Source organism: Bos grunniens, chromosome 4 (assembly GCF_055505025.1).
Source record: "Bos grunniens cultivar Pamir isolate PY7600 chromosome 4, Bosgru_T2T1.0, whole genome shotgun sequence".
Classification (NCBI taxonomy): Eukaryota; Metazoa; Chordata; class Mammalia; order Artiodactyla; family Bovidae; genus Bos; species Bos grunniens.
In genome coordinates, this window is record NC_141168.1 from 38,959,128 (window position 1) to 39,103,306 (window position 144,179).

The 144,179-nt window shown below is 39.9% G+C and overlaps 2 protein-coding genes, 1 long non-coding RNA gene and 1 pseudogene across 7 annotated transcripts in view; 3 read left to right on the forward strand and 1 right to left on the reverse strand.

Moving 5' to 3' along the window:
* LOC147373960 (uncharacterized) overlaps positions 1-1,520 on the reverse strand; it is a 2,937-nt gene extending 1,417 nt beyond the window's left edge. The window contains exon 1 of the long non-coding RNA XR_015162290.1: positions 1,375-1,520. This is a non-coding gene — a long non-coding RNA (uncharacterized LOC147373960). The remainder of the gene's footprint in view (positions 1-1,374) is intronic.
* The window catches only part of YAE1 (YAE1 maturation factor of ABCE1), a 22,802-nt gene extending 4,944 nt beyond the window's left edge, over positions 1-17,858 (forward strand). Inside the window, exon 3 of the mRNA XM_086395983.1 lies at positions 2,815-17,858. Within this exon, the coding sequence (XP_086252109.1) occupies positions 2,815-2,911 (97 nt within the window). The 3' untranslated portion in view covers positions 2,912-17,858. The remainder of the gene's footprint in view (positions 1-2,814) is intronic.
* Positions 17,859-41,915: 24,057 nt separating this feature from the next.
* RALA (RAS like proto-oncogene A) lies at positions 41,916-100,592 on the forward strand. 5 transcript variants are annotated; one of them, XM_086395988.1, is made up of 7 exons: positions 41,916-42,131; positions 56,724-56,825; positions 62,406-62,604; positions 88,585-88,737; positions 90,912-91,120; positions 94,791-94,965; positions 98,616-100,592. In XM_086395988.1, exons 4-7 carry the CDS (start codon positions 88,624-88,626, stop codon positions 98,736-98,738), a joined length of 621 nt encoding a protein of 206 aa, XP_086252114.1. In that variant the 5' UTR covers positions 41,916-42,131; positions 56,724-56,825; positions 62,406-62,604; positions 88,585-88,623; the 3' UTR covers positions 98,739-100,592. The 5 variants fall into 5 exon arrangements, with proteins under 5 accessions (XP_086252114.1, XP_086252110.1, XP_086252111.1 ...); XM_086395989.1 differs by lacking the exon at positions 41,916-42,131 and adding an exon at positions 44,399-44,452; XM_086395984.1 differs by lacking the exon at positions 62,406-62,604.
* Positions 100,593-108,995: 8,403 nt separating this feature from the next.
* Positions 108,996-110,043, forward strand: LOC147373962 (proteasome subunit alpha type-7 pseudogene; annotated as a pseudogene).
* The last annotated feature ends 34,136 nt before the right edge of the window (positions 110,044-144,179 follow it).

Consider the following 144,179-nt stretch of genomic DNA (forward strand, 5'->3'; position numbering starts at 1 on the left):
GTATGTACATGTTAATTCAAAACTCCCAATTTATCCCCACCTCCTTTCTCTTTTTAGTAACTAAGTTTGTTTTCTATGTCTGTGAGTCTGTATCTATTTGTATAATTTTTTTAGATTCCGCATATAAGTGATATCATGATATTTGTTAAAGTTTGTTTCAGTTTTGTGATGATTAGAAGTAAGGACACAATTCCAAGAAAATACAGAAAATCCATTCCATGCTCAAGTACTTACCTGGCTTTTCCAAGTTGTAACCAGTTAGTAGTATTGCTTGACAGTGCGCCACATTACTCCTAAACTGCAGTTTTCCTTTTATTTATTTAGTAATAAAACATTGAAGCCACTGACTTCTTTATTGTAGCAATATTCTTAGTCTAGCATAGACAAAATTAGATTCAAATTTTTGCTCTAGGACCTAAGCATGTAAGATCAGGAAAAAGTTTTTCATCACTTTTTTGCCTGAAACACAAATTTATATAACAAATCCGACTTCGGAGACACCCAAATGATTGCCCCTCATTGATAGCCTTAACTTATATCTATCATCTACTCTAAAAGACAGTCTTATCTGATAAAAGAGGTATTTCAGGAGATCAAGAAAATGTACTACTGCAATTTTGAACTTCCTTAAAGTTCACCAAACATTATGAAATTGAGGCAACAAATTTGAAATTAGAAAACCACAAAGTGTTTAGAATTTACTAAAACATACTGAAGATAAGTGACATTTGATAGCTGGTTTTTAAAAAGTATTTGATTACATCTCTCTAGATGTAAATAATATTATTTCAGAGATTTAGTAATTTGCCTTGTTATACAGATACTACTACCATATGTATGAATGCAGCAAAAATCTCAAATCCACCTGGAATATTATAAGCAGCCTCTTAGATATGAAATATACCCATCTTTAATAATATATCTCAAGAAAGTCACCCTGATTAAAAATTTCATGAGTGCAGCAAATCTAGAGATCTTATCTGGGTTCACCCTGACATTCCCTGAGGATAACAACCTTTGGCGCCATTGAAAATAGGGTGTTTTGTGTAGATGTTCACAGAAAAGGGAGCCAAGAGAATTAGGTGAGTTAAATGAGGCTGTTTGATTGAAAACATCTCTTTAAGTTTACATTGCCTTTTGAAAAACAGAAGTTCCTTGCCGGGGTCCAGCCCCGGCTGATCCAGGGTATTCGAAGGAGAGACGGCGTAGGCGAAGATCAGGAAACAACTGCTTAATTAAACGTTAATTAAGGATATAAAGAGTAATAGAATAAGGATAGCTCAGTAGGAAAATTCAGTGGAGAAAAGAGGCTGAGTGGCTTGGTTTACGCGGGAGACCAATAAAACTTCAAGACAAAAAGTTGGCACCACTTACGTAGGCCGCAGGCGTCCTTCCGTTCTCCCGAAGGAGAGGAGACACTGAGGCCTCCCTGGTCGGATCTTAGAAGCCCAGGCATAATTAGTAAGCATGGTGGGTTCCGCGCTCCAGATGGAGACTCAGCCAGAGTGGGAGAGAGAGCGACATGGGGAGACGAGTATTTCGAGAAACTGATCCCAATTCTTTGTTTTCCATGGTCTACTTTTATACACTGAGATGTTATGCAAAAGTCACGTGGGGTCAGCAGTCCTGACTTTTATCAAAGTCAGGTGCTTCATACAAATATATACAGAGGTCTTAGGGGTGTTACATCATCTTCTGGCCCGGGGGGCCTGCTGATAATTTATGACCCTCTCCTTGTGACAACGGTCAGTCAACCAGGACACTTATTTCTCCAGGGGTGATTATTCTTAAAACAGACACCACCCAAATAAAGTTACATTCCTATAGGGTGAGGGTGTAGTGGGTTTTAGTTAAGGAAAGAATTTACTTAGCCTAAGGTCTGACGTGATTAATATCAAAGGTTAATACTTATTTCTTCTATATATTCATTAATGTGTGTAAGGGCAGGGAATGTGGAGACTTAGCAACAAACATTGGCTCAACAAATGAAAAACCCTTCACCAATACAATTTCTAACCAGCCCATTATACTTATACTAATAGTTTTCTAACTTTTCTAAGGAACCTGTTTTTAGAAGGTTTAAAGCATCTCGTGCCTCTCACGGTTGGGAGGCTGTGAGCAATCACATGTGGCCGGACAAGCCTGTCAGGCAGGCTAGAGAACCTTCAGAGGAGTTTGTAGGTTAAAACACTCTTATCACGCCCAGGAATTATTAACTGGAGCTCTAGGTTAACTCCTTCTCCGAAAGAGGTCGTGGGGGACAGCCCCCCGTAAAGTCAGAGGTGTAGGTAAGAGCACAAAGTAGTAAAGTAGGCAGGCTCTGGTTATGGGGGTAGATGCTCGAGGATTTCCAGGGGAACTCCTGAGGCTCGATCCCGCCTTTGTGTATGTCGAGCCTCCTTCCTCATGACCTTTGCCATGGGTGGAGTACCTCACTCTGGCCCCCAACAGTTCCTGAAATGCAGAGAAAAAGTAATGGAATGCTCATTTTATACCTGTGTTTCCTGAGCCTCTGTACTAAAACCAGCAAGAAACCTTGCCTTGTGTCTTTTACCCTGCCTTGTATATTGTAGGCTTACCAATTCTCGCCATGAAAAGACCCTAGATAAACATAAATATAAAGCAAGATTGCCCCAGAGCAGATATAGCCAAGAGTTTCAAGACCCAGGATCCAGACATTAGGCTTGGGTGATGTGGTTTCCTTAAAAACAGAATTTTCACCTTAAATAAGTAATTTCTAGATACTGACATACCTGGAGTTTTTTATTTGTTGTTGGGTTTTTTAAAGCCCATAATACTATTCTTCTCTGACAGAGCTGTTGAAGCCACCAAAATCTTTGTGATACACAGACAAGTGGACAGTGGGCAGCTGAATTCACCTACCTCATCCTTACCTCATTTATATCCTTAGCACTGCTCATTAACTGCTTTTGTGGTACACCAAAATAAAAGCCTTGAACCAAGTCCAAGCTGTGATTTTCACCTATCTTCAAACTAATTAAAGCTTTGTGTTCCAGTCTAAGAGAAAGAGAAATAAATATATAGAGAGATTCTTTTTTCAAATTCTTTTCTATTATGGTTTATTTCAGGATATTGAGTATAGCTCCCTGTGCTATATAGTAGGGCCTTGTTATTTATCATTCTGTATATAATAGTTTGCCTCTGCTAATCCCAAACTTCATATCCATCCCTCCCCGACATCCCCTCCCTCGGCAACCACAGGTCCATTCTCTTGTCTGTGAGTCTGTTTCTGTTTTGTAGATAAGTTCCTTTTGTCATATTTAAGATTCCATACGTAAGTAATGTCATATGATGCTTCTCTTTCTCCTTCTGACTTCACTTAGTCTGATAACCTCTATTTCCATCTATGTTGCTGCAAGTGGCATCATTTCATTTTTTAAATGGCTGAGTAGTATTCCATTGTATATTTGTACCACATCTTCTTCATCCATTCATCTGTCCAGGGACATTTAGTTGTTTCCATGTTTTGTCTATTGTGAACAGTGCTGCTATGAACATAGGGGTGCATGTATCTTTTTTAATTATAGTTCTGTGTACATATATGCCCAGGAGTAGGGCATTTACTGGATTGCTGGATCATACGATAGCTCCATTTTTAGGAACCTCCATACTGTTCTCCATAGTGGCTGCACTAATTTACATTCCCACCAACAGTGTGGGAGGACTCCCTTTTCTCCACACTCTCTCCCGCATTTGTTATCTGTAGACTTTTTAATGATGGTCCTTCTGACCGCTATGAGTTTTCACTTGTATTTTAGAGAGAGATTCTTAATTTCCGACCAGTAGATGAAGTGAATATCATATGTCATGTTAATAAACTACCATTCAGATTTCTTGCTGTACAGAAATTCTCAAGTCTCTGTCATTAATATATCAGTACTTCACCTCCATAATTACTTTTCTTTCTTTTGCCCTCATTTACTGCCTTTTCTCAACGAACCTGGAAGAAGAGTCTGCTGTCACTGTCTCAAATTATTTTTTCCCCACCCGCTCCTCATCTTGTTGCCGAGGTCTCTGGTGGCTGCTAGGTCATACAGCTGCCCTGACTGACTGGTTTCTAGTCTTCTCCCCTGTCTCCTCCATCACTGGCATCTACCTCTACATCCCCCTACCTGCCTTCTGCAGCAGCACTTTTCCTCTTTGTCCTGCTCATTACTACTTGCTTCTACTGGGTAAATTATAAACTTGAATTTCATTTCCAGACCCAAGCAGCACTGTCTTTCTCATCCTGCATCCTGCTCCACTATGCACACAGACACTCTGCACTTCTTTATATACTGCAGTTCTACGTGGACAATTCCCAACTTCTAAATTTACTCACTCTTGACTCCTCTACCTGGAAGAGTAGAAGACCATCATTCCTTCCCAACATTCCTTCCACATCATTCTCTCCCAACAAATTCCTATTTATCTGTCAGTCCTAACTCAAATTTTACCTATCTTAGGCAGAGGTGGTTGCCCTTTCCAGTGTTCCCTCTGTATCAATTGGAGTACCTCTGACTTCAAATTTACAGGGAAGTACCGTATTCATCATTATATCCCCAGCACTTAACCATCACACCCTGTTTATAGATGTATATGTGCTGCTTGATGAGAGGAAAAAATAACTATATCTGCTAGCCACAATGAAAATGTAATCAGGAATTTAGAATTCCAAAATACATCACATATTTTATTTTTAGACGAGAAAACAAACCTTTATGTTTGCCTTTTAAATTTTTTTTTCATTTTACATGTTAATAAGAATCCACATATACAAATTCTGTCTTTATCTTGTACTAAGCTAAATAGTGGCACTAAGACAATGTTATTTACCAATTGCTAAATGAATACTACTGTCGGGGGCCAGAGTGAGGTACTCCGCCCATGGCAAAGGTCATGAGGAAGGAGGCTCGACATACACAAAGGCGGGATCGAGCCTCAGGAGTCCCCCTGGAAATCCTCGAGCGTCTACCCCCATAACCAGAGCCTGCCTACTTTACTACTTTGTGCTCTTACCTACACCTCTGACTTTACGGGGGGCTGTCCCCCACCACCTCTTTCGGAGAAGGAGTTAACCTAGAGCTCCAGTCAATAAAAACTCTTGGGTGTGACAAGAGTGTTTTAACCTACGAACTCCTCTGAAGGTTCTCTAGCCTGCCTGACAGGCTCGTCGGGCCACATGTGATTGCTCACAGCCTCCCAACCGTGAGAGGCACGAGATGCTTTAAACCCTCTAAAAACAGGTTCTTTAGAGAAGTTAGAAAACTATAAGTATAGTGGGCTAATTAGAAATTGTGTTGGTGAAGGGTTTTTCATTTGTTGAGCCAATGTTTGTTGCTAAGTCTCCATATTCCCCTGCCCTTACACACATTAATGAATATATAGAAGGAATAAGTATTAACCTTTGATATTAATCACGTTAGACCTTGGGCTAAGTAAATTCTTTCCTTAACTAAAACCCACTACACCCTCACCCTGTAGGAATGTAACTTTATTTGGGTGGCGTCTGTTTTGAGAATAATCAGCCCTGGAGAAATAAATGTCCTGATTGACTGACCGCTGTCACAAGGAGAGGGTCGTAAATTGTCAGCAGGCCCCCCGGGCCAGAAGATGATGTAACACCCCTAAGACCTCTGTATACATTTGTATGAAGCACCTGACTTTGATAAAAGTCAGGACTGCTGACCCCGCGTGACTTTTGCATAACATCTCAGTGTATAAAAGTAGACCATGGAAAATAAAGACTTGGGATCAGTTTCTCGAAATACTGGTCTCCCCATGTCGCTCTCTCTCTCACTCTGGTTGAGTCTCCATCTGGAGCGCGGAACCCACCATGCTTACTAATTATGCCTGGGCTTCTAATTTCCGACCGGGGAGGCCTCAGTGTCTCCTCTCCTTCGGGAGAACGGAAGGACGCCTGCGGCCTTCGTAAGTGGTGCAAACTTCTTGTCTTGAAGTTTTATTGGTCTCCCGCGTAAACCAAGCTACTCAGCCTCTTTTCTCCACTGAATTTTCCTACTGAGCTATCCTCATCCTATTACTCTGTATATCTTTGATAAAATATTTAAATAAATAGGTCGCTGACGCCGTCCCCGCTTCGAATACCCTGGATCAGCCGGGGCAGGACCCCGGCATACTACAGTATAATTTTTAGTGATAAAAATTTTATTTGAACAGTTTTAGTTATTAAGGACAGAAAGATACTACAAAAGAAAAAACTAGAAGGATATATAAATAGTTTCTGGCAGACTGCCTGGTACATGGTGTCTAACGACAATAGGAAGGAATTGGAGGAAATAGAGGAGTGGAAAGTTAAGAGCTAACGTGGTATACAGGATATACAGGCAGTGTCCTGAAAATTTCGCCTGTATTGTTTAATCCTCATAATGTCCCTAAGCATCAAGACTATTCATTATCCTCATCCTAAAGATGAAGAAACCAGAGCCCAAGAAGACTGGCTTATCCAATCACAGATATTAAACGGGCCAGTTGAGATTGAAAGCAAAGCAGTTGTACCTGCAGAGTTGGTGCTCTGGGTAAATGTGTATGAAATAATAACACGGCAGTAGTGACTGTTTTTAGTGAAGGGACTATGAACTGTATTTCCCCCTTGCTGTTAATTTCTATGTTTCTGCATTTTTCCAGTCTTACCTAGTCAGCAAGTATTATTTCTATAACATGTATAGTAATCAGCATTTACAAGAAGAGAAAAATTTGTTTGCTATACATCTAAAACAAGAAATTAAATGCCATTTGCTACTGGGAGAATATCTAGAAAGTGTTAATGAAAGGTGTGTTCTGCATATACAGAAACTAAAGTCTCCATGGACTCAGACTTTCTAGAGTCCTCGTGGAGAGGATAATTTGTGTCACTTGTTGCCATAATGTTTCTTTCGCTTTCATAAATTTCCTACTTAACTTTCAAATACAGAGTGTGAGTTCATCACTGGCAAGAATATGTATTGCTACAGATCTGCCAAAAAGAGCCTAGAGTCCTTACCATACACCGAACTCCGTTTTCTTGCCCTATATTCTGCTCTTTCATGAAGATTAAAGTATAATAAGAACTACGCACAACGAATTCAGATCTGCAGAAGTTGAATCCTGTTTGTTTTGTAGACAGTTCACAATTGAGAGGCCGACCCTGAACTTCTGGATCTGGTTTATTTCCAAGAGTTGTTGAATTAGTTCAAGGCCACTGGGTGGTGCTGGTGCATCCTGATACCTATTGTGCTCTCAAGACAGGAAGCCAGTGATTATTCCTGAAGCTATCTGTGCCAAACAAATTGAGTCTTTTGTAAGACTGGAAGGATAGGGAGAGGTTTCTGGAGTATGTTAAAAAAAAAACTCAGAAAGGTAAGGTGTACTCCCCCTGCTTTTTTAAAAAAAGGGAGACCCTGGTTCTGGATACTCCACTCCAGTATTCTTTCCTGGAGAATCCAATGGACAGAGAGGAGCCTGGTGGGCTACAGTCCATGGGGTTACAAAGAGTCAGACACGACTAAACAACTCACACTTCAGGCTGAGAATTTTTCTCAATCAAAATAACCAATCATAAGAAAACCTGGTGGCAGGAAAAAAGCACCATTTATTCTCCAAATCCCTGAGACCTAAAAATAAATGCCTAGAACTCAAAGCATATAACCTTCAATCAGAAGTGATATAAGATTACAATTTTACATGCATGAAGCATTTCTACTTTGTCAGGACTGTGCCTAAACTGTTTCAAACATTAATCTCTCTCACATACACAGATACAAACAACTCAGGATTTAGGGATAGTAAGACAGAGACAGCAGCTTACTTTTTTAGCCTATCAAATAGGTCACAACCCTCCTTTTTTAAGTCAACAAATACACAACTAGGTACATTTTCCTCACATTAAACACAACTCATTCCAGCTAATATTTAAGTCTATTTCCTTATGGATTGCAGAGTCACCATAATATCATACTGCTTTGTTATTTATAAAATAAGTGTAAGGTTTTACAAAGAATTTTTAACATAAAGCTAAAGTGATTTTTCAAGTCCCTTGTAATAATAATATGAATGATTTGACAGTAATCATACTGACAGCCCTTGCCAATAAAGTAAAGCTGGACTGGAATGAGGATATAACATAAATAACCTGAGAATAAAATCTTTCTTTTTCTTATTTGGAAACTATACTATAAAACACCTTCCTTCAAATATCAGATCCTACAACATCCAGAAATTCTAATTTATGATGATAAACTACAGTGAAACATCAAATCATACTTTGAGAACCTTCAATGATGAAGTCTTTACTTTGTATAAACTAACCACAATTTTTAATCTATCTGCTATATTAAAAATCAGGGCCTTCCCAGATGGCACAGTGGTAAAGAATCCACCTGCCAATGCAGGAGACACAGAAGACATGGGTTCAGTCCCTGGCTGGGGAAGATCCCCTGGAGGAGGAATGGCAACCTACTCCTGTATTCTTGCTGGGGAAAACTCATGGACAGAGGAGCCTGGCGGGCCTCAGCCCATGGGTTCACAAAGAGCCGGATGTGACTGAGTGACTGAGCACACACATCCTAGAAATCATTGCCATAGAGTTGATTATGATCCAAAACTCATTTAATGCATTTAGACATTTAAATCCAAGGTGGGAGCCAGTTAAACTACTTTCATTTGAAGTCACTTTGTTTTGCTATTCAAGATGCCAAATAACATATTATTAGTCTGTACTTTAACCTTATAGGCCTGTATGAGGTTCATTGGATGTCTAGAATATGGCATAGTATTGTGACCCCAGCTCAGAGACTGTTTTGCTTTCTGTCTGTGTGCTAGAACAAAGGACTGCCTTCATGAAGGTAGCAGCAGAGCTGGGGTCAGGGGTGTGAGCCAGGTTCACTCAGCTGCTCACAGGCCCCACCTCTTTAGTAAACATGAGGCTCCTGACCTCATCACAGGATACTGCTGTCACCAAGGAAGTAACCAAGGGACAACTTGAGAAAGTCAGGCCACTAACCAACTGAGTGACTCGTGATAGATCCTGTTCAATTAGTGGGAAGAATGAGCAGAGAGACAGACATGGGTGCTGAAGATCAGTATAGCTTCTGGTTTGATATAGCAGAGTATGAATCAAATCAGAAACACCCGTATCTAGGAATTTGATCTAAGAAAGTAATTAAACACGTAGAAGAAACTTCAGCAAAAAGATATTTATTGCCTATGCAAAGTAGATAATGATTAAAAACAACCTAAATGACCAACAGTAAAAGAATTGCTAAGGATATTTTGATATATCCACTCAGAAATGTGAATGCACTCATTACAGATGATCACTATGAGATCTATAGAAACAGGGAAAATAATTATGGTATTTCAAAAGTAAAAGTCACTGTAAAATGTTTCTTATGTATGTGTACAAATTATGTAAAAAATGTTTTTGCAGATAAAAACTAGAATATGAGTCTCAAATATACTAAGATACTAATACGGTAGGATTAGAGGGTTTTTTTTTTCCTTTTTCAGAACTTACTTTAATGTCACTGTGCTGTTTTACAATAAGAAAAGAAAAATATTTGTAGAGGCATTGGTTTTTAAGAAAAAGAACAATATGTACTTTATCATGAAAATCAAAATCTGGGGAAAAGGTAGATACACTTAATTCAAAACAGTAGATCAGAAGAAGATCCCCAGACAACTATCTGGTAAGGAGGGGGAATACAAGAAATCAGAAGATTTTGCTTATATTTTTTTCCAACTATGTAAAAAAGAAAAACCATTCCTATTTGCCCTTAGTACATTTTTTGAGAGTCACTGTAAGGTTTTACTTCAGCTGATGCTAACAATTACACCAAACTGTAACTGAGGTGGTGCCCCGAGAATGTGGGTACATTCTTGGTAGCATGAGCAAACTAGCTTTCTTAAAAATCTGTGGGGCTGCTACTCTCTTAACAAAATAAAACAGATAAAATGAAGTCTTTATTGAATCTGTTACTATTGCTTCTGTGTTAAAAGAGAAAGATCAATCAGTTCATAAAATTGAGACTACTATTAGCCAGCTGAGTTATTTTGCACTCATTCTTGGGGGAAACTGATATCACACATGTAAATCAATTCTACACAATATATAATATCCAATAATAAGACACTTCAAACCTCAGAAAGCTCAATGAGAAGTGACTGACTGCTAACTTAAATAGATTTGAAAGAGAATACATATTTACATAATTTATTTGGTTCTCGATATTGATTTGATTGTGGTAATAATTTTGGTTAAGTTTGCCATTATTTTGTATATGTTAATGAATTGTATGTGTATAAGCTGTCTACTTCACCAAAGAGATTTGAGCCTCTTTAGTTTCCAAGTCTGTAAAATGGAGGTGATGATAGCAATCTCATTGTTTCTGTGAAGATCACATGCTATGAAATAACATAAGAACAGTGCTTACTAGGTGTCAGGCACCCAGTGAGCACTCAGTAAGGGAGGGCACGTACCCTGTGGTGGCTCAGCGTGGCAGCCCTGAAGCCAGATTGTCTGCTTCAAAGCACAGCACCATCATTTGCAAGGCACTGCACCTTTCTGCAGCCCTCTCCAGTACTCTTGCCTGGAAAATCCCATGGACGGAGGAGCCTGGTGGGCTGCAGTCCATGGAGTCGCTAAGAGTCGGACGTGACTGAGCGACTTCACTTTCACTTTTCACTTTCATGCATTGGAGAAGGAAACGGCAACCCACTCCAGTGTTCTTGCCTGGAGAATCCCAGGGACGGGGGAGCCTGGTGGGCTGCCATCTATGGGGTCGCACAGAGTCGGACACGACTGAAGTCGACTTAGCAGCAGCAGCAGCAGCAGCACCTTACTGTGCCTCTTCCTTCATCTTTCAAATATTAGTGCCTATCATAGTTTTATTGTAAAAAAAATGAATTTTATATATAAAGCATTAAAGACAGTGTCTGGCACATATTCAGTGCTCACAACACATTGTTGTTTAGTCGCCAAGTTGTGTCCGACTCTGTGACCCCGTGAACTGCATCATGCTAAGCTTCCCTGTCCTTCACTATCTCCCTGAGTTTGTTCAAACGTACGTCCATTGAGTCAGTGATACCATCCAACTATCTCATCCTCTGTTGCCCTCTTCTCCTTAATCTTTCCCAGCATCGGGGTCCTTTGCAGCGAATTGGCTCTTCACAGCAGCAGCTTCAGCACGACACATTAGCTATTATTATATTTGCTCCTGAGCATCATGCCTATAATTTAGATAAAATGCAGCAAGAGATTTAACTGTCTTTGGATACCTTTAGCTATCATGGTACTCTGCCATGACTGGGACACAGCCAGGCTTCCCACTGACATAACTAAAGGTAATTAGTGTGATTTCTCCCTATGTTATCTTAAAAGAAAGGGGGAGATGGAGAGAAAGAAGAAAACACTTCCAAACATTTGCAAACGTTAGTATAAAATTACTTAAAGTGATGATGATCAGTGAAGTTTTTGGTTGCCAAAGTGATGGTGGAAGGATGCTCCTTGGCAGTACTTTTGGGAAGAGGATGCTGTGCATCGTGCCCTGCCAGGTTGGTCCTGCAACAAAGAATTGTCCAACAGCCCTCGAATTTCACACAGCCCAGGAGACATTCATGTAAATGAAGATGCAGTTTGTAATTATCTAAGCCTAGAATACAGCTATATTTTAATTATGAACACAAAGTATTTTTGCTTTATTCTAACCACTTTTTGAAGTTATAAAATAATTAGGTTCCTTGTACAGAAACATTGTAAAAAAAAAATATATCGGGAAAAGTAAATCTTCCATATTGCTACCAGTTATGGACTGAATTGTGTTCCCCCAAAATTCATGTCAAAACCTTAGCCCCAAGAACCTCAGAATGTGACTATATGTGGAGAGAGGGCCTTTGAAGAGATGATGAAGTAATGTTGATATGTGCCAGAAACAAACACAGTATTGTAAACCAATTATCCTCCAATTAAAAATAAATTAAATTAAAAAAAGGGATGATGAAGTTAAAATGAGTCTATGAGGATGGGCCCTAATCCAATCTGACCTGTACCCTTCTAAGAAGAAGAAATTTTGACACACAAAAAGACATCAGACATGAGTGCACAGAGGAAAGACCATGTGAATACACAACAAGAAGGCAGCCATCTGCACTCCATCCGAGGGGTGAGGCCTCCGAAGGAATCACACCTGTTGCCATCAGATACCTAGTCTCCAGAATTATGAGAAAATAAATTTCTGCTGTTCATCGTCCAGTCTGTGGTGTCTTATTATGGCAGCCCTAGCAAACTAATAATGGAGAAGGCAATGGCACCCCTCTCCAGTACCCTTGCCTGGAAAATCCCATGGACGGAGGAGCCTGGTGGGCTGCAGTCCATGGGGTCGCTAAGAGTCGGACACAACTGAGCGACTTCACTTTCACTTTTCACTTTCATGCATTGGAGAAGGAAACGGCAACACACTCCAGTGTTCTTGCCTGGAGAATCCCAGGGACGGGGGAGCCTGGTGGGCTGCCATCTATGGGGTCGCACAGAGTCGGACACGACTGAAGGGACTTAGCATAGCATAGCAAACTAATAAAACACCCCTCCAGATTCTTCCAGAATCTTTCTATACACATGTTAGCAAATGGGACAGTTTTATTTTCTAGAAATTCATTGTTTCATCAGAGCTTCAGAGAGGTTTCATTGGCATGCAAAACAAATCCCTACTGAAATGAGATCATACCAGATATACAAAAAGCAGCTTTATTTTTTCACTTAAAAATGTATCTGTGTCAGTAATGATAACCATAATTTATTAAAGGCTTTATAATCTCCAGGCACTGAGGGTAAATACTTTGCTTACAGTGTGTTAAAGTGCCCCTGTCTCTCCAAGCCAAATGAGATGATAGGCTTGAAAGCCTTTGGAAACTCTGAAGCTTAAGCTACATATAAAGGATGTACCCCTGACTGCAGCCTTCAGAGATTTACTGACTGATAAACATCAGGCCTAGAAGGAACCTTAATAAGTCAGGGCTTCTAATTACTGTGTATGTCAGGAAACATGTCAGAGGCCCCGAGAAAACAGAACCTGTTGTGACCCTTAGATGGGATCATCAAATTGGCTCTCGACAGCAGAAGCCAAAAGAATAACTTCTTGCAGGATTTCGGGAACCAAGGGAGAACCAAGCCCAGAAAGTTAAAGGAGGGGGCAGTGCTTCCCCCAGACACTTCTAGCCACTTGGACTCTCAGCAACACCACTGCCACTGTGACTCCAAGATTTTGTTGAACCTCTTCCAATTCTAAGTCCCAGGGAAGATTGTCCAATTACTTGTTCTGCCAGAGAGGGGATATCTGGTATGTCACACTAGGAGGAAAAGTCCTGTCTCCCAACAAGCCTCACCCTGCAGAGGACCCCCAGATCAAGAAAGGACACTCAGATGCTGAGTACCCAAAAGTCCTGATGTCCACTATGGAGGGGAAAATTCAGGACTTGAAGTCAGGTGTCCTAACTTTTAGTTCTATCTTTTTTCAACAATCCTTTTTTTTTTTTTAACCTTCCTTGTACGTGGTTTCTTTAAAATCATGAGATATTTTTATTTGAGTGGGAGTAAAATTTAATACACACTGAATTTTCAGGGGCTGTGACTACTGCATTAATAGAGAATGTTGTACTGTGTTGTGTTTGGAACTGATAACTACACTGCTCCTGGTATCAAGTCACCAGTTCAACTCACCTGCCAGACTGCCCCCTTGTCTCCATCAGACTCCTCTGTTATGCCTTAGTGGAGTTGTGCCCAAGCATTACGTGTAGAAGTACAGATTCTTTTGATGATAATATTCTTCCTTTCATTTCTCCTTTAGGTTATAATTAGGGCCCTATCATAATTTTTTAAATAGGTGAATAGGAAAAGGCTGTTGTGTCTAAAAACCACTACTTTAAGGATAACAACTTAGAATAAAATATTCTAAAAGCACAAACTTCTGTCTGTATCTCCCTCACTTTTTAAAATCACTATTTACTTTCAGGGTTTTTTTTTTGTTTGTTTGTTTTCTTGGCTAAGTGGTTCCAATTTATCTTGGTTTCTGCCTGGAGAATCCCATGGACAGAGGAGCTGCAGTTCATGGGGTAGCAGAGAGTTAGACACGACTCAGTGACTAACACTTCACTGCTGATTTCCAGGACTTTTTAAATGCTCCAAACCACTATACTTGTCTTTTAGAGGTGTTAAAATTTCTCCAATCTTTCTTTATTCCAGCCTAGATTTAATTACTATGTTACTGTGGACTGCTTGGTTTTGAAAAGTTAGTGTTACTTAGTCCTTTGTACATGTAAGGAGCCTGTAAGCTTGACAAAGCTTGGAAGTAGGAAAAATTATAGCTACCCCACCTATTGCACAGCAGTGGCAGAAATTTCCACAGTGTTTCTTTTCTAATAATAATAGTCTCCTCTCAAAGGAGAAGGCTTTCCCACTTTTATTAAGTATGTGGCTATTTGGTTAGAATTTGTTCACTGATTATATCCACTTACTTGGTGTTATTAACAGATTAAACAAAGCTTCCTATTTATTCCCTTGCTGGCACATTCCTTTTTTAGAATTTACTTTAGAAATTTAAACATTATACAATTTTAGTTTTAGTTTAAAATAAAAGGCTTTTTAAGGATTTGAAAGTCCCTTGGACAGCAAGGAGATCAAACCAGTCAATCTTAAGGGAGATCAACCCTGAATATTCACAGGAAGAGACTGATGCTGAAGCTGAAGCTCCAGTATTTTGGTCATCTGATGAGAAAAGATGACTAATTGGAAAAGTCCCTGATGCTGGGAAAGATTGAGGGCTGAAGGAGAAAAGGGTATCAGAGGATGAGATGGCTGGATGGCATCACCGATGCAATGAACATGAATTTGGGCAAACTCCGGGAGATAGTGAGAGACAGCAAGGCCTGGCGTACTGCAGTCCATGGGGTCGAAAAGATTAGGACATGACGTGGTGACTGAACAACAACAACAACAAGGATTTCCCTGGTTGTCCAGTAGTTAAGACTCTGCCCTTCCAATGCAGGGGCATGGGTTCAATCCCTGGTCAGGAAACTGAGATTCCACATGCCACGAGGTGTGGCCAAAAATAAAGGAATTTTATAATAAAAAATACGTCACTTGTAATCTTAGAAGAAATGGAAACTAATTTACCTTATAAACTGATGAATGTTGAAAAGTGATAGCTATAGATAAAAGTTCCCATGTAAGTCAAAAGCTTTGCTGAGAAAATGTGTATGACTATATTTGACAACATAAAATCTATTTTTCACCAAAAATTTTCTACATAGTTTTCTGTATAGCTAGTTTAATGACCTCAAGAGCACATGTAGTTTAGAATCTGAAATCCAAAATTGAAACTGTCAGTTGTTGATTTAATGGTTTATAGAGAACTGTTGGTGTTCCAAATCTAAAATGTGTTCTTCAGCTGGGGTGTCAGTTTTGCAGTACCTGGGTTGCTTAATTAGAATACGCAGTGTCCTAACCTTTAAAAATACTTAAAGATAAATTATCTTCTTTTACATAATTGGGGACCCTAAATCCTATTGGGTGTTAGTAAAAAAAAAAAAAATCCCTCACATTCCTCAGCATATACAGCTCAAACCCAGTTTTTAGCTGTATAAGAAATCCTATTTTCTTCTCTGTTTAACCATGTTGGTTCAAATCCCCCACCCATCTCATACCCGCTACTCCACCCTCACCTCCAGAATAATCCTCATGACCCCCAAACTCCTGAGGAATCCTGTTGTCACGAAAGGTCGGTTTCATACCTACCTAGTAAGGCGATTGTTAGACCTAAATACATAATAGGTAGTATTATTAGTGTGTACTCTCTTAAAATCTTGTCATTGGTTTATTTAGATTTTCTCCTGAACTCCATGAAGAGACAGAGATCTAGTGTCTAATAAGAGACAAACGTGGAGTTAATTGTCTGCTTATTGTTTGGATGGCTTTGAGAAAAAGAATCAGTGCAGATATATTTGTTGGTGTGTAGCCAACACTGTCCTGGGGAGGGCAGGGAAGTTTCCTTTAGCTGAACACTCAGCATTGCCAGAAAGATCTTTCTAAAACACAAGTTTGATCTTACTGTTCTCTTGCATGTCTCCTCATGACTGAAACAACTGGTCCCAGCCTTCATTTCCAATGTCATCATCTGCCAGGTGACCTCACACATCAGTGATAATAACAAATGCTGTTTCCTAAAGCTCCATGTGCTTGTAAATTTGTTGCTGTTGCTGGAATGAATGTTTTCCACTGTCTCCTCCTTTCAATTCAACTAAAGTATCATCACTAGGAAAACCATTACTCATTCTCCCAAGGCTGAGATAATAACTGTGTTTCCCTGGTACCTCTTACCCACCACAGAGCTTGTTACAGGTACTCCTCAGTGTTGCTTCATTAGCTTGTGAGCTCTTTGAAGGGTTGAATAGATATTACCAAAATCTGGCTCCTCAGCATTTAGTAAAGTGCTGGACACACATTGAGTAAATGCTCAATCAGTTCAGTTCAGTCGCTCAGTCATGTCGGACTGTTTGCAACCGCATGGACTGCAGTATGCCAGGCCTCCCTGTCCATCACCAACTCCCAGAGTTTACTCAAACTCATGTCCATTAAGTCCATGATGCCCTCCAATCTCAATAGACATGTAACAACATTCCACAGGATAATTCTTTTCATTTTCCCACAGTCTTAAGGAGATTTCCTTAAATTCATTGAAGTACCTTTTGTTCTGGGAAGGGTGTCTTGAATGTCTAGGGGGATTTTGTCCTCTGTAAAGATATTAACAAATAAAGTGACGCAATCAGTCTAGCTTGTTTATGTCTCTTGAATTTATATGACTCGATTTGCCAGAGCCTGATTCCTCTGACTGAATGAAGAAATAGAATTCCTGAACACACAGTAGGGGTATAACAAGTATCCAAGGGAACCCACCGGACATGTGAGAATATTCAGTAACAGTTACATTTTTCTCTTAACTTTTATTTGGTTCTATTCCTGGAATCTTATCTTATTGGAACAGATACATAATAAATTGGGATTGCTTGTTGGCATGTGGTTTAAAAGTTTTTAAATAGACACCATTCTTTCACTATTCTGTGAATAGTGCCTTAGTGGTTTTATTAGGATTTGTAATGTGGTTGTTTCTCTTTTTATGTTTTTTGTTTTTTGGTAAATCATTTTCCAAGTTGAAAATAAGCTATCACTGACTCATCATTGAGGGTTTAACTGATTGTTTCTTTGACATTTGCTAACATAAGGGATTGTTTCTTGGTCATTACTCTTTCATAATTTTTTCTGAATGTGTTGTTTATTGACATTTCTTTCAAATGTAAGGGTGGTAATTTTTTCTTTCTTTTTTAGTGTTTTTTAGTTGTGATTATAATACTTAGAGTAGTGCTTGGTAGTATTTACTGTTTAATAAATATCTGTTCAGTGAATGAATGAACATAAAATCAAATGCTTTTCTTTTTTTTCGGCCGTGCCATGGCATGTGATCTTAGTTCCCCATTGAACCTGTGCCTCCTACCGTGGAAGCTCAGAGTCTTAACCATTGGACTGCCAGGGAAGTCCCTCCAGTCCTTCCTTTTTTAATCTTCCTATTCCTACTACCAGTTATATATATAAATTGATTTTATCTTTTTTTGAAATCAATAAAATCATCTTTAATAAAAATAAAACTATTAAAAAATGTGCTCTCAACAGGCCCTTAATAAAATTTTGAAGTAATTTGGGTTTTTCAGTCTCAGTTATATGATCTGAGTATTTTTAATGTGAAGATAAAATTTCTGTACTTAAAATTATATACCTCTTTACTGCTAATAAAAAATTAACCTATTTTGATCACTAATTCTGAGTCTATGTGTTTTTCATAATTAAAGGTAATTTACTTGAGTACCTGACATCTGTTATAAAATATTTTCCTGTTTGCCAGGAGGTCTATCAAGGGTAATTCCAAGAATGTGGCAGCGTCTACAGCAATAACAAAACCACTGCAACCAGTCAGCATTTAGGGAACTGTAGCCTTATTTCAGGAAGCCATGCTTGGAGGCAGTAGGCAGACAATAAGGTCACCTGTCACCACAAGACACCAAGATGATGACTCACCAAGAGTCCCCTTCCAAACCTTGGCACTTAGAGGAAGAAAGACCTGAAAAGCATCACTAATACAATATGTATCTATTATACTTTACAGAATATGATTGTAGCAGCAGGAAACTCAGAACACAGAGAAATATAATTTCAGTATGGCTCAGTTACACTGACATGACAATCATGCATATATAAATGAATTATTATTGAATGTAATAAAGTATTTAATATGCTGAATATTTACTAAGACACTGTACCAAACACTATAAATCACTCACAATACTGTTCAGATTCCCAACATAACTTAAATTTTAATGATTTTTAATTACTGTAAATAAATTATCACATATACTAATCTCACAGTGTTGTCATGGAATCAAATGATAAAATAATGATACTAATTGAGCACATAAAATATGTCAAATACTGGCTAAGGGTTTTAAGTGGACTGTGTTATTCTCATTAAGTGGTGATATCCTTATTTTATAGATAAATAAAGAAGTGAGATTGAATCTATATCTGCCAGACTCCAAAAGCTTGTCCCCTTAATTACTTTGATCTTTAGCACCATTCCCTCAGACCTCAACAAAGGAGTACCCACAGAGCTTAATAATATACCTTTTACTGGCTGCCTTTCTCTTCCATCCCCACTTCTCTACCATGTTTCCTAGTATCCCCTAATACGTTAGTTTGCTAAAGTTGCCATAATAAAATATAATACAACCATCTGGATGGCTTAAACCACATACATGTATTTTTCATGGTTCTGGAGACTAGAAACCTGAGCTGAAGGTGTCAGCAGGTTTAGTTCCTTCTAAGGCCTCTCTCCTTGGCTTGTAGATGGCCTGCTTCTTTATGTGTTCTCATGTGGTCACTCCTGTGCACACACATTCCTGCTGTCTTTCCACATGCCCAGATATCCTCATTTTATAAGGACATCCATCATTTTGGATTAGAGCCTACCCTGAACACCTAATTTTTACTTAATCAACACTATAAAGCCCTTACCTCCAAATAGGTTACATTCTGAGGTGCTGGGGATTAGGACTTCAACATATAAATCTGGCAGGGGGCAGGAGATATGGCACATAATTCAGCACATAATATTACCCAATAAACTACTTCAATTGAAACTTTGTTCCAGGTTTGACTTCTTGGCAAACAAACTACTACTTAAAATATGAAGGTTTCTGTTTGGTATGTAGTATTAAATATTTCTTTAGCATTCTTGGTAGTGCTAGCTTACTGGCCATTAATTCTCTTAGTTTTCTTTCATATTAAAATGCCTTTATTTCACTTTCATTCTTAAAGAGTATTTTTTCTAGGTGTAAAATTCTAGATACTTCTACTAGGTATATAATAGGTATAGAGTTCTAGTGTTTTCTTTCTTTTGGCACTTTAAATGTACCATTCAGTTACCTTCTGACTTCTGATTAAAAGTCAGCTGTGATTGGAGAAGACAATGGCACCCCACTCCAGTATTCTTGCCTGGAAAATCCCATGGACAGAGGAGCCTGGTAGGCTGCAGTCCACAGAGTCACTAAGAGTCGGATACAACTGAGCGTCTTCCCTTTCACTTTTCACTTTCATGCATTGGAGAAGGAAATGGCAACCCACTCCAGTGTTCTTGCCTGGAGAATCCCAGGGACGGGGGAGCCTCGTGGGCTGCGGTCTATGGGGTCGCACAGAGTTGGACATGATTGAAGCAACTTAGCAGCAGCATTACATATCATTGTTGCCTTGTTCACAATGTACTGACTCTCTGGTTGCTTTAAATATGTTGTCTCATTTTTAATTTCAGTAGTTTCAGTATGATGTGCCCTCATTACCCTGGTTGGTGTTTGCCAAGAATCTTGGATATTTCACCAAATTTGGAAATGCACTTTTTTGAAATTTTGAAATTTCAAATTTTTACTTTGGCCATTGATTCTTCAAATTTTTGATCAATTATTCTCTCTTTCTCTCTCTCTCTTGCCTTACAACACTCCAGTTATACAGAGTCTGCTTGATGTTGTTCAAAATCTCACTGGGGCTCTGCACATTTTTTCCCCAAGCTTTCCACTGTTTTTTTCAGATTGGATAATCTCTGTTGACCTGTATTTAAGGGTACTAATTCTTTCTTCTGCTATCACCATCTGCAGTTAAACCCATTCAGTCAATTTTTTATATCAGATATTTTAACACCTAATTCTAGAATTTTCATTTGGTTATTTCTTTTTACTTTCTATTTCTGCTAAGATTTCCTATATATTTGCCCATTAAAATTAAATTTTCTTTTACATCCTTAAGTGCAGTCATAATAATTGCCTTAAAATCCTTGTTAGCTAACTACAACATGTGAAGCATCCTGGGATTGATCTCTTGATTGTCTTTTCCTTTGAGCACTGGTCATATTTTCCTGTTTCTTCTTTTGTGTAGTAATTTTGGATTGTATCCAAGACATGGTGAATAATACATTGCAGAGACTGTAAACTCTGTTATGTTCTTCTCAAGAATATTGATTTTTGTTTTAGCTGACCGCTTCGCAGAACTCAAACTCTAAACTTTACCTCTCCATGTTGGGCAGCAGCTGAAAACTGTCAGTTCTTTTAGCCTTGTATAAGCTGCTTGGATTCTGTCCTGTACAGAGTTGAGCCAGGTTTTCAGCCAGAGTTTGTACTCCTAAGTGGGGGCCTTGCTGTGGCTCTCTCCTTTCTGGAATATTCTCCATAACATTTCAGCTATGGTTGCTCCAAGCATTAACTTTGAATACTCAAGATTACAAGTTTCTGAGCCTTAGCTCTCTGTATGATGCTGCCTGGAGCCTGCCCTGAGGTAAAGAGTTATGAAAAGGGGAGAATTCACCCAATGTCCTTCCTTTCTTCCAATTGTTGACTCCCCTCCAATTTCTGCCTGCTTTGGTCACTTTTCAGTGCCTTCATATAGTTGCTTTCTTCTATTCTGTCCAGACTTTATTAAATGTTACCTATGGAATGGTTGATGTGATACAAGCTACTCACCATTAACAGAAGTAGATCTTCATTTTTCTTTACTCAAGAAAAATCTGCTCCATATCTAGACATCTGTATTGTATTTATTTATACCAACCCTATTATTCCCCATCAAAACATGCTTTAAATTTTTTTTTACCTTTTAGAGATAAACCTTTTTAGAAAAAGGACTGCCTCCTTTATCCTCTTCTGGTGTACCTGTCTCAATTCTCTGTTGTAAAGAAGCTGCCACACTACTTTTCTCCAGACCTCCCTACCAGTAGGACTTTTATATTTGTCTTGACTTACCCTTCCAATTCTGTTTCTTTGGGTTCGTGAGTAGAAACATTATAGACTGGGGATTTTTTTCCTGATGTTGAGGAAGTACCTTGGAACATTTCCAAGCATTCCATTCAACTGTTCTCTTTTTATTGACAAGGATATTTATATGGAATGTTTCTGGAGGGTTGCACAGGAAATTTCTGAATAAAGGAGATTTAAGTTCACATCCAATGGTATAACCAGGAAAGGAGGAACATGTCACCCTGGGACATGTTCCAGAGGAGATGAAGGACACTGCAAAGGGGCAGAGTCAGGCCACACGCTGAACTCAATGCAAGAAACAGTTATGTGCCAAACTCTGCTGGTCTCTGGGGGGGAAAGACATTGGAATACACTATAAATGTCTTTTCTTTAACAGCTTTATATACCAATTTATACACCAATTTATATACAATTTATATACCAAACTATAAAATTTTAAGAATGAATAATATCTGAATAAATAACTAGTTCCCAAATAATTGGTATAATATTACAGTAACTACTAATATATTTTCTTGAAGAGATCTTTAGTCTTTTCCATTCTATTGTTTTCTTGTTTCTTTGCACTGATCACTGAGGAAGGCTCTTATCTCTCCTTGCTATTCTTTGGAACTCTGCATTCAAATGGGTATATCTTTCCTTTTCTCTTTTGCTTTTCGCTTCCCTTCTTTTCACAGCTATTTGTAAGGCCTCCTCAGACAGCCATTTTGCTTTTTTGCATTTCTTTTTCTTGGGGATGGTCTTGATCCCTTGATGGTCTTGATGCCCTGTCTCCTGTACAATGTCATGAACCTCCATACATAGTTCATCCGGCACTCTGTCTATCAGATCTTGTCCCTTAAATCTATTTCTCACTTCCACTGTATAATCATTTAGGTCATACCTGAATGGTCTAGTGGTTTTCCCTACTTTCTTCAATTTGAGTCTGAATTTGATGATCTGAGCCACAGTCAGCTCCTGGTCTTGTTTTTGCTGACTGTATAGAGCTTCTCCATCTTTGGCTGCAAAGAATATAATCAATCTGATTTCGGTGTTGACCATCTGATGATGTCCATGTGTAGAGTCTTCTCTTGTGTTGTTGGAAGAGGCTGTTTGCTATGACCAGTGTGTTCTCTTGGCAAAACTCTATTAGCCTTTACCCTGCTTCATTCTGTACTCCAAAGCCATAGTTGCCTGTTACTCCAGGTGTTTCTTGACTTCCTACTTTTGCATTGCAGTCCCCTATGATAAAAAGGACATCTTTCTTGGGTGTTAGTTATAAAAGATCTTGTAGGTCTTCATAGAACCATTCAACTTCAGCTTCTAGTCGGGGCATAGACTTGGATTACCATGATATTGAATGGTTTGCCTTGGAAATGAACAGAGATCATTGGGTCATTTTTGAGATTGCATCCAAATACTGCATTTTGGACTCTTTTGTTGACTATGATGGATACTCCATTTCTTCTAAGGGATTCTTGCCCACAATAGTAGATATAATGGTCATCTGAGTTAAATTCACCCATTCCAGTCCATTTTTAGTTCACTGATTCCTAAAATGTCAACATTCACTCTAGCCATCTCCTGTTTGACCACTTCCAATTTGCCTTGATTCATGGACCTAACATTCCAAGTTCCTATGCAATATTGCTGTGTACAGCATCAGACCTTGCTTCTATCACCAGTCACATCCACAACTGTTGTTTTTGCTTTGGCTCCATCTCTTCATTCTATCTGGAGTTATTTCTCCACTGATTTCCAGTAGCATATTGGGGACCTACCTACCTAGGGAGTTCATCTTTCACTGTCCTAACTTTTTGCCTTTTCATACTGTTCATGGGGTTCTGAAAGCAAGAATACTGAAGTGGTTTGCCATTCCCTTCTCCAGTGGACCACATTTTGTCAGAACTCTCCACCCATGACCCCTCCATCTTGGGTGGCCCTACACGTCATGGCTTAGTTTCATTGAGTTAGACAAGGCTGTGGTCCATGTGATTAGATTGGTTAGTTTTCTGTGATTGTGGTTTCACTCTGTATGCCCTCTGATGCCCTCTCTCAGTGCCTACTGTCTTATTGAGGTTTCTCTTACCTTGAATGTAAGTATCTCCTCACAGCCACCACTACTGACCTTGGATGTGGGGTATCACCTCTAAGCTGCTCCAGCGCCTGGCATGCAGCCGCCACTTGCCGCAGCCACTGCTCACCGCATAAATGCTATTGACCTAACAGAAGCATAACATATTAAGAAGAGGTGGCAAGAATACACAGAAGAACTGTACAAAAAGGATCATCATGACCCAGATAATCACAGTGGTGTGATCACTCACCTAGAGCCAGACATTCTGGAATGTGAAATCAAGTGGGCCTTAGGAAGCATCACTACAAACAAAGCCAGTGGAAGTGATGGAATTCCAGTGGAGTTATTTCAAATCCGAAAAGATGATGCTGTGAAAGCGCCACACTCACTATGTCAGCAAATTTGGAAAACTCAGCAGTGTCCACAGGACTGGAAATGGTCAGTTTTCATTCCAATCCCAAAGAAAGGCAATGCCAAAGAATGCTCAAACTACTGCACAATTGCACAATTTGCACATCTCTCACACCAGTAAAGTAATGCTCAAAATTCTCCAAGCCAGGCTTCGGTAATACATGAACCGTGAACTTTCAGATGTTCAAGCTGGTTTTAGAAAAGGCAGAGGAACCAGAGATAAAATTGCCAACATCTGCTAGATCATTGAAAAAGCAAGAGAGTTCCAGAAATATATCTATTTCTGCTTTATTGACTATGCCAAAGCCTTTGACTGTGTGGGCCACCACAAACTGTGGAAACTTCTGAAAGAGATGGGAATACCAGACCACCTGACCTGCCTCTTGAGAAATCTGTATGCAGGTCAGGAAGCAATAGTTAGAACTGGACATGGAGCAACAGACTGGTTCCAAATAGGAAAAGGAATATATCAAGGCTGTATATTGTCACCCTGCTTATTTAACTTATATGCAGAGTACATCATGAGAAAGGCTGGGTTGGATGAAACAGAAGCTGGAATCAAGATTGCCAGGAAGAATATCAATAACCTCAGATATGCAGATGACACCACCCTTATGGCAGAAAGTGAAGAAGAACTAAAGAACCTCTTGATGAAAGTGAAAGAGGAGAGTGAAAAAGTTGGCTTAAAGCTCAACATTCAGAAAACTAAGATCATGGCATCCGATCCCATCACTTCATGGCAAATAGATGGGGAAACAGTGGAAACAGTGGCTGACTTTATTTTTCTGGGCTCTGTAATCACTGCAGATCGTGACTGCAGCCATGAAATTAAAAGATGCTTACTCCTTAGAAGGAAAGTTATGACCAACCTAGATAGCATATTCAAAAGCAGAGACATTACTTTGCCAACAAAGGTTTGTCTAGTCAAGGCTGTGGTTTTTCCAGTAGTCTTATATGGATGTGAGAGTTGGACTATAAAGAAAGCTGAGCGCTGTAGAATTGATGCTTCTGAACTGTGGTGTTGGAGAAGACTCTTGAGAGTCCCTTGAACTGCAAGGAGATCCAGCCAGTCCGTCCTAAAGGAGATCAATCCTGAGTGTTTTTGGAAGGACTGATGTTGAAGCTGAAACTCCAGTACTTTGGCCACCTGATGTGAAGAGCTGACTCATTTGAAAAGACCCTGATGCTGGGAAAGACTGAAGGCAGGAGGAGAAGTGGATGACAGAGGATGAGATGGTTGGATGGCATCACCGACTATGGACATGATTTTGGGTAAACTCCAGGAGTTGGTGATGGACAGGGAGGCCTGGCGTGCTGCAGTCCATGGGGTCGCAAAGAGTTGGACAATACTGAGCAACTTTACTGAACTACTGTATTACAGATGATACACATCCTTGTGTATCACAGAAAAGATAATGTTATTTAAAACTCAGAGTGACTGTAGCTGCTTCTTTTGTCTAAGGTGGGGTTGTAGAATCCATATCAGAGGGAAAATTACTCACTGTATTGCTTCCTTCCTTTTGCAAATTCTAATAGAATAGGAAGAATAGAGAGACTAAAACTTTTTAAAATGCCAATTTTTCTATAACCCCCCAAAATAAGACCCAACATAGACTGATATCTCTTAATTTAGCAGTGCCTGTGCTGAGTGGAGGTGATGGAATTCCAGTTGAGCTATTTCAAATCCTGAAAGATGATGCTGTGAAAGTGTTGCACTCAATATGCCAGCAAATTTGGAAAACTCAGCAGTGTCCACAGGACTGGAAATGGTCAGTTTTCATTCCAATCCCAAAGAAAGGCAATGCCAAAGAATGCTCAAACTACTGCACAATTGCACTCATCTCACACGCTAGTAAAGTAATGCTCAAAATTCTCCAAGCCAGGCTTCAGAAATACATGAACTGTGAAGTTCCAGTTGTTCAAGCTGGTTTTAGAAAAGGCAGAGGAACCAGAGACCAAATTGCCAACATCTGCTGGATCATCAAAAAAGCAAAAGAGTTCCAGAAAAATATCTATTTCTGCTTTATTGACTATGCCAAAGCCTTTGACTGTGTGGATCACAATAAACTGTGGAAAATTCTGAAAGAGATGGGAATACCAGACCACCTGACCTGCCTCTTGAGAAATTTGTATGCAGGTCAGGAATCAACGGTTAGAACTGGACATGGAACAACAGACTGGTTCCAAATAGGAAAAGGAGTATGTCAAGGCTGTATATTGTCACCCTGCTTATTTAACATATGCAGAGTACATCATGAGAAACACTGGGCTGGAGGAAGCACAAGCTGGAATCAAGATTGCCGGGAGAAATATCAATAACCTCAGATATGCAGATGACACCACCCTTATGGCAGAAAGTGAAGAAGAACTTAAAAGCCTCTTGATGAAGGTGAAAGAGGAGAGTGAAAAAGTTGGCTTAAAGCTCAACATTCAGAAAACAAAGATCATGGCATCTGGTCCCATCACTTCATGGGAAATAGATGGGGAAACAGTGGAAACAGTGTCAGACTTTATTTTTGGGGGCTCCAAAATCACTGCAGTGGGTGACTGCAGCCATGAAATTAAAAGACTCTTACTCCTTGGAAGAAAAGTTATGACCAACCTAGATAGCATATTCAAAAGCAGAGACATTACTTTGCCAATAATGGTCCATCTAGTCAAGGCTATGGTTTTTCCAGTGGTCATGTATGGATGTGAGAGTTGGACTGTGAAGGCTGAGCGCCAAAGAATTGATGCTTTTGAACTGTGGTGTTGTAGAAGACTCTTGAGAGTCCCTTGGACTGCAAGGAGATCCAACCAGTCCATTCTGAAGGAGATCAGCCCTGGGATTTCTTTGGAAGGAATGATGCTAAAGCTGAAACTCCAATACTTTGGCCACCTCATGTGAAGAGTTGACTCATTGGAAAAGACTCTGATGCTGGGAGGGACTGGGGGCAAGAGGAGAAGGGGACGACAGAGAATGAGATGGCTGGATGGCATCATTGACTCGATGGACGTGAGTCTGAGTGAACTCCGGGAGTTGGTGATGGACAGGAGGCCTGGTGTGCTGGGATTCATGGGGTCGCAAAGAGTCGGACAGGACTGAGGGACTGAACTGAACTGAACTGTGCTGAATTTTGATATGCAAAAGTAAACTGGAGTCCCTAAGTAGGTGGAAAACTAAACTGATCGGAAAACAAGCTCTGAGAATTTTGATGAAGTGCTTCTTCTTGAAGAGATTAGCCTGAAGAATGAAACCAGAGACCAGTGACTATGGAAGGCAACCAGTGAAATATTCCAATAGAATTGCTGAGAATGTTTAAAACAAGAATGTCTAATAATCCACGTTAAGATGTTTTACTTGAATAATGTAAACTCTATTCCATTACCCTAAACCTTCAGTAAAGTTTGGAACATGCACACACACGTACACACAACTTTATGTGTCTTATGCGAGTGGATTTTATTTTAATATTGAAGAAAAGTCATGTTTCATGGCTGCATAAGAAAACACTTTCCCAAAGGACATAAAAAGAGATGAGATGAGACAGCAAGCATTCAATAGAATCAAAACATTGGACTTGGAGAATGTCAGCCTGAAGAATTTCAAAGAGAAACTGGGAAGATATTGGATTTCCCACCAACTGTGAGTCAACGGTTAACTCAGTTTTTGAAGTGTTCAGGGACAGAATTTGTAAATTAAGATGACTTTGGCTGCAAGTAACAAAAAAACCCTCAGAGAAGGCAATGCACCCCACTCCAGTACTCTTGCCTGGAAACTCCCATGGACGGAGGAGCCTGGTAGCTGCAGTCCATGGGGTCGTGAAGAGTCGGACACGACTGAGCGACTTCACTTTCACTTTTCACTTTCATGCATTGGAGAAGGCAATGGCAACCCACTCCAGTGTTCTTGCCTGGAGAATCCCAGGGACGGGGGAGCCTGGTGGGCTGCCGTCTATGGGGTCGCACAGAGTCGGACACGACTGAAGCGACTTAGCAGCAGCAGCAGCAGCAACAACAACAAAAACCCTGGTTTAGTTTGACTTAAACAATAAGAGAATTCATTGTCTCGTATGATTGGAAGTACAGAGGAAGGGTGGCCTTCTCTTGTGGCTCAAGTGGTAAAGAATCTGCCAGTAATGTCGGAGACCTGGGTTTGATCCCTAGGTTGGGAAGATGCCCTGGAGAAGGGAAAGGCCACCCACTCCAGTATTCAGGCGTAGAGAACTCCATGGACTGTATAGTCCATGGGGTCACAAAGAGTTGGACACAACTGAGCAACTTTCACTTTCTTTTTTCACAGATTAAGGGCAGAAAATTTTAGAGGAGGGCTTTGGTGGTCTCAAGGACTCCAGTTCCTTCGATATCTTCACTCTGACATTTTCAGCTGATAGTAAAATGGCTATAGCAGTTCCTGGTAATACATCCAGTTATAACATCCAGAGGCAGGAAAGAGGCCATTTCTTGGGATCTCCTGTTTATAAATGAGAAAATTTTTCTAAGAAGCAACTCCAGCCAACTTTCCTACATGTCTAATTGGCCAGAACTGTATCACATGCCTGCCATTAAACAAATCTCCTTGGAAGGGGGATTGCTCCCATTTGGAAACATCCTAATTGGCTTAGACCAATCAGGATTTACTCCTGTGCTAGGAATGAGTCACAAGAGATGGGTAGACACCTAAGAAAATCAGGATGATTAGGTATTCGGTGTGACATCCACTGACTCTGAGTCTCAAGAAAAGTGATACATTGCAGGAAATGTGATGTATATATATTTCAGTCAAGAGATTCACATATATATGTGTGTGTGTGTATGTGAGGCTCATTTATGTAAACTACTTGGACAGCTTGTATTAAGGCTAGTTTCATTACTAGTATTATAGTAAAAAAAATGGTTTCAGTGATCCTCTCAACAAAAAATTCCTTTTATGGGAAGAATGTTAAGTGGGGACTCAAAGTTTTATTTTTCAGTATAAAGGAGTTAGAACACATTTAGAATAATGTGTTCAGGTTAAGGCATCACATTTTGTGAAAACTGAGAAAATGGCAGTGTGTCAGAGAAATCATATAACAGATTAGAAGAATAAGCTGGGAATATTTAACTTAGAAAAAAATCACTTGGGAGAATATAACAGGGGTCTTAATTTATTTGAAAGGCTAGCATAGCCTATACTATGGAACAGAGTACAGACTTATTCTGAGTAGTTCCACAGAAGTATGACAAATTGAAATTACAGTGAGACACTCTTCAAGTCAATGTAACATGGCCATCCAGCAACGATGTTGAGATTCTTGCTTTGGTGGGAAACCAGACCAGGTGAAAGTAACTCTGTAAGCATGAGTTGCAGCCTACTGCGAGCTGTCACCCTGCTTCCTGGGTTGTGATGCTTAATTTTATATGGCATCTTGACTGGACTGTGAGGTGCCATAATACTTGGTAAAAGATTATTCTGAGTGTATCTGTGAGAGTGTTTTTGGATGAGATGAACCTTTCAATCAATAGACTGAGTAAAGCAGATTGCCCTCCCTAATGTGGATGGCTCTCATCCAATCAGATGAAGATCTAAATAGAATAAAAAGGCTGATGCTCCTGCAAATCAGAGAGAACTCCTCCTGCCTGACTGCCTTTGAGCTGAGACATCAGCCCTTTTCCTGCCTTCAGAGTCAAACTGAGACACTGGCTCTTCTTGAGTCTCTGCTCTGCTGGCTTTCAGACTTAACTTACATCATTAGCTCTTTTGGTACTTTGGACTTTGACTGGAACTGCACCATTGGCTCCCATGGGTCCCCAGAAAGCAACACCTGTCTTCAGTTCTCATAGGTGAGTGTAGATTATCTGTAGATTATCCTTTTGACTAGCTGGTTTGAGGATGACTAGAATTCTGGTTCTACTTCAGTTTCTATGGATGCATTTACCAGCCCTGATCTCTTTTCATTAGAAAATGGAAACTGGTGGGCTTCAGGACCGTTGCCCTTCCTCCACAGATCATGGGCTTCCCTGATGGCTCAGTGGTAAAGAATCAGCCTGCAGTGAAGGAGACACAGGAGACACGGGTTCAATCCCTGGGTCAGGATGGTTCCCTGGAGGAGGAAATGGCAACCCACTCCCAGTATTCTTGCACTCTTGGAGACTGCCATGGGCAGCAACCCTGGTGGGCTACAGTCCATAGGGTCGCAAAGAGTCAGATGTGACTGAAGTGACTTATGACACAGCACATACACCATGGATTATAGTAAAACCATTTTTAAAGAGATTCTCTAGTTTAGACCACTTCCGAAGTCTTCTACAACTTTAAAATTCCATTATTATATTAATTTATTTCTTCCATGTTTATTTCTTTGGGACATCTAGATTTTTTGTGCTCAGAAAAAAGAAAATATAAGCACAGTGAGTCAGAAACAGAAGAGAGGAGAGCCATAGATTGTAGTTTTTAAATGGCCGTTTCAAAAATACACAGAAACTAAAGATTTAGACTTTTTCATTTAATAGGTTTTTAGCGACTAAAAGGGAGAAGGCGATGGCACCCCACTCCAGTACTCTTGCCTGGAGAATCCCATGGACAGAGGAGCCTGGTGGGCTGCAGTCCATGGGGTCGCTAAGAGTCAGACACAACTGAGAGACTTCACTTTCACTTTTCACTTTCCACTTTCATGCATTGGAGAAGGAAATGGCAACCCACTCCAGTATTCTTGCCTGGAGAATCCCAGGGACAGAGGAGCCTATTGGACTGCCGTCTATGGGGTCGCTCAGAGTCGGACACGACTGACTCGACTTAGCAGCAGCAGCGGCAGCAACTAAAAGAAGGCTAGTGTATTACATTCCACCTGTAGTTAGGTTTTTCACATTAGAAAACCTCAGGCAAATACTAAAGGAACAGATACTTTTAATCTCACTCTGTCTGATAATGATAATTTTGTGGCCCAGCAAGAATGAGAGGAAAAAGTGAAACTGTTATTCTGTGCTACATAAATCTACTCCACCCTCATGGCCTTTTCTGAGCATGGAGGAAGAATGGGGTAAGTGGTGGGAACAAGAACCCCCCAGTTGCTGTGTTTGTGCATACACAAAGACAGGCCCAGGGTTTTCTCTCTAGGTTTAGAAGCAGACTAGAAGATCCCAGACAGAATATCAAAATAGAACTAAAATATTAAGCTCCAAGAGTACATTATCTAGGAGTTATAAGAAGACGTATAAAATTGTTTAGCACTTTACAATACAAAATTCATCAAATTGTGTAATTGTGGAGTAAAATCCTTTTTGTAATTTTTATTAAACTTCAGAGAAACAGGCTTTCTTGTTTGAGTGACTTGCATATAGTTGCCCAAGGTCATTATTTTTGAGTCTTTCAAGAGCTAAGTGGTACACTTTGAATTCTTTCCTGAAATTTTAATATTTTATGCCAGTACAAATTGACTTTGATGTTATTTTCTGTAACAATTACATGACATATCCAAGTTCTTTCCTCCAATCTATGAAAATGTTATTTCCAGTGTCATGAACTGTCCTGTCTTTAGCACTTCTTTGTTGCCATCTATTCCTCCAAAGTATGATGTTTACTTAAAGCCGTAATTTGTCCCTTTTTTAAGGACTGCCTGGATCCTCTCCTTTGTTGTAGATGGAATAACACCCCTCTCTCTAACTCAACTGTGAAAGTGTTAGTTGCTCAGTCATGTCTGACTCTTTGGGACCCCCATGGAATGTAGCCTGCCAGGTTCTGTCCATGGATTTCTCCACGGAAGAATACTGGAGTGGGTCACCATTTTCTTCTCCAGGGCATCTTCCCTTCCCAAGGATCAAACCTGGGTTTCCTGCATTGCAGGCAGATTCTTTATTGCCTGAGGCACCAAAATAAGTAAATACATAAAAAACAATAATACCCATTTCCCCAAAGACGTCTATATTCTAATCCCTGGAATCTCTGATTAGGTTAGGTTACATAGCAAAGGCACATTAAGGTCCCAGATGGAATTAATCAGCTGATTTTAAGGTAGGGAAGCTATCCTTGATTATCCAGATGGGCTCAATGTAATCACCAGAGTCCTTAGAAGTAGAAAAAAGAATTGTGAGAAGCAGAGAGATGGCAGGCCCACGATGCTCCTGGCCTTGAGGGTGAAGGAAGCCATGAGACAAGGGAAACAAGCAGACTCTAGAATGTACCTGGCCAACAGATGGATTGTAGTCCAGTGAACACTGGGTGGAAGTGGAAGTGAGAAATAGATTTAAGGGCCTAGATCTGATAGACAGAGTGCCTGATGAACTATGGACGGAGGTTCGTGACATTGTACAGGAGACAGGGATAAAAGCAAATTGGCTGTCTGGGGAGGCCTTACAAATAGCTGTGAAAAGAAGAGAAGCGAAAAGCAAAGGAGAAAAGGAAAGATATAAGCATCTGAATGCAGAGTTCCAAAGAATAGCAAGAAGAGATAAGAAAGCCTTCCTCAGTGATCAATGCAAAGAAATAGAGGAAAACAACAGAATGGGAAAGACTAAAGATCTTTTCAAGAAAATTAGAGATACCAAGGGAACATTTCATGCAAAAATGGGCTCGATAAAGGACAGAAATGGTATGGACCTAACAGAAGCAGAAGATATTAAGAAGAGGTGGCAAGAATACACAGAAGAACTGTACAAAAAAGATCATCACGACCCAGATAATCACGATGGTGTGATCACTGACCTAGAGCCAGACATCCTAGAATGTGAAGTCAAGTGGGCCTTAGAAAGCATCACTACGAACAAAGCTAGTGGAGCTATTTCAAATCCTGAAAGATGATGCTGTGAAAGTGCTGCACTCAATATGCCAGCAAATTTGGAAAACTCAGCAGTGGCCACAGGACTGGAAAAGGTCAGTTTTCATTCCAATCCCAAAGAAAGGCAATGCCAAAGAATGCTCAAACTACTGCACAATTGCACTCATCTCACACGCTAGTAAAGTAATGCTCAAAATTCTCCAAGCCAGGCTTCAGAAATACATGAACTGTGAACTTCCAGATGTTCAAGCTGGTTTTAGAAAAGGCAGAGGAATCAGAGATCAAATTGCCAACATCCACTGGATCATCGAAAAAGCAGGAGAGTTCCAGAAATACATCTATTTCTGCTTTATTGACTATGCCAAAGCCTTTGACTGTGTGGATCACAATAAACTGTGGAAAATTCTGAAAGAGATGGGAATACCAGACCACCTGACCTGCCTCTTGAGAAATCTGTATGCAGATCAAGAAGCAACAGTTAGAACCAGACATGGAGCAACAGACTGGTTCCAAATAGGAAAAGGAGTATGTCAAGGCTGTATATTGTCACCCTGCTTATTTAACTTATATGCAGAGTACATCATGAGAAACGCTGGGCTGGAAGAAGCACAAGCTGGAATCAAGATTGTGGGAGAAATATCAATAACCTCAGATATGCAGATGACACCACCCTTATGGCAGAAAGTGAAGAGGAACTAAAAAGGCTCTTGATGAAAGTGAAAGTGGAGAGTGAAAAAGTTGGCTTAAAACTCAACATTCAGAAAACAAAGATCATGGCATCCAGTGCCATCACTTCATGGGAAATAGATGGGGAAACAGTGGAAACAGTGACAGACTTTATTTTTGGGGGCTCCAAAATCACTGCAGTGGGTGACTGCAGCCATGAAATTAAAAGACACTTACTCCTTGGAAGAAAAGTTATGACCAACCTAGATAGCATATTCAAAAGCAGAGACATTACTTTGCCAACAAGGTCCATCTAGTCAAGGCTATGGTTTTTCCAGTGGTCATGTATGGATGTGAGAGTTGGATTGTGAAGGCTGAGCGCCAAAGAATTGATGCTTTTGATCTGTGGTGTCGGAGAAGACTCTTGAGAGTCCCTTGGACTGCAAGGAGATCCAACCAGTCCATTCTGAAGGAGATCAGCCCTGGGATTTCTTTGGAGGGAATGATGCTAAAGCTGAAACTCCAATACTTTGGCCACCTCATGCGAAGAGTTGACTCATTGGAAAAGACTCTGATACTGGGAGGGATTGGGGGCAGGAGGAGAAGGGGAAGACAGAGGATGAGATGGCTGGATGGCATCACCGACTCGATGGATGTTGAATTTGAGCGAACTCCAGGAGTTGGTGATGGACAGGGAGGCCTGGCGTGCTGCGATTCATGGGGTCGAAAAGAGTCGGACACGACTGAGCGACTGAGCTGAACTGAACACTGGGTAGGATTTCTGATCTGCAGAACTGTAAGATTATAAGTGTGTTTTGTTTTAAGCCACTAAGTTTATGATAACTGTCACAGCAGCATTAGAAAACTAATTCATCTGTTTTGTTTTAGGCCTTTCCTCTGCATGGATTCCATTTTCATTGAAATCCTTAATAACCTTCAGGCCAAACCCAAAGATCATAGTATCTATTCATCCTCCGTTGATTTCTTTCTGTCAGAAAATTAATGAAACTATGGAATAATCCTGAAGTCAACGAAAATGCCTATTAAGAGTATAAAGATATGCAGTTTTTCACTTAAGATCCCAGGATATAAGTGAAATGCCATTTGCTTATACTTATAAAATATTTTCATAGCCAATAATCTCTTGAATGTCTATAAAATACCCAGCACAGTAGTCTAGGTAAGTTAAAAATTGGGCTGATACATGTAGCAAAGTTCTTGAGCAAATGACTTGAGAGAAGAGGTAAAGATGGAGAGACAGGAAGTGAAGAATAGAAGGAATGGGAAGTAGAGGAAGTTTAATGGGTGATTTTTTAAATGGAGAAAAAGAGAAAGAAAACAAAGAAAGGATAATGTGGCAAAAATAAGAACACTCAGGCGATTTGCGTCTTGACCGTAATATGTACCCCACTAACCTTTACAGGAGGACTGACTTGTATAGTGTAATTCTTTCTCAGTGGAAAACCAGGAAAGAGATTTATGCCTCTTTCTGATTCCCCAAGACTCAAACCATCCAGATTCATGGGACATAGCCAGACATCCCTTCTTTTGTAAGGTGCCTGGTACAATGTTTCAAATATAGTAAATATTCAATAAATGGTAATCTAATTCCCTTTCCTTGGCTGACTCTGGACTCAGATAGTCAACTGCTTCCCAATGGATGGCATCTAATTCTTTCTTTTGGTTTCTTAGATCTGTATCTTCTGGTGTAATCCCTGCTACCTACCAGATTCCTCCTGATTTTATAAATACCTTTTTGTTCTAGTCTATCCCCACCTTTACTCTTTTCCAGGACAAATCAATTTGTTTATAATACAATAATTCATTTTAATGAAGTATATTAAAGACTAGATTTGTGTTCTACAGGAAGATATGAAAGTATTCTGTGTATTTGTATACCCACACACTCACCCGCACACCCAAACACACACAGACACACAAGAATATATTAATAGAAGCCATTGAAGCCCAAGAATTGTGGCTCAGATGATGAAGAATCTGCCTACAATGCAGGAGACCCGGGTTTGATCCCTAGGTCAGGAAGACCCCCTAGACAAGGGAATGGCAACCCATCCCAGTATTCTTGCCTGGAGAATTCCATGGACAGAGGAGCCTGGTGGGCTACAGTTCATGGGGTCACAGAGTTGGACACAACTGAGCAACTCACACTTTCACTTTCACTAGATATTGATAATAGGTATGCAGTGATTCTTCTGAAAAATAATACAACTTATAAAACTGAACAAAACTAAAGTGGGTATTTATTTTCACAATGATAGATTCTGACCAGAGGTATATTTTCACAGACTCTGTCAAAATGTAATCAAGAGCTCTTTAAAATATCAAAATAGATTCTTCATTTACTGGTGAGAAAAATGCACAATTTTATTTATAGTTAAAAAGTATAAAAACTTATTCAAGGTTGAAAGATTATGAAAGAAACCTGAAGAGGACAGACATTAAATAGCACTAAGCATATCTATTCCCTAATTCAAGGGAAATATTTCATTTGCAAGATCAATCCAAGCAGACAATGGCTTCTAAAAAATGAATACTTGATTTCACAATAGTAAAAATCAATTTTAGAGCTAATTCAGTGATAGAAGGACAGTATAAAATACATCATGCTCTGCTGTGCTGTGCTTAGTCACTTAGTTGTGTCTGAGTCTTTGTAACCCCATGGACTGTATCCCACCAGGTTCCTCTGGCCTTGGGGATTCTCCAGGCAAGAATACTAAAATGGGTTGCCATGCCCTGCTCCAGGGGATCTTTCCAACCCAGGTCTCCCGCATTGCAGGTAGAATCTTTACCGTCTGAGCCACCAGGGAAGCCCAAAATACATCATCCAATGCACTTTAACTGTAATTACATCTTAAATGAAAGAATATAAAAATACTACACAGCTGCAAATCCCAAAGTTCATTCAATAATTACTAACATTTCTCTTAATGTGTCAGAAAAGATGAAAAGCAGCAGCATAGAGATATTTTCAGCTATACAAATTCAGGGTTTCCAAAACATACATACACAAAAGCGGAGGATGCCACTGTTATTTATACACATTTTTTTCTACATAGAAAATGTTTATATCTAATTCAATTTTACCTTATTAACCCTGAGCAAAGTAAATGCTCTAATTAGACAACAGCATTCATTTAACATTTAACCTACTCATTTAACATTTCACCTACATGTACTAGACATGTGCCAGATACTGTTCTAAGTACTCTACAGATATTAACTCATTTAATCCAAAAACCATGGAACAGAATATGGTAGGAAAAAATTTTAAACTGAAATTGCTATTTTTTCCTTCACTTCTCCATTCCACCCCATCATACATAGTCAGTGAAAGGACAGAAAAAGTCCAGTGAAAAGTGCTTAACTCAGATTCATAAAATTTGAGTCCATTTCTAGCTCTATTTAGGGTTCTGGGTGACACTGGGTAAGTTAGTAAACCAGAACTTCCCAACCCTAACTGATTAGAATTTGAAGGAGGGTGTTATAGCTATAAACAGAACTATTTATATTTGTTATATATTTAAATTTATATAAATATACATATAAGGTTTTACCCAAGACTTACTTTGTTTAGAATGGGACTCAAGAATCTGAATTTGCTTTAAAGCTAACCATATCTTCCTCAACTTATGATGGGGTTATATCTCAATAAATCCATCATAAATTGAAAATAACATAAGTCAAAAATCTAACCTATTGAACATCATAACTGAGCTCAGTCCACTTTAAATATGCTCAGAACACTTACATTAGCCTACAGTTGGGAAAAATCAGCTAACATGAATACCTATTTTATAATAAATCTATTTTATAAATTTCATGTAATTTATTGACCACTGTAGTTAAGATGAAAAACTGAATGGTTGTCTGGGCACAGGATGGTTGGAGATAAAGCAGTTATTTACCCTCGTGTTCACGCAGCTGACTGGAAGCTGCCTCATGAGAGAGAGTATTGTACCCATATGGCTAGCCCAGGAAAAGCTCAAACTTCGAAACTCCAAGTATGGTTTCCACTGAACATGTATTGCTTCCACACCATCATAAAATCAGGGACTGTCTGTACAGGTGGTTCTGAAGGTTAGCAGTCACACTTGGGAACCATTGATCTAGTGGTCTTAGCCTTTAATTCCAACAGAACAAGTATGGAAATATGTGGTCCACAAAAGTGGAAATGAAGGGCAGGATTATAAAGTCTAAATGTCAGACCTCCATTCTTCATGCATTCTCACTAGAGTGGCCACAACATTAGGGCAGAAACATTATACAAGTGACTGTCATGGTACCTATATAAACCTACCCCTTTAGGCCTAATGTCAGCAAAAGTGAAGCAGGAAACAGAGTCTCATAAACTTATGAGTCTCATAAACTTAAGCTAAAAAACAAATCAAAACAAAATTTTACCTAAATGTGCTAAAAATGGACACACACACCTAAAAGCTTCTAAGGTGATCACATATTTTTCATATTCAACTAATCATCACAATATACTTTTTATTTTTATCCCTAAAATATTTTAATTACTTACGCCTGACACCATGAAGATGAATAAAACAAAATGTCTGTCTTCAAGGTGGTAAAGGCATTTCTATAAACATAAGAATAGCAGTTGAAGTTTTAAAAATTTAAGTTTGGCTAGATTTCTGAGATTCTAACAGGCAATCAATCATAAGCCAGAAATGCAAATAACTGCCATATCAAGCTGGTAGCAATCTATGAAGTCCTAGAAAGAAGGCTAATTTGAGAGTCTCAGGATAAGAGATTGAGTTTGACTTGGCTACATGACAATTTATGGCGAGTCTTTCAGCTCTTAGGCAAATCTTCAAACCCTTTGAGCCTATTTTTTTTTTTAACAATGCATGTCTTACAAAGTTGTTATGAAAACAAAACGAAATACAAATGTTAATATACCACGGGTATTACAGATAATATTTAGAACTCTACTAATAATAAAACGTGTATTTTGAGTTCTTTTTCCACCAATAGGGACAAACTGCTAGTAACGAACAACTTTCTCACCTTACTCCCAATACATTTAGGCGGCTTTTGTCATTACAATATGTATAGCTATTGTACATTAATATATTTTTTATAAATTGATATATAAGCAGGTATATAAAAATAAATATGCACATTATATAGCCATGAATATATTTAAATGAATGTTTATATACACATACACCTTTCAAAAGAGAAATACTGAGGGCAGCAATCTAAGGGGCAAAATTTCATCTACTTTGGAAATAGACGCTGGACAAGACCTTCTGATTAAACAATGATGAAAATGACAGATTTATGCACTTACCTTCATACTTCAAACATGTAACTACATGTAAATTACTATTCTATGGGGATGTGAGTAATGCTTTAATAGAAAATTCCAGTTAAATGACTGCAGTAAACTGATCATTAATTCTAAAATGTAATTCTGACAAAAGCATACATACCTTATACTTCTCCCAAAAGCATAATTAGCTACAAGCAAATGTAAGAATTATAGTTACTAAAACTTACCTTTTTTCCTCATAAATAAGGTAGGTTTATAAACAATAAAAATTAAATGAACAAGTCAAGAAGAAATCCAAGTATATTTTAAAACAGAATCCTTCCTGTTCTTTGAGTTGTTCAGGCAGCAAATTTTGAAATGCTCATGCATTCTACTGGATATTAGTGCTGATTATTAATAACATATACTTACCATTATGCCCTTTCATCCAAGTACCTCAAAGAGCTTTTAAAGCAATATATGTTATTTCTTGTAATATCTCTGAGAGGCAGACTGGTAGAAAGTTATTATTAACTCTATTTTATAGTCAAAGAAGCTAGGGCACTGAGAGGTTAAATGACTTTGCTGGGGTCATATGGTGAAAAGAACTTTGGACCTCAAGATCATTGTTCTCATTTAGAGTTAAGTATATTATCCATTACATGGTTGTTTACTACACCTAAATGTAATTCTATTCCAGGAAAATTGAGAATAATGTATTTGAATAATCTAAGAACTAAAGGTGAGAGTTTATTTTTTTGTGTATTTAAAAAATGCTGTTATACAGGAATATAGAATAACTAATAATTAGTCTTTGGTTTGTTGCTGTAGCTATTATTTATAGGGCTTTTGCTATTTGTGGCTTTCTGAAGCCTCTGCTCAAAAATGATCCATTCTATTTCTGACTGTTTTAAGCTAGGTTAGCATAGCTGTAAACAACCAAGAAGCAGCTGAGACAGGCTGACTAACTTGAAGTTGTCTTTCATTGTGTTTCCATTGCTCACTCTTCTGAAAGTCATCCTCCTTCTAGTTCTCCATTCAACAGGTATCTCTGCAGTCTACCATCCTCAATCCTCCATCTATGGCCAGTTTAACTAATGCCTTGTCAATTATTAAATTTTTAAAATTTAATTAAAGTAAGATAGGGATTTCCCTGGCAGTTCAGTGGTTAAGACTCTGCACTCCTAAAGCAGAGGACGTAGGTTTGATCCCTGGTCAGGGCACTATGATCCCCCATGGTGTACCATGAGGCCAAATAAATAAATACTCATCTGCTTTTAATAAAAATCAAAGACTCTTAAAAATACTATGCTATCCTAGTTATAATTGTCATATTCAGCTTTTGTAAACCTAACTTTTATAGGCTTCCCAGATAGCTCAGTGGTAAAGAATCTGCCTGCAATGCAGTGACACAGGAGATGTGGGTTCGATCCCAGGTCAGAAAGATCCCCTGGAGAAGGAAATGTCAACCCACTTCAGTAGTCTTGCCTTGAGACCCCCATGGACAGAGGAGCCTGGTGGACTACAGTCCATGGGATCACAGTCAGACATGACTGAAGCAACTTAGCAACTGGCACAAGCCTAACTTTTATTGTCCTTAGAAGGCCATTAGGCATATATCACCACATGGGGATTTTTTAAATGTAATATTTCACCATTTTTCCCAAGAAAAAGTAGGGAGAAAGGAGAAGTGGTTTTAAATCTGTGCTCAATGAAGTGAGACTGCACAGTTGGCTTGAATGTGGTAATACAAGCCTGTGGTGTTTGTTACTTCATACCACATCCTACCCAGAGCTCTAGATATATATACCAACTGCCATTAGACAGCACCATCCATGCTTAAAGTCCACCAGGTCCAAAATGGCACTTATTTTCTGCATCCTACCCCATCCCAATCCTTCCCTATTTGTAAAATACACCTTTATCCTCCCCCCAAAAGCAGGACAAGGCATACTTATAGTCATTTCTATTCTTTTACCCAGCAAGCACCTGCCCCCCATGAATCAATTATCATAACCAGTTCACTTGGCATCCTGTACTTTAGGAATTCATCTTTGGATTTTCACTGCCACGCACATTATGGTTCTTTTCTCTTGATTTCTGTAATGGCCCCTGGTCTACAAGCTCTCTGCTTGCCCTGCTCCTCCCCTCAGCTAATCTATCCACCAACTTAAATTGTATTATCAATCTGTCCAAGGTCATTCCTCTATGCATTGCCTCAGCACAGCATAAGACGGTTCATGTTTGGCTCCTGTCTACTACTTCAGATTCATCTTTTTCAGCAGCCCAGGCTTGAAATCGAATTACTTCTCAGACTTTTCAATACTATTTGTTCCTTTGCTGCACGTCAGGATCTGGATTTGCCACTCCACCCCTTTTTGGTGCTGTAAAATCCCCACATTAAAAGCTTAAAGCAGTTTCAGTAAACTCACCCATTCTTTTCTCTCTACATCTTGATATACTACACTTCCAACCATAATTATTTGTTTTCATTAGACTGGGCATCCTTTGAATGGACTGTGTCAAGCGCAGAGTTGATACTCAGTTGGAGGGTGGGGAGGCTGGAGAAGGGAGTTAAGTATCAAGAGACAAGACTGTAGCTGCTAACGGATGTTAGTCTAACGATCTTATTTCGAGCCTGTGGATGGATTAAATAAAACAAACGATTTAGTGGAACTACTTCCAATTTAGGTTCCCAAATTACACGATGAAGCTACGGGTTGATCTCAATGCCACACCAAGACATCAGAGCCGCAGTGTCGTAGGAGGCTCAGGAATCCTCAGGAAAGGATCCCAGGCTATCCGCCGATGAGAGTTCTCTAGGGATCAGCAGGAGAAAGGAGGCCCAGGGCGGCCACCAGACCCTCCAGGCAGAGCAGGCGACTGATTCATCTCCCGGGATTCGGCCCGCGACGAGCCACGTCGCCGGCTCCATTCGGGAAACCCCGGTCACATTAGAGTTGCCTCCACCCTAGGACGCCCCGGGAGAAGGGGCTGCCCTCTAGAAGCAAGATGGCGGCCTCCGCTCTCCCCCTCCTTCCAAAAACCCCCTCCTGGTCCCCAGAAGACAGACAAGGACGTCGTGGCGCCGAGATCCGGGAAACTCAGCGAGGCCCGCGGCCACTCCCGGGCCCCCGGGAGGTGACTTCACCTCGCCGGCGCAGAGAGCCGGGGGTGGAGTCGCCCTAAAGGCCGTGAAGCCCGCCCTCAACACTCAGAGAGTGGACACAGGAGAGCCCGCGCCCTCCGGCCATTGTTCTCCAGCCCCGGCCCCCCACCCTCCTCTCAGCTAGCAGACAGGAAGTTGCTTCCCAGCCGGCTCCGCCCCACTCCCCAGCGCCCCGGAAGTGATCGGCGGCAGCTGCTGCAGAGCGGCCAGGAGGAGGGTGGATCTCCCGAGAGCGGAGCGCCCGGAGTCCTCCTCCACCTCCTCCTGCCGCCCAGGCTCCACCGCCTCCTGTCGGACTCTTCCTTTTGCCGCTCCCGGCGCGGAGCCTCCTAGACTACAAGAGCGGAGCATTGTCCGGCTGGAGCCAGCTCAGCCGCGGCTTCCGGAGCCCACGGGGCGGCTGACCGGCTTGCGGTGCAGGTGAGCGGTGCCCACCCGGGCCGGCCCGGGAGGGGTTGGGGCCGCCCGCCCGGGCGGCGGGGGTGTGTCTGGGCGGCGGCGATCCGAGGCCCAGGCGCAGGGCCCGGACGCCGAGATTGCACCTCCCGCGTTCTGCCCGGGAACCAGCTGCGGGACGAGCCCGAGCTGGAATCCGGGGCGCCGTGTTCGCCGCTGTGCGGACTATTGCACCTCTCGAGAGCAGGCGGTTGCGGCGGGGTCCCCCGAGCCCGGCACCCCTTTGAGTTGGCCTCGTCGGAAGGTCACCCTGCATCTCTGGCCCGCCGCGCCGAGGTCCCCGCCTGGGCGGTGCCCGCGACCTGGGGGACCCGTCGCCGCAGTCCCCGCGCCTCACTCCGCCCCTCTCCCCTCCCCTTTCTTCCACTCCTTGTCTGTTTGCGGGCAGTTGCTTTTTAAACATCTCTGGTAGCGTTTTGTGCCAGTTAAAGGAACGGGTTTTACAGGTTGAAGTCATTAGATGGTCCGCACTGAACTAAATAGCTGGTCCAGGGCTCTTGCACAGGTTTAGCCAATAGTCAGGAATCAAGCCTCTGAAACGAGGACGCGATAAGGGTGTTTTGAGCAAGGGGGTGTTTCCTCCGTGGTTCGTTCTAAAGGTTTTCCAAAAGTGAAAGATGTGATGTGTGTGCTCCAGGCTGGGTATCTGTGTGTAAGTGGGCGGAGGTGAGGGCGCAGAGAGGTGGCAGTGTTGTTTCAAGGTTTAGGGAGAATCAGGGAGTTGACTGGCCTTTTCTTGGGAACCTGAATGTCCAGACTTGTGAGAGCTCATCCAAGTGTCATTGACGTTGTTTGAGAACTCCAGGACCACGCCCTACCTGTCAAGCTAAAAAGCACCTAATTTACGAATTGTGTCGGGAGCGGGGAGGCGGGGGGGAGGATCGTTATAAAATATGTGTCATGAGTTAATTCTTGTCCTGGAAATAAATTCCGACTTTAATCATGCTCCACATATTGAATAACACATTTCATTAGTAAACTCATTTCCACTAAAGGAAAGGTATTCCTCTTAGCTTATGTTTATTAGTGTATTTCAGTGTGTCTTATTAGCTTACGTTTTTGTCTCTATTAATGCAATATTATAAAATGACTTGTGATTCTTAAAACATTATTTTTAGTTTTTGAATTTCTTCAGGGTCAGAGTCATGTCTTTCTCATCCCTGTGCTTACATGGCATGTGCCCAGAATATAGAAGTTATTCACACAATTCTTCACCGAGTGAATGAATGTGTAGGTGATCTCACAGTTGCCTTCTAGTAGTCATTTATTTTGTTGGGCTAAGGTGTTTTTTTGTGTGTTTTTGTTTCAGTTTGGGGGCACATGCAGATTTTGCTTTGTCTTTCCGTTCTTTAGCATGGTCAAAGGACAAATCAAGAAGAATCCTTTGCCATCCTTCCAAAACTATCCTACCATGAAAGATTAAAATTATATTTGGGGTGTTGTGATTGAGTATTATAATAACTTGTATTCAGTGGGAAATGTTTACACTTGAGCTTTTTTTGCCCAGGATTATCAGGATTTCCTGGTGATAGTAAATTGTGTTTGGAGTTTGTAACCATACCCTATCTTAATCAAACAGAGAGAATTGGGAGTTACCACTGTGGGATAGTGTGGTACATTGCAAAATTGCTTATAATGGCTCATTTTTTTTTTCCCCATGGGTGCATGAAGTCTGACATAACAAGTTCTCTTGTTATGACCTTGACATGACTTACCGATTAGCCACTTTCACACGATTTTTCAGCGATCCAGATGCTGTTCTCCAGTGTGTCTGCTGAGTGTGCAGTCATCTGTATCAATTATTTTGAAGTAATTCTTCATACAACACTTTCTTTGCGGGGCTTTCAGTGAAAGGGGGCTAATTATAGGAAAGAATGTTGTCTACTCTTTTTGCAGGGAGATAATTTTTGCCTGTGGATGGTTGGATTATTTTCACTGTAGTGAGGTTCAGATAAAAAAGCGCTGATACCTTCTTTTCTCTTCATGTCTGGTCCTGCACTGGTTTTCCAAGCTTAGCTTCTGCAGAACAGAAATAAATATATCAGTATCACTTCTTGTATCTGTGTGTACCAGTGTAATATGCACATGTACATGGATTGCAAAGACAGTTACTTTTAAAATATTGAATTAAGAGGCTGTGAGTATTCATGGGGAAAAGATTGTGATTTTGAAGAATTAGGGAGACGGTTCATGGTTTTCATTGTTTTATGAAATTTTTCATTTTAGACACTAAGGAGACCGAAGCCTGCAGTTTCTTATCTCAGTGACATAACCACTATACAGAGGTCAGATTTCCCTTATTTTAACAACCCTAGCAGTCCTCCTACATTGATTGCCTGCCAAGCACTGTGATAAGAACTTTACTTGTATTATTTTTAATCTCTACACTACAGGAGGTAACTTTTCCATAGTTTACTAAGGCTAAATGAAGTTAATTGCTGGAAGCTGGGCCACTAGTGAGTAATATCATCTGGATTTTGAAGTAATGATTGCTGAGAGCATTGGCTATTGCAATTAATCCTAAAAGACTGGGGGGAAAAAATTCAATTTTTGATTTAGCTGAGCTTTAAGAAAGCAAAGATATTGATCTCCTCAGTATTCTTGCCCATCAAATGGGGCCTGGGGTAACCACTGACCCTGGCCAGGTGGCTTCAGACAGCAGCCAGTCATCTGTTTATGGTATTTCATATGTCATCCCCTTCTGCATGTGCCATGATGAAAAAATGGTTGGGTGTTGTTCATGTAAATGTCCTGGGAGAGTAAACTATTAGGAACTCAACTTTGGTGTTTGATGATTACTTTTTACCTTTCAAGTAGCTGAATAGTGCCTATTTGAGAAGACTATTGGAGGCTTGTTTGTGGTGACCTTTCCTGAAATCTTGTTTTTTAGCTCTTTCTTGGACCGAAGGAGATACGGGAACTTATCCTCCAGCCCCCATTAGTGACAGTTATTCGTTTTGTTTTCTTTAGCTCTGAAACATCTTTCTTACTACTTTATTGCACTCATAAGGATTTGGTTAAAATATAGAAAAAACAAAATTAAAGCTTTGAGTTCTTAAAGATGTTTGAATAAATTATAGAAAAGAATTTGCATCTTTGACTTATTACATCTGCAGGTGAAAACTTAATTTCTCAACATCAGAGGGTATTCTCTCTGACCCAAAAAGCAGGCTTCCATAAAATACATGAGTATTCTTAAATACACCACAACTAGAGTCCTGTATCAGATTGAGTAGACGGACATAATGCTTGACACACATAATCTCTTTGAAGTCTGGGATCCAGTTTCATTGCAGAATTCACTTATTGAAACTACATATTGGGGTTTGTCAATGTCATCTTGGAGAATAAAACACAGCAAGATTATGAAATGACTTCTACCCCCAAATACACTGTGAAGGTGGGGCAAAGATCCCCAGTTTCTAAATAGATCATAATTGTAGTCTTTAAACCACAGGATCTCTGCTTTCTTGTGCAGTTGAGAAGCTAGCATAGTAATCCATTGAAAATGAGGCTGCCCCACTACTGAGTGGTTGCAGATGCTTTAGTTCTGCTGCCCTATCTGGATCTATTCTGGATTCTTGTAGCAGCCTTTCAGCCTCTGATTGGGGTCTCCCCGCCCAGTCTTTTTGCCACAGTTTGGGGGTTAGAGCAGTCTTGATATTCCCATGCTTAAAACCCTTTGACACCTCCTTCTTGCTAATTAAAAAAATCCAAATTCCTTTTATCCTTAATTTCATATATAAGTTTAACTTATACCTCTCCAAAAATTGTATCTTGATTCGATTTTTTTTCTCTCAACTCCATCCCTCAAAACAACACGCAAAAAAACAGCTTTCAAGACTGGGCTAGTTACTCCCCTTGTGATCTGCCATAAAATCTACCTTAAACTACTATGGACAGTGCCTTCATTAGCCTATTATAAATTTTGTTGACCACAGTCTATAGTAACCTCATAACTACACGTACCCATGCATTCTTAAAAGCCTGCACAGGACTTTGTCAGAAGTTCCCAAATTTCCTCAGTTCTTAATGACATCTTTATTCCTGGTGGCTCAGATGGTAAAGAATCTACTTGGAATGCAGGAGACCAGGGCTTGATCCCGCGGTTGGGAATGGCAACCCACTCCATTCTTGCCTGGAGAATTCCGAGGACAGAGGAGCCTGAGGGGCTACAGTCCATTGGGTCACAAAGATGTGAACAGGACTGAGTACTAACACACTACACTACAAGTAATATCTGAAGTGAAGTGAAGTCGCTCAGTCGTGTCCGACTCTGCGACCCTGTGGACTGTGGCCTACCAGGCTCCTCCGTCCATGGGATTCTCCAAGCAGGAATACTGGAGTGGGTTGCCATTTCCTCCTCCAGGGGATCTTCCCAACCCAGGGATAGAACCCAGGTGTCCTGTATTGGAGGCAGACGCTTTAACCTCTGAGCCACCAGGGAAACCCCAAGTAATATCTAGTATCTTTCAATTACAGATGATGTTATAATGCTAATCTTTGTTTCTTTGTACTGTGAAAGCATATCTTCAGAGTAAATGCATGTGTAAGATTTGTTAGATTTGCCAAATTTTTCTTCTATAGGATTGTAGTATTTTGAATTCCTACCTGTGGTATATGAGTACTGCAGCTTCTGCTAATCTGAAAGATGAGAAATGGTATCTCAGTGTAGTTTTAATTTGTATTTCTCATATTACAAGTGAATTGAATATTTTTTCATATGTTTAAGGGCCATTTCTTTGTATGTTTAAAGTTGTTCACGTTATTTGCTCACTTTCTAAATAAATTTTGGTCTTTTCTCCTCAGAGTTTAAAAGTTCTTTATATTTATGAATATTAGTCATTTAGCTTTGCCACGTATTGCAGATACTTTACCCAGTTATCTTTTGGCATTGCTAGTGGTACGTGTGTTTGTTTTTTTTTTCTTTTGACTTGCAAAAATTTGTTTCTGTGTAATAAAATATATTAAATTTATTGCATCTAGATTTTTAGTCATAGAGAGCCTTTTTGGTACCCACAGGTTAGAGAGGAATTTAGCCATGCTTTCTTCAGTACTAAAACAGTTTTATTTATAATATAGAGAGCATTCAGTTCTGTGATCCATTTGGAGTATATTTCTGTTTTGATGTAAGGAATGGATCTAATTTTATCTTTTCCACATGACTTTCTAGTTGTTCTAATGCTACTTTTAAGAAAAAACTTTGCTCCCTTTATCATGTGCTAGATTTCCATATGTAATTGGGTGTGTTTCATTCTTTTGTATGTCTGACTATTCCTGTACCAGTAAGTACTTCACTGTTTTAATCATAAAGGCTTTGTATATGATTCAGTATCTGGTAGGGCTTTACTAGTCTTGCATGTCTTATTTTTTTTATTTGAACTCTAGCATCAGTTTGTCTAAGTCCATTGAAAAGCTCACTATTTTTATTGAGATCTCACTAAACTTACTATTTAACTTAGAACTGATCTCTTGATGATGTTGGAACACCTTAATCTTAAATAAGCGAAATCTTTTCATTTTCTTACATCCACTATTTTGTCTCTGCAGAATGATTTATATTTACTTTACATAAGTTTTGAACATTTCATGTCTATTCCTACATATTTTTTATTTTGTCTTTTGTTGTTACTATTATAAACAGAATTTTCTTATCCATTGTATTTTATCATCGCTTCTCTTTGGCCCAGATATACAGTTACTTGTTGTTCAGTAACTCAGTTGTGTCTGACTCTTTGCAATATATAGTTATATCACCTATAAATAAAGGTTTTATCCTTTTCTTTTCCAGTGTTTATATTTCTGTTTGTCATATCTAATTGCATTGATTACTATCTCCAGAACTATGTTAAATAGTAGTGTTAAGAGTGTCTTTGATAGAGATGCTGATTGTTCATTGTATTATCTTCCCTGTGCATGTACAAAGATAAACATTACATTGGATATTAATTTAACTGGAAATTCCTTGCCATGACTACAGTCCTTCACTATTTCTGCGATACTAATGTCGATAGATACAAGAGGCAGGAAGCTTGACTTACCTAGTGGGCAGCAGCAAAGTGTAATGACAGTCGAGATGAGGTACTGATCCTTAGTTTCCCAGTTCATACAACCATTCCTGAGTTCTGTTCCTGCCTCTCCATATAATTCTTCCAAACCCCACTGTAATCTTCACTCAGTGAGTCATGGGTGCCACAGGTTAAAAGCAGCCATAGGTCTATGAAAATCTAAGAGCTTCCTTCTAGGCTTTCATGGTCTTTAAGTGGTTTCTGTGCCTAGCAGATGAATTAGGCTCACCTTGTATTGATGTGATTATGGCTTAAGTCCTTAGTCAATAAGGCAAGTCAGATTTGTAATTAGATGAGTAATCCATGGGGTGGCCCATGGTACACAGATATGGGGTAATTGTAGGCAAGTTTGTAGGGCCTGGGTCCATTTGGCCTCCAGAATTCATTTGTAAATGCTCTAGGCCTCTGGCTGGAGGTATATGTTGGTGTGGAATCAGATGCTGGGATCCTGGGCACATTGCATTCCCATGGCAGCGATGGACACTTACCAGTGCTCAGTCTCCCATGTTCTGGAGAACACGTTCATTTCACTGCTATCTACTTCACCCAGAAAGTTCAAGTAGCATATTTTCTGTAGATTCTTATAATTTCAAGATTGTCTAGGTCCTTTTTGTGAACTTGCAGTCCACATCTCATTTTCTGTTTTAGTCATTCTATTTCCTTTCCCAGGAGTGCAGGGTGATGGGATATTTATTAATTTCTTGTCCCTTGTGCTTCCCTAGAAGTCCCCTCAAATCCCAGTCTGTGGCCTGTAAGTCCATCTTCGTTGTCCCAGAAACGCTGGTAGGTCTCTAGGTTGAGGAGCTCTCGCCCCCCAGCTGAGTACTCTTGGTCTGTGGCCAGTCATCTGTCTCCACTTTTTCCTGGGATCTATGTTGCCTTTTTATCTGTGGGTCTTGTTGCCTCCTAATCCACAGTTCTACCTTGGGCAGGTGGTGGTTGGGGGCTCTCCTGCCCCGAAGATCCTCAGGTCTCATCCTCTGCTACATGCTGCTACCCTGATATCTGGGCTTGCAGTTGGCTGATCTTTTCTGTTTTCTGCCTTATTTCCCCTGCCCCCATCTTTTTAGTCTGAGGACATTTCGTCTTCCTTCATCTTTCTGCCTAAAACACTTTCCTGTGACAGAAACTCCCTGTCCTCTGAGATCCTAAGTTTCTGGGACACCAGCCCTAGTCTCTTAGCGCTTGGACTATCCGTAACTTTACTACTACCCTGTCAGTCTCTAAGCTCTCCTATTTCATGTGTCTACACTGCAACTAAAATAATTCTCTATGTCTCTTACTTCATTTATTCTTATTTGCTGAGCTTTCTTGATCCCTCAGAATAAAATAAAGCTTGACCATTTGCTCTATCTTTTCTTGTCCTTTGCTTTGGCCAGATTATCAAACCCACCCTTGTTCTTATGTTTTGTTAAAGTTTATATATATACATATATTTGGTTACAACTGTTTGAACTTTTTGCACATTCATTAGTCATTGATTTTTTTTAATCCTATCAACTGTCTTTTTATGTCCTTTGCTTATTGGGGTGGGGATGGGGAGGCTGGTTTGTTTTTTTTTTAATGAATTTGTCAATTTTATGTGGTATAATTCACATACCAATAAATTTACTTTTAAAGTGTTTAATTCAGTGCTTTTTGTTTGAACTTCCCAGGTGAACAGTCCTTTTGATTCATAACAGGATCCCTGTCTTACATTACTGTGTCTGAATTTAAGCCATTAAAACTCTAAATTGTTTAAAAGTACACTGTTAACAGATTGTGGTATAGTGAGTAGAAAGACAAAATACCCAAATTAGAGTGGTGAAAGGGAATTATTCATATTGAACACTGACAGTGCTTTGAAGAATTGTTTGTACAGTGTTGACTACAAAATTGAGGAACTCTAGTTGTAGACAGGAGTGATCAAATGTGATGCTAGATTTAATTGTGTGTTTCTGTTCTAGGAAGGCACAAAGTGTAAGTGACTAAATTTTTTAAAATTGACACTTAGCACTTTTGTGTATGTGATTTCATTTGATCTTTGTATCAGCCAAAGAGATGACAGTATAACTCATCTCTGCCTCTTTCTGAAATGCACAGTGAACTATATTGGTGAGTCCTATTACATTTGCATTTTAAAATGAGTGCTCCATGAAAAGATGTTCAGTGTCATCAGTTACTAGGGACATGCAGATCAAAACACAGTGAGATATCACCTCACACCTGCTGCTAAGTTGCTTCAGTCGTGTCCGACTCTGTGCAACCCCAGAGATGGCAGCCCACCAGGCTCCGCCATCCCTGGGATTCTCCAGGCAAGAACACTGGAGTGGGTTGCCATTGCCTTCTCCAATGCGTGAAAGTGAAGTCACTTGGTCGTGTCCAACTCTTCGCAACCCCATAGACTGCAGCCTACCAGGCTCCTCTGTCCGTTGGATTTTCCAGGCAAGAGTACTGGAGTGGGATGCCATTGCCTTCTCCATCACACCTGCTAGAATGACTTTTATCAAAAAAGCAAGAAACCACAAGTGTTGGCAAGGATTCGGGGAAAAAAGGGGATCCTTACACATTGTTGGTTGTTGTTTAGTCACTAAGTCGAGTCTGACTCTTTGCGACCTGTGGACTGCAGCACTCCAGGCTTCTCTGTCCTTCAGCATCTCCCAGAGTTTGCCAAACTTCATGTCCATCAAGTCAGTAAGGCCATCCAACCATCTCATCCTCTTTCATCCCCTTCTCCTCTTGCTTTCAATCTTTACCAGCATCAGGGTCTTTTCCAATGAGTTGACCCTTTGCATGAGGTGGCCAAAGTATTGGAGCTTCAGCATCAGTCTTTCCAAATGAGTATTCAAGGTTGATTTCCTTTAGGATTGACTGGTTTGATCTCCTTGCTGTCCAAGGGACCCTCAAGAGTCTTTTCCAGCACCACAGCTCGAAAGCATCAGTTCTTTGGCTCTCAGCCTTCTTTATGATCCAACTCTTACATCCATACTTGACTACGGGAAAAACCATAGCTTTGACTATATGGACCTTTGTTAGCAAAGGTTTGTTGGCAACAGATTTCTCCGTTTTTTAATATGCTTTCTAGGTTTGTCATAGCTTTTCTTCCAAGGAACAAGCGTCTTTTGGTGCTGCTACTGCCGCTGCTAAGTCGCTTCAGTCGGGTCCAACTCTGCGACCCCATAGACAGCAGCCCACTAGGCTCCTCTGTCCCTGGGATTCTCCAGGCAAGAATACTGGAATGGGTTGCCATTTTCTTCTCCAGTGCATGAAAGTGAGAAGTCGAAGTTGCTCAGTCGTGTCCGACTCTTAGCCACCTCATGGACCGCAGCCTACCAGGCTCCTCCATCCATGGGATTTTCCAGGCAAGAGTACTGGAGTGGGGTGCCATTGCCTTCTCCGGTCTTTTGGTGCAGCCACTATCAAAAATAGTATGGACACTCCTCAAAAAGTCTAGAATAGAGCTACCATATAATCTAGGTGTTCCACTTCTGGGTATTTATCCAAACAATGTGAAAACACGAATTCAAAAACATGTATGCACTGCTAGGTTCATCACAGCCTCATTTATGATTGTCAAGATTTAGAAACAGCTTCAGTGCCCATCAGCAGATGAATGGGTAAAGAAGATGTGGTGTACACAGACACACACACACACATGCAGTCACACACACATACACCACAAGATAATACTCAGCCATGAAAAAGATGAAATCTTGCCATCTGTAACAACATTAAAGTCAGAGAAAGATAAATATCTTTTGATTTTACTCTTGTGGAATATAAAAAGAAAAAAAAAGTGAAGAAACCAAACTAAAGCGAATTCAGAGAACAGAGTACTAGTTATCAGAAGGGAAGGGGCAGGGGTGAGGGCAAAATAGATAAAGGGGATAAGCTGTATGGCGACAGATGAAAAGTAAATTCTTGGTGAGCACATTGTAGGATATAGAAGTAGAAACATATGTTGTACAGATGAAATTTATATAATGTTGTAAACCAGTATTACCTCAATAAAAACAATGTTTAAAGAGAGAATATAAAATGAGTAATCTTTTCCCCCAACTTTGTGCTTTGAAAGATTTCTTTTTTTTAATTGAAGTGTAGTTGATTTTCAATGTTGTGTTAATTTCTGCTGTACAGCAAAATAATTCATATATATATACACACACACACAGACACTTTCTTTTTTTATATTCTTTTCCATTATGGTTTATCCCAGGACAATGACTATAGCTCCCTGGGCTATACAGTAGGTCTTTGCTGCCTTGAAAAGTTTACAAAAAAGTTAATAAGAGTACAGTGTTGAAAGCCAGTAGTTACTAATCACTTTATATTCACCAGTTATTGTTTTGCTACATTTGCTTTACCTTTTTAAGTGTAGATGGTTTTATTTTTCTGAGTTGTTTGAAAGAAGGTTGGAGACATGAAATTTCACCTCTATGTACTTGAGTTTACATCTTCTGAAGATGAAGACATTCTCCTGTATTACCATAATACTATTGTAATATTTAAGAAAATTGGCAATAATTTCGTTACATCATCTAATATCTAGTCCAAGTTCAGATTTCATTAATTGTCTCCTATCATCTTAAATGGCTGTTTTTCTCCTTCTGAACCAGGACCCAGTCAAGGTTCATAATTTCTGCTTGCTTACTTTGACTTCTCTAGCCTCTTTTCACTTTTTCTAAGTAACTTTTGAGACATAGTTTACATACCATAAATTCACCCATTTTAGATTTACAGTGATTTTTTAGTAACTTTACTGAGTTGTATAAATCATTACCATAATGCAGTTTTAAAACATATTCATCTCTTTAGTATAAAATCTCTTATACCCCTTTGTAGTTAATTCCCATTCTATGAATATACTACATTTTGCTTATCCTTTTACTGGTTGATGGACATTTGGATTGTTTACCGTTTTTGGTTATTGTGAATAATCCTGCTATGAACATTCATGTAGAAGTCTTTAATGGACATACGTTTTCATTTCTCATTGGTAATGTAGAGTGAAACCTCTAGGTTGTGTGGTAGCCGTATGTTTAATGCATCATTTTGCATTCCCACCAGCAATATTTGAGAATTCTTGTTTCTCTGCATCTTCATGAACAATTGTTAATCATGTTTTAAAAAAATGTATTGCCATTCTGTTGGGTATAAGTAAGTATCTTGTTGAGAATTTAATTTGCATTTCTCTAGTGAATGATAGTGTATCTTTGCATGTGCTTATTATTAGTCTTCCACCTGTTTTCTTTAGTGAAGTGTCTACTGAAATCTTTTGCCCAGTTTTTAAAAATTGGATTATTTTTCTCATTGTGTCTTAAGAGTTCTTTGTGAGTTCTGGATACAGGTCCTTAAGATCTGTGATTTTCAAAGATTTTCTCCTAGAGTGTAATGAAGTTAACCACAAGCCTTGCTTAATTTTTCTAATTTGCCATGGGGCTTTTTGGAGAGTTGGAATAAAAGCTAAATCTTCTGTTTATAATTCTTCCACATGTCTAGTACTGAAGTACTAGATTAATTAAAGACTAATCAAAGACAGCGTAGACCCCTTTATCTTCATTCTGCCATTAAGCAGTGAGAAACTCTTCCTTTCTAAGCTGTAAGAAGCAAATAGAGACCCTATAAACCGTTAGCATTCATTCAGTTGTCAGAGTCAGAAATCTGGTTTAGGCTACCTTAAGCACAACAGAAGTGTGCAGGCTTTGTCTCCTTCCCCAGCTCTGCTTCTTTCTTTTTTCGTACTGGCAGACTGTGTGGTAGCCACATTCATCTCCAGATTCATCAAAGAGCCTGTCTATCTCACTTGTTTAAGGAGTAGAGTACTCTGGCCGGCCTGTGTCTCTTGTCCTGCTTTGTAGTCCTGCCTGTATATATAGTCCATTGTAACTGTAATAGGAGAGAATGGTTCCCACAAGAAGAGGGCGTGCTGGCAGACAAACTGTGTTTAATGCCTCTTTAGGGGCAACGGGTCATTTTTTGCTCACTTTTATGAAATTAAACCAAAAGTAATGAATAGGATATTAATATCTGAAGTTTAAGGGGGAAATCACATTTGTTAGCTGATTAAAGTAGCCTTTACTAGTAGCACTTTTTCTTACCTAACCAAACACAGGTGATATTTGGTTTAAGCTAAAACATTCCAGGTATCTCTCCCATGGAAGTGAGGGGAGGACCTACATTAACAGTGATAACTTGATAATTGTGGCTGATATTTCTGTACTTCTCTTGCGTGTTTTTTTATGTAGTTTTCTTTAGCTGTCTGAGTGGGGGTTATAGCCAACTCTCTTGGAGTTCCTGCATTCCTACAGATTGCTGAAACGCATTTTTATAATTAGTTTCCTTCCTCTCTTCTTTCATTTACTTGGATTCTCAAGCTCTGTCTGTGTCCATATGTTACATGATTCATCTTCAAAGCGGTTTTTTTTTTTTTTTTTCCTAAAGTAAGGCTTGTTCCCAGTTCCTTTTCATGACATTGAGTGTATGGTGATGGTGACGATGCTATTGATGCAGTTGTGATTTCCCTGCTCAAAAAAGAATACTTTTCATCACTCGGAGCATTTCTAATCTAAACTCTTGAGTAGTCATACAACTGATATGTAAGTACAATCATGAAGTCAAGCAAATAATTTTGGACACTGTGGCTCTTGTGTTGCGTCTATACTTTGCCAGTATTCTTTAGGAGTTATTTTTAGTGTGAAAATAAATGCAGAAACAAGAGCTTCTGATTTTGGACTGTATAAAATGTATCATCTCTTACAGAGTTAGAACAGGTCTTCAAAGGGCAGCTAATCATTCTTCCACTGTTTACAAAAATCTCCTCAAAAACTCCTTAGCCACTAGCCATTGCTTAACCACTTGTAGTGGTATTGTGGAAATATGTGTTATTTCTGGATGTCTTAATTTAAAAATCCATCCTTGTTTTGAACTGTAGTCTATTACCTTATGGCTTCTCTTTATTCCTCTTTTCTCTGGAGAAGCACTTAGCACACAAATATGTTTTTGAGCCCCTGTTAAACAGTGCATCTGTTGACAGAATCAAGAATAGTCATTTTCACATGTACCTGTCTTCAAATAATTGAAGATGGCAGCCATGCAACTCCCTTGCCAGCTTCCCAAGCATCTGCCTGTTCAGACACATCCTTCATGTATTTAGTTAGTTCCCTAACCATCTTGGTCACACGTTTCTAAAAATAATACAGCAACATTCACTTATCTGGGGTCAAACTTTACAACTTGAAATATGAAATGTACTTAGGGAGAAGGAAATGACTGGAATTTGTAGTTTTCCTTCCATGGCCAGGCCCTCACCCAAACACTTCAGATTCATTATTTCCATTTAATCTTCCAAACACAACCCTATGAGGTAGAAGATGCTCCCCATTGAGAATTAGAAAGTAAGGTTTCAAAACATACAGGGTGGGGGGTGGAGATACCTTTGAACATCCAAAGTAGAAAGGTAAGGTCCTAATGCTAAAGGCTATTATGTGTCCAGTGCTCAAGAGCATAGTAATAAGTCTTTCAGAACCTACTTATTCTTGTTTTATATCTAGTGCAATAAGCCTGGTAATTTACTTCCAGACAGTTTTTGGGGATGGAGAGGTGCTCTGAAGGCACGTAGGCAGTTAGTGATCAGTGAGGGACAACTGTGAAAGGATGAGGCAGAAAGAAAGACTACAGCGTGGCATTAGAATTTAGAGTTCCATCTTCCAGAGCTATTGAATCTAGGGAAAACTGCCCTAAATTCATAGTCACCTCTGAGAACAGGGTAATAGTTGATCATTATGATTCTGGGTTATCAAGAAAAAAAATTTTAACTGTTCAGTTAAGTTGAAGAATTTGTTTGACATGAAATTCTGAACTCAATTTTTGTCAAATACAACTCAGAAATTAAAATATCATCCTATCCAAATACTGCTTCTGATGGCTCAGTTGCTTATTTTGATTACTGGCTTGTTGAGAAATTCTCATGGTTATTACTATTATTTTTTGATGTGCGTATACATGTGTGTGTGTGTGCTTAGTTGTGTCCGACTCTTTGCAATCCTGTGGACTGTAGCCCACCAGGCTCCTCTCTCCATGGGATTTTCCAGGCAAGAATACTGGAGTGGGTCGCCATTTTCCTACTCCAGGGGATCTTGCCAACCTAGGGACTAAACCCATGTCTCTCGCATCGCCTGCATTGGCAGACAGGTTCTTTACCACTGCACCAGGTGTGTGTATATTGAGTGTTAAGTATACTTGGTAAACAGGAGATATGGCTCTTTGATGATTTGGGGAGCTGAACTTTATCTTTTATAGCTTTGATTGAATTCCCAGGGTTTTCCCATCGTGGATGTGTTAAGGTTTATCACAACTTGACTGGTCCACGTCCCGTGCTGTCAGTTACTAAGTATTTAGAGAATGCTGTTACTAGACTAAGTGAAACATAACTTAAAGTTTTAAATAAAAATATATGTGAATACTTTTAAGATTATCTAGTTAACCGTTGCTTGCTTTTTTCTTAAATTAGGAAGTAAAGGAAGAAGATTGTATTACTCCAGAAATACTTTAGTTTCAGCCTTCATCTCATTTTCCTCCAAATCCCAGCTGTCCATTTGGTTGTTCTTTCAATGTAAGTAGTGAAATAACTACTCTTTGTTATTCTTATGAGTTTAAACTGTATCTAATTTTATTACATCTTTAAAGCTTTGATACAAATATCGACAATGTGTTCTTCAATCAAAAAAGACTAGTTAAAATGTACAGTCCGGAATATTTATAGGGTCTTTTTTTGGTTGTTTAAAACTCAGGAGTAATCCTTATCAGAGCATTACTGCCGTAGAGAACTGTAAGATAGTAAGCTTATCTGTGTTCTTAGTGAAATTTTAGTAACATCTTAAGAACAGTGTTGTTGTGCAGTGTAGAATGTATGTCATTATCTGACAGATTCGTGCAAAATGTAGGAAACTGTTTCTGCTTATGGATTGCCTTTTGCTGTTTCTTTACTGATAAATCAAGAAGTATGATATGACCAGGTTTCCTTAAATCTTAAAAACATGAAGTGATTTTTTGATTATAATTGTAACATCATTTGGGTCAGAATTCGTTTTCAACTTAATGTCAGTATAAAGTAGTATCAGTTACAATAAAGCTCTTAGGCCAAGGACAAATAGAAGATAAATTTCCTTTTTGTAGGTTATTTTTGTTATATTAGTCAATAAACCTCTGTTTGAAATCTGTGTCACAGTGTCACAATCGAGCAGATGGGTTCAAAAAGAAACATTCCCTTTTAAGGCAGTCATATGAAAGTAATTTTGAGATGAAATTTGTTACTAATGTGTGTTTTCTTCATTCCAAAACTGGGACATGATGGCAAAAATGGTCTCATAAATGAAGTGAAAAAGAGAAGAAAGACAGTAATTGAGAGTTTTTTTTCTTTAGAAATTATAGTTTTTTTTTTTTTTTTTTTTAATATTTGAAGCTCATAGACATCCATTTATTCTCACTACAGTGTAAAGTTTGGAATAGAAGTATAGAACATTTTGGGGGAGACAGGTATATTGAATATTGAACATAAGTTTTGTTTAATAAAATATTTATTGAGTGAAAAGCACTGTTGTGTGCCAGGCACTGTGCTAGACACACATGAGGGAAGGCACTTAACCCCCACTGAAGCAACAGGGAGCACTCCCCAGAAGTGACCACAGGAGGATGAACAGGACTTTGATAAAGGAGATGAATCACATTGAGTTGGACATCGAGTGTTCAGAACTAGGGAATAAAATTCATGCCGTGTACTTTAGAGCGAGTGTGGTGTATTCCTGAGGGGTGTTCCAGAAAGGGCCCAGGGCAGAGAGGACTGGGAGAGTTGTGGGCAGATCTTAAAGCCCCTCATTTCAGGCCTCTGGGGAGCCATTGGAAAATTTTAGGAAGCATCATGATCAAGTTTGCCTTTTGAGTGTTCTCTGCAGCAGTGCTTCTGAAATAATCTCTGATAAAGGTCTATTTTTTAAGTTTTCTGTATACAGCAGACTGATACTTTTGTAAAATATAGTAAAAAATAAAATACTAGAAAAATGAAAATTTAAGAAGACAGAAAACAAGCCCATTTTAAAAATTAAGTTGAACAAACATAAAATTACTGTCAAGTTCCTCTTTGAGTTTCTAAATGTATACTGTAAAATTGGTTCTTTCCTATTCTTGAACTAGTTATGCTTTGAGTACCTCTCCTGCAGAGGAGTAATCTCTTTTTGATCGTGTACCTCCATCGGTACAGAGTTCTGGAAACTCTCATGTGTATATTTACTTTCAAATCATGTACATGTGTTACTGTGCAATTATATGATGTGTGCCATAAACTGTAAATACAAATTGAAAAATAACAGACTTTATTAACTATTTTAAATGAAAATGTTTTATTCTTTGTAGTTAAAAAAATACTTTGCACTAAAATATTGTTTAGTGAGAGCAGTATAATTGAATACTTCATTACAGCTTTTAAAAGACTTGGTTCATTCATAAAAGTAATCAGTGTATTAAATGATCATATTGTATACTTTGTATATAAGTGTACTGTCAATTATATTTCAATAAAGCTGGAAAAATTAAGTAAGAAATAAATTGGCTCAGCTCTCTTCCAGATGATGCCAGACCATAATATATACAAGCACCCCTACACACATGGGGCTTCTTTCTGGTGGAGGTTATTAACACTTCGTGATTCAAAGGCCTGGTTTTAGGGTTGAGTTTGTTTTGTATTTGTTGTATGGCTGTCATAGTTGAAATCAATGCTTTATAAAGTATATAGATTAGAATGGGAGAACTGTGTTGTTGGATGGGTTTCCTTGGTAATGCGCCTCAGTTTTCAGTTTCATCCAGCAGTTAATGACAGATTTTTAATGAAGTTTGTCTTGCTTATTTTCTTTTCCCCTGATGTCAGTTCTTACAAACTCATCAGAATGTCTTCCCTTTGTGTGTGTGTGTGTGTGTGTGTGTGTGTGTGTGTGTGTGTGTTTAATCAGTGTATTCAAAATCCAGTGAAACTGTAGATTTAAACAGGTTAGGAATTTTCAAATTGGTATTCAGGTGAGATGTAAAGTGGGCATATTACAAGCTTATCAACTCTTCCTGTATCCATTCACTAATACCACACTGTCTTTATAGCTTTCTAATAAGTCTTCTTAGTCAATATAATAAGAGTCAGCAATATTTTCATAAGGCGCCAAGTGTTAAATGTTGTAGGCTTTGCAGGCCAAATGGTCCGTTATAGTACACACCTTAGCCACTGTAAATAGAAGGCAGCCATAGATAATACATAAATAATTTGGAATTACTATGTCCCAGTGCAAGTTTATATACAAAGAAGCATTTTGCTATGAACCTGAACTGTTCTAAAAAAATGAAACCTATTAAAAAGAGATGAAGGCAGAAAAAAAACAGCATCACTTTTTTGTTCTTCCTGCCAGAGATGCATAACCTGAATCTGATCATCATATAATTCACTTAAGGGACATTCTGTGAAAAAATTGGTCAGTAATCTTTAAAATTCCCAACTTAATGAAAGTCAGAGAAAATATTAGGAATTCTTCTAAACTGAAGGTGACCAAAGAGATATGACTATTAAATGCAGTGCATGATTCTAATCCAGTGCAGAATCTTGGATAAGGTCTGAGGAGTCTCTGGTAGAAATGTGTTCATGCTGATTTCCCAGTTATGGTGGCTGCATTATGATTTGTAGATGCTTGTCCTCATTTGTTGAAAATAAATGCAGAGGTGTTCAAGTGATATAGAGTGAGCAACTTACTATCAGATAGCACAGGGAAAAAGTCGTTTTGGGTTATAGTTGCAACTTTTCTATAAATTTGAGATTATTTTGACATCTTAAATGTATATATCATTAAAAGTAAAATAGATTTATTGGCAGGACAGTCTAGTTTGACAACCTTCTACATACTTTGGTGCTGTTTTGGATATTCTTGATGTTTCTGTTTCCATACAAATTTTAAAATCAGTTTGTTGGTTTCCACCAAAAAGAAAAACCCTGCCAGGATTTTTATTGAGATCGAGTTGAGTCTGTAGATAAATTTGGGGAGGATTGATACTTTTGCAATAATGTGGGTTCCAGTCCATAAACATGACTCAGAGCAGTATTTAGATGGTCTTTACATTTTCTTAGCAGTGTTTTATAGTTTTCTGTGTAGTTTTTTGTTGTTGCTATCCTTTAAACCACAAAAAACTTTACACTAGCTAAGCTGCTCAAACTCTAAGATAATAGGTGTTTGTTATTCTAAGCCACTAAATTTTAGATTAATTTATTATGGAGCAATAGATAACTAGTAATGTACTTGTTTTTTAATTTTTAAATTCTGTGTAATTATTTTTTTGTTTCTACCTTTTTTGTAGTAAAATACAGTAACGTAACATTTAGCATCTTAACTATTTTTAAGTGTACAGTTTCATGGTATTAATACAGTCACATTGTTCTACAGCCATCACCACCATTTATCCCCATAACTCTTTTCATTGTAAAACTGAAACTCTGTATTCATTAAACAATAACTCTCCAGTCTTCCCTCCCTGTAGCCCATGGTAGCCACTATCTACCTTTTGTCTATGATTTTGACTATGCTAAGTACCATAGCTAAATGGCATCATACACTATTTGTCTTTTTGTGATTAGTTCATTTCACTTAGCCCAGTGTCCCAAGATTCATCCATGTTGTAGCAGACTGCAGAATTTCCTTGCTTTTCATGTTGAGTATTATTCCATTGTATGTTTATACCACATTTTGCTTATCTCTTCATCCATTGAACTTGAGTTTCTTCCATACTTTAGCTGTTATGATGAATGCTCTGTGAATGAGTGTACAGATATCTCTTTGAGACCCTACCTTGTTTTTCTTTCTTTCTTCTCTTTTCTTATGAAGGTTTCAATTATTTTGGGTATATATACTCAAGAAGTAGAATTGCTGTATCATATGGTAATTCTGTTTTTAACTTTTTGAGGAACCACCATACGGTTTTCCACAGTAGCTGTACCATTTTGTGTTCCCAATAAGAGTGCAGAAGGGTTCCAGTCTTTCCACATCCTCACCAGCACTTGTTATTTTCTGTTTTGTGTTTGTTTTGTTTTGTTTGTAGTAGCAGCCATCCTAATAGCCATGAAGTTAGTTATTCTTGAGCCCAAGTGGGTGATGATGTCATTCACTGAAATGAGGAACAGAGGAGAAAGAACAGGCTATTTTAATCATTTTCAGCTTGAGTTCTCTGAATATCCATGTCATTATAAGCAGTAGCAGTTGGAAGCATCAGATGGACTCTCTTCAGTTCTCCGTTAATTAATATTGAAGATGCATAATCCCTTGTACAGTCTTGTCTTGTTTTTTATTCATCTGTTTGATGCATATCTTATAGAATCATTTTGACAAATATCATAAAATGTTAGAATATTGTAAGTATTCATCCATAAATTTTAGCATCTTTTCCTTTAAAAATAAGCAGGAACTTATTTAAGGTTCTATTATTTAAACTAATATAAGCTATTAGTTTATATTCAGAAATATAACTGAGTATATTCCTATTAGTTTATAAGCAGGTTGTTTTTGGTACTAAATCTGCATAGCCTCTGCTCTTATGGGACTTACCCATGAATTTTGGAAATATCTTCATAATGACCTATAACTCAGCTATAAAAATGATTTTTGTAAATATACTAGAGGTAGAATCCAACTAATTGTGTGTCTAATCAGAATTCCATCAGTGTGTGTGACTATCTCAGATATACTGTGTCCTTGAACTTAATCTTATGGTATATAGTACATTGGAAATAGTGTAGATTTGGGGTTTCATAGGCCTATATTTGAATTCTTGCACAGCCATTTATTAGCTGTGTGACCTCACACATCTTACATAACTTTAGGGACTCATTTACATGGTTTTCTACTGAAATCTGAAAAAATGAAAATTTCTACCAACTTGCCATTGTTATTGTTGGAAACCAGAAGACAGTTTTTTCCATATCTAACCTAACACCTTGGACATTTTAAGCCCTTAAGTAAGTATTAAGTATATTCTCATTGTTGTACAACCATCACCACCATACATCCCCACTGCTCTTTTCATCTTGTAAAAGTGAAACTTGTTTCACTTCTGTGTCACCAGGTTATATCAGCTGGTATGATACTTCTCCTATATACCATGTCATTTTTTCCAGGAAGTCAGAATTGTACTTCCCTATCAACACACCTTTATAGAAGCTGTGGTCTGCTCCCTGTGGGTTTGGAAGCATCTGTCATCACACAAGCCTAAAGTTATATGTCAACTTTTGGAAGTTTGTAGATTTTAAAGGAGTCCAAGGCTCCTGGGTTAGTCCTCATTTTACAGATCTGAAAACCATGGTCGTCAGAAGTTAGGTAAGTGTCGGAAAAACTAGTCTTTGCAGGCTAATGTGTGGCAAAATCTCAGTGTGTTGACTCATATTCCATCCTTTTTGCTATAAGTTATCAGGGGCTCTGGTTATGTTTTACAAACACTATGAGAATGTAAATTGAGGACAAAGCTAATATACACAATTTATTTTGCTAATAAGTTTTCCATCAACTTTGTAAGTGATCTGGGTTTTGGTTTGGGGGATTTTTTGCAGGGGGAGTCTCTTCACAGTTAACTCATTCAACAAATATTTCTTAAGGACTTAGTATGTGTCAGGTACTGCTGAGGTAATGGAGATGCAACAATAAACAAAAACTCCCTGCGCTCATGGATCTTACATTCTACAGACCAGAATCCTGAAGGATATGAGGACGTGGGCCATATGTTTATCTTCTAGTAGAAGGAATGGCAAGAAAAGTTAGAACCATAGTAAGGATTTTATTCTGAGTATCATGGGAGGTCTTCTGAGGAGTGGATATATTCTCAGGATGGAGCCTCTAAATTTGCCAGCAGATCAGGTGTGGCCTAAGAAAGAGGAGTCAAAAATGATTCCAGTAGTTTTGCTCTGAGAAAGAATGAATTGCCATTTACTGATAAAGAGATAACTAAGAGAGGTAGTTTGGGGTAGGTAAATTAGATAGGAGTAGAGTCTGGACAGTTTGGAGTTTGGGCAGTTGAGTTTGGACTACCTGTTAAGACAACCAGTTGAAGATATTGAATTGGTAGTTGAATATGAGCCAGGTGTTCAGAGGAGAAATGAAATCTGAAGATATAAATTTGTGTGTCTTTCCATGTAAAAAAGTATTCTGAGTGAGAGCATGAAAGGAAAGACTATAGCTAGCCAAAAGGGGTCCAAGATGAACCCTAAGATAAGACCAGAATTTAAAATGATGGTAATGGAAGAGTAATAGCTGAAGAGATTCGAGGGGGGACAAAAAACCAGTGTGATTAAGGTATCTTGGAAGTCAAAGAAAAAATGTATTTTAAGAAAGAGTGATTATCTCAGCCGCTGCTGCTAAGCAACGTGTGTTGAAGACTGAGAATTTCTGGTTGCGTTTGGGCTTCCCTGGTGGCTCAGTGAAGAATCTGCAATGTGGGATATCTGGGTTCAGTCCCTGGGTTGGGAAGAACACCTGGAGAAGGGAATGGTATCCACTCCAGTGTTCTTGCCTGGAGAATTTGTGGACAGGAGAAGCCTGGCAGGCTATAGTCCATGTGGTCACAGAGTCAAGACATGACTGAGTGACTAACACTTTCACCTTTTCACTTGGTGATTTGAAGATCATTGATGATCTTAACAAAAGCTTGGGTAAGAGCAGGCTTAGGGAGAGGAAAGAAGCAGAATTTGATACAGTGAGTTTAAGAAATGGAAGTAGGGTTGAGAATTTTTTAAGATAGGAGAATAACATGTTTGCATCCAGTACAGAGGGGCAAATTGGGAGGGTGGGGGATTTCTGGAACAGTATCTGTTGAACCAACAGAGGAAATGGGATGTGCTGCATGAGCAGAAGCATTAGTCTTACAGGATCTTGATCAGTTTCATTTATAGCAAGGGTTGACAAGCCACAATTCTGCAGCCAAATTCCATCTGCTGCCTGCTTTTAACTTTTATTGGAACAAGGCCGTGCCCAATTATTTAGATATTGTCCATGGTTACTTTCCAACTACAGCAGCAGGCTTGAGTAGTTGCTCCAGAGAAGCCTAAAATATTTACTATCTGGCTCTTTACAGGAGTCTGGTGACCCTAGATTTATAGTAACTAAAGGAGAAGATGGGATGAAATAGGAGTGGGGGAAGGAAGGAAGTAGAAGTCAAATCTAAGGAGCTGAACCTTTTGCAAACGTATTCAAATATCTTTTCTGATTTGGGTCAGACCAAGAGAAAAATCAGAACCATGAATTTGAGCAAAATGAGCTATAGCCTAGGTTCTTTATCCTGAGATGAGTTCTTAGGACTCTATAGTCTCCAAAGCTGTAAGCTAACTGTATATAGTCAGCTCTCCTGCATTACAAATGACTGCAATCTTATCAGCTTAAAACAACAAACTCCTAACTATCTCACAGTTTCTGTGGGGGAAGAATCGGAAGTAGCTCTAGCTGTATAGTTCTGACTCAGGCTCGTAGGAGGCTGTAATCAAAGTGGCAGCCAGGACTGCGAGCACCTAGGCTTGTCTAAGTCCAGAGGGTCGGCTTCCTATCCTGCTCACAGGGTTGTTGGCAGGAGACCTCCGTTCCTTGCCACTTGGGCTTCTCACATATGACTGCTCACAGCATGGTTTCCCATGTAGAGAATTACAAGAGAGTCCAGGATGGAGGCTTCCAGTCTTTTATTACCAGTTCTAGGAAGTGACGTGCCTTCATTTCTGCTGTATTACATTGATCACACAGATCAAGGCTGGTATAGTATAGGAAGAGACTACATGAGGGTGTGAATACCGGGGAGTGGGAGTTGTTGGGCCTCCTCCTGGAGGCTGCCTACCACAGACCCACTTGACTGTCTACAGAGTTCAGTGCATTGTGTACTTGCAGCTTTGCTGTGTGTGTCCCTCTCCTCACAGTTGCCCAAAGCAGCCTGTGATGGTTTGAGTCTCTTAAAGCCCAGTCAGACACTGTTTTAAATATTTTTTCTGTTTTTTTAATAAGCTTTTTTATTCCTGGTTGTAAAAGCAGTATTCATGGTATTAAAAAAAAAAAAAAACTGGCATAGAAATAAATGAAAAGCTCTGGAAATTAAACATTTTTCATGTTCCCCTGTTTAGATTATTCTTGCATGCTTGTTCAGTCACTCAGTCATGTCTGACTCTTTACAATCCCTTGGATTGTAATCCACCAGGCTCCTCTGTCCATGGAATTTTCCTGGCAAGAAAACTGGAGCAAGTTGCCATTTCCTCCTGCAAGGGATGTTCCCAACTCAGGGATCGAACCCTCATCTTGATTGCGTTGCAGGCGGATTCTTAGCTGCTGATCCACTGGGGAAGCCCTCAGATTACTCGTACCAGATTTTCATTTTGCTATCTAATGTTTTTCCTGTCTGTACTAGTACATACCTGTTTTAAAAGTTTATACATAGATCCTATTTGTAAGCTACTTTCACATATTTTGTGAACATTTTTCAGTGTCAGTGTCACTTTTTAATAATTGTTTTATAATTCTGTTTTACAGCTATTCTTCATTTTTTGTTACGCATAATATTACAGTAAATATCCTCGTTACCAATTCTCTATGCCAGCCATATTTCTTTAAAGCAGTTATTGCTGATAATCCACTAAAAATTCAGCAAAAGCAGTAACTAGGTATAAGCTTTATAGCATTTAGATTAATTTTTAACTAGAACCATAGTGGGTCTTCTGTGTTGAGGTTCCATGAACTTTATTGGGTTCTCAAAGGGGAATGGGATATTTACATGTCAAGTTAATTTGTGAAAATAATTCAGTTACTGTAAACATAGCTTACATAAGTAAAACTATTGGATTGGATATAGGAACAGAACACGGGTCTAATCCATATATAACCTTGTAATACATATATAAGGTAAGAAGCGCAAAAATTTTGTAGAGATTTGCAATTTGCTATAGTGATTTTAGTAAATCACTATCGTCAGAAGACTGAATTTCTTTGTAATCAAATGTTGTATAACATTGACATGGTTGTATTTGTTAAGAAAACTGCGTGACAGATCAGCTCAGCTCAGCAGAATTATCTCTGACAGTTCCATTTTCTCTTTTTTAGGGTTTTTTTTAAACATTAGCCTCATAAAAGCTAACTTAGCCTCTGAGACAAGTGTTCAGTTTGTCCATACTGCATAATGCATTGTAATTCCAGGTAATACGACAAGGCGTTGTCAGATATGGGAGCAGTCTGCCTTTCTCTGTGGCTGGTTTCTCCATCACCTCAGTCAGTTCTTAACTAGTGCCAGCCTTCCAAGGGGAATGAATGTCTCAGAATTTTACCAGTACTGATTACCTGTTCTCCAAGGTCATTTTCAAGAGTTTAATTTCTTTTTCAACTGTATATGTATATACTAGTTATTTGCTAGATACTGTGCTAAATTTGAGATTACAAAATTGGAGGTGGGGTGCTCTTTGCTATCGAAAAACTCCCAATAATTAATGTGGTGGGAAGAACTAGAAGAAGTTTTGTCCAAAATACTCTGGACTACTGAGCAGTGAGGAGTTACCCACCTAGGCCTGGAGAGAAGGCCAGGAATGCTTCACTAAGAGGTTCCGTTTAGATAGAACCTCTAAGGGATTCCCTGGTGGCTCAGATGGTAAAGAATCTTTATCTTTACTTACACATTTATTTACATCACCCTATTAGGCAAAAAATGTTCTAACTGAAAACATTTTTATCAGGTTTTATGGATCAAGAACTTCTTTCACCATTGATTTAATATGATATCAAATATGCATTAAGTTGGTCATCTTATAAATAGCTAAAATGTATATTTATAGAGTAAGAAGGAATTTAAATTTAATCAGCTCAGTCTCCTCTATTTCCCTTTCTTTCTTTGCTTGAATTCTTTGATGGTAGCTTACATACAGTTCAGTTCATTTTTGAGTTCCTGCCAGTAAGCCAAAGTCTGCCTTTCTCTTTACCCAGTAATTTTAGTTTTAAATTCTAAAAATTTTCTCCTGGTCTGTGGCTTACCTTCCCTTTTTTGTTGTTGTTGTTGGACAGGGAATTTTTTTTTTAATTAGCTTAATCCATTTAATATATTTCAGAAGGTGCAGTACTGTCCTTCACTTATCAATGAAAGAAGTTAGAAATTTTAAAAAGATCGTCCAGTGACAAACAAATTTCCTTGAAAGTCACATATATAGCACATCCTAGAAAAGAGGCAAGTCAAGTTTCACCTACTTTCATGAAATTCATCAAATACTGGACACACTCGGGCGTGGGGGAAAGAGGCAGCTTCACAAAGGACAGAGTTACATACCGTGTCTCCTGCACTCCTTCCCAGGAGCACCAGGTGGGGAACGCATTTTCTAAACTAGATACAGGAATTGGAATACAGTATCAATCTGCCTTCCTGTTAAAGATTGTTCAGTATTTTATTTTTTAATAAAAGGACTGATAACAAAAATCCTCCCTCCTCTCAAAAATAAAAGAAAAGGAGGAAAAACACCACTATTCTCGAGCGGAATCAGCTTCAGGAATCCAAATTAGTCTGTTACAGTCATTACAAGCATGCCTTGCTTCTAAACACAAGAAAAAGAATTTAAATAACAGAACAAAAGCTAGTAGTGATACAGATGACCCAGTCAGAGAAAAAAACAGAACCTCATACTTGATATAGTTTAGTTTAGTACTAGTTCTTCTGTGGGTTTTACTTTTGGTATTATATGTAAGAAATTTGCCTAACTCAAGACCACATACCTGTTTAACCCTATGCTTTCTTCTTGAAGTGTTGTAGTTAGTTTTAGGTTTTATATATGGGAATGGGTACATTTTGACTTAATTTCTGTGTGTGGCGGAAGATATGGATCTAAGTCCTTGTTTTGGTATATGGATATCTAATTTGTTCTGTGGTTATCATTGTTGATGCTTTTTTTTTTTTAACCACACTTCCTTTTTCACCTTTGTCAGGGGGTGTCAAAAACTAAATTCAAATGTAAATCAACAGGTGAGTGGATAAATAAATTGTGGTGTACCCATACTGGTGGCATACTGTGCAGAAATGAGTTATTGATACAGCAACCACAGGGATGCGTCTCAAAATTACACTGAGCGAAAGAAGCCAGATTGAGTACATATTACGTAATTCTAGAAATTCTAGAAAATGCTAATTTATTTATAGTTACAGAAAGCAGATTGATGTATTGGTGGGGGAGTGGGAAGGAGGGAATTATAATAAGGCAAATTTTTGAATATGTACAGTTTATTATGTTATACCTCAAAGCTGTTAAAAATAAACTTCTTAAAATGATACAGGCTAACACAGTAGTTGGATAAAGTTTTGATAGCCACAATTTTTCTACCCCTATTCCTCAATCGTTTCTTCATACTGGAACTCCAGATTATTACTGCTGTTTAAAAAACAGATATGTGAGTCTGAACATAACATCCAGAAAATGTTGTGATGATTATAAACTCACTTCAACCATTCTTATTTCTTTATTCAAGACAGTAGTATGTCATGCCAGTCCCTGTAGGATCTGTTAACTTTCTTTGGTACCATGTTGTTCAACTACCTACAAATCCACTTTACTCGTTATCACTTAATTCAAACTTCCCCAAATTGTCCAAACATATTTTACTCGTAGAAATTGAAAAATGCATCAGGATTCAGGTATATGAGGTTTAGTAGAGAAGAGTAGAAAAGGGACAGATAATATAGGTAAAACAGTATTAAGAAATTTAAATTTTAACCCAGAAGCAGCATGGAGTCTGGAGAATTTTAAGTAAGCCATGTCAAACTAATTTTACTTTTTATTGTGGTAGGTGGTGCTTATATAAAAGGCAGACAGTATTAATAATAAGAGTATTTGTGTCAGTCCCTTTGGTATTTTAGTATGTATATAGCTTTTGGGGGTGACAGGATCACCCTATTCTTATATCTTAAATTAATTGTTCCCGTGCTTTGTACGTTATAGTTGTAGCCCGTCAACTGAAACATAACTAGCAATTCAAAGTTCAGAACTATTTGAATTTTCTCGCTTCTGACTACTTCTTGATTTTATGAGAATGACAACTATATTTAGGCCTAAGAATTTAGTCTGCTAGAACTGGAACAAATGCAGGTCTCATCTGTTCATGCTGGCTGGTTCCCAATATGAAATCTTATAAAATAACATGTAAGAGCCTTAAAATGTTTCTCCTTTCAAACCTTTAGAGTTAAGGTTCAATAATTTGGTTAGTTATGGTTCTCTGTGAGGCCACTACTGATTCTTAACTACAGCAAGAACCCAAAAAGGAAAAAGGGTAATTTATGAGCAGCAGCCACTTTGGCAACCAGAATGCTTTGTTGTTACAGAGTCTATTGTAGTAAGTCTCTTTGTCATCATTCAACACCTGTCACAGTGTAACCAAGACCATGTTTTTGAACACCTGGCATAGCATAAAACCACTATATCACTTTGAAGCCAGTCCCTCAGGTGAGTTAAATTTCTCCATTAGTTTTAACTCAACCCTCCAGTATGGTGGATTGGTGAACGTGGAGACCTGTAAGTGGGTACCAGTTACTCAGTGGAACAAACATGCTCAACCCACACCTTGAACTGAACCCCAGATTTGGGGATAGAGTAAAAGAGTGAGAGTGGATAAGGGATATTTGCTTCAAATGTCATTTGAGAGAACACAGTGATTTCACATCTGATCTAACTACACTGGCACAGATACATAGAATCTGCTGGATCATGCCATCCTGGGTGAGTGCCATTTTTAACTCTGTCGCAGGTTTCTGCTGAGTTTCTTGCAAGTGACTTAACTCTTCTCAAGCCCTGTTTCCTCATATGAAAAAATGAGGGGATTATTTTAAGAATTCATCTGTGGTTCAGTTACATTTCATTTACCTGACTTTAAAAAATATCTTGTGGTAAAACTTTTAGGTAAAAATGAAAGTAACTTGTTAAAATCATATCACATGTAAAATTGGAAAAAGTAGATTACTATACCAAAAGATATTGTATTGAATGAGATCTCCAGGAAAAATCTCACTTTCTCTGGAGCATGGACCTTCCAAATGTTATCTCTTGGATCATTGTCCTCTGTATTAATTGAAGCCTTTTCTTGCCTAGGGAATCCCATGGACAGAGGAGCCTAACCACTGGACCACCAGGGAACTCCCACTCCAGTGTTGTTTATCCCAATCATAACAGTAATTTGCCCTGTGGCCTCATCTCTAACTCAGTTCATCTTCTGTCTCAGCTCCCCCTCTGTCCCTCTTACCTTGTCATGTGAAGTTTGGGTTTATTTTTGCTCATGTGTTGACTGGTGTTACCAGACTTTCAGCAACAAGTATAAAGAACTTTGTGCCTGGTACAAAGTCATACAGTGTTGGCTGTTTTTAATCCTTGGCCACTTGACCACTTTCTATCAGATGAATCATATGAAATTGCTATTTTTGTATGTAAAAAGGGAAACCTTATGTTGGCAGTGTCATGCAGTTCAACTTTATCGATAGACATAGAGAGCAATGATTCTTAGCCATCACTAGGATGCAACTGGAATTACCGAGGCAGCTTTTTACAAAATATGTATACACTGTCCCCGTCTTAGACCAGTGAATGAGAAGCTTCATGCATGAGTCCTGGGTAAATAACATTTTTATGAAGCTCCCCAGATGATTCTAATTCATATTCCATCTTAAAACCACCTATGAGAGAATGTTTCCTTCAGGTGATTTTTCTTTTAATGTAGAAGTTTCTTTTTAATACAGACCTGTATGTTTTTTATATAGTCAGTTGTCTGATCATTAACTGAAACTTTAATTTTATGGCTCTACAAATTATGGTCATTTTTTTACTTTGAGATATGATCAAACCTCAGGTTAAGATTTATCAATACTCAATCTTGGGAAGAAAAATCTAAGCGCTACAAGACACTTTCATGATTTTCAGGGAATTCCAAAATCTTTTTTTCCTCCTAGTTTGTAGCACCACATTATCTTTCATATAACTTAGAATTTTGTACTTTTCAAATGCACTTTTGCCTTTTCATGGAAAAGAGCATGAACAGCAGTAAGCAGGCTACAGTTGAGTAGTAACTTATCCTGACTCACGTGACTTACAGTGTAGCATACCTACATGATTCATAATTTTAATGTAACCAAGAAAAAATGGAAGCAGCTTCATTTGAAAGTATCTGTCTTTGTTCACGGATGGTAATTTGTGTGTTGTACTCTTATGATTGACCAGCGTTTTGAAATCTGGGTAAGTGGGCTCTAGGAAAGGCCAAAATAATGAACAAAATTTTTTACTTTGTTCCTTGGTGGCTGTAGACAAGAATATTAAAACCCAGAAAAGAGAATTACGAATCATTTTTCTACCTCCCCCTATCATGTTCTCTGCACATGAGATGAGCTTGCTCTAGTGGCAAATACACTTTATATATTAAAAAAGAGAGAAGTATATTGTATAAAAATGAATTCTGTATAAAAATGGCTCTTAAAGCTGTGTATGAAGCATTTCATTAGAAATATATATGTGCACCAACAGTGGGTAACCTCTGGTGTTGAACTCATAAATATTTTATCAACAAGTCCTGAATTTTTCTGATGCCTTTTTCTTTTCTTTTTTTTTTTTTTTTGGTAATTGTATGGCTTTTCTCATTGGGCCTAATCATGTGACTGTTATTTTATAGCTTTCTTAGTATCAAGCTATTATTGTATTCCTAGGATAAAACACATTTGACTCCACTGAATTATTCTTTTATTAAGAGGTAAAATTCAAATGTTCATGTTTTATAAAATTTCTGTGTTCATAAATGCAATTGTAATATGGCTTTTTTGGGTACAGTTGCTGCTCTTTTGTTACTACTATTATTACCCAAATAAAATGATTTGGCTACCTTTTCTGTGCCACCCATGAAAATTATCTTTTTATGTTTAAAAGAAATTGCATCTTAACCTGTCTGTGCCCCAAATCTTGTACAAAGATCATTCTTACATTTTCTTCCATAGTGGTAGTAAACTGTAGATGGTAAACACTTAGGATCTGGATTTTTTAAAAAATCCTGGCTTCATATCAGCAATGAGATTTGGGGTTTGTTAATTTGAAACTCTATGTGTGTGGTTAGTTTGAAACTCTGTGAATTTTCTCACAGAAATAATGATTATAAAGCCTTTTGAGAGTTCATGAGATAATCAGGTAATTGAAAAAGTGTCTCACTAAGTGAAACTATTCATTCTCCTCCAATGTTTATTGTACCATTTCCAGGTATTATGAGTCTTTTAATCTCCTTTTTTTTTCTTCTTTTCTGTTCTTCTTAGAATATTCCTCCTAGTTTCTTGACTGGTTGAATGCTTTTTGTAAGATAGACCTGTAAGATAAAAATTGAGAAGTACTAACCCTGGATGACAGGAGCACAGAAGTGACCTTTCCCCTCTTCTCTTTTCTCTCCACATTATATATGATGACCACATGTTATTTTTATGATCGTGAGAACTTGATGAGGCAGCTTAAGTCTATTCATCCACGCCTGTGTACTTCGTACATTCGTGGCAAGGTGATCAACACTAAGGGTAAGATGAGGAGTATTCAACAGCATTCAGGATAGATAGCCCTTGGAAGTGAACCTGTGGTAAACAAGTTTAATATTCAGGTTGTCATTAAATGAGTTCAGATAATATATTCATTGTCAAAGGAGGTTTTTATTTGAAAAAGTGGTATTTCCTGTATATTTGTTGGGCCACACTTAACAGTGAGCATCTTACAGAACATACCAAGATGTTAACCTGTCTGGAGAGGTGGGTGGTACCATGCGTAGCAAGTCAGAATTTCAAAGGTGAGTAGTTTATACTTTCTTTCTTTCTTTCTGTTTTTTCAGCAGCTCCTTGTTATTCCTTTGAAAGAATTAGCTGCTGCTGCTGCTAAGTCGCTTCAGTTGTGTCCGACTGATTGCCCACAATTCCACAAAAACAGAAACTCAGCAGGTGGTCTCCGAAAGGGCTATTGTTGTTTTTCAGTAGCTAAGTCCCGTCCAAGTCTTGGCAACCCCTGAACTGCAGCACGCCAGACCTCCCTGTCCTTCACTATCGCCTGGAGTTTGTTCAAACTCCTGTCCATTGATGCCATCCAACCATCTCATCGTCTGTCACCCCCTTTTTCTCCTGCCCTCAGTCTTTCCAAGCGTCAGGGTTTTTTCCAGTGGATGGGTTCTTCACATTAGGTGGCCAAAGTATTGGAGCTTCAGCTTCAGCAACAGTTCCAGTGAACATTTTAGTGACTGGTTTGATCTCCTTGCTGTCCAGGGGACTCTCAGGAATCTTTTCTAGCACCACAGCTCAAAAGCATCTGTTCTTTGGCACTCACCCTCTTTATGGTCCGACTCTCACATCCATACGTGACTAGTGGAAAAATCATAGTTTTGACTATATGGACTTTTGTTAGCAAAGTGATGTCTCTGCTTTTTTATACACTGCCTAGGTTTGTTATAGCTTTTCTTCTGAGAATCCAGCATCTTTTAACTTCCTGGCTACAGTTACCATCCATGGTGATTTCAGAGCTCAAGGAAATAAAGTCTGCCACTTTCGACTTTTTCCCCTTCTGTTTGCCATGAAGCGATGGGACCAGATGCCATGATCTTAGTTTTTCTTTCTGCCATTAGAGTGGTATCATCTGCATGTCTGAGGTTGTTGTTTCTCCCAGAAATCTTGATTCCAGCTTGTGAGTCATCCAGCCTGGCATTTCTCATTAGGTACTCTGCATATAAGTTAAATAAGCAGGGTGACAATGTAGTGGAGCTTTGATGTACTCCTTTCCCAATTTTGAACCAGTCTGTTGTTCCATGTCTGATTTAACTGTTACTTCTTGTCTTGCATACAGGTTTCTCAGGAGACAGATAAGGTGGTATGGTATTCCCATCTCTTTAAGAATTTTCCACAGTTATTGTGATCTACACAGTCAAGAATCTGCCTCCAGTGCAGGAGACCTGGGTTCGATTCCTGGGTCAGGAAGATTCCCCTGGAGAAGGAAATGGCAACCCACTCCAGTAGTCTTGCCTGTAGAATCCCATGCACAGAGCAGCCTGGCAGGCTACAGTCCATGGGGTAAAAGAGGCAGACAACTTAATGACTAAACCACCACCACCAATCTGCAGCCTGTATCTTTGGGGTTTCCCTGGTGGCTCAGTCAGTAAAGAATCCACCTACAGGGCTGGAGACCCAAGTTCAATCCCTGGGTTGGGAAGATCCCCTGGAGGAGGGCATGGCAACCCACTCCATTACTCTTGCCAGGAGAATCCCCATGGACACAGGAGCCTGGTGGGCTGCAGTCTGTGGTGTCGCAAAGAGTTGGACATGACTGAGTGACTACTATACACAGTCAAAGGCTGTAGCATAGTCAATGAAGCAAAAGTAGATATTTTTCTGGAATTCCCTTTTTCTATGATCCAATAGATGTTGACGATTTTATCTCTGATTCCTCTGCCTTTCCTAAACCCAACTAGTATGTCTAAAAGTTCTTGGTTCATGTACTTTTGAAGCCTAGCTTAAAGTACCTTGAGCATGAGCTTGCTAGTGTGTGAAATGAGCGTAATTGTAGGGTAGTATGAACATTCTTATAATTCTTGTAATTAGATGTCTTTAATACAGCTTTTCATAATTTTAAAATTTGGAATATTTGAGGATTCCAAGTCAAGTCAACTCTGAGTTTTAAGTCATTTACAGGGAAGGCCAGCAGACTAAACTAATGTGTCCTACTCCACTGTAGCCCTAACTCCCTATGAAATGACAGAGGGGAAAAATTTACAGGCAGAAATTTGTAAATCCATAACTGAGAGTGGGAACAGATGGAGTGACCATCAGCAAAGCAGACACTTTCCAGGTTCCAGAAGACAGAAGACAGATGGTACTGGTGGATGAACCAGAGTGGAGAAAGCCCCAGTGAAGCATAGCCATGAGGGAAGCTGCCAATGCAGTCTCTCTTTCCCCACAGACTCCTGAAGAGACTTCCAACTTGAGTCTGTAGCAGCAGAGAGCAGAAGAGATGCTAGGACATGGTAGTAAGTAAAAGAGGATATATTAAGAGCTAATTGGATATGCTGCCCACTCATCCAATCCATGCAAAGATTGTGCAACATTGTTTACCACGCTGATTTTGGAAATCTGCTTTCAAAAAACCTTGTTTTTAAACTCTCAACTTGAGGAGGACTAGGAGTTCTGATGCACGAGCTAGTGCCCCAGATAATACCCTCCTTATTTTGATATCTGGAAAATGATCCTACCTGTCAACCTGTTCCTTGCCCATGAACCCTGAAGTAAGGCATTTCCACTAAAATGCCAGTGATAATAGAGTCTATTACTTCTGCTGATCTGTCATGGTAGCAGATCTACCCAGCTACAGAAGAAACCTGCTACAGTGAACTGGGAAATAAGAGGAAAGAAAGCCTAGCCAGGGGAGACGTGAAAGAATAAGAAGTGTAATATGAGATACTATTGCCTGATGAGTAAAGGATATGATTCACAGAATTCATAAGAACATGGAAAAAATGATTACCCTCATCATGTAATCAAAGGTGTAATTAGAAACAGTGAGATCATTCCCCCATTATATAATTAGCAGATTTTTTTAAAAGAATATTCATTCCTAATAGGAATGTTGTGAATGACTGTATAGCACTTTTGAAAAGCATTGGCCAGTGTATCTAATAAACCTTAAACAATCCATTAACTCATTACAGTTCCTTAAAATATGCCTCATGGAAAGTATTTTAAATGTAGAAATAGATGGTTATCCATTTAGAAGAACTCTAAACAGCCATAATGTCTTATATAAGAGTTTTAAAGTAGACTTTCTGTATCTATAGGATGATGGGATTAAATTAAATTCAAAAATAAAAATGGCAGCTATAAAGTTAACCAAAAGAACATAGAAAAAGCAGGTGGAAAGGGATGCAGAGGGCAAACTTATGTGTTGCAACTTAATAACATCCTCCCCCCACATCTGTCACTTATTGTAAGATCTTAAAGTCAGGGATTCTGACTTGCTCATCTGTATACGCACCCACCAGCCCCCCCCCCCAATGCCTAGCACAGTATCTGGTCCTTAATAAATATATGTTGACTCAGAAAATGGACATAAGAAGAAGAAACAGAAAGAAAATCCAAAAGCAAACCAAAAGATCAGGGAAGCCACTGTACAAAGAGAGAGCTAATAACTTAATGAAACATGAATTGCAAAGTGGGCACTGACAGATGTCTTCATGTAAACCAGAGGCCATACTTAGATTCTTCTAAAGTATTTCATTTGCTAACAGCTGTTTACGGTTAAAACTTTTTGTCAGTATTTCTTCTAGTATGTAGTTTGATATGGGGCTCAGACAGTAAAGAGTCTGCCTGCAATGTAGGAGACCTCGGTTCGATCCCTGGGTTGGAAAGATCCCCTGGAGAAGGGAATGTCTACCCACTCCAGCATTGTAGTCTGAAGAATTCCATGGACAAAACAGCCTGGCAGACTACATCCATGGGGTTGCAAAGAGTCGGACATGACTGAGCAACTTACACTTTAATGTCATTCAGTTAATCAAATGCCCTATTTTTAAGTTGGATCCTTAAGACATGGGTAATTCAGTTATTTTTATCTGGTTCCACTTTTTTAATTAGAGTTTTCATAGCCAATATCAGGTTTATAAATATATCAGAGAAATTCAAAATAGCAGTAGTTATACACCTAATTTATAGCTCAGATGCAGTAGAATTTAAAGCAGGTATAAATTACATAAATCATACTTTTTTATTCTATTAAATTTAGGCTTTGACTATTCATCTAATTTTGTAGTTGTTAAGTTCAGTAAATAATATGTATTGAATTTTCAAATAGGTAAAATACTCAACCTGGTTCAGAACTCAAGATTATTGTTATGTATCTTGCCATAGTTAGCATAGGAATGCAGAAGCAAAACATATATTCTTTATAATTAATAATTATTAAATGTTTCTACATAATCTTATTTTTAAAACACATTTAGGGGTTCAAAGACAAATGTTAAAATAGCTGTAAATAGTAGTTGGTCAGTGTTTCTCTTCCACCTTTCAGGTTCCACCCTGTTATTTATTTCTCAGCGTTGCTGAAATCAAGTCATAGCATGGTAGCGAAACCTCTGGGACTGGAGTGAGAAAACTGCTTATACTTAGACTATACTTAGTATAAGACTAAACTGCTTATACTATACTATACTTATATTCTTCTTTTAAAATATTTTGATCTAGTAAAAGATCAGTATCGATTTCCATCATTTCCTAGCACCAGCTCTTTTCACACACCCCCACTCCCCTAAAAAGGCCGCTTGTTTCTCTTCCTTTCCTTACCCCGATCAACTCTAGCCTTAAAAGGGAAGTTGGGTACTTTGGATTGAATTGTCCCTTCACCCCTCGCATTTAATCTGTCCCCAGATTTGATTGATGTTTTTTATCTTAACATCTCAAATCCATCACCCTCTTCTCCCTAGTCCACACTCAAGTCACAGTTGCTGTGGAGCCTTGCAACTGTTCTTCCTGCCTTCTGAGTCGTACTCTTAGACTTAAAAACTCCTGGTGGTTCTCTTTGAGCGCGTTCGTCCTCAGTCGCTTCAGTCGTGTCTGACTCTTTGTGACCATATGGACTGTAGCCCACCAGGCTCCTTCGTCCATGGGATTCTCCAGGCAAGAATACTGGAGTGGGTTGCCATTTCCTTCTCCAGGGGATCTTCCCGATCCAGGGATCAAACCCTGGATTTCAGGCAGATTCTTTATCACTGAGGAAAAAAACGAAATTCCTGGCATGTAAACTTCTGTTTTTAGTCAGTTTTACTTACAGCTTCATCTCTCACCACCATCCCCAAAGTTCACCTCATCTGCTGATGCTTTGTCTTTCAAATGTCAGCTTAGTCATGACTTTCTCCTGAGCTCTAGACATTTTTTGTTAGTCTTAACTGTGGTGAGGGCTTTACCTTTGTGCTGCTGGTAGTAACTTAATACTGATGGGGCCTGAATATACCTGGCATATAAAGGTAGGGCCTTCTAAAAAGATGCCTGAATGTTCACATTACCCATACTTAAATGATGTGTATTTAGACATCTTACAGGTGCCATTCATCTTAACCTTAGTTTTACAAACAAACTGAGATCGAAGGAAATAAAGCAATTTTGAGCCTTCCCTGAATGTGAGTCTATGCTTTGATGTCTGACAACGTGTCTGGCAAGTCAGATAAATAAATTTTATTGTGCAGACAAGGCAAATTGTTAAGTCATCTTAACCCTTAAAACAGAATGTAATTTTTTTTTTTAGTTCAGTCTTTGTTATAATTTTGTGTTCTCCTTATTCATTGCAGTTTGGATTGTTGGAAAATACTAAGTTATTACATTTCAGAAGTAAAACATTGCCTCAGGGACTTGCTGACTTTGTTGCTTCTTTTGAGCTGATCAAATACCTTAAAATAAAGAAGGACCTTCTAAGAGTTCAGGGTATCAGTTACTACTTATATTATGTTTCACTTGGATGTGCTTCCATTTTCTCTTTTTAATAATAACTAAGTAATAAGATTTTATTTATAAATATTCAAATTATAGTAGCTTTTTTGCCATTTAAAAATTATCAAAGATTAGGACTCCCAAAATATGAAACACAGAAAATTGATAAATTGGACTTCATCAAAATTAAAAGCTTCTTACTCTCCAGAAAACATATTAAGAAAATGTAAAGATAAGCCACAGGCTGGGAGAAATACTTTCAAGATAATGTTTCTGGTAAAAGATTCGATTCCAGAATATCCAACGAACTCTTATGAATCACTTAAAAAAAAAAAGACCAATTTAAAAAAATGGGCCAAAGATTTTAACTCCAAGGACATAAAATGGCAAGTAACCACATTAAAAGATGCCAAACATGATTAGTCATTAGGAAAATGCAAATTAAAAACCACAATGTAATTATGACTACACATCCAATAGACCACTTAACATGAAAAGCCTGAGGCTGTGACTGTACCAGGACGGGGAGCAACTGGAAGTCTCATTCATTTACGTATCATACAGTTTAGCAATCCCACTCCAAGGTATTCCGAGAGAAATGAAAGCAGATAGGTATACAAAGACCGGTACACCTCTGTTTATAGCTTCTTTATTCATAAAATTTTAAAAATGGAAATGCCCTGAATAAATGTGAATAGATAAATTATGCTACTTCCAGACAATGGAATACTGTCCAACAGTTAAAAAAATAGGGCACATCCTGCTGATACGTATAACAATATGAATATCTCAAAACCCTTAGCTGGGTGAAAGAAACAGGCACAAAAGGCTATGCACAATATGGTCCATTTATATATAACATGCTGGAAAATAGGAACTAAGGTCAGTAGCTGCCACAGTGGCTGCCATGGGATGGAGTGGTCATAGGAAACTGACTGCAAAGAGGCAAGAGAAAACCTTCTGGGGTGATAGAACTGTTGTGTGGCTTAGATTGTGGTGGTGATACATGACTGTATACATTTATCAAAGCTCAGAAAAAGGGCAATATTATTGTATGTAATCAGCTTGCCTTAAAAGAAAATGTTAAAGTCGGCTTTTAACATCAGAAATTATCTTCACCAATTTAAGGGCAAAGAAAGCTAGGAAATAGTTCAGATGACTCCTAAGTCAAGTCCTTTGTGTCTCGACTCAATGGTCAAAATTTTTTTTCATTGTGAAGTAATTTTTATATATTAGAAATTAATCATCTTTCCTATTAGAGTTTTGTCCCTTTACCAATATACAGTCTTGTCCCAAGAACAGGATCTATTTTCATTTAGTCCCCTTTTCTGTTACCTAAGTATTGTTATTAAATTGTCTTCATGAATATCTTACAGTCTGTTCATTTTATTCTTAGTTATGTGTTCTTTTGTGAGTCTTGTTGTAAATTGAGCCTTCCATTTATATTCTAACTGCTTATTTGAAAAGAAATTTATTTTTCACATAATGTATTGATTATATAACCATTTACCTTTGAAATCTCTCATTTGTAGTAATTTTTCAGTTGATTCTTTTCGCCTCACTGTGAAAGCATCATTGGTATAAGCAGTGGACTTTGAATTTTATCAGATATCATTCCAGATCGTATAATCTGTGACTTTTCTATTAATGTAAAGAATTAGATTGATTTTCTAAAATGTAAAGATATCCTGTGTATCTGGTTGAATGTGGTTGAATCCCACCTGGTTACTTTTATTCTTTTAATGTGCTGAATTCTAACATTTTTTATTTAGAATTTTTGCATCATATTTACATTATAGATCACCAGTCTGCTTTTCCTTTAGTCTCTGTTTATTAGGAACTTTACATCAATGTTTAGCTCTCAAAAAAGAATTTGGAAGCTTTCTGTATGCTGAGAAATATTAAATTGTATTATAAGAGATGTTCTTTAAATGGTTGGAAAAATACGCCAGTGATACTATCTGTATCTGAGCCTGGTAATAAACCTGAATAGATTCAAATCCCTTTCAAATTAGAATTGTGTAACTTGCTTTCTTGGTCAAGTATATTTTAACTCAATTGTTTATTTTCTACTAAATTTCTTTATTGAGCAGGTATTCTTAATGCAGATAGGGATCGTCATTTGGGAGTTGTCTGTATGAACCAGTTTTCACTTGGAGGATGAGTCACTAACTTGGCCTCTACCTACTTGTGCTTAGTAATGGTTTGTAATGATTCGCTCGGAACTGAACTTCCATGATCATAGCCTTTCATGGGCTATTCAAATTGGAGGGGAAAGAGATGTTTCATTTAATCTCTTTTTAACAAGGAATCTCTCAGTAAGAATTTCTACTAGCTAATGGTTTTATTAAACTAAAGTCTAATGATAAGTGTCTCTATTTTGAAAGTCTAAAAAAGGTAGTAATGAACTCTGGAAATAAAAAGATCATTGAGTTTATTGTTTTTAGTGGACAAGGAGTATTGTTTGAGACCTTACTTGGTAGAGTATTCCTTATTGGAGAACTAGATTGATCACTTCTTAGAAATTTTCATAAAGTTTAAAATAGAGACCTTAGATTTTCGGTTGGAGATCTGTGGTCTAAAGCACTGTGACCAACTTCCTACTGGTGTGGCAAGGTGAATCATGACCCAACTACAAGATATCCATGGTTCCCATAACCTTTGACTATTAACTCCTGTGGCAAAGGGTACAGATGTGATGAAGTTAAGGATTTGGGGATGATTTTCTGGATTATCCTTGTGGGCCTTAAATGTAATCACAAGTCTCCTCCTCATGAGTCTGCCTGTAAGAGGGAGGCAGAGGAAGGTTTGAGTGCAGTGAAGGAGAAGGCTGCATGACCACAGAAGCAGAGGTGGTGGTGATACAGCCAGGAGCCAAGGAAAGCCAGTCCCTAGAAGTGGAAGCGGTAGGGAACAGATTCGCCTCTGGAGGCTCCAGAAGGAACCTGCCCTACTGACACCTTGAATTTAGCCTCTGAAAATTCATTTCGGACTTCTGACAACAGGAGCTCTTAAAACGATATATTTTGTGTTGTTTTCAGTTCAGTTGTTTAGTCGTGTCTGACTCTTTGCAATCCCTTGGACTGCAGTGTGCCAGGCTTCCCTGTCCATCACCAACTCCTGGGGCTTACTCAAACTCATGTGCATTGAGTCGGTGATGCCATCCAACTATCTCTTCCTCTGTCATCCCCTTCACCTCCTGCCTTCAATCTTTCCCAGCATCAGGGTCTTCCAGTGAGTCGGTTCTTCACATCAGGTGGCCAAAGTATTGGAGTTTCAGCTTCAGCATCAGTCCTCCCAATGAATATTCAGGACCAGTTTCCTTTAGAATGGTTTGGTTGGGTCTCCTTGCTCTCCGAGGGATTCTCAAGAGTCTTCTCCAGCACCACAGTTCAAAAGCATCAATTCTTCAGCACTCAGCTTTCTTTATAGTCCAACTCTCACATCCATATGACTACTGGAAAAACCATAGCCCTGACTAGACAGACCTTTGTTGGCAAAGTAATGTCTCTGCTTTTTAATATGCTGTCTCGGTTGGTCATAACTTTTCTTCCAAGGAACAAGCGTCTTAATTTCATGGCTGCAGTCATCATCTGCAGTGATTTTGGAGCCCCCCAAAAAACCCCTATAAATTTGTGGTATTTGTTACAGTGACAGGAAACTTAATTCGGTAAATGTGTGTGCGCTCAATTGCTCAGTCCTTTCCAACTCTTTGCAACCCCATGGACTGTAGCCCACCAGGCTCCTCTGTCCATGGAATTTCCCAGGCAAGAATACTAGAGTTAGTAGCCATCTCCTACTCCAGGGGATTTTCCCAGCCCAGGGATCAAACCCACATCTCTTGTGTCTCCTTCAGTGGAAGGTGGATTCTTCACCACCACGCTACCTGGGAAGTCCCTTAAGACAATATGGGTACCTGTTAACTAAACACAGGAGGGCAGGGACCTAGGCCTGTGGAATTCAGCTTCACATCCTCAGACCCTAGAACTGTGCCTTATGTATTTTAATAAGGCAAGCACTGAGTGTATTTGTTAATGGAGGATGGGAGGAAGATAGGGAGGGAAAAAATCATGTAATTGATCATTTAAATCAACATTGTGAGCATGGTGTACGTATCTAGCTTCTGGGTGAAGCAGAGATATGCAGTAAGGTTGAGAACTTGAAGGCCACCCATAACCATAGATTTTACAGTATTGTTCTGGGACATCACTTTTTAAAAATAGAACTGCTGTCAGTTCAGTTGTTCAGTCGTGTCTGGCTCTTTGTGACCCCATGGACTGCAGCACGCCAGGCTTCCCTGTCCATCACCAGCTCCCAGAGCTTGCTCAAACTCATGTCAATCAAGCTGGTGATGCCATCTGACCAACTCAAACTGCCATATGATCCAGCAATTCCACTTCTGGGTATTTCTCCAAACGAAATGAAAATACTTAGAAGATATATGCACCCCCTCGTTCATTGCAGCATTACTGACAGTAGTCAAGACGTGGAAGCAACCTTAGCGTTTATCAGTGTATTAATGGTTGAAGAAAATGTGGCATATATGTACAATGTAATCTATTACTCAGCCATTAAAAAAAGTGAAATCTTGGCATTTGTGACATGGCTGGACCTTGAGGGCATTATGCTAATAAGTCAGAGAAAGATGAATACTATAGGATTTCACTTGTATGTGGAATCTAAAAAAAAAACAAAACGAAGCTTATCGATACAGAGAACAGACTGGTGGTTGCCAGGCTGGGGGTGAGGGAACAAACAGTGAAGGGATTAACAGGTACACACTTGCAGGAAAAAAGTAAGTCATGGGGATGAGATGTTACCCCAGAGGTGACAGGGAGGAGGCAGTTGTGTAATTAAAAAATAATTTTTTTTAAACAGTAAGAGGTAGAAAGTAATTGAGGAACCAAATGAAGCAATTTGAAGTTCAGGGATCCCTAACTCTTTACTTGCAGAGGGAAAGCACAAATGCATACACATACATGGAGAAGTCGTATTTCTCCATGAGAAGTCTAACTTCTCCAAGAAGTTAAAATTCAGGTACAGTTCTCTAATTCCTAGTTTGTTTAATGTGCCAGGAAAGTAGTTAATAATATTTTTACCAAGTGGACGTGGGAAATAAGCAGATTTACGTTATTAGTTTATTGTATGACTAATTTTGATTTTAAAAACAAGTTGTATGTTCACATTATACAAAAATCAAAATGGTGGTTAGCCAAATGCCTTTATCCCAGGTCTGTTCACCAGTGACTTAGTTTCCATTCTCACAGGCAACCCTGGGTTACCATTTTTTATATTCTTTCAGGTAGATAAACAAGTGAACTTCTAAATCCCCTTTTTCTCATCTTTTTATGCAGTTCATAGCTTACAAGGTGTATTGTTCTGTATCTTATCTTTTTTCACTTTACCAGTATATTTTGGCTCTCTCTGTATCAGTGGGTAAAGAGCATCTGTTTTTCTGTGTGGGCTTCCCTGGAGACTCAGTGGTAAACAGCTTGCCTGCCAACGCAGGAGACAGAGGTTCAATCCCTGGGTCAGAAAGTTCCCCTGGAGGAAGAAATGGCAGCCCACTGAAGTACTCTTGCCTGGACAGAGGACCTGGCAAGCTGCAGTCCACGAGGTCGCAGAAGAGTTGGACACGACTTAGCAACTAAACAACAGCAACACAAACTTTTCCTGTGGTTACTAATTAGCTCGTGTTTCCCGTTTATACTTCCACTGCAGAGAAGGAATGTGCCTGTTTGTCTGCCAGGAAGGAACAAGCTTTTTCTGTAGATGAGAGGAAAGAAAAGATTATTTAGACTTGCTGTCCACGTTCTCTGTTGCATATTCTTCTTAGTTTTCTTTTGTTTACAACCCTTTAAAAACGTAAAGCCATTCTTAGCCACAGACCATATAGAAAGTAGACCAAGGAGGCAATAGTTTACTGGTCCTTGCAAACATATTAATAGCAATCTGATGGGTAAAACAATTGAGTCTCCATCAATTAGATTATTATTAAGATTATTATTTGTATTTCTTTTATAAGCAAGGTTGAACCTACTAGAGCCATTTGTATCTTATTGATTTTATTTGTAGTAACTTTTTATATCGAGAAATTACCTCTCTGAAATGGATCACAAAATATTTGCCTCCGTTTATCTTTTTATTCTGCTTATAGACGTTTTTGTCACATAGAAATTGTTCTAAGTAGTAAAACTTATCAAAGTTATTTTATGACTTGGGTTTTAGATAGTACTTTATGCCTTTCCCATTCTAAGATTATAAAACGGAAATTTTGTGGGATTTTTTTTTTTCTGGTGCTTTCGTGATTTCATTGTGTCATTTAAACCTCTGATACACTTAACAGTTTTTTTTTTTTCCCCCAGAGCTCACCAGTTGTCCCATTACCATGTGAATTATCCTCCATGCTTCCTTCCCCCACTCTCCACTTGAAACGCCACCTTTATTACACACTAAACTATAGTCTGTACTTGGATCTATTTCTGTATATCCTGATCAATGTTCCATTGATCTTATCTAGACAGGCTTACTTTTAAATTCCAACTCCCTCACTAAATTGCTCTGTGAGTCATATTTCATTGAGGAAATACAGATGCAGTTAAATAAATAGCCAGATCTACCTGCAGTCTGTATGTCTTGCTTTACCACCACACCTGGTATGAAGGAGGCAGTGTCCCTGCTCTTGTGTGCCCTGGGCCCCTACTCCTCTGGTCTGCAACTAATGGTCACTTTGCTCCTAGAGGCACGGTCTCTTCTTCATCATTAATTTCTGCCTCTTCTAAATGGTTGTCATATCCCTTAAGAATATTTAAGAAGCAACCTACACTAAAATCTGTGTTCATCTATGGCCCAGTTTCTCCATTTGTCTTCAGAGTTTGTTTCTGCACCTTCTGTTTTCTCCTCAACCCAAGCCATTCGGCTGTGGTTTCTATCTCATTGATGAAATGACTTTTCCCCAGGTCACTGGCAGCCTCCATCTGCCAAACTTAGTCATGGCCTGTGGGAGAGATTCCTGTGCTTTCAGCCCTTGCACCTCTTCCATTCATTCTCTACACACCAGCCATGGTAATCTTTAAAAATAGATGAAATTATGTCACAGTCTTGCTTACACCCTCTCCAGAGGCTTCCCATTACAGTTATAATCAAACACTTTTCCATGGCCTTCAAGGCTTTTTATGAGTTAGTCTCTGCTCTCTCTCTGTCTCACCTCCTGTTTACGCTCCCTGATACTCGTAGACTCCATCTACTCTGGCCTTCGTCTGGCCCCGAGAACGTGGCACACCCTCTCCTGTCTTGGACCTCTTTCCCTGTGTCTAGAGTGCTCTTCCCTCAGAGCTGGCTGGTGTCTTTATAAAATTCAGATCTCAGCTCAAACGCTGCCTCATCACAGGAGTCACCCTTGGGCGTCCTGGTTAAAGCAGCCCGTCCCCACTGTCTGGCCCGGTGCCCCTGTGCTCTCCGGCGCACTTGCCACCAGTGGGAGAGTCTGTTTCTGTGTGTGTTGTCTTCGGCTCCAACATCTAGACCAGGGACTGGGACCTGAGCTGTGGAAAGCCAGGTTTGTTTCATTGGGGCTGAGGAGTGTCTCCTTGGTGGGATCATTTCCTGGATAGCCTTTTAAAAGTAAGGGATCTGCACCTCATAGTTACTGAGGAATGTTTGCACTTTGGGAAAATGTCTTTGGGAATCTCTGCATTTTTTAAGTCACAGACTGAATTGTAAATTTTTCTGAAAGGGAAAGTGTTTTAACCCAGTTGGTCTAACTGCTAACTAATTTTTTGCTTTAAAAGCATACATACTCAACTCTTAGAATATTAATTGATACAGTAACACCCTCAGCTCTTGTGGTATAACTGTTTTAAAAATAAAATGGTAGTTACGTAGCCATGAAGTGATTACAGCTTCTAGCAAGTGAAGATCATAAGAGTGAGAAGTAAGTCATTTCCTGCCTTCATTAGGAATGCCAGCAACAGCATGCTCCATAAGCTTTCTTAGATGAGGTGTCTTTTAGACTTCTACTTATCTGAAGTACACTATTAATGTTCACTGTTTCTGAGCAGTGGTAATCATTTAGAATCCAATGATTTTGTCCTCGGTGTCCAGGAAAAAGAGAGACTCAATCCTTGTTTATTGAGTTAAATTGAACTGTTAGCCTCCAAATGTGGATTCCTTATCATACGCGTCACAGTTCAGGTTGCCTCTACTAAAAAATGTTTATGACATAATAATAGGATCAAAAATTGCGTATATAGTGTGATCTCAGTTATGCTCACAAGTTACAGCTTGTGAAAGGTATGCTGTGACTCAAATATGTCTCAACTTATTCCTGTTATATGGATAGCAAGATTTGGGTTTTGTTTTTTTTTTTTCCTTAAGACTTTTCTATATTGGGCAGATAGGAATATGGGCATGATTTCTGGGGCGGCCTGAGCAGCACCCAGCTCTTGGGTGCCCTGCACAACCAGTGTGTGGAGCACAAACCCAAAGCAGACTGTCCTCACCTGAACTTGTGATGGAATCTCTAGTAGCAGTAACTGCTTTATACCAGTACCATCCAAAGCACTCCCCAGGTTAAGTCAGACTCCGACATTTGTTTGTTCATTTGACACACATGTACTGATGTTGCCAAGTAAACCAGCAGACATAGCGCCCATACTCAAGTTGCTTCCAGTATTTTAGGAAGAAGACCTCTATTAGGAAGAGCACACTTGAGCAGTTTCAGCTCGTGGTAATGGTCATGAAGGAAAGGTATCATGTACCATGTGAGCACAGAGCAGGGAAGAGCCTAGTTTAGGTTGAGAGTTTCGGGTAAGCCAAAACCTCAAAACTCAGAGGAGTTAGCCAAGAATATGCCAAATGGAGGAAACGGCATGATAAAGGCCAGGAGGCAGAGAAGAGCACATGAAGAATCAAGGGAGACCAGTGTGGGTCTGATGCAGCCAGACTGGGCGAGATGAATGAGCATGAGATGGAGAAGTGGGCAGCGTGAGGGGTGTTCCTGCGAGTTGCAGCTTGTGAAAGGTGTGCTGTGACCGAAACAAGTCAGAGATGCTGAGAAGGTACCTCTAAAGAAGGAACCCCCCTCCAACCTCTAAAAACAAAAAGTCTCTTTGCATGGGCCTCCACACAGACTCAGTGTTTGCTCTGATGTCACCGCCTCTTTTTCTAAGGACTGGTAACCATGACCGAAGGTAACTGGGTACCATTGGTGTGCATCACCACTCCAGCTTCTGGGGGAACCTGGTCTTTCTGCACTGAGCACACAAATGTGGTAAACAAATGCATGTGCTAAGGAAAGTGAGGGCACGCTGATTCATGTATTTAAGTTAGGTTACCCATCCCATCACAGTATATGCAGGTGTTCCAGCAACACGATCCTCGGGAATTGAGTGCACAGTGTTAGATTCTACTTATACTTCAACTTCCAAGTTGTCAGGATGTGGTTTCTTTTCTGAAGTTAGAAGAAACGTCTCTTTAGTTATTGCCAACAGAGATTAATGTGGAAACAAAGTGATCGTTCAGCCTGCTTTGTAATCTGCATGACCATATTCTTGTACAGCTAATACTCCATTACTGTCAGCATGTGGTTGTCCTGGGAAGTTTTCACTTTCGGTCAGCAAACTCATGACTGAAAACTATTATAAGAGAAATGCCCTTGAGTCATATACTTGTCTTATTGCCATGGTGTTTTCTGATAAGTGGTTCTTCCCACAAATGAGCATACTTCATTTGCCATCTGTTTAAAATCCTAGCAGAATGGGAACTAGTAACTTGAAGCCTAAGGACTTCATATCTCTTTCATACACTGGAATTCTGACAAAGAATGTATTGAGCATTACTTGTTCTTTCATTCTTTTTAGATTCTTCTTAATCCTTTGGTGAAAACTCTGTGACACAAGATGGCTGCAAATAAGCCCAAGGGTCAGAATTCTTTGGCCTTACACAAAGTCATCATGGTGGGCAGTGGTGGTGTGGGCAAGTCTGCTCTGACTCTGCAGTTCATGTATGATGAGGTAAGTGCTGATTGTATCATGGATGTCAAAGTTTGGGCTTTCAGAGAGTATTTCTCTAGCTTAGCTTTGGTTGTGTTTGAGTCTTTGAAAGCTACTGATCATTTTTTTCCTGGTTTTAAATTCAGAGCCAACATTTGTATGCAGCTTGATTTACCAAGTTGAGAATTCAAGGTCCTTAAAAACGTATGCTTTTAAAAAACAGAACAAAAGTGAAAACAGTACCTTTCTCTGAGCAATATGTGCCTTTTTTTAATTTTAATTTTTAGTGTCTTAATAGTGAGACCCACCTTGAATTAATAGAACTGGTAGATATAGTACCTAGTTGAGACTTGAGGTCAACATATATAATATATATATATAACATATATATATCCTTTAATAACTCAATGAAAACAATCAGTAATTTATTATATATTTGGCCTGGTACTACAGTCACCACTAAGCAGGTGAAGGCTGTGTCCCCGAAATAAAATTACTTAACAGGTTATAGATTTGTGTGCATGTATTTGTATTAGACTTTATGGCCCCAAAGTTAAGGTCTCAGCGTATATACAGCAATGTATTTTTTCCATAGAGCATTGTTATTAAGGCTAAATGATTTGAGTTGCTAATCAAATTTTAGCATTTATCCTCAATTCTTCTGCCTCCCAAATAGAAGTAAGGATTTATGGTTACTCTTTCTTACCTGGTCCTCACAACAGTCTTGTGTGGTAGGTAGTGGTATCCTCATTTTACAGATGAGAAAGCAGAAGTTACCCAACCTGCCCATGTAGAGTGACCTCTGATGAGTAACTCAGTGTTAAACCTAGTCTTCTGAGAAAAATATCCTGCAGATTTTTTATCACCCAATGTCTCTTTTCATTGCCTGCTCATCAGCATTTCTTTCATACACACAGAAATTTTTTAAAAAATTTTATTGTTGATTTACAATATTGTATTAATTTCTTCTCACACAGAACACTTAAATCCTCCAGTTGTCCTGCTTAAACAATTTGGAGGGGGAAAATTGAAATGGTATTTTAAATGGAATTGCTAATTTATCTATTCAGTTCTGTTCTTCATACTAGTCACCTGAATAGCTGCTTTTCTTTAAATTAATCCTGAAGTCAGTACCCTTCTTGACAGTAAGGCAGTCAAAAGTAAGAATGTTCATATGTCTGATGTTTGATGAATGGTTAAGCTTTCATTTAATAGTCATAATATTATCAGATACAATAACTGAATATATCCATTAAATATTCATAAATGTTTATAAATATTTTATATTTGTGAAATAATAGCATGTAATTATGGTAGAATGTTCTATATCTTTTACAGTTACAAATACACTGTGTTTGATTTTTCAGTAAATATTTGTTGAGTGTCTCCATATACCAGACACTCTTCTAGGCTTTGAGGAGACATTGATGAATAGACTGGTCAAGGTCCCTGCCCCCAGGGGTTAAATTCTAGTATGGGAATTTAGACATTGAGCAAATAAATAAGATATCAGATAAATATTTATAGGAACTAATTAAAAGCCCACAAAAGTATGTGTGTATATCTATATACACACACACCAACAATGATACACTGATCAAAAATATCAAGGTGAGATTTAGAGAGTAAAAGTTAGAAGTACAATTGTAAAGTTGTTTAATTGTGCTATTTTTAAAAATGGGAAGACTGGGGGAAAATCTCAAAGTTCAAGATTTGACATTCTACAGAGTGGTATAAGGCACTTTTTTGACTCGGTTCATTTTGGAGAAAGAAAAGATTTAGCCATACTTTCAATCCTTACCTAAATATTGACTTACTTTGAAGTCATTTTCTACAATTCTGACTTGAAAATTTATATTTGGAGTCACAAAAAAGGATTCTTAAACATTTGATAAAATACCTATGTAATAGTTTTTGCAGGTATAACATTTTAAGGCAGAAAAGAGTCATGGTTTTCAAGCTGTCAATGACCTAGAGCTGTTCAACCTCCACTTTTTGTAAAAGAAAAGACCTCTGAATTGTCTACAAAGGAAATTTAAACGAATGTAGCTTTTACCACTAGGGAAAACTTAATGAAGGTTACATGTGGCTTCTCAGTACTATTTTGGCACCTTCATGTGAATCTGTATTTCAAAATAAGAACCTTTGAAAAGTGAAGATGATTTAGAAATGGAAGTGCTTTTCCTCATTCCCAGTTTGTGGAGGACTACGAGCCGACCAAAGCCGACAGCTATCGGAAGAAGGTGGTGCTGGACGGGGAGGAAGTGCAGATTGACATCCTGGACACAGCTGGGCAAGAAGACTACGCTGCCATTAGAGATAACTACTTCCGCAGCGGCGAGGGCTTCCTCTGTGTCTTCTCCATTACAGAAATGGAATCCTTTGCAGCCACAGCCGACTTCAGGTATGTCAGGGAGTCGTGTCATGACACTGCAGAACAACTGCCTCCTCAGCAACGAGTGGACAGCTAGAGGCTCTTAACCTGGTTGTCTTTCCCTCTAACCGTGTTTAGTCCCTCTCTGACATCAGTGTGACTCTGTCCTCTGTGCGCTTGTACCCACATATTCAGTGCACTGTACCTAACCTCACAGCCAGCTCTGCCAGCGCCAGCTGCAGTGCAGCCTGAGTGTGTGACAGCCTGCATACGCAGAGTCTCCTTATGTGTTACTGAAGTATTTCCCTTTGGAGTACAGTACTACTGCTGCCGTAAAAGCAGATGCCTGGATCCCATAACGGATCTATGACCCAGATTCTGAGTCTTTCTGTGTTAGTCACGGGTGTCTCGGAACCTGTGTCGTGCCCAGCAGGCACGTCGCCATCCTCCTCACAGTGTAGACACTTTGATAACACACACTGAACTTTTAGTGGAAATAATACCACCATAGATTGACACACTGTCTTGTTATACAATCTTTTTAATATCTTATTTACTGTTTGTTTAATCGAAATCTGTCCTCCACTTGATTTGGGGCAGGGGATTGGGGAAGTGAAAAAGGGGAGAGATGTTCTCTCTATACATAAGACAAATATAGCATAAATAAGTTCTTGAGTAGTGTCATAAATACAGCATGAATAAAAACAAATATTCTTTATGTATTTTTATTTTATTACCACATAATAATAAAATTATTATTATTATTATTACCACATACACGTGGTCTGCTTTGGTGTGGGGGGCAGGCACAAAAGAAGCATATAATATATCCTCTGTTTTCAACGTTCACACAGCTGAGTTGAATAAGGCATGAAACCCAGTGTTAGTGATAAAGAAGATATGGACAGCGATTGTTATAGGGGATCCAAGAGAGGAGAGGAGTTGGAGGCCTTCAAGAGCTAGATAACCTTGAAGGACAACAAGGATTTCCAAAGATGAGGAAAGACGTCATCCCTAGTGTTTGGGCAGGAAACTGAACCAGGGCTTACACAAAGCATTCCTCGTCATGTATACGTGAAAGTCCCAGGAACTCAAAAGATTCTAAGAGAACCTTCTTTGCAAAAGAGCATGTCACTGAGAAACCTAGGAAATGTAAAGTTATTTGTAAAATTAAGTTTGTTGGTTTCTGTAAGGAAAAGTTTTTTGTACGTGATAAAGTGCAAAGAGTGGCAGATTCTGGTAACTTGTAACCCTGGGAGACATACTGAAAGTTTCGTGTCAGTGCTTATTCATTCTTTCAAAAAATATTTGAGTGCTTATTCTGTAGCAGATTCTGTTCTAAGTAATGGAATACATTTTGTCACCATAGTCACCAAAGCCAAAGTGGTATCTCAAGGGAATGAGGTATTTTTATGCCAAGAGAAAAAGTCTTGGGCTGTTGCTATTACAGAAAATAAGTGAATCATTCATTCTGTCCTACCTCCAATGTGTTGCCCTTCCCATAAATAAAAAATGTTCCTGGTAACTGACCAGCAGTAGGAAAGCCATTTTTAAGGTGGTTTGAATGGTAATAGAATAGTAGGCACTCCACATGATCTGACCTGCAAAGTGTAGCACAATGTCAGCTCCTCTTCTTAATTTTTTTATTGTAGTTGATTTTTAAAAATTTTTTATTGAAGTATGGTTGATTTACAATGACATGTTAATTTCAGCTATATAGCAAAGTGATTCAGTTTTACATACCTAATTTTTTTTTTTCTTTTTCTTTTCCATTATGGTTTATCATAGGCTTTGAGTGTAGTTCTCTGTGCTATCCAGTGGGACCTTGTTGTGTATCCATTTTACATGTAATAGTTTGCATCTGCTTATCCCAAACTCCCCCAACCCATTCCTCCTTGGCAACCCTAAGCCTCTCTTCTATGTCTGTGAGTCTTTTTTCATAGATAAGTTCATTTATGTCATATTTTAGACTCCATACATAAGTGATACCATGTGGGATTTCTCTTTCTGACTTGCTTCACGTGGTATGATCGTCTCTAGTTGCATCCACGTTGCTGCAAATGGCATCATTTCATTCTTTCTTATGGCTGAGTAGTAGTCCATTTTATAGGCACCATATCTTCTTTATGCATTCACTCATCTGTTGATGGACACTTAGGCTGTTTCTGTGTCTTTGCTATTGCGACTAGTGCTGCTAAGAACACTGGGGCACATGTATCTTTTTGAATTAGAGTTTTGTCTGGATATATGTCTGGGAGTGGGGTTGCTGGATCATATGGTAATTCTTAGTTTTCTGAGGACCTTCCGTACTGTTTTCCACAACGACTGCACAGATTTGCGTTCCCACCAGCAGTGGAAGAGGACTCCTGTTTCTCCGTGCCCTCTCCAGCATTTGCTATTTGTAGACTTTTTAGTAATGGCCATTCTGACTGGTGTGAGGTGGTACATCAGTATAGTTTTGACTTGCATTTCTCTAATAATTGTCAGCTCCTAAATGTAGCCTTCCTGGGCCTCCTATCACGAAGGCAGAATCCACTGTTTCCTCATCGGTGTTTGTGATGTACTCTGCACAGCCCCAGTAGCACACTCACCACACTCTGACACTGAGATTGATTTCTGTATGCTGTGTGTTTTTCCTGACAAGGTAAAAACACTTGAGAGCAGAACCCATTTCTTACCCATTTCAGTATCCCTGATACCCACGTTTGGCACAGTTGCTAGCATATAACTTACAGTGCTTATAAGGGTTCGATAGAAATGTTAGAAAACCCTGTTGCTTTTTGTGGTTCTCACTTTCCTCAAGATAAAAATGAAGCTTGACCAGTTTGTAAAGGTGCTTTTCTATTCTAAAATTCTATAATTGTCCCTCCAACTCCAAAGGGAGCATCACTTTAAGCAAAAATGCCGGTAATGATTATAGTCATCACAAAGGTCACTGATGACCCTAACAAATTTAATGATAATGGGAAAGTTTAACATATTGTGAGAATTACCAAAGTGTGACAGAGTGACACAAAGTGAACAAATGCCGTTGGGAAAGTGGCACCGATAGACTAGCTGGACACAGGGCGACTACAGCCCTTCAGTCTGTTACAAAAGAGAAAGCAGTATCTGCAGAGCACAGTAAAGCTAACTGCAGTGTAACAAGGTATATTTGTATCAGTAGTACTTCATAAATTGTGATCAAGTGTGTTGACAATGGAGAATCTGGGCGTGGGGACATGCAGGATCTCTGTCCTCTCTTCACACCTTCTCTGTAAATCTGAAATCATTCTAATGTAAAGAGTTTGTTTTGAAAAAGCCTTTAGAGGGACTTCCCTGACAGTCCAGTGGTTAAGATTCTGTACTTCCACTGCAGGGGGTGCAGGTTCAGCCCCTGATTGGGGAACTAAGATCCCATCTGAGATTCTCAGAACGTAAAAAAGGTTTTAAAAACAAGGCATTTAGAATGAAGTTGCATTTGATACTTTCACTTCATGCCTCTACTGCCATATTTGTACTCTTCCTTGGTGTATTTTTCCTCCATCAATGAAGTGAACGTGAAGCTCAAATGATTGAGGGTAGATAAAGGAAGACATGCTGCTTGTTTCCTCCCATGTAATAAATGAGTTCATTGCTAAGAAGCATAAATAAATGCCTGCATGCGTTATTGGTTATTTTAACACATAGAGATATTTCTTGCTCATTTCCTCTTATCCAGGGAGCAGATTTTAAGAGTAAAAGAAGATGAGAATGTTCCATTTCTGCTCGTTGGAAACAAATCAGATTTGGAAGATAAAAGGCAGGTTTCCGTAGAAGAGGCAAAAACAAGAGCCGATCAGTGGAATGTTAACTATGTGGAAACATCTGCCAAGACGCGGGCCAATGTCGACAAGGTAAAAGGGGACCCTCCTCACCACAACATCGTGTTAAAACAGGTTGATTTGCTTAACTCGGCTCCATCTGTGTCTAGAGATTCTGTTGAGACTTTCAGAGAGAAATTTAATACACGTTGATGTTTATCAGCCCTGAATGCTCAAGTACGCTGTTAGGACTTTCTTGACTTCACCTTGTCCTTAGGTTCCCAAAGGGTGCAAAAACACGAGACAGCCACAGCAAAGCACTGGCCAGATTCCTGACTTGAATCCCTCCTCTTTTTTCTTTTTTTCCTTTTCTTTTCCTGTGGCTGGAGAATATTTTATTTTCTTCTTTCCTTTTCTTTTCCTGATTGGCTGGAGAATCTTTTCTTTTCTTTTTTCTTTCCTTTTCTTTTCCTGATTGGCTGGAGAATGTCTGCGCTGACACCTGCCCATCCCCACTTAAGTTCTCCCAAGTGAAGGTGGCTCCCAAGATGAAGGAGCCCGGAGGGAGAGGGTTTTGAAATCTCTGTCACCACAGCTGCACTCCCCACCCTCCACTTCTGTTCTCCACCCCCTCACCCCCCTCTCCACCCAAGGGAAAGAGAGCTCCTCTGCCCTCTTCCCTCATCTTTGCACTTTGTGCAGCTGGGCCCTTCCTAGAGACCAGGTGAGGAACACTTTGGAGCCTTCCCAGGTGCCGTTCAGCTGCCCACCACCGCCCCCCCTCCCCCTGACACCACTGTCAGCATTCAGGAAGCCTGCTGGTGGGGCTGGAGCAGCTCTGGGGGGGGAGCCCTTCCAGGGAGACCTTTTCAGTCCCCGAGTATCTCAGCCCTACAGGTGCCTCAGAAAAACTAACATGCAGAAGGATTGCCTATAAAGCCTGATAAACACAGGTTCCTGGGTCTTCTCCAGAGACTTGGATTCATTTGCTCTGGGGTCAGTCCTAAGAATTTGCAGGTCTCGTTAGCTCCTGGGTGTGCAGGTGGGGTGGTGGACCGCACTTGACGCTGCCCTAGGTGTCTGCAGGTGTTTGTGGACTAGTCTGCTGTGTCGAGATCCATAACCCTGGTCCAGAAATCATGATGTTAAAAGTTTAGAGGTTCTTTCTGCCTGTTTACTGTAGGTTTAAAGGCATTGTCATTTTAAGCTCACTTTTTTTTTTTCCAGTCACACAGTCAGATTCCTCTAAGTCCAGGATATCTTTACAACATGCTACAAAAGTTCTACTCAGTGAACCAGTTTCCGCTAGTTACAGCAAATGTTTTTCAAAATACTAATGAAATATAGTTTAAGATTCAGTGTGTATGGGGTTTTGAAAGGCACCACAGAACAGTATCATAGCATATATATACTTTGTTTCCTCCTGTTTAATATCTGGAGCAGATGGTAGAACACACACTAAAACCTATTTGAACTAAGGGGAGTAGGGAGGAGAGGTGAACAGTAACTGTCCGGCTCTGAGGCTTGCAGCAGTCCTGTGGTGTCACCTGCTGGCATCAGAGGCCCGGGGAAAGTACAGTCATGCACGTTGTCAGAGTTATCACAGGACAGTGAGAAAAAGACCAGCAACCCAATGGGAAGACAGTCAAAAAATATAGACACCCTTGTAATAAAAGAGAACTACAAATTACTTTAAAGTTTAAAAGCGGCTTAGTCTAACTTATAATAGGAAGCACAGTTTAAAAATAGGACTTTTTTCTTACCTGTTACATTGGGGAATAAAGCAACAAGACTGATAATAATACTGTTGACAGGAGTATGGGGAGGAGGGAAAAGGAACTCTCATATGTTCGTAGAAGGGCAATTTGGTAATTATCAAAATTATGACCCCACCAATTCAAGTTCTAAAATTTATATAAAGTCATACATCCATGTAGCAGTAGTCACTGAAGCATTATCTGTAGAAACAAAAGACTGGAAATATCAAAGTGTCCAATAACAGACTATTTTAAAGGCTGGTGCATCCATATAATGAAATATTGTACAGCCATTAAAAAAAAATGAAGAGAACTTCCCTGGTGGTACAGTTGATAAGAAACTGCCTCCCAGTGCAGGGGACACAGGTCAACCCTGGTCCATGAAGATCTCACAATGCCGCGGAGCAAGTAAGCCCGTGTGCTATAACTGCTGAGCCTGGGAGCTGCAGCTACTGAAGCCCGCACACCTGGAGCCTGTGCTCGCCAACAAGAGAACCCACTGCAGTGAGAAAAGCCTGTGCAACGCAACCAAGAGTAGTCCCCACTCACCACAGCTAGAGAAAACTTCGAGCAGCAGTGAAGACCCAGGAGGCCAAAAATAAGTATTTTTTTAAAAATGAAGGTAGAGCTAAATGTGCTGATCTTCAGCATTAAGAAATGAAATATAGAACAGTAGCAGTAACTGTAGTTTGCTGCCATCTGTGTTTGAAACACATCATGCACACAAGCACACATCTGTGTGTATCAGGGGGATATGCAAGAATCTACTACGTGTGGCTGCCACCAGGTAGATGCATTTTTCACAAGCACCTCAGTGGCTGCAGAAAAGTAACGTGCAGCAACTCTTCAGCCACAGCGTGAGTCCACATCCTTCAGGCCCTACTCAGTGTGCACTCAGACACTTGCCTGGAGAATCCCATGGACAGAGGAGCCTGGTGGGCTGCAGTCCATAGGGTTGCACAGAGTCGGACACAACTGAAGCAGCTTAGCATGCATGCATGCACAGACACTTGTTAGTGATATTGAACTTTTTAATTATTACACTAATAGCTTTTAAATTATTATGCTAATATCTCCCATTACTTGCCAATTTCTAGACAGACAAAAATTGATAAATCCTAAAATACTGTGCAACAAGCAATTGTTTTCTAGTGCCTGGTATCAAAATAATAAAGGAAGCAGTCATTTTCCACAGCTGTTTTTATTTATTTATTTATTTTAATTTTATTTTATTTTTAAACTTTACATAATTGTATTAGTTTTGCCAAATATCAAAATGAATCCACCACAGGTATACATGTGTTCCCCATCCTGAACCCTCCTCCCTCCTCCCTCCCCATACCATCCCTCTGGGTCATCCCAGTGCACTAGCCCCAAGCATCCAGTATCGTGCATCGAACCTAGACTGGCAACTCGTTTCTTATATGATATTTTACATGTTTCAATGTCATTCTCCCAAATCTTCCCACCCTCTCCCTCTCCCACAGAGTCCATAAGACTGTTCTATACATCAGTGTCTCTTTTGCTGTCTCGTACACCGGGTTATTGTTACCATCTTTCTAAATTCCATTTTTAAAAGGGCTGAAGAAAGGTTAATAAGTGAAAATTTTATTAAATTACTTTAAAATTGTAATTGATAAAATATATGTGCTAATTATTAATTACTCAAATGTAATCCATTGGGTTACATCTTCGGAGCTATCACTTGCAGTGCTTCTTTATTTTTATGTTGAAAAGTCAGATGGAAGATTAGGTTATATTATGTAAGCAGATTTTACCCTAAAGTGTAATTCAGAAAATCTTCCTGTTTTCCCATTTTTTTAACGTACTTGGAAGAAGCAGACTTTAGTTCTATACTTTCCTGTCCCTGTACTCCCCAAAGAAGAGCTCTTTAATATTCATATAGTACTCCCAATGTTTACTGCTGTGATTCAGAGATGTACCAGGCACAAATTATCCACTTGCTCTATTCTGTTTTCTTTGTAGGTATTTTTTGATTTAATGAGGGAAATTCGGGCCAGAAAGATGGAAGACAGCAAAGAAAAGAATGGAAAAAAGAAGAGGAAAAGTTTAGCCAAGAGAATCAGAGAAAGATGCTGCATTTTATAATCAGAGCCCAAACTCCTTTCTTATCTTGACCATACTAATAAATATAATTTATAAGCTTTGCCATTGAAGGCTCAATTGACTGAAATTACTTTAACATTTTGGAAATTGTTATGTATCTCTAAAAGCATGAATTGGAACTGCACTGAAAGTCAAATTCACTTAAAAAGAAATTAGTGTGGCTTCACCAAGAAGCAAAGTTCAACTTATTTCATAATTGCCTACATTTATCACGGTCCTGAATGTAGCGTGGGCGCTTGTGTTTTGCCGGCAGTCTTTCTTGAACTGTTCGAGAGGTGAGAATGGGGGTGGACAATGGGAGGAAAGGCTACTTCCTCTGGTTTATTATAAAGCTTAAATTTTATAATCATTTTAAAATGGCTTGGTCTTCTACTGCCTTGAAAAAGAAATGACAATTGTGAACATGATAGTTAAACTGTACCACTTTTTTTTTTAACCATTGTTATGCAAAATATAGAAGAAAAAGTGACTGGCATGATTGTTGCATATAGTTCAATTGAGAGTAATTCATCTGTGAACCTGCATTAATTACCTGGTGATTAACTTAGAAAAGTGGTGTAAACTTGTACATGGAAATTTTTTAATATGCCTTAATTTAGAAACTGAAAGATACCTGGTTACATCATTCTGGGTTGTATCTGGCATCCTCATGGTGCCGTGGGCCCACTGCCCACGTGTCCTGGTGAGAGAATATATGTCAGGATGGAGGACAACTTTTGTATAGAAGATGCTCAAGAAATAACTGCTAGAGTCTGTCCAAATGTAAAATGTGTGCCATACTCTGGTTCTTGAAAATGAAGTTCCAGAGCTCCTTGATTGCTTTTAATTAACTGTAAGGTAGTTTAAAAATGAAGGACCAGCATATACTTGTAAGATAATTTTAGACTATGAGGATTCAGTATGTCTCAGTGAACCCTTATTCTTTAAGATGCTGATCCCTGGAAATCCTTTTATGCAAGTGGTGAATATGTGTTAAGATTTTGATCTCTTTGGAGCAGGGCATAGGAAAAGTGTCCACGGTGCTAATGCGTTTTGCACTAGACCACTTCAGGAAAATAGTTGTGCTTGCCATCTGTTAACTTCTAAATTTGTTTTCCTGAGGTTGCAGTTTGGCTGTGCGGGAGTTACTAGGAGTGTTTGTAGTCTGTGTTCATAATGAAGAACACTGTAGTTACATTTTCCTAAAGTTAACATCGAACAGCCAAACCTGAGGATAGTGCAGAAAACATGTTTGCCACCAAACAGTAGGCTCTGTCCCTGTTGTACGGCATACCCACTGAAGGGACATAATTTCAATGGGAAAAATACCACTATCAGATTTTTCTTTTCTTTGGAATGGGACTAGGGCAGTTGTTTCAATAAAGTTTTGCTTTCTTTATGCTCAGTCTTAATCTCAGCAAGTCAAAGATGTGTTCAGGCATTCCAGGTAACAGATGTGTCCGTAAAGTTAACACAAATAGGCTATTTAGGAACTGAACTCTTTAGATACTACATCCAGCTTGTCATGTTAAATATGTGTCCCTAAAGGGTTTGAGATGTACATCTTTCATTTCCTACTTTTCATAGGCTGTGCCGTGTGCAGAATTAAAGTTCCCCATATAAGCGCTGCCCCGCGGGCCCAGCGGTCTCCATGTGTACGTGTTGCAGTCTCATTTAACCAGGGGTCCTGACCACTAATGTCGTGACTTTGCTTTGAGACCTTTCCTCTCCTGGGTACTGAGGTGCTATGAAGCCAACTGACAAAGATGCATCACATGTCTTAGGCTGATGCCACTACCCGACTGGTTTATTTGCAATTTGAGCCATTTAAAGACCAATAAACTTCCTTTTTTTAAATGTTTGTGGTGTTACTTGATGTTTACAGTAGAACATGTAAAATTCAACCTGGGCATCCTTACCAGAGACTTGAAAACACCTCAGTCTTTTGAGCTATCAGTTTAGGAACTTCTGTGTGAGAAGAGTCCTGAGCCAGATGTGCTCGGTCACAGGGCCATCATTACTCAGGTTTAAACAAGGCTCCGAAATGGCAGAGCCCCGACATGCACAGTTGCATGGAAGGCACTCTTCTGCTGTCACGAGAGTCCTCCATTGTACGTACTTTTCGAATACTACTCGACTCCTGAGTGGGTAGGTGGCAGCTTTATCTTCGTTTTGTAAATCAGACTGATCCCCAGAGACAACTCCATTTCCAAACTGGCAGGAGGAATCCCCCCTCCCCCTGCCGTCTCATCATACTTCAGGCATTCACTCACATTTGATGTCTGGAAAACAGTGGCCTACTAGCTGTCACACAGCCCCTGGGCTGGAAATGATCTGCCCCAGCATTGAACACAACCCTTCAAGATCCGATTCACTTTAATTTCTTAATTCATAAGCAGTGAGCACATTTATAATTGGCATAATTTTAATCTTGCTGTGTGGACCCATTCTTAACACCAATCAGGGGCATGATGTTGAACATTATATACTAAACAAAGGTTAGACTAAGTTGTCTCAAAGTGAATCAGAATGTCATTTTCAAAATTTTATAAGGGAAGGTAAAATTTAAAACTATCAAAGCATTTACCAGAATTTAACAGTTTTCAAACTAATCCTTTAAAAAAAAAAAATCCATCATTAAAAGTCCCCTTTAGCAAATTGCTTTGAAAGTCAAGAGTGGACAGACCAATGGAAGCCTTCATTCATGCCCTTAGTTTGTGATAGGTTCTTATGAACCACCTACTGTGGGCACTGCTGCGAATATAACAGGTGGAAGGACAGGCATGATGAGTTCAGGACAAGTATAGAGATTCACACAGAGCAAAGTACCTATGTGTTACAAGGAAAGCAAGTTTTAAAAAGAGATTAAGTCTAGGTCTCCTTATCCTGGGCCAGACACCCTATTTCTTATGATTGTAAACTCATAGAGTAATAGCAAACAGTGCATTCTATATGCAAGATACTGTATATTTTTTAATATTAACTCTTTGAGGTACTTGCTATCATTAGCCTTTATCTTCCAGATGGAAAAACTAAGTTGAATAACTTGCCCAGAGCCAAAAAAATGGCAAAATTATTAGCGGATTGGAAACAAAGTAGTCCAGTCCCAAGTCCATGCTCTGAATCCCTGCAGGTGAAGGAGGAGAGGATAGAGTTAATGATAGAGGGGCCTGTACTACGGGGGGGAAGCATCCAGGATTTTCCCCAGGCTGATTTCCTTCAGAGCTTGCAGAGGTTGCTGTGAACCAAGAGGCCTCCTGGGCATACAGCCTGGTTGCTAAGAGAGAAATCAAGTGTGGAGGGAAAACCTTGTGCAGAGCTCAGCTGTGGAGTCAGCCTTACAGTGCTTTTTCCATAACATCAGTCAAGAGGCAGCATTCTTTGGCAGGCAAGAAGCCTGTATCCTACATTTCTTTAACTGCAAAAAATTTCCTAGTCATTTGCTCCAGCAGCACTGCCTGCAGCTGTTGTGGACAGCTGCCTGGAAACGCATGAAGATAGGTGGGGAGGGACGTTCAGCCATCCATACTCTCAATCCTTACAGAAGCACCATTTCTGGGGAGAGTGAGGGGCCCAGAGAGCATTTAACATCTGTTTAAGAAAGGCCATGACGGTCCAGTGGTTAGGACTCGGAGCTTTCACTGCTGGGGCCAAGTTCAGTCCTCAGTCAAGGAACTAAGATCCTCCAAACCATGCAGTGCAGCCAAGAAAGAAAAAAAAAAAAAAAAAAAAGCCGTGAGAACTGTGATAACTTACACAGCTAATCTGATAGAAGAACAAGATCACTTTTATCAAAAGCCCTAAGGAAAGAAAACAGCTGAAGTTTCTCGAAAACAGCTGCTTCCAAGCTCCTAGCAGCTAGAAAGTTCTCCTAAGGGCAAAGTGAAACAACCCAAAAGTAAGAGTCAAGACTTGTTGAATTAGAAGGGAAAGGAGCAGGTGTGAGAGCTAACTTCTGGGCCTTTGCCCGAGGAATTGTATGCTGGCGCCCTCAGCATTGCACCATTATATGCCAACTCTATTGTTTATGACCAACCTAGACAGCATATTAAAAAGCAGAGGCATTACTTTGCCAACAAAGGTCCGTCTAGTCAAAGCTATAGTTTTTCCAGTACTCCTGTATGGATGTGAGAGTTGGACTGTGAAGAAAGCTGAGTGCCAAAGAATTGATGCTTTTGAACTGTGGTGTTGGAAAAGACTCCTGAGAGTCCCTTGGACAGCAAGGAGATCCAACCAGTCCATCCCAAAGGAAATCAGTCCTGAATATTCATTGGAAGGATTGATGCTGAAGCTGAAATTCCAATACTTTGGCCACCTGATGCAAAGAACTGACTCATTGGAAAAGTTGAAGGCAGTAGGAGAAGGGGATGACAGAGGAGAAGATGGTTGGATGGTGTCACCAACTCAATGGACATGAGTTTGGGTAAGCTCTGGGAGCTGGTGATGGACAGGAAAGCCTGGCATGCTGCAGTACGTGGGGTCAGAGTCGGACACAACTGAGCGACTGAACTGAACTGATACCAACTCTGTTGTTTACAGACTGATCTTTGCAAAGGGTGCCAATTTGGTGAAAAAGTATTTGGATGATTTTCCTGGACACCTGGAAGTTGGCTTAGAAGGAGCTTGGAATTCACTTTGAACTTAGTCTTCAGGTCTCCTTAGTCTCCAGTTCAGTTCAGTTCAGTCGCTCAGTCATGTCCGACTCTTTGCGACCCCATGAATCGCAGCACGCGAGGCCTCCCTGTCCATCACCAACTCCTGGAGTTTACCCAAACTCAAGTCCATCAAGTCAGTGATGCCATCCAGCCATCTCATCTGTCGTCCCCTTCTCCTCTTGCCCCCAATCCCTCCCAGCATCAGGGTCTTTTCCAGTGAGTCAGCTCTTCGCATCAGGTGGCCAAAGTATTGGAGTTTCAGCTTCAGCATCATTCCTTCCAATGAACACCCAGGATGGATCTCCTTTAGGATGGACTGGTTGGATCTCCTTGCAGTGCAAGGGACTCTCAAAAGTCTTCTCCAACACCATAGTTCAAAAGCATCAATTCTGTGGCACTCAGCTTTCTTCACAGTCCAACTTTCACATCCAGACGTGACCACAGGAAAAACCATAGCCTTGACTAGATGGACCTTTGTTGGCAAAGTAATTTCTCTCTGCTTTTCAATATAACTATCTAGGTTGGTCATAACTTTCCTTCCAAGGAGTAAGCGTCTTCTAATTTCATGGCTGCAATCACCATCTGCAGTGATTTCGGAGCCCAGAAAAATAAAGTCTGACACTGTTTCCACTCTTTCACTGTTTCCACTTTTCCACTGTTTCCCCATCAATTTCCCATGAAGTGATGGGACCAGATACCATGATCTTAGTTTTCTGAATGTTCAGCTTTAAGCCAACTTTTTCACTCTCCTCCTTCACTTTCATCAAGAGGCTTTTTAGTTCCTCTTCACTTTCTGCCAGAAGGGTGGTGTCATCTGCATATCTGAGGTTATTGATATTTCTCCCAGCAATCTTGATTCCAGCTTGTGCTTCTTCCAGCCCAGCGTTTCTCATGATGTACTCTGCATTATAAGTTAAATAAGCAGGGTGACAGTATACAGCCTTGACGTACTCCTTTTCCTATTTGGAACCTGTCTGTTGTTCCATGTCCAGTTCTAACTGTTGCCTCCTGACCTGCGTATAGGTTTCTCAAGAGGCAGGTCAGGTGGTCTGGTATTCCCATCTCTTTCAGAATTTTCCACAGTTTATTATGATCCACACAGTCAAAGTCTTTGGCTTAGTCAATAAAGCAGAAATAGAGGTTTTTCTGAACTCTCTTGCTTTTTCAGTGATCCAACAGATGTTGGCAATTTGATCTCTGGTTCCTCTGCCTTTTCTAAATCCAGCTTGAACATCAGGAAGTTCACGGTTCACATATTGCTGAATCCTGGCTTGGAGAATTTTGAGCGTTACTTTACTAGCGTGTGAGATGAGTGCAATTGTGTAGTAGTTTGAGCATTCTTTGGCATTGCCTTTCTTTGGGATTGGAATGCAAACTGACCTTTTCCAGTCCTGTGGCCACTGCTGAGTTTTCCAAATTTGCTGGCATATTGAGTGCAGCACTTAATAGATAGTTGGGATATAAAATAGTGGGTGGACTTTGTAGTCAAAAGATAAGTGATTGTTGTCCAAGATGTGGGGAAACACATCCAGGTGGGGGAGGGGGCAGTATGGCAGAGTCTTCAAATATGAAAACCACATACCTTAACATTCATAAAATTCCCTTTTTCTATATCTCTAAAGAAATAACTGCACATGTGCCCAGAGTCATGCCCACGGTGGTTCACTGTAGCACTGCTTACTAGAAGAACACTTCTGAGAACTACCTGAATGTCTAGAAACTCAGGAATGGCTGAAGAAACATAGACAATCCATACTATACAACAGTTTGAAGGAACAGACTAGAGATATTTATCAGTATAGAGAAGTCTTTACAATATTCTTGGGTCAAAAATGCATCTTTGGGACTTCCCTGGCAGTCCAGTGGTTAAGACTCTGTGCTTCCAATGTAGGGGGCATGAGTTCAATCCCTAGTCGGGAAACTAAGATCCCACATGTCACACAATGCTGCCAAAAGCTTTTTTAATTTTTAAACTTAAAAATACATCTTTGACCATGGTACAAACATTGTAACTTTTTTGTAAAACCCATATACAAACAACACCATATACATTGTATAAGTTTGTTTATCTTGAGAAAGCTCATTTTTTTTAATCTAGAGGAATATACCTGAAATACATAATAATGGTTACTCATGAGAGAATAATGAAAAGGGAACAGATTTGAGGGTTTAAACTTTATCCTTAAAAAAAATTTTTTTTTTAAGTCAACCTGGGGGATTGTCAGGTTGACTGCTTTTTTAAAAAAATTATTTATTTTTGGCTGTGCTGGGTCTTTGTGCTACATGGACTTTTCTCTAATTGCAGTGAGCAGGGGCTACTCTCTAGTCGTGGTCCACAGGCTCCTCTTGTGGAGCACAGGCTCTAGAGCGCGCGGGCGTCAGTAGTTGCGGTTCCCGGGTTCTAGGGCACAGGCTCAATAGCTGTGGTGCACGGGCTTAGTTGCTCCTCAGCATGTGAGATCTTCTCAGATCAGGGATCACACCTGTGTTTCCTGCATTGGCAGGTAGATTCTTTACCACTGAGCCACCAGGGAAGTCCTATCCTGTCATTTTTAAATGAAAGATGCATTCATGTATTACTCACATAATTGAAATTAATTTTCTTAAATATATGATTACATGTAGCCAAAGTCCTCATACCTAGAATATATAGAGAACGCTCAAAACTCAACATTAAAGAAAAAACAATTAGAAAATGGACAAAAGAAACATTTCACTAAGTGGCAAATAAACATGAAAAGATGTTCGTCATCATTAGCCATTAGGGAAATGCAAATTTAAGACACTGTCAGAAGAGTTAGATGACAAGTCACAGACTGAGGGAAAATATTTTCAAAAGACACATCTGTTAAAGGACTGTGGTACAAAATATGCAATGAATTCTTCAATCTTAACATTAAGAAAATAACCCAATTTTTTTTAAATAGGCCAAAGACCCTAAGAGACACCGCACCAAAGAAGATATTCAGATAACAAACAAGTACATGAAAAAACACTCCACATCATGGGTCATTAAGGAGATGCAAACTAAAGCAAGAAGGAGATAGTACCACACACCTGTTAGAATGACAACGCCAAGTGCTGGTGAGGAAGCGGAGCAGTACGTACTCTCATTCATTGCTGGTGGGAATGCAAAATGGTATAGACCCTTTGGAAGACAGCTTGGTGGTTTCTTCCAAAACTATAAATAAAGTTTTGGGACTTGCCTTGTGGTCCATTGGTTAAGAATCCTCCTTGCAATGCAGGGGACATGGGTTCCATCCCTGGTGGGAGAACTAAGATCTCACATGGTTCAAAGCAAGTAAGCCCACGGACTGCAACTAAGACCTCCTGCAGGTCTTAGTAACTGTTAAAAAAAAAAAACTGTGGTATTGGCATAAGAATAGACAAATAGACAATGGAACAGAATTTAGAGTCCCAAAACAAATCTTCACATTTAGAGCCAATCTGTTTTGGACCAAGGTGCCAAGACAATTCAATGAAAAAGAGTAGTTTTTCAACAAAATCATGCTGGGACTGGATATCCACAAACAAAAGAATGAAGTCGTATTCTTTCTTCATACCATATACAAAATTAACTCAAAATGGATCCCTGACCTAAAATATGAGGACAAAACTACAAAACTCTTAGAAGAAAAGAGAAGTAAATCTTTGTAACCTTAGATTCAACAAAGCCTACTAAGCTATAACACACACAGAACAAAAAAATTAATTGAACTTCATCAAAATTTAAAACTTTTGTGCTTCACAGAATGCCATCAAGAAAGCATAAAGACAACCCCCAAAATAAAATATTTGCAAATCTTATATCTGATAAGGAATTTGCATCTAGACTATTAAGAAACCTACAACTCAGCAATTAAAATACAACCCAATTTAAAAATGCACAAAAGTTCCAAATAAACATTTTTTCCCCCAAGAAAATATGCAAATCGCCAATAAGCACATGAAAAGATGCTCAGAGGCAGAATCAAGATGGTGCAATAGGATGTGGAAGTCACTTCCTCCCACAAATGCATCAAAATACATCTAATACCTACTCAATGCTGGCCTAACTCAGACACCCAAAACTGCAAGAAAGATCTCCATATAACCAGGTAGGATGAAAGGAGGGTAGAGAAAGGAATCAGGACAGAACCTATGCCCCTGGGAGGGGGCTGTGAAAGACAAAAAAAGTTCCCGCAGCCTGGGAAGGCCTTTCACCAGTGGGGTGATCAGTCAGGACAGAAAAGGAGTTTCAGAGGCTCAGTGAAACAGGCAGTTTGCAGCACACAGAACAGAGCAAGACCTGCATAGGTGGTCTGTGCCACCTCCTCGCACTCTCCAGACTGAGACGCACATCGGCTAGTGCATGTGGGCACTGGATGCTGGATGCTGAAACTCTGGCTTCAGCGGACAAACACGGGGAGAAGACTGGGATGGGCTGCACGGAGACAGCTGGAAGGGGCTGGAGCCTTGTTCTTGGCTCACAGTGGGCTTGACACGGCCACTGAAATCTCATTGTTGGGACTTGCCTGGTGGTCCAGAGGTTAGGACTTCACCTTTCAATGCAGGGGGTACAGGTTTGTTTGATCCCTGGTCAGGGAAATAAGATCCCATGTGCTTTGCAGCCAAAAAAGTAAAACATAAAACAGAAGTAATATTGTACAAATTCAATAAAGACTTTTAAAATAATCCACACCAAAAAAAAAAAAAAAAAAAACCCTTAAAAAAATAAAAAGAAGGGCTTCCTGGTGGTAAAGAATCCGCCTGCCAATGCAGGCTGATCCAGGAATATCCCACATGCTGCAGAACAACTGAGCCCATGTGCCACAACTATTGAGCCTGTGGCTCTAGTGCCTGGGAGCCACAGCTACTGAAGCCTGTGCTCTCTAGAGCCCATGCTCCACGACGAGAGAAACCACCACAATGAGAAGCCCTTGCACCACAACTAGAGCGTAGCCCCAGCTCTCTGCAACTAGAGAAAGCCCATGTGCAGCGACAAAGACCCAGCACGGTCAAAAATAAATTTTTAAAAATCAAGAGAATTCCCTTGAAATAACAAAATGTACCCCAATGTTCATTGCAGTACTATTTACAATAGTCAAGACATGGAAACAACACAAATGTCCCTTGATAGATGATGGATAAAGAATATGTAATATGTGTGTGTGTGTGTGTGTGTAGGTATGAATATATAAATGGAATACTACTCGGCCATAAAAAAGAATGAAATAATGTCATTTGCAGCAACATGTTTGGATCTAGAGATTATCATACTAAGTGAAGTCAGAAAGAGAAAGACAAATACCATATGATATCACTTATATGTGGAATCTAAAATATGACACAAATGAATTTATCCATGAAACAGAAGCAGACTCACAGACCTAGAGAACAGACTTGTGGTTGTCAAGGGCAAAGGAAAGGAAGGATTGGGCATTCAGGATTATATAGTATGAATGAATAACAAAGTCCTATTATATAGCACAGGGCACTATATTCAGTATCCTGTAATAAACCATAATGAAGGCAAATATGAAAAAGAATATATATATATATACATTCTTTGTATATACATATATATATATTCTTTATATATACATACATATATATATATATATATATCTGGATCACTTTGCCGTACACCAAAAAATAACACATTGTAAATCAACTATACTGGATATATAATACATACACATATATACTATGCAGGCTTGGCAAAGTTATATGGAAACTAGAAGTCTGATACACTACTGATGGAAATAAAGTCTTGATAAAAGCAAAACAAAGGCGGGGGCGCGGGCTGGCGTGCGGTGCTGGCGCAGCAACGTTGTGAATCGCTGGCTGCGTGGCAGTGAGTGTGCGCTTTTCCCAGCCCAACAGCGACGTTCCACAGGCATGAGCTATAACCGCTCCATCACCGTCTTCTCTCCCAACGGCCACCTCTTCCCAGTGGAGTACTTGCAGGAGGCCATGAAGAAGGGCTGGACCATGGTCAGTGTTCGAGGAAAAGACATTGTTGTTCTTGGTGTGGAGAGGTCAGTGGCCAAACTGCAGGATGAAAGGACAGTGCGGAAGGTCTGTGCTCTGGATGATAATGTCTGCATGGCATTCGCCGACTCACTGCTAACGCAAGGATAGTCACCAACAGGGCCCGGGTGGAATGCCAGAGCCACCGGCTGACTGTGGAGGACCTAGTCACCATGGAGTACATCACCCGTTATATCGCCAGTCTGAAGCAGCGCTACACACAGAGCAAGGAGCGCTGGGGGTTTGGCATCTCTGCCCTCCTTGTGGGTTTTGACTTTGATGGCACCCCCGACTCTATCAGACTGACCTCCCGGCACATACCATGCCTGGAAAGCCAATGCTGTAGGCCGGGTTGCCAAGTCAGTGCGTGAATTCCTAGAGAATTATACTGAGGAAGCCATTGAAACCATCTGACTATTAAGCTGGCTATCAGGGTCCTTCTGGAAATGGTTCAGTCAGGTGGCAAAAACATAGAGCTTGCTGTTGTGAGGCAAGATCAACCCCTCAAGATTTTAAATCCTGAAGAAATTGAGAAGTACATTGCTGAGATTGGGGGAAAAAAAAAAAAAGAAGAAAATGAAAAGAAGAAACAAAAGAAAGCATCATGATGAGATTAAATTTTGCTTGTAACAATTTTTAAATTCAAATCATGGCTGATTTCCAAAATGATACATAGGTATTTCCATTCCACTTATCTGTAACTGTCTAAGTGTTCTACAATAAATTTGCCTATTTTTTTTTTCAAGTGAAACAAAAAGATGTTCAATGTCTTTACACATTAGGGAAATTCAAGTCAAAGCCACAATGAGATCCTACTTCACCTTCACTAGAAAAGAATGGCTGTAATCAAAAAGATAGTATTGGTGATGTTGTGGAGATATCAGAATCTTCATACACTGCTGGTGAGAATGTAAAATAGTATAACTGCTTTGGAAAACAGTTTGGCTATTCTTGAGAAGATTAAACAGAGTGATCATATGATTCAATAATTTCATTCAGGTATACCTAAGAGTATTGGAAACATATGTCCATGCAAAAACTTGTACATAAATGTTCACAGCAGCATTATTCATCACAGCCAAAAAGTGGAAATGACTCAATGTTCATCAACTGATGGCTAGATAAACAAAGTGGTTTATCCACACAGGGAATATTCCCGGCAATAACAAGGAATCAAGTACATGCTATAGTGATACTGAGCAAAAGGCTTGCTGCCCCATGTGCATAGAAGCCAATACTGTGGCACTGGGTTTTGAGAAAAGAACAAGCTTTATTGCAACATGAACCTGTAAGGAGATAGGAGGCCTAGCTCAAATCTGCTTCCCAAATCTGGGATTCAGTCAAACGTTTATGAGTTGGGGGAGAATGGATTAGTATGCAGATATGCTGGTGGGACAGGTTTCAAATGGAGGGCTTTGGAACTTGGCATTTATGGGAAGATATGGGAGGAGGCTTCGGCAGTGGATCTTCTGGGTTCTGAAAGGGTTCTAGCATTCAAGTTCCAGTCATGTCTCCATAGTTTAGTTCTGGGGTTTGGGGGGCATCACACTCTCTTTATAATTTCCCATGCCTAGGGCCTCACCCAACACAAGGGGGTTGGGGGGAACTTTAGTTCCGAGTGTTATTAAAGGTCAAAATTTTCTCTTCTGTGCATAATTTATGGTTTTGCTCTGTTGTCTTTGAAAAACAGCTCAGTATCTTATTATTGACAGAGTACGACTTGTTTCAGCTCTTCCTACAGTTGCAACAATGTGGATGAACCTTGAAAACTTTGTGCTAAGTAAAAGAAGTCAGTCACCAAAAAAACACATATTATATGATTCTATTTATATGAAATGTCCAAAATAAGTGAATCTATAGAGGTAGAAAGTAGATTAGCGCATGCCTAGGACTGGGGGTTTGGGAAAAATAGGGAGTGACTGATAAGGTTTCTTTGGAGGGTGATGAAAGGTTCTATATTGACTGTGGTGATGGTTGTGCAAATGTTAATATGTGAAAAAAACTATCAAACCGAACACTTCAAATGGATGAAATGCATGGTATGGGAATTATATGTCAATAAAGCTGTTATCTTTCAAATAAAGATTGCATACTGTATGATTCCATTTATATAACATTCTCCATCTAGAGATGGAGAACAGATTAGTGGTTTCCAGGAAGAGGAGGGGGAGGGGTGGGTGTAAATACAAAAAGGCAGCAGGAGGGAGTTCTTTTTCAGCAATGGAGCAGTTCTGTATCTTGATTGTGGTGGTGATGACAGAAATTTCCAGAGGCGATCAAGCTGTGTCGATATATATACACACAAATGAATACAGTGTTTCTTTTTTTTTTTTCCAAGTGGTTAAAACTGAATAAGGCATGTAGTCTAGAACAGTAATGTACCAATTTCCTGGCTTTGACACTGTACTACACCCATATGATGTCACTACCTGGGGGAAATAGGTAAGAGGTATAGGAAGCTTGTTGGATTAATTTTACAGTTTTCTACAAGCCTATAACTATTTCAGGATAAAAACTTAAGATAGAATTACAGTTGTCCAAAATTGGAACATTTTCTCCCATGGAATGATTTCTCTGTTGCCAGAGTTTTTAAAAAGCCTTGGTATCATTAAAATTCTACAAATAATAAATGCTAGAATAGCATAGGGAACTCTACACAATACTCTGTAATGGCCTAAATGGGAAAAGAATCTTTAAAAAAGTGGATATATGTACATGTGGGCTTCCCAGATGGCACTAGTGGTAAAGAACCTGCCTGCCGATGCAGGAGACATAGGAGACATGAGTTTGATCCCTGGGTCAGGAAGATCCCTCGGAGGAGGGCCCAGCTAACACATTCCAGTGATCCTGCCTGAAGAATCCCATGGAGAGAGGAGCATGGTGGGTTACAGTCCATGGGGTTGTGACTTAGCATGCATGTACACATATATATGTACATATGTATATATATATTTGAAACAGCATGGTAAACCAACTATACTCCAATAAAAAATTTAAATAATAATAATAATAAATACTGGAGAGGCTGTGGATATCAGGGAAACTTCCTACAGTGTTGATAAGAATATAAACTGGTGCAGCCGCTGTGGAAAACGGTATGGAGGTTCCTTAAGAAACTAAAAATAGAGTTGCCATATGATCCATCAATCCCACTCCTAGGCATGTATCCAGATAAAACTCTAAATTCAAAAAGATACACGCACCCTAATGTTCATAGCAGCACTATTCATAGTAGCCAAGACACGGAGACTATCATAGGATGTGAAGTCAGACAAAAACAAATACCATATGATATCACTTTTATGTGGAATCTAAAATGTTAGATTGAAATGAACTTATTATTTGTAACTTAAATAAGTTACAAATGAACTTATTTATCAGGCTTTCCAGGTGGCTCAGTGGGTTAAGAATCTGCCTGCAATGCAGGAGACCTGGGTTAGGAAGATCCCCTGGAGGAGGGCATGGCAACCCACTCCAGTATTCTTGCCTGGAGAATCCCATTGACAAAGGAGCCTGGCAGCCTGAAGTCCATGGCATCACAACGAATCAGACACGACTGAAGCGACTGAGCATACATACACGCACGAACTTATTTATAAAACAAAAACAGACTCACAGACATAGAAAACAAACTTAAAGTTACAAAAGTGTTTCCCCTCTTTGGAGGGTGGGGGAGGGATAAATTAGGATTCACAGATACAGACTACCCTACATATAAAATAGATAACCAACAAGGTCTCACTGTAGAGCACAGGAAACTATATTCAATATCCTATGATAAACCATAATGGAAACAAATATATTCTTTGCTGAACATTAGCAACTAACACAGCATTGTAAATCAACTATGCTTCAATAAAAAATAAGATAAAAATAAATAAATTTTTTAAAGGTTGGGTGAATCTGTATCTGGGATACTAAAAACTGTAGAGGGCTGGCAATTGAAAAGACTTTTTTCCATGGCAAATTCCAGATCCAGCTGTTACACAAGCCAGCCCTGTCCCTACTTACAGTTTTAGGCCTGAGAATGAGGTCTGGGACATGGAGGCTCTCAGAAATGCCTGGATGGGCCAGGCTACCCTCTGGTTCCAGGTGACCCAAAGCTCTTTATCTCCCAAGGCTGACTTGACAAACTCAGTTCTCTCTGGGCAAACCCAGCTCCAGTGAAGCTGAGGCTCTGTCTGGAAAATCTTTTCCTAAGATAAAAAGCAACTTCCTGCTCCAGGAGCCATTTGAAGATAGAGACTGAATCTCACTCCCTCTAGAATTCCCCATGCCCAGGGCTTCACCCAACACAAGGGAATGGCTAGCAGAGGAGCGTGTCTTTCATATCACTCCCAGTCCCCGTGGGTCTCAACTCTGGCAGCACATCAGAGCTTTTAGAAATATGGCAGATCCAGTTTTATACTAAAAGTAGTTAAATCCGTTTGGAGTGTTCTTTTTCACTTTTGCTTTTCTATTTTATAGCATCCTCAATGTCATTCTTACATCAGGCTGGATGATGAGTTTCTGAGGGATATTTCTTACGCTGGTTCTCAGGGGAGGGTGACAGCTGTCATTCTTAAGGAGGATTCAGTTAAATATGATGTCAACCAGACATCCAGCTTGGAGACTCATCTAAGCTTCCACAAACTTATTGTATCTATTTTAACGTACGTGTTAGTTGCTCAATTATGTTCGACTCTTTGTGATCTCATGAAGCCTATCAGGACTTCACCCATGGAATTCTCCAGGCAAGAATAGTTGAGTGGTTGCCATTTCCTTCTCCAGGGGATCTTCCCCACCCAGGGATTGAACCTGGGTCTCCTGCATTGCAGGTGGATTCTTAACCATCTTAGTCACATAGTAATCATAAGCCAAAAGCCTTGAAAGCTGTTCAGTGTAAAGAAAGCCTAATTCCCACCCAGCTCCCCAAAGGCCACCATTTGGTTTTTGTATTTTGTTTTGTTGTTGTTGTTGTTGTTTTGGCCATGCTGCATCACATATGGGATCTTCATTCCAACCAGGAATTGAACCCATGCCCCTGGCAGTGGAAGCATGGAGTCTTAACCACTGGACTGCCAGGAACGTCCTGAGGCCACCATTTGTATCAGCTTATTTTTCCTCCCAAAAACTCTCTGCAATAACACACACATATATACTCATGTAGAGATGCATTTTAGAAGACACAGACCCTTGTGGGATTTAATGTGCTTGTAAAAGCTTCTGGGGAGAAAGAAACATTTGGACATGCTGCACCCTATCTACTGCATAGTGCATATTAAAATTTCTGAGTGTTCACAGCAATATTTTTTTTGATCTGTCTCCTAGAGTAATGAGAATGAAAACCAAAATAAACAAATTGGACTTAATCAAACAAAAGCTTCTGCAGAGCAAAGGAAACCATAAACAAAATGAAACGAAAAGATCTCCCACAGAATGGGAAAAAGTATTTGCAGATGATATGACCAAGAAGGGATTAATGGCCTAAAGGCACATGAAAAGATGCTCAGTATCACTAATTATTAGAAAAACACAAATCAAAACTATAATGAAGTACCACCTCACACCAGTCAGAATGGCCATCAATAAGTGGTACTGGACAGCTACATATAAAAGAATAACATTTGAACACTGCCTAATACCATACACAAAAATAAACTCAAAATGGATTAAAGAGCTAAATGTAAGACTGGACATTATAAAACTCTTAGAGGAAAACACAGGCAGAACACTCTTCAACATAAATCGCAGCAAGATCTTTTTTGATCCACCTCCTAGAGTAATGAAAATAAAAACAAAAACTAACAAATGAGACCTAATTAAACTTAAAAGCTTTTGCACAGTGAAGGAAACCATAAACAAAATGAAAAGACAACCCTCAGACTAGGAGAAAATATTTGCAAATGAAGCAACCCACAAGAGATTTATCTCCAAAATATACAAACAGCTCATGAAGCTCAATATTAAAAAAAAAAAACCCAACCACCCAATAAAAAAAATGGGCAGAAGATAGAGACATTTTTCCAAAGAAGACATACAGGTGGCCAAAAAGCACATGAAAAGATGCTCAACATTACTAATCATTAATGAAATCAAAACTGCAATGAGGTATCACCTCACACTGGTCAGAATGGCCATCATCAAAAAAAATCTCAAACAGATGCTGGAAAGGCTGAGGAGAAAAGGAAACCCTTCTACACTGTTGGTGGGAATGTAAATTGGTGCAGCCACTATGAAAAACAGAATGAGGTTGCCTAAAAAACTAAAAATAGAGTGGACGTACGATCCAGCAAACCTACTCCTAGGCATATATCCAGAAAAGATGAAAACTCTAATGTGAAACGATACCTGCACCCCAGTGTTCATAGCAGCACTATTTATTCAGTATAATCGCCAAGACATGAAAGCAATCCAAATGTCCAACAATGAATGGATAAAGAAGATGTGGTATACACACACGCAATGGAATACTGCTCAGCTACAAAACAGAAATAGTACCACTTGCAGCAACAAGGGTGGGCCTAGAGATTATTATACTAAGTGAAGTAAGTCAAACAGAGAAAGGCAAATACTCGTGATATCACTAATATGTGGAATCTAAAAAAATGATACAAATGAGCTTACTTACAGGACAGAAACAGACTCACAGACACAGAAAACAAACTTTTGATTACCAAAGAGGAAAGAGGAGGGGGAAATAAATTAAGAGATTAACACATACTATATATATAATAAACAACAAGGACCTACTGTATACCACAGAGAACTATACTCATTATCTTGTAATGACCTATAATAAGAAAACCTTAAAAAGAATACTTGTGTGGGTTGCCATTTCCTACTCCACTTAAAAAGAATATATATGTATATTTAGGTGGATCATTTTATTATACAGTTGAAACTAATACATTGAAAATTAACTGTACTCAAAAAAAAAAAAGTTCTGTTTCTCACACTTTTTGAACTTAGAACTTTTCTTTTGGGGGAAATTCTTTAAGACTTCTAGTGCTGGCATTTTCAGGCACACCATCTAGGTGAATACTGACATAGATGGGTCGGTCATAGCTGATAAATTAGTGAACATGTCTTCATTCCTGGACATCCCCGGTCCCTTGTGATCCTTTCCCTCTTCAGGTCCCAGCTACAACGTTCTGGGCTCATAGTCCCAGAGAATGGGGGTGGGGCCGAGTTGTACAGTGACAGAAAAGTACAAAAGACACAAAAGTGACACAAAAAATCTGATCTAGATTTCTGACTTTTAAGCTACATCAAAGCAGCAGCTGAGCTATAAAGTCTAGAATTGCAGTTCTAATGCCTCTGGTAATCCAAACTCCTTAAGGCCTAGAACCTTGATTTATTCGTTACTGTATCCCCAGTCCTTGGAACAAAGCCTGGCGCAAAGATGACCCTTAATACACACTGAACAAAGGAAAGGAGGAGGACTTACCTCCTTTCAGGAACCCTCCCCAGATTAGGCTGAACCAGGTTCTGCAGTCATTTGAGGAATAGTACGTTGGCCTTTTGGGTCCAAAAGATACCACTCCCCCATCTCTACCCCACAGACACACAAATAGTAAGTAGATGCATGCCATGTAGGAATGTCCAGCCTGGCCTCTGTGGCTACATACCCACATCTTCCACTGTGTGCTGGCCATGTCTAGCAGGACAAAGTGGATACAGCTGGCATTCCTCTCCCTACAACTTGGCTCTAACTAGCCCTCCCTTCCCCTCAGGTACACTTTAGTCTGTTGTTTCCCAGGATGGTACTTCCCTCCTCTGACATCCACATTCATGAAAAGGGCCCCTCTCCCATCGCCACCTGAACCCCACTCAGCTTTTCCAGGCAGAATCAAAACACAGCGATGGATTCCACCCTCCGGTACCATGGCCACCACTCCTAGCGTAAACGGATGGGCAGCGTTGAGAACTGTTTTTTATTTGACTTTTTTCTTGTTTCTTGAGGTGTGCCTGTATTGCTATGAACTTTCCCCTTAGGACTGCTTTTACCATGTCCCACAGGTTTTGGGTTGTTGAGTTTTCATTTTCATTCGTTTCTATGCAAATTTTGATTTCTTTTTTGATTTCTTCTGTGATTTGTTGGTTATTCAGCAGCGTGTTGTTCAGCCTCCATATGTTGGAATTTTTAATCGTTTTTCTCCTGTAATTGAGATCTAATCTTACTGCATTGTGGTCAGAAAAGATGCTTGGAATGATTTCTACTTTTTTGAATTTACCAAGGCTAGCTTTATGGCCCAGGATGTGATCTATCCTGGAGAAGGTTCCATGTGCGCTTGAGAAAAAGGTGAAATTCATTGTTTTGGGATGAAATGTCCTGTAGATATCAATTAGGTCTAACTGGTCTATTGTATCATTTAAAGTTTGTGTTTCCTTGTTAATTTTCTGTTTAGTTGATCTATCCATAGGTGTGAGTGGGGTATTAAAGTCTCCCACTTTATTGTGTTATTGTTAATTTCTCCTTTCATACTTGTTAGCATTTGTCTTACATATTGTGGCGCTCCCGTGTTGGGTGCATATATATTTATAATTGTTATATCTTCTTCTTGGATTGATCCTTTGATCATTATGTAGTGACCTTCTTTGTCTCTCTTCACAGCCTTTGTTTTAAAGTCTATTTTATCTGATATGAGTATTGCTACTCCTGCTTTCTTTTGGTCCCTATTTGCATGGAAAATCTTTTTCCAGCCCTTCACTTTCAGTCTGTATGTGTCCCCTGTTTTGAGGTGGGTCTCTTGTAGACAACATATGTAGGGGTCTTGTTTTTGTATCCATTCAGCCAGTCTTTGTCTTTTGGTTGGGGCATTCAACCCATTTACGTTTAAGGTAATTACTGATAAGTATGATAAGTATGAACTGAATTCAAGAGTATCATCTGAGGGGAGGGGAGAAGTGAAATTGGGGACCGCATGAGAGGACGTGCCTGTGGAACATCTAGGAGGAGAGGAAGCTGCGCATCTCAGACTTACTCCTTGCCAGGTACTATTTTTCCAAACTCCTGACTAGGGGCTCCGGCGTCTGCCTCTGCTCGCGGCCAACTCTTCCACACCTGCCTTGATACCATTGACGTCTTGGGATTCCCGCTATCTCATTGGTCGATATTCCTCTGCCCGTGCGTGGGAAGAAGGGAGAGCCTAGTCCCTTGAGATCTCGAAGGCTGTTTCCCTGGTGACTGTAAGCTGGCTGCACCCGAGGCGCCCACGTGGGCCTCCCCCAGCCCGCTCTAGGAGATGGGATCTCCTTGGGCAGAGACTGCTCCGTCTGTCGTGCCTGAAAACCGGAAACCGGATCCACCCTGCTCCCTAGTCCATCCGCAGCACCAGCGCAGAAAGGAGGCACTCAGCCTCCATCGGCACTAGAGTCTGCGGCCACTAGCTTTGTTTTTCACATCGTGGCCTTGGATTAGTCTCTCCTCAAATCACAGAGAAGATATTTGGAGATGATCCAGAAGCAATTTCAGCTTCAGAATCAGGAATGAGCGGTTCATCCAGGAGCCTGGATTCCTGACCTGGCCTTGTATCCTACCTCAGTTTCTTCATCTGTAAAATATGAGAGTTGAGACTTGGAACATGGGAGAAGGGGTGGAGGGTGATTAGAGCCCCTTCCAGCCTGTCTTCTAAGCCTGGGATCTCTTTCAATGGCCAGTTGTCTTTGAGGGTTTCAGATGAAGGAACCAACCTCAGGTCACTTGCTTAGGAAGTAACTGAATCAGAACCTAGGTCATTTCCAGTGCTTCTAATGAGCAAGACACTGAGTGACCTTTCAGTTTACAAATGAGGAAACTGAGGCTCTGAAAGGTCACTCAGACTCAGACTGAGGACTGTGAACCCCTCTTCCATGGTGTGTCCCTATAATTAGGAAAAAATGTGTAGAGTAAGTGCCAAGTACATGGCACTTAATAAAAAAAAAATCACTATAGTGTATTTAATTTTTAATAAAGAAAATATATTCTTATTAAGTATATTCAGTGTTGTGTCCCTAAGCTTATTCTGTTAATTCTTTTTTCCCGTTGTCTAGTTTGGCTTCTCCAGTTCTTCTCCCCCATCCCTCCCCCATTTCTGTAATTCCCAGGAACTCAGCTTATTTCTCTCTCATCTGGGTCACTTCACAGCCCCCTCCTTGAGATCTTTACTCCAGCCTGCTGTAGAGCTGAATAAAACCCTATATCTTATTTTATTTTTTTTAATCATTTGGCCACACAGCAAGACGTATGGGATCTTAGTTCCCTTCCAGAGATGGAAACTGCACCTCCTGCACTGGCAGTATGGAATCTTAACCACTGGACAGCTAGGAAAGTCCCTAAACCCTATCTCTCTTCTTGTCTTCACTATGCTTAAGGCAAGGCCACACAACTTTACTACATTAGGGACTTTGTAGTATTTACTATAAATACTATAAATGGCTTTTATAGTATTTATAAATACTATAAAATAAATACTATAAATTTACATTTATAAAAACTATAAATGGCTTCCTACTGGCTCAGTGCCAAAGAATCTGCCTGCAATGCAGGAGACCTGAGTTCCATACCTGGGTTGGGAAGATCCCTTGGGAAAGGAAATGGCAACTCCAGTATTCTTACTTGGGAAATGGACATACCATGGACAGAGGAACATGGTGGGCTACAGTCCATTCGGTCATAAAAGAGACATGATTTAGTGACTAAACAACATTTACTATAGGAATACAGTTGGGGACAAGAAAAAAAGGAATCAGGACAATTACAAAGCTCAGGAAAATGATACCAAGATGAAACATGACTCCTCTGCCAGGCATCCCACTGGGTACTGGCCTAGGCTCACTTCTCAGCTCAAATGCCATCTCTACAGGTCATTCCTGAATCTCTGTAGCCAGCTCAGATCTCTCCTGACCTGTGGCCTCAACTGTGTACTGTGTAATGTCTTCATTCTTTCACTCAAGAACATGTGTCTCTCTCCACTTCTCTGGGTAGGTCTTGGAAGGAATAAGCCAGTGAAAGTCCAGTGCCCACTTCTGATCTAGCAGCCTGGAGAGGGATGAACTAGGCAGGAACCAATCTACCTCTTCCAACAGGAATAAGGATGCTATGTAAGAGATCCAAGTCCCCTGAAATACAGATTTTGTTGATTCTGATGATGCTTTGAGAACCACTGGACTCTGTTTCCCACCTCAGTTGTTTTTATTCAGTTGCTAAGTTGTGTCCGACTCTTAGCCACCCCATGGACTGAAGCACAACAGGCTCCCCTGTCCTTCACTCTCTCCCAGAGTTTTCTCAGATTCATGTCCATTGAGTCAGTGGTGCTAGCTAACCATCTCATCCTCTGCTGCCTCCTTCCCATTTTGCTTTCAATCTTTCCCAGCATCAGAGTCTTTTCCAATGTGTCAGCTCTTCATATCAGGTAGCTAAAGTATTGGAGCTTCAGCATCAACTGAAAGTAGACCCCAGAGCAATGAAGCCTTGGTCCAAGAGGGGTCCATGTGGAACAGAGAAATCTTTCCTTGTGCTGTGTTCACCTTCCTCACTCTTCTAGTTAATTTATGGCTTCTGGAACCCAAAGCTCACAAAACCTTTCATGAAAGGGCCACAGTTTACATCATCACATCTCTCATGGATCTCATCACATCTCATGGATCCTCAAAATGTACCTTGAAGTTTTTGTATAAGCTCTTCCCTCTGCCTAGACTCTACCCTGCTCCTTGTTCCAGCTGTGCCACCTACATTTTCACCAGGCTATTTGCTGTTCTCCATCCTTCTGATCTCAGCTTAGACATCACTTCCTCTAGGAAGGCTTCCTGAACTAACTGCTTATCTGTCTTCCCCAGTATCAAGCATAATACTTGGCATAGAATAGATGCTCTATAAATACTTGTTAAATTTAAAGAATGGTGGGGGGGACTTCCCTGGTGATCGAGTAGCTAAGACTCCTCACTCCCAATGCAGGGGGTCTGAGTTCAGTCCTGGTCAGGAAACTAGATCCCGCATCGTTCAACTAAGAGTTACCATGCCACAACAAAGATCAAAGATCCTGAGGGCTGCAACTAAGACCTGGTCCAGCCAAATAAATAATTGTTTTTTGTAAATGAGGAATTCCCTAGTAGTTCAGTGATTAGGACTCAGCGCTTTCACTGCTATGAACCTGGATTTGATCCCTGGTTGGGGAACTAAAATCCTGCAAGCCATGCAGTGCAGGAAAAAAAATTAAAACAATTAAATGGTCAATCTGTGACTGTTCTTTCTGATAATGACTATCCGGTAGACAGTGTTATCTTTTATTTTGTCCCTCCTAGTTTGAAGGAATAATGCATACCACATGTTTATTACAGAATGTTTATCTTTATGTTCTCTGTAACAAGAAAATGGGAATCCAGCCCATTTCAAAGTTTTGTACTTTTTGTAAACAAATTAGAAAAAAAGGGAGGCCAGATCACAGCCCTGTGTTGGGTTTACAAACAGTTCAGTTTGAAGACTGTTTCCATAGAGATCTGGCCTCCCCTATTCCAGTGACAACCAACAGTCATTCTCAACCGTAGCTCACCTGGAAGTCTTAAAAAATACTCATCCCCAGAAATTCTATGCAATTGGTCTAGGGCATGGCCTGGGCAACAGATTCTTGAAAGTTCCTCAGGTGATTCCAATGTGCAGCTAAAGTTGAGAATCCCTGTCAGATTGAAGCAGAGCATCATCAGTGTTCCCTCCTGGCAGACTTGTAACAACAGCCCTGGTGGGACAATGGAGTGGGTTTCCATTTGGGTGACACATTACTGGCACTGGCAATCTGACTGGCAGTGAGCAGTGCCAGCAATTTCAGCAATAACAGTTCTAGACAACTACAGGTAACCTAGGATCACCAACCTCAATTGGTGGCAGAAAACCAGCTCTGGTCTCATCACCAAGAGGCCTAGAAAGGGAGACTGATCTTTAGTCAGACTACAAAAGCAGCTGCAAGAGCTGAATAAGGACAAAGCAGAATAAGGAGGCTTGTGCTGCCCAGGTTTGTGCAAATGTCAATCTCAGTCTCTTCAGCTTTAAAATGTTGATAAAAATACTACCCACAACTTCTCTGATGGTACAGTGGATAAGAACCCGCCTACTAGTGCAGGGAACATGGATTCAATCTCTGGTCTGGGAAGATTCCGCAAGCCAAGGAGCAATTAAGCCCACGCACCACAGCCACTGAGCCTGAGCTCAAGAGCCTGCAAGTCACAACTACTGAGCCTGTGCATCACAACTACTAAAGCCTGCACACTCTAGGGCCTGCAAACTACAACTACTGAAGCCTGTGCTCCTAGAGTCTGTGTTCCACAACAAAAGAAGCCACCTCAATGAGAAGCTCGTACACCACAAAGAAAGAGTAGCCCCTACTTACTACAACTTGAGAAAGCCCTTGTGTATCAATGAAGACCCAGTGAAACAAACAAACAAAAATACTACCTCTCTTATAACTCTTTCAGACTTCAGACAATACTATAAAGCTACAGTAATCAAAACAGCATGGTATTGGAACAAGAACAGACATATGGCCCAATGGAATAGGATAGAGAGCCAAGAAATAAAATCCACACATCTGTGTCAGTTAGTCTTTGACAAAGCAAGCAAGAATATATTAATACAATGGAGAAAAGACAGTCTCTTCAGCAAGTGGTGCTGGGAAAGTTGGACAGTCACAAGCAAATCAGTGAAGTTAGAACACAGCCTCACACCATACATAAAAACAATCTCAAAATGGCTTAAAAACTTAAATGTAAGACCTTACACCATAAAACTCCTAGAAGAGAATATAGGCAAAACATTCTCTGACATAAATTGTACCAATGTCTACTTTTGTTAGCCTACCAGGGCAATAGAAATAAAAGCAAAAACAAACAAATGGGACCTAACTAAACTTATAAGCTTTTGCATAGCAAGGGAAACCTAAACAAAGTGAAAAGACAACCTATGGACAGGGAGAAAATATTGACAAATGACACAACCAACAAGAGTTTAATTTCTAAAATATGCAAACAGCTCACACAATAACAGAAAAACAAGCAATTCAATCAAAAAGTGGGCAGAAGATATGAATAGATATTTCTCCAAAGAAGAACAATAAGCATGTGAAAAGATGTTCAACATTACTAATTATTAGAGAAATGTAAATCAAAACTACAATGACCTCACAATGATCAGAATGGCCATCATCAAAAAGTCTGCAAATAATAAATATTGGAGAAGGTGTGGAGAAAAGATAACCTTCCTCCGCTGTTGGTGGGAGTGTAAATTGGTGCAGCCACTATGGAAAACAGTATGGAGGTTCCTCAAAAAACTAAAAATTGAATTGCCATATGTTCCAACAATCCCATTCCTAGGCATACATACAACTCTAACCCTAGCTGTAATTCAAAAAGATACATGTAGCCCAATGTTCAGACCAGCACTATTTACGATAACCAAGACATGGAAATAACCTAAATGTCCACCAACAGATGAAAGGATGAAGAAATGGTATAAATATATACAGTGGAATATTACTCAGCCATAAAATAGAATGATATAATGCCCTTTGCAGCAATGTGGATGGACCTAAAGATTATGATATCAATACTAAGCAAAGTAAGTCAGAGACAAATATACGATATCACTTATACACGGAATCTAAAATACGACACAGATGAACTTAATCACAAAACAGCAATAGAATCACAGATATAGGTAACAGATTTGTGGTTGCCAAAGGAGGGGTGGGAGAGGGACGGATTGGGAGTTTAGGATTAGCAGATGCAAACGATTATATATAAACAAAGTATAAACAACAAGTCCTACTGTATAGCACAGGGAACTATATTCAATATCCTGTACTAAATCATAATGGAAAATAAATACTACCTGCCTTGTTAGTAGTTACATAGAATAAACCATTTAATGTATATGAAATCTTACTAAGGGGTATATAAGTCTTCACTGCTACTGTGGTTTGGAACAGTGAGGAAATAAGACAGTGTTTCAGTGGATAAAATAAGATTTTTTACACATATTTCTTCCCTGACCAATCTCCTCATATGAAGAGGTTCACAGTTTACATTGTTTTTAGTTCCTATCATAATTTAAAAAACTGTAATGTTGTACCGTCTTAGAGTAAATGAACTTCAGCTTCACAAATCATGTAATTTTCATGTCCTAACATGCTTCCTGTTCTGGCAAGCTTCTGATCACTGCATTTTCCTCTTTGGAACATCAGCAAGGCATTGGGGTTTATACGAAGTCTTGCTGTGTTGGGGAGTGCAACTCAACATGCTGGATCCATGGAGTGGGTTTGGAAGGAACCCAGGTTTCTCTCTACCAACCAAATGTTGTGCTTATATCTGCAGCCTGGCCTTCTTGTTCAGCTTATTGGAAAAAAGACACTAAGGAGGCTGAAACTTTGGGGCCAGGTCAGTGGGGAATGGCAGGTCCTGTCTGTGTGAGGTCACTAGGTTACCTGTCCCATAGAGAGATACAATGGTGAAGGCACCCACCTGCTGTTCTCCAGGGATGCTGACCTACACAAATCGGGTCTGAAGTATCACCAGAGCACCTCCTCCGCCCCTTGTGGTATTGACTCTTCAGGTATGAAATGGGGAACACAGCGTGGCCACTCCACTTGCTGACAGAATTAAACTAGAATACTCTGCCCTCGAAGGGCAATCCCATTTCTCTCATGAAGAAAAACGGCCCGAGTACTGTCAACAATTCTGATTAAAAGCTACTGACACAGGGGAAAAACAAACTTGATCAGAGCAAGAGAGACTGTAGACTATTTTCTAATCCCGTGGAAAAGTAGGCATCTTTTGAAATGATTTCTTGTACCTGAAATCCACACTCTGAAATTAAGTTCCTGGAACCTAGCAAAAGCAGGGCAGTGACAATTATTGATGTCTTTTTGTGTGTGTTGCTCAAGGATACACACTTTACATATGTGAATCATTTAAAATACTCTTAATTCTTAACCCTTAAAAGGTATCTCATTTTTTATTTGTGTGTAAAAGGAAGCTCTTATACTGAGGTAACACCTCCAAAGTAGCATGGCTAACACAAGGTTGGGGCCGGAACATCATTCCAGATCTGTCCATAGACCCTGAGTTCTCAGGGGAGGCAAGTCATCTGTTTACCCAAGACAATGAGGCTGTCTAAGGTTGAATAAAATGCATGCATGCTACATTGCTTCAGTGATGTCTGACTCTGTGCAAGCCTATGGACTGTAGCCTGCTAGGCTCCTCGGTCCATGGGATTCTCCAGAATGAATACCGGAGTGGGTTACCATGCCCTCCTCGAATAAAATGACTAAATGTCTTTTTAAAGATAAGGGTTTTATAGAAAAGTCAGAAAATACATAGGAGCAATGGGAAAAATAATCATTTGCCATGACCATCCAAGTTACCACAGAAAACATTTTGGGGTTGTATTAATATTTGGAAGTATTAATGTTTCCCTGTTTTTGTCATGTGAGCCTTTATAGTGAGGTTATTTTTCTAGGTCTAAATACAGATTTATATCATCTACAGTTGGCTGGGTGGTATCTCAGTATATACATGTCTCCTAAATTATTTATCTAGTTTCCCTATCATTAGATATCTATATGGTTTCTAATTTTTATTTATTACAAATGGTGTTCAATGAATATCTTTGTACATATTTGGGTGCTTTTATTATAGCTTTCTTAGGGGGAAAAATTTCTGGAAATTGCAAAGTCAAAGGGAATGCACAGAACTTTCTTGGAAAACAAACTTTTGATTTTATTTTTGAAAGATTTTTAAAATTTTTATTTTATGTTGTTTTGGCCATGAGGATGTTCTGGATAACCATTCGAGGATGTTCACTTAGTCCAGTATCCATAATGAACCCAATATCCTTCATGTACTGATGGATCAGACTGTGCTGGTTTGAGCAGAGGCAGCAAGAGCAAGAACCCTGGCTGAATTTTCTTAGATGGCTCCGGTAGAGCTGCTGGTGACCTGTTTTGCTTTCTCGAGTGCAAGGAGGCAAACAGAAAGGCTCCAAAAACAAACTTTAATTTTTTCAATTTTTTGGCTGTACTGTGTGACATGGGGGATCTTAGTTCCCCAACTAGGAATCAAACCCTTGTACCCTGAATTGGAAGTGCACAGTCTCAAACACTGGACTTTCAGGGAATTCCCCCAAAACAAACTTTTTGCTTCAAGTATGGCACTAGTGTAAAGAATCCATCTGCCAATGCAGGAGACATAAAAGACACGGGTTCAATCCCTGGGTGGGGAAGACCCCCTGGAGAAGGGCAAGGTAACCCACTCTGGTGTTCTTACCTGGAGAATCCCAAGGACAGAGGAGCCTGGTGGGCTAAAGTCCATAGGGTCGCAAAGAGTCAGACACGACTAAAGCGAGTTACCATGCACACGCACATGTCATGTATACAGTAAGCTCACAAATCATAGGTGGACAGCGTGACCCAGCATCACAAAGGAGCACACCTGTGTAAATATCACCCAGAACAACAAACAGAAAACTATGAACCCCCAACCCCTTTCATGCTTCCTCTCAACCTTTCTTACTCTCACCTTTCCAGACGTAACCACTCTTCTAAAGTTTAATATCACAGATTGATTTTGACTCTTAACATTATGTAAACGTTTTCATTCAGTGTACATACATTTGTGTCTGATTTCTCTCACTCAGTATGATCTTTGTGAGCTTATGAGGTCAAGTATAGCAATAACTTATTTTCACTGATGTGTTTTTTCATGCTAATAGTGAATTTTTGCAGATGAATTCTCATGTGACGCCATCATACCAGAAGCAAACTTTGTGCTTTCTATCAGTCATTTCTTTCCAGAAAGGGACACTTTCTCCCGTTTTCCCAATTCTTGGTGTATCTTTGCATGTTATTTTCATAGAGATGTACTTTAGTATCATGTGCTAAAAATCTTAGGGAAATGAATGTTAGCATTTTGATTTGGATAGTGCAGGACACACAGGTTGATTTACTATCTTAATTTTCAGAATTCCCCTGTGTTTATTAAAATCCATGTTTCTTAACAAAGCTTTATAGTTTTCTTCATGTCACTTTTACACACTTATTTTTATAAATAAAATTTATTCCTCGGTAGTTTATACTTTTCGTCACTTTTGTGAATGAAAGTTTCTTCCAGGGAGGTCTTTCAATGACATTGTACAAAAGAAGTAAATGAATACAGTTCCTAAATTCAGTATCTTACAGAAATTCTACCCATCTCGGGACTCCCTGGCAGTCCAATCGTCGTGATTTTGTGCTTCCAGTGCCGGGGGTCATAAGTTTAATCCCTGGTCCGGGAACTAAGATCCCACATGCTGAGTGACCAAAAAAAGAAAAAGAAATGAGAGGAATTCTATTTGTCTCCTTTGTTTGTAAATAACTACTTAGAACAACCATTTAGTTGCTTAGCAACATGTCCCCTTGGCTTTTTATTCCTGGTGGTACAAAGATAACATAGAATTCTGAAGAACTCTAAAATTGCATGGCGGTGTTGGAAGCTTTCCCATCTCAGGAGTCGCTGTAGTTTTCCACTCACGTTGATGGGGAAGAACACCTAAAGCCTGGGTGCTTTTGCAGGTACTTTTTATGTGTCGGGTATTACTAAGTGTGAAGAAGACAGATAGCTGATCCTATAGGACACCTATAGTACTTTCAGTTTCCTATGGAGAAAGAGTAAGCCAGGTAACGGCAAGAAATTTCCAGCAGGATACCCACAAAGGGAAAGGCCCTGAGGTGGGAGGCACATTCAGAGAAGGGAAAAGAATGCTGCTGGCTGTAGTGAGAGAAGGGTGTGTCCAGAGACAAGTCATGAATGGGGACTCGTAAGCAGGATTATCTGCTGACACAATGCTCTTCCCACTCTAGCTGATTGGAAGAGACCCAAATGAATGCAACAAGCTGGGGACTGGCAAGCGGGCGGCTCTGGCTGAACGGTGGTGTGGATCCAGAGATACTGAGTCTTTAGCTCCAGGGCTGCCTCCTTCTAGCTGTGGGAATGAGGTGTGCTTGCCTGATAAGTTGCTTCAGTCCTGTCCAACTCTGGGCTATATAGCCCGCCAGGCTCCTCTGTCCATGGGATTCTCCAGACAAGAATACTGGAGTGGATCCTCCTCCAGGGGATCTTTCCAACCCAGGGATCAACCCCCGGTCTCTTACTTTTCCTGCACTGGCAGTTCAGCCCAGTGTCTGAATACTCCCTGGGCTCCATATTGAACAGGACATCTGGCATTGTAGCTTCCTATTTGATTCCATAAAAAATATTACTGGTGATAAATTACATATAGAATGGATAGACAACAAGGTCCTACTGTATAGACCAGGGAACTATATTCAATGTTCTGGGATAAACCATAATGGAAAAGAATATACATATTTATGTATATATACATATACATATATGGACTGTAGCCCACCAGGCTCCTCTGTCTATGAAATTCTCCAGGCAAGAGAAGGAGAATTGTCATTCCCTTCTCCAGGGGATCTTCCTGAGCCAGGTATGGAACCCAGGTCTCCCACATTGCAGGCAAATTCTTTACCATCTGAGCCACCAGGGAAGCCCAGATTAGGGATCAAACCCATGTCTCCTGCTTTGGCCAGTGGGTTCTTACCACTGAGCCACCAGAGAAGTCCTATCTTATTCTTAAATTACATTTACAATAAGCAGCAAATTGGAACAGTGCAGCTTTTGGTTCCTCTCCCTGTTAAGCATTTAACCATCTGTAAGTGAGTACATGAGAAGCAGCTTCTTCAAAGGACCTTTTAGAAATATGGGCAAACCTTTTGTCATGGGAGTGACATCACCCTCCAATATGATGCAGTAATGAGGCTTCCCTGATAGCTCAGTTGATAAGCAATCTGCCTGCAATGCAGGAGACCCAGGTTCAATCCCTGGGTCAGGAAGACCCGCTGGAGAAGGGATAGGCTAGCCATTCCAGTATTCATGGGCTTCCCTTGTGACTCAGTTGGTAAAGAATCTGCCTGCAATGCGGGAGACCTGGGTTCGATCCCTGGGTTGGGAAGATCCCCTGGAGAAGGGAACGGCTACCCACTCCAGTACTCTGGCCTGGAGAATTCCAAGGATTGTATAGTCCATGGGGTCACAAAGAGTCAGATGTGACTGAGCAAATTTGACTTTCACTTTTTTTCAATGAAACAGGAGGGAAGGATATGGAGCACAACTTTTGAAAGAATGACATAGCCAGAGGACACAACATAAACTGATTAGAACCAAATAGGGCCAAGATGGTAGACAAGTTGACTTCCACTAGACCTTGAGCCTCAGTATAAAATTATTGTAACACAGCAGCACAATAAATGACTGCCCCCGCCCCCGTGTCAGGAGAGATCTGAAGCCAACCATAAAGGGTCAAAAGGTGGGCAATGGCCCAGTTCCTGGAAATTCCCACTCCTTCCCTAAAAGAGCTGGAGTACTCTCCTTCATTAGCCTATGAATTTACCCACCCCTGTAAAAACTGACAACCCTGTACCCTGGTGCCAGTCTCACCTGAGATGACCATACTGTCTATGTTTCTCTATAAATAAATCCACTTCTTACCTATCACTTATCTCTCACTGAATTCTTTCTGCCATGAGACATCAAGAACCTGAGCTTCTTGAAGTCTTGAGATCAGGTGTGTGATCTCAGTTAAAAGACTGTGGGTTCAAGTCCCAATCTGAGTTACACAGTTTGAGTAAGCAAGTAAATGGCTCTGTCTTGGAGGAGGCAGCCCAGTGAGGGAGAGGGTATTTTTGTACACATAGAATTCCTCTGATTCACACTCTGTGGTGTCTTGTGTTTCTCTGACAGACACCCAGGCATTCCAAGTACTCCCCTCCCAGAAAGTTATTGTGTGATGCCAAAGAGATAAAGCATGGGGAAATGCTTTCTAACTGCAGAGCAAGACAGGCTGGGGGTTATAATCAGGTTGAGGGTCTTTCTGGGGCCCCTGAGCATCTGGGGAAACAGGTAACCCACCGAGAAAGTGGAGGAAATGTCAAAACTGAGGAGATGACTGAGGCAGCTGGAAGTCAAAGAAGACCCGTAAAACTCAATTTTTTTCCTAAGCTGGTCTGTCCACAGCCAAAATTTTGTACTACAGCAGAAACTAATATGATGTGGTATAGCAACTATACTGCAATAAAAATTATATTTAAAATATGTTGAAAAAAGAAAACATGATATAGTTTCCAGTAATGGAAATCTATTAGACATAATTTGAGCAAGGACATAGTGAAGGACAGGAGATACTGAAGGACAGGGAAGACTGGTGTGCTGCAGTCCAAGGGATCGCAAAGACTGGGACACAACTTAGCAACTAACAGATTCACTTTCATAGCAAAGGAATAATGTCAGTGAGTCCAGACTCTTGCATCTTTCCTATACACAGAAAAGTGTGAAATTCCTTAATTTGGGATATCTGGGTTTTTTTAATTTATAATCAGCTTTTGATGTTCAGACTACCTGTCCTTTGTTGCAAAACTGCTATACATCCTAGCTCCCCACTCACCTCCATGGAGCAGTTCTCTCAGGGTTACTTGAGATGCTGACTTACTGGTTTGAAGTCCTAAAAATTCCTGCCAAATGAAGACTTTCCTGGTGGCTCAGACAGTAAAGTATCTGTCTACAATGCGGGGGACCTGGGTTCGAGCCCTGGGTTGGGAAGATCCCCTGGAGAAGGAAATGGTAATCCACTCCAGTACTATTGTCTGGAAAATCCCATGGACAGAGGAGCCTGGTAGGCAACAGTCTATGGGGTTGCAAAGAGTTGGACATGACTAAGCAACTTCACTTTCTTTCTCACTTTCAATGAAGCAGAACTCTCAACTTTCAGGTTGTGAAAATATTTTTGAGTTGACAAACCCAACTAGGGTCTCAATGGTTAGCAAGACACGGAAGCCTGAGGTCTGGAAGAGCAGGGATCCAGGGATACTGGACTGGTTCCCAAAAGGTAAAAAGAAGGGAGAGCAGCAGAGGGTCCAAACTGTTCGGCCTAACATAAGACAGAGGCAGAAGGAATGGTAATGCTCTGGCTCACCTCCCTGCCCCAGGCATCCTTGTTTGAGTGCCAGCTCTGTTACCCTGAGTACTAGCACTCTAGATACATAAAGCACAGTATACCAATCAAAGGGAATCAGACATTCATCTCATCTAAGGAACATTTACTGACATTCTCCTTCGGGCCGGGAGTAGACAGATACTGGGAATCCGAAAAGGATTTCAGGAGAGGGGATGACATAATACAGTGAGGTAAATATCCTGAATTAAGCCCAAGGGGTCCCAGGAGCCCAGAAGAAGCAAGCTGGCTCACTTTTCCTGGGAAGGGGTTGAGATGGGTACCTGGAAAGTTGTCACAAAGGCGTTGCTGGAGTTGGGCTTTGTAGGCAAGACAAGGTATCACAGATCTCCTTGTAAGGGGCAGGGGATTCTCAGCTTTGAAGAGCCAAACAACCAGGATCAGAAGTCTGTGTGAGCAGATGTAGAGAACAAATGTATGGATACCAAGGAGGGAGAGGGTGGGATGAATTTGGAGATTGGGAATGACATATATACGCTACTATAAAATAGATAACTAATGAGAACCTACTGTATAGCACAAGGAACTCTGCTCCATACTCTGTGGTGATCTATATGGGAAGGAAATCTAAAAAAGAGGGAATATATATAGGTATATGTATACATATATACATATATGTATATATGTATAAAGAAGGCTGAGCCCACGATAATTGATGCTTTTGAACTGTGGTGCTGGAGAAGACTCTTGAGAGTCCCTAGGACTGCAAGGAGATCCAACCAGTCAATCCTAAAGGAAATCAGTCCTCAATATTCATTGGAAGGACTGATGCTGAAGCTGAAGCTCCAATACTTTGGCCACCTGATGCGAAGAACTGACTTATTTGAAAAGACCCTGATGCTGGGAAAGATTGAAGGTAGGCGGAGAAGGGAATGACAGAGGATAAGATGGTTGGATGGCATCACTGACTCGATGGATGTGAGTTTGAGCAAGCTCCGGGAGGTGGTGAAGGACAGGCAAGCCTGGCGTGCTGCATTCCATGGGGTCACAAAGAGTCGGACACGACTAAGCCACTGAATAAAAATAATATATACCTATATATCACCCTGTTTATTTAACTTATATGCAGAGTACATCATGAGAAACGCTGGACTGGAAGAAACACAAGCTGGAATCAAGATGCCGGGAGAAATATCAATAACCTCAGATATGCAGACGACACCACCCTTATGGCAGAAAGTGAAGAGGAACTAAAAAGCCTCTTGATGAAAGTGAAAGCAGACAGTGAAAAAGTTGGCTTAAAGCTCAACATTCAGAAAACTAAGATTATGGCATCCGGTCCCATCACTTCATGGGAAATAGATGGGGAAACAGTGGAAACAGTGTCAGACTTTATTTTTCTGGGCTCCAAAATCACTACAGATGGTGACTGCAGCCATGAAATTAAAAGACGCTTACTCCTTGGAAGGAAAGTTATGACCAACCTAGATAGCACATCAAAAGCAGAGACATTACTTTGCCAACAAAGGTTCATCTAGTCAAGGCTCTGGTTTTTCCTGTGGTCATGTATGGATGTGAGAGTTGGACTGTGAAGAAGGCTGAGCGCCGAAGAACTGATGCTTTTGAACTGTGGTGTTGGAAAAGACTCTTGAGAGTCCCTTGGACTGCAAGGAGATCCAACCAGTCCATTCTGAAGGAGATCAGCCCTGGGATTTCTTTGGAAGGAATGATGCTAAAGCTGAAACTCCAGTCCTTTGGCCACCTCATGCGAAGAGTTGACTCATTGGAAAAGACTCTGATGCTGGGAGGGATTGGGGGCAGGAGGAGAAGGGGATGACAGAGGATGAAATGGCTGGATGGCATCACTGACTCGATGGACGTGGGTCTGGGTGAACTCCAGGAGTTAGTAATGGACAGGGAGGCCTGGTGTGCTGCGATTCATGGGGTCGCATAGAGTCGGACACGACTGAGCGACTGATCTGATCTGATAGATGATTCACTTTGCTCTACAGCAGAAACCAATACAACACTGTAAAGAAACTATACTCCAATTGAAAAAAAAAAGTCTGTGTGAGCAGTAGGACCTAGGCTGGCAGATGAGAACACAGATGACTTAGTCCATGGAGGGTGGGGCTGGTCCTCCTTCCAAACCTTCTTCTTAGGGACAGCTTGTACTAGGCCCTAAGTTGGGGCTAGGTCCGCATGTCTGGGCATCCAGATGGCCTGAGGGAGAGAAGGGTGGGGCTGCAAATCAGGCAGGCTCTGAAAAAATTGATCTGCTATCAGATACACTTCCTGGGGAAAAGTGTGGAAAATATGGACTGGAGTGTGGCCTTTCCAAGAAGCAGAAAAGATAGGCAGGCTCCAAGGCACTGGTTCATGCTTGACTAGGGAGCAAGGTTGAGCAACAAGCAGGCTGGCTCCAGTCTACCCGTCCCACCCGCTCCACCCTCCACAATGTCTCCCACCGCTGGTTGTGCTCAGCAGTGTGGTGAGATCTGCACACTGAGGATGCTGGTAAGTTTTAGGGTCTGGATAATGTAACCAAGTGCGGCTTTCAAGCCTCAGCATCACCTGAGGAGCCATGTTAAACACAGATTACTGAGGCACTCCTCCGGGGTCTATGGGTCTGGGGTAGAGCCCCCTAAACTCTATTGTATACAAGTTCCCAGGTGATCCAGTTCTCAGGGTTGGTTTGTTTTTTGTTTTTTTGGTTTGTTTTTAATTGAGGTCTAGCTGCATGATACTATAAAAATTTCAGGTGTACAACATAGTGATTCACAATTTTTTTTTTTGCTCTCACCATGCGGCTCAAAGAGTCGGACATGACTGAACCCAGCACATGCGATGTGTGGGATGGAACCTGTGCCCCCTGCAGTGGAAACCAAAAGTCCTAACCAATGAACCATCAGTTCACTTCAGTTCAATTCAATTGTTCAGTTGTGTCCGACTCTTTGTGACCCCATGGACTGCAGCATACCAGGCCTCCTTGTCCATCACCGACTCCTGGCGTTTACCCAAACTCATGTCCATTGAGTCAGTGATGCCATCCAACCATCTAATCCTTTGTCGTCCCCTTCTCCTCCTGCCCTCAATCTTTCCCTGCATGAGGGTCTTTTCAAATGAGTCAGTTCTTCGCATCAGGGGGCCAAAATCTTGGAATTTCAGCTTCAGCATCAGTCCTTCCAATGAACACTCAGGATTGATCTCCTCTAGGATGGACTGGTTGGATCTCCTTGCAGTCCAAGGGACTCTCAAAAGTCTTCTCCAACACCATAGTTCAAAAGCATCAATTCTTCAGCACTCAGCTTCTTTATGGTCCAACTCTCACATCCATACATGACTACTGGAAAAATCATAGCCTGGACTAGATGGACCTTTGTTGGCAAAGTAATGTCTCTGCTTTTGAATATGCTGTCTAGGTTAGTCATAACTTTCCTTCCAAGGAGTAAGCATCTTTTAATTTCATGGCTGCAGTCACTATCTGCAGTGATTTTGGAGCCCCAAAAAATAAAGTCTGACACTGTTTCCACTGTTTCCCCATCTATTTCCCATGAAGTGATGGGACCGGATGCCATAATCTTAGTTTTCTGAATGTTGAGCTTTAAGCCAACTTTTTCACTCTTTTCTTTCATCTTTATCAAGAGGCTTTTTAGTTCCTCTTCACTTTCTGCCATATGGGTGATGTCATCTGCATATCTGAGGTTATTGATATTTCTCCTGGCAATCTTGATTCCAGCTTGTGTTTCCTCTAGCCCGGCGTTTCTCATGATGTACTCTGCATATAAGTTAAATAAGCAGGGTGACAATAGACAGCCTTGACATACTCCTTTTCCTATTTGGAACCAGTCTGTTCCATCGGGGAATTCTAATGATTTACAATTTTTTTTAATGTATTTATTTATTTTTAGTTAGGCTGGATCTTCATTGGTGCATGTAGGCTTTCTCTAATTGCGGCAAGCAGGGGCTACTCTTTGTTTCTGTGCCCAGGTTTCTCGTTGCAATGACTTCTCTTATTGCGGAGCACAGGCTCTAGAAGCTTGGACTTCAGTAGTTGGGGCACAGGGGCTCAGTTGCTCCATGGTATGTGGAATCTTCCCAGACCAAGGATTGAACCTGTGTCCCCTGCATTGGCAGGCAGATTCTTATCTACCGCACCACCAGGGAAGTCCTGATTCACAATTTTTAAAGGTTATATTCCATTTATAGTTATCAGAAAATAGTGGCTATATTTCCTGTATTGTACAATATATCCTTGGAGCTTATTGCTTATCTTGGTTCTCATGTTTTGAGAACTGAAGTGACCCAGGTCTGGCCTCTCTTTGACAGGGGCCTTGTGGCTGAGGAAGGATGGGGAATTCGGAAGCTGGAACTGTGCTTGTGGGCTGACTTGAGTGACTCCTCATTTTCTATCACAATAAAAAGGTCATCTGGGGAAATTCCCTGGGAGTCCAGAGGTCAGGACTTTATTCTCACTGCCAAAGGTCCATCCAGGTTCAATCCCTGGTCAGGGAACAAAAATCCCACAAGCCACACGGTGTGAGGCCAAAAAAAAAAAAGAGAGAGAGAGAGAGACAAGGATCATTCTGAGTCAAAAAAAATACCTGTGATGTGTAAACCGAGAGGTGAGACTCAATGTCAGTTATCATGCCCAAACTTAACATTGTAAAATGTGTTTATTTTTCCTAGAATTATCATGGCTGTGACCTAAGAACCTCACCTACACCAGGACTCCCTGGGATGCTTCTTTTAATGCAGACTTCAGTAGTTCTGAACCTTGGGTTGTTGTTCAGTTGCTCAGTCATGTCCAACTCTTTGCAATCCCATGGTTTGCAACACACTAGTCTTCCCTGTACCTCACTATCTCTTGGAGTTTGCTCAAACTCATATCCATTGAGTTTGAGCCATCCAAGCATCTCATCCTCTGTCACTCTCTTCTCCTCCTTGCCCTCAATCTTTCCCAGCATCAGTGTCTCTAATATATAATTTTTATACATTTTAATATATCTTGGGTGATTCTTGGGTACCCCAAGGAGTTTGAGGAGTGAGTGGAAGATGAAAAAAAAAAAAGTCATTCTTCATTGTTCTGTTTTGCTATTGGACCACTAAGCTCTCGATTTAGTCTCCTTACCACCAGCAGTGCTCGAGAAACCTCAATTCTCTGGAAGGTCATGACTTACCAACCTCACTTTTCCAGAAGGCAGCTTCTGGGTTGGCAGAGTCCTAGCCAGATGCACGCCAAGCGCCACCTCCTGGCCACATAGTTTTGTCACCTTTTTTCTCCAGTGGTGTTAATCTGATCCTCCCACATCTGTGTTCAGAATCTTTTTAATGTCAGAAGGGAATGAGATTCTCTTGCATTTAAGAAGTTTGAGTGTCTCTTTAAATGTCTCAGCTACTTGTGATTTTGCCTTTCTGGTGTTTTGGAATGAACTCTCCAGAAAAACAGGTTCAAGCATTTCTTTGGTAAAAGTGAAATGCAGGTTGGGTGGATCGCTTCTTCCTTGAGTGGAGTCCTTTCTTCAGAAGCACTGCATCTGCCAGGGTGTGACTCAAAGTGCAGCAGAAAGCTGCAGTCCTGAAGGATGTTTGTGGTGGGTACCCGTGTGCAGTTCCCTTCCATGGCTTCAGTCCAGCAATGTGCTGTTTTCTGTGTGCATTTAGCATTTCCTACAGAAGAAATCACACATAAGCAAATGCAAAATTCCCATTATGCTCAGATTGTTCCCTAATATATCAATTGTGTGCACAAATTTGTGCCTCTTACAGCAGGGCTGACTGCAATGCATAATTAAGAATGTGCTGATGTGAAAATACCTTTGAAATAAATTGTAGAGTGAAATAACCAAGGTGCAAAAAAAAAAAAAGTGCTGCATCTCAGTAAGCTAGTGGAGAAAGTATCTGTGGATTCAGAAAACCTGATTAACAACTTGAGATTTCTTCTGAATCTGGTTGATTGTCTGATCACTTTTATCACAGCATCCTGGAGCTGGAGGGTGTCCTAGTGATTTCTTCCCATCTCTGTGCACACTGAGCACACCAAGATTGTTAAAAGATAAGCTAATGCACATGACACCATTGAAATGTTTATTTCAGCAAACATCAGTTTGAATTGGGCAGTACCAAACCAAAGCGGGCTTCCCAGGTGGCACGGTGGTAAAGAATCTGCCTGCCAATGGAGGAAATGCAATAGATTCTGGTTTGATCCCAATGTCAGGAAAAGGAAATGGGAACCCATTCCAGTATTCTTGCCTGGGAAATCCCATGGACTGGTGGGCTACAGTCCATGGGGTCGCAAAGAGTTGGACACGACTGAAGAAATAAACAACAACAACAACAAAACCCAAAGCAGTTAGGAGCACAGAACCAACAGGAATTGGGGAAAGGCTTTTATAGGAGGATGCAGAAATAAAGCAATGATTTCATTGGCTATAGCCTGAGCAGTTGCCTTTTGGGGGGAAATCTACTTGGCTGTTTGTCCTTAAATTTTGTTTTCTGGGAATTGAGTGCATTAACCCTGGCCTAGGTTTCAGTTTGTTTATGCAGGCTATCAGGGAATTAGTGCCACCTCAGTCCATAGCTTTCCTTAGGGTCCGGTCTCACTGCTGTACGTTCTATGGGCTTGGACATGTTTGTAATGACACATATCCACCATTACAGTATCATCTGGAATGTTTTCACTGCCCTCCAAACCTCTGTGCTCCACACAGTCATCTCTCCCCACACACTAACCCGTGGCAACCACTGATCTTTTACCATCTCCACAAGAATGTCCTGTACTTGGAATCATACAGTATGTAGACTTGTCAGGTTGGTTTCTTTCACTTAGTAATATGCATTTAAGTTTCCTCCATTTCTTTGCACAGCTTCATAGATCATTGCTTAACAGTGCTGAATTATATTTCGTCTGATATACCATAATTTATCCATTCACCAGAACTTTTTCATCTCCCCAAAAGGAAATTTTGTACTCATTAAACACTTATTCTGCAAGTCCTGGTCTTCCCAGCCCATGGCAAATGCTCATCTACTTTTTGTCTCTATGGATTTGCCTATTCTGGATATTTCATACAAATGGAATCTCATTAATTCTTTGTACTTTCCTTATTATTCAGTCTTGATTTCATTTGTTCTTCATTTCCAGCCTCTCCTCTTCCCTAGGTCCCCCAGGCTTCCTTGCTACAAATGTGACACTGTGTTATCTTTCCTTGGAAAATTTATGCTGTAAACCCATATAAATGTGGCAGCTTAAAGCAAAAAGAAACATTTTAAATCATATTTCTGGGCCTGGCTGTGACCCAGTCCCCAACCTGAGTCAGCCTCAGAGTTACCCAGAAAGTGTCAAGAAAATGCAGATTCTAACTTCTCACCCAGAAAGCCTCGTCCAGGTTGTCTTTGGACACCCTTGGACGTATGTCCTTTTGTTCATGCACACTTGTGAGCACTCTGGGGCAGGGCTGGAAGTAGAGTAAGAGCAAGGCCTGGGCATAGCACTTGGGGAAGCACTTGCCCTGTCCCCCTTGTCTCACCCCAGGCCAGGCCCTGCACTGTGCTGTGCGCTTAGCTCAGCTGTGTCCAACTCTTTGCAACCCCACGGATTGTAGCCTACCAGGCTCCTTTATCAGGCAAGAATACTGGAGTCAGTTGCCTTACCCTCCTCCAGGGGATCTTCCCAACCCGGGGATCGAGTCCAGGTCTCCTGCATTGCAGGAGGATTCTTTACCATCTGAGCCACCAGAGAAGCCCAGGCCCTGCCCTAGAGACTCCTAAAAATGTGTGGAGGAAAAATGGGTCTTTCCAGGGAGTTGGAGCTAGTGGCCAATGTCAGAAAAACACAGGTTATATCTATAAGGCCTCTTGACTTAACATGGCAATTCAATAAGTTTTCACTGTTATCTTTAAAATCTCGTATCTTAGGCCTTCCCTGGTTGCTCAGTGGTTAAGACTCCACGCTTTCACTGTTGGGGGTGTTTGATCCCTGTTTGGGGAACTATGATCCCACATGCTGCATTGTGCAGCCAATAAAAGAAAAAAAAAAAAAAACTCATATCTGTAAAGGTCACATGCACAAGGCCATGTTTCCACCTAAATTTCAGACCTAGAGATGTCTAAGAACTATTTAGAATTAGTGACCCTCACTTTTCTCAAATGGATGCTTTCTAAGATACTGTATTAATTTCCTAGTGCTGCTGTAACCAAGTACCATAAGTGAGGCGGCTTAGAGTAACTATTTTCTCTCAGTTCTGGAGCCCGGAAGTCTGAAATCAAGGTGTTGGTAGGGCCGGGCTTCCCCTGAAACCTGTAGGGGAGAACCTCTCCTTGCTTCTTCTAGCTTCTGGGCTACTGGCTTTCCTTCGGATTCCTCAGCTTGAAGCTTCATGACCCCAGTCTCTGCCCCCACAGCTTCATAACCTTCCTCTCTCTGTATCTGTGTCTCTGTCTCCAAATGTCTCTCTCCTTATCAGAAGCCCTACCCCAATCTGGCAGGATCTCATCTTAATTTGACTACATTTGCAAAGTCCCTATTTCCAAACAAGGTTATGTTTGCAGGTTACAGATGGACAGCCAAGAAGTCTTCCATACACTTTTTAAAAAAGCCAGTAAAGTCATAAAGCAGTCATAAAGCAGCATAAAGTCATAAATGTTATCAAATCTTGATACTTGCCTACACATCTTCTTAATATCCTGTGTATGAAATAAACATGTATAAAGCACTTTTATGGCATACTGAAATATAGTGATTGTCCACGAAGAGCAGTTGAGCTATTGTTTGAATTGCAAACTGAATTGCGTTTCCATGGAACATTGTTTTTACTTGAAAAGAACACCTGCCAAACTAGTTATTCACATTTGAGTATTTAGCAGGTATTTCCACAAAAATTAATAAATGAAGACAACTGACAGCATTTGTTGCCAATGATAAAATCTGATCCTTCAAATAACAATCAGAAGTCTGGGAAACTTGTGCCTACCACCATGCACTTGACAGTTTCGCAATATATAAAAACTTTTCTGATAAGATCTATAGCCGTATTAACAAAGGTGATATTTTTTATATTACATAATGAAATGTGTCAAATTTTGTGAGATTTTAAGAACTCAGTAAATCAGTGTTTTCCACATTTTCAATCCATGATGTTAAGAAACCACGCATGGGTAAAAAGATCTATTTGAAGTACAAAATGGGTTTTAATGTAGCAGAATATGAAAAGTTCATTGATACAGTTTTGGATTACATATTACAATTTGGGAAACTACCACTTATGTAGTGTTGGGGTAGTATGAAACAACAGCCACAATTATATAAAAATCACCTAAAAACAAAATATCATTCCCCTTTCAAACTGCATAACATTGAGGATGAATTTTCTTCAAACGTTTTAACCAGAGCAACAAATAGCAACAGACTAATAAAGAACTGTGATGCTGGAGAAGACTCTTTAGAGTCCCTTGGACTGCAAGGAGATCAAACCAGTTAATCCTAAAGGAAATCAGTCCTGAATATTCATTGGAAGGACTGATTCTGAAACTGAAACTTCAATACTTTGGCCACCTGATGCAAAGAACTGACTCATTTGAAAAGACCCTGATACTGGGAAAGATTGAAGGCAGAAGGAGAAGGGGATGACAGAGGATAAGATGGTTGGATGGCATCACTGACTTGATGGACATGAGCTTGAGTAAGCCCTGGGAGTTGGTGATGGACACAGAAGCCTGGCATGCTGCAGTCCATGGGGCTGCAAAAAGTCGGAAATGATGGAGTGACTGAACTGAACTGAACTGAATAAAGAATCAGATGAGAATCAAATATCTTCTATTAAGATCAACTATCTTCTATTAAGTTAGGCCTTAAAACATTTTTAATTTAAAAAATCCATTCTTCTCACTAAATGCTTTTCTATTTTGAAGAAGATGTTTATTTTCTATTTTTTTAAAAAATGTGTCACTGTTTTACCTAACATGAAATGGGTTTATTATTGGTATTGTTCTGGTCTCTCCCATGGAAGTACATGGACCCCACACTTAAAATTTGGCTCACAAAATTTAGATAAGAGCTAACTAATAGCTATCCTACTCAAACTCTTCCAGGAAATTGAAGAGGAAGGTAAAATGCCAAACTCATTCTATGAGGCCACCATCACCCTAATACCAAAACCAGACAAAGATGCCACAAAAAAAGAAAACTATAGGCCAATATTACCGATGAACATAGATGCAAAAATCCTCAACAAAATTTTAGCAAACAGAATCCAACAACATATTAAAAAGATCATACATCATGACCAAGTGGGATTTATCCCAGGGATGCTAGCATTCTTCAATATTTGCAAATCAATCAATGTGATACACCACATTAACAAACTGAAAGATGAAAACCATATGATTATCTCAATAGATGCAGAGAAGGCTTTTGACAAAATTCAATATCCATTTATGATTAAAAAAAAAAAACAGGCATAGAAAGCAGGCCTAGAAGGAACATACCTCAACATAATAAAAGCCATATATGATAAATGCACAGCAAACATTATCCTCAATGGTGAAAAACTGAAAGCATTTCCCCTAAAGTCAGGGACAAGACAAGGGTGCCCACTCTCACCACTACTATTCAACATAGTTTTGGAAGTTTTAGCCATAGCAATCAGAGAAGAAAAAGAAATAAAAGGAATCCAGATTGGAAAAGAAGAAGTAAAACTCTCACTGTTTGCAGATGACATGATCCTCTACATAGAAAATGCTAAAAACACCACTGGAAAATTACAAGAGCTAATCAATGAATATAGTAAAGTTGCAGGATATAAAATTAATACACACAAATCCCTTTCATCCCTATACACTAACAATGAGAAAACAGAGAAATTAAGGAAACAATTCCATTCACCATTGAGATGAAAAGAATAAAATACTTACGAATAAATCTACCTAAAGAAACAAAAGACCCATATATAAAGAAAACTAAAAAACACTGATGAAAGAAGTCAAAGATGACACAAATAGATGGAGAAATAGACCATGTTCATGGATTGGAAGAATCAATATAGTGAAAATGAGTATACTACCCAAAGCAATCTATGGATTCAATGCAGTCACTACCAAGCTACCAACAGTATTTTTCACAGAACTAGAACAAATAAGTTCACAATTTTCATGGAAATACAAAAAGACCTCGAATAGCCAAAGCAATTTTGAGAAAGAAGAATGGAACTGGAGGAATCAACCTGCCTGACTTCAGACTATAGTACAAAGCCACAGTCATCAAGACCATATGGTACTGGCACAAAGACAGAAATATAGGTCAATGGAACAAAATAGAAACCCCAGAGATAACTACATGCACTTATAGACACCTTATCTTTGACAAAGGAGGCAAGAATATACGAGGGAGAAAAGACAACCTCTTTAACAAGTGGTCCTGGGAAAACTAGTCAACTACCTGTAAAAGAATGAAACTAGAACACTTTCTAACACCATACACAAAAATAAACTCAAAATGGATTAAGGATCTAAATGTAAGACCAGAAACTATAAAACTCCTAGAGGAAAACATAGGTAAAACACTCTCTGACATAAATCACAGCAGGATCCTCTATGACCCATCTCCCAGAGTAATGGAAATAAAAGCAAAAATAAACAAATGGGACCTAATTAAACTTAAAAGCTTTTGCACAATGAAGGAAACTATAAGCAAGGTGAAAAGACAGCCTTCAGAGTGGGAGAAAATCATAGCAAATGAAGCAACTGACAAAGAATTAACCTCAAAAATATACAAGCCGCTCATGAAGCTCAATACCAGAAAAATAAAAAACCAAATCAAAAAATGGGGCAAAGAACTAAACAGACATTTCTCCAAAGAAGACATACAGATGGCTAACAAACACATGAAAAGTGTTTGTTAACATCACTCATTATCAGAGAAATGCAAATCAAAACCACAATGAGGCACCATCTTATGCCGGTCAGAGTGGCTGCTATCCAAAAGTCTACAAACAATAAATGCTGGAGAGGGTGTGGAGAAAAGAGAATCCTTTTACACTGTTGGTGGGAATGCATACTAGTACCGCCACTATAGAGAACAGTGTGGAGATTCCTTAAAAAACTGGAAATAGAACTTCCATACGTCCCAGCAATCCCACTACTGGGCCTATACATCGAGGAAACCAGAACTGAAAGAGACATGTGTACCCCAATGTTCATCATAGCACTGTTTACAATAGCTAGGGCATGGAAGCAACCTAGATGTCCATCAACAGATGAATAGATAAGAAAGCTGTGGTATATATACACAATGGGATATTGCTCACCTATTAAAAAGAACACATTTGAGTTAGTTCTAATGAGGTGGATGATACTGGAGCCTTTTATACAGAGTGAAATAAAACAGAAAGAAAAACACCAATACAGTATATTAACGCATATATATGGAATTTAGAAAGATGGTAACAATGACCCTATATGTGAGACAGCAAAAGAGACACAGATATAAAGAACAGACTTTTGGACTCTGTGGGAGAAGGTGAGGGTGGGATGATTTGAGAGAATAGCACTGAAACATGTATATTACCATATGTGAAATAGATGACCAGTGCAAGTTTGATGCATGAAGCGGGGCACTCAAAGCTGGTGCACTGGGACAACCCTGAGGGATGGGATGGGGAGGGTGGTGGGAGGGGGCTTCAGGATGGGGGACACACATACACCCATGGCTGCTTCAAGTCAATGTATGACAAAAGACACTACAATCTTGTAAAGTAATTAGCCTTCAATTAAAATAAATACATTAATGTA

Coding starts and splice junctions, on each gene's coding strand:
- RALA (XM_086395988.1), top strand. CDS start 88,624: ATGGCTGCAAATAAGCCCAAGGGTCAGAATTCTTTGGCCTTACACAAA. Junction 91,121..94,790: donor GCAGCCACAGCCGACTTCAG/GTATGTCAGGGA, acceptor CCTCTTATCCAG/GGAGCAGATTTTAAGAGTAA. Junction 94,966..98,615: donor CGCGGGCCAATGTCGACAAG/GTAAAAGGGGAC, acceptor TTTTCTTTGTAG/GTATTTTTTGATTTAATGAG.